Consider the following 140,299-nt stretch of genomic DNA (forward strand, 5'->3'; position numbering starts at 1 on the left):
GATCAGCCGTGTCCAATCACGGGTGATCACAATGTAAACAGGAAGAGCCGTTGATGGCTCTTCCTCACTCGCGTCTGACAGACGCGATATAGGAGAGCCAATCGGCGGCTCTCCTGACAGGGGGGGTTCGCTCTGATTGTTTATCAGCGCAGCCCCCCCTTCGGATCGCCACACTGGACCACCAGGGAAGCCCACACTGGACCACCAGGGAAGGGCAATAAAAAATAAATAAAAAAGTCAGTAAAAAAAAAAAAATGGGCACTGGCAACATGTATCAATCAGTGCCACCCCACAGTGTCCATCTGTGCCACCCCACAGTGCCCATCCATGCCCAGTGCCCACCTATCAGTGCCCATCTGTGCCACCCCTAAGTACCCATCAGTGCCACCCATAAGTGCCCATCTGTGCCGCCTATGAGTGCCCAGTGCCGCCTATGAGTGCCCATCAGTGCCACCCATGAGTGCCCATTAGTGCCGCCTATGAGTGCCCATCAGTGCCGCCTATGAGTGCCCATCAGTGCTGCCTATGAGTGCCCATCAGTGTCCATCAGTGCCGCATACCAACGCCGCCAATCAGTGCCAATGAGTGCTACCTCATCGGTGCCCATCAGTACTACCTCATCGATGTCCATCAGTGCCATCTCATCGGTGCCCGTAATATCAGTGCACGTAATTGAAAGAGAAAACTTACTTATTTACAAAAAAATTAACAGAAGAAAATAAAAACGTAATTTTTTTCAAAATTTTCAGTCTTTTTTTAGTTGTTGCGCAAAAAAAAAACGCAGAGGTCATCAAATACCACCAAAAGAAAGCTTTATTTGTGGGGAAAAAAGGACGCCAATTTTGTTTGGGTACAGTGTAGCATGACCGCGCAATTGCCATTCAAAGTGCGACAGCACTGAAAGCTGAAAAGTGGCTTGGGCGGGAAGGTGCGCAAGTGCCTAGTATAGAAGTGGTTAAAAAAAAAATTAACCTATTTTATTTACTTTAAGGTAAACTTACCCTTTAAAAAACAAACAAAAAAAAAACACACAATAGGCAGCTTCAATGGCTGTAGCTCCTTGTGGCAGACAGACACTGATGCAATACTGGGCAGTTACAAAGTAATACTTGTCTCAGCATAATACAGATAAGCCGCAGTGTGGGTGGCAGGAATAGGCTGGATCTCATGCAACTCTATGGAACAGAAGTGCCCATACACTTATTATACAGCAGGGGTCCCCAGCCTATGTCACCAGCGTTCTACACATTGGGGTAGATTCAGATAGATTAGCGGATCTTTAGATCCGCGTAATCTATCTGATTTACGATCCGCCGGCGCAAGTTTGAGAGGCTAGTGCTGTATTCAGAAAGCACTTACCTCAAAACTTGCGGCTGAGTATCGTAAATCCCCCGGCGGAATTCAAATTCCGCGGCTAGGGGGAGTGTAGTATTTAAATCAGGCGCGTCCTGGGGAGGGTTCATTCTCAGGCATCTAGGTCAATTAGGTGAAATGCTTAGTGCGTCACGAGAAATTGTGGGCGTGGCATAATTTTAGTAACAGCGGGGCTTAAAATGGAAAAAACTAGTAAACCAGTACAGATCCCCCCCCCCCCCCCCCCTGTACAGGGTTCTCATTTTTTTTATTCCCCACGTTTACACAGTATACTGTGTACATGGTGACTTATGTAAATTTACGCAAACAACGTCAAATTTTTAAGTTTCGACGCGGGAACGACGGTCATACTTAATATTGGCTAGGCCACCTAGGGGGCAGCTTTATCTTTACGCCGGCGTACCTCTTACGGAAACAGCGTATCTTTACTGCGACGGCCAAGCGTACGTTTGTGAATCGGCGTATCTAGTCATTTGCATATTCTACGCCGAACTTAACTAAATCGCCACCTAGCGGCCAGCGGAAATATTGCACCCTAAGATACGACGGCGCAGGCCGTCATATCTTAGCTAGGTTTAAGTGTATCTCAGTTTGAGCATACACTTAAACTTAGGACGGCTTAGATTCCATGTTACGACGGCGTATCTACTGATACGCCGGCGTAACTCTTTGTGAATGCAGCTAATAATCCCCACAGTGAGCGCTGGCATGGTGCCGTGCATTGGTGGAGGACTCAACAAGAAAGAAGACCCAGTGCATCAAGTTACTGGCCTGGTACATCTAGAAAAAGATAAAGTTGGTTTTTAACTCTCGGTTAAAAAATAAAATAATATTAATGTATTTTCAGTAATGCAATGGAGGAGGCCATTTCCGAGAATGCTTGTTGACTTGCCGTCTTTGGTTGCATTACATTGTATCCCACAGACCCAAAACAAGCCTGTAGGTGAAAGGAAGCCATACATGGAAACGGTCTTTGCTGACTTCTCTTGAAAATACTACTTGCCTGGCTGTCATGCTGGTCCACTGTGGGCCATCTGCCAGTGTTGAAGGACCCATCAATATTTTACTATGAGCCCTGTAATTTCTAGTTACCCCCCCTGGCCTGCACTATATTGTACGCTGCAAACAATTAGTAGATAATTACAGTAATAGCGGTGAAGGTGATCAGAGAGGCAAACCAAATGCTGTCTGTGCTGTGCCTTATGGCATAATCTTTGATATACCGGCATTACAGGAAATATTCCTGGAGATTAGTGTAAAGTCTTGGCACCTCCAATGATGAAATCAGTGCAATATATTTTTCTTGGCTACAGCAAGGAAATGCTTTGCATCTATCTGCCAAAAATGTATATATACTGTATATGTTTACAGGGCCGCCATCAGGGGGGTACAGGCAGTACACCTGTAAGGTTCCCGGGATGGCAACCCCCTTTTTTTTTTTGTAAGGGGCCCGGAGGTCCCCAGGGCCATGGATGACAACACCCCTTTTTTTTATTTATTTTTTATATATATATATATATATATATATATATATATATATCTTTTTTTTTTTATTAAAGGGCCCAGAGGTCCCAAGGGCCCCGGATGGCTACCCCCCTTTTTTTTATAATTTTTTCCAATATATATATATATATATGTATATATTTTTTTTTTTATTTCTTATTTTTTTTTGTAAGGGGCCCAGAGGTCCCCAGGGCAACCCCCCCCAATTTGTGGCACCCCCGCTTCTCAATTCACGCCCCCCCCCGGTTCTCAATTTTCTCAATTAGTGCCCCCCCCCCAGGCTTCACCCCCCCCCCCCCGGTTCTCTGCTTCAGGGGGCCCATGCCTGAAGTTGTGTAAGGGGCCCCATAATTCCTGATGGCGCCCCTGTATGTTAATATAGGAGCTGATTTTCCTGCCAAAGGATTAGCCTGTCATCCATTCCTGAAATGTATCCCCACAGCCCCCCCCCCCCCTGATATTTTGCGTCAGGAGAGAAGAGATTACACTTGTTTTTTTTTTTTTACGGCAGAGCCCCCCCCCTGCTCCCCCAGCCTAAAGCTGTGTAAGGGGCACCAAAATTTGTGATGGCAGCCCTGGCCTTTACTAATGTCCAATGTTCTCTAGATGTTCCAAGAACTGCCCATAGTGAGGACAATGACACTTTACTCTGTAATATGTTGTCACCCCCCCCCCCCCCTCAATTCATTGACAGATCCTTGGGTGTAAATCAGATCAAAGCTGTGTCATACACAAAGTGACGGCAGATAAAGTAGCAGGAGTCTGGCCTATTGTAGACACACAGCAGTCATTATTTACTAGATCAATACAAGGTCGAATGACGAGCAACAACTACAGTACATAGAGTAGAGGTGAGCTAGCTTGGGTAGTCATGGAACTACAAGTCCCAGCATTCCATGGGGGACAGGTGACCTTTGGCACCCAAAATTTCAGCTGTCCACCCAGGACTGGGCTTTGTATCCTGGTGGTGGAGTGTCCTTGGACTCTCCTTTCACAGGACTTTTCACAGATTGGAAAATTTGTCCTTGAAAATGTCCCTTCTTATGAACACTGATAAAGACAACAAAAGAGTCTTTGATTTCCATCAGGTCAGTGCTCCTCAACCTTATAGAGACCAGGGCCTGAAAATTGTCCAAACCTTCCATGCCCCAACAGTCAAATAAAGTTTATACTCACAGCAGTGGTGGAATTCCCAGGGTCGTAAAGGTTGCACTTGCCACTCGGGCCTTGGCGTTCCGTCACCGTGGAGGTGCCCCAAGACGGCAGGAATGGGGGCCTGCTTCAGAACATGTGAAAGGGTCCCGTTATGGGACCGTAATAAAGGGCTCATTGATGGGAGTAGATCAATGGGAAAGGCCCTGCATGGGCCTGAAGGGAAAGGGGGCAGGTAGGGTTGCCACTTTTTATCAAGCCAAACCCGAACACTTTAGCGGTGCATGCAAATTTTTTTCTACAGTATACATTATAGGATTGCAAAAGACTTGGGACACCGTTGAGTAGTATTGCGGCACATAAAGCGCTCCGTGACGAATAGTGGGTGTGGCCAAATTGTGTTAATAATGTGAGAAGCTTAAGGAGCATAGTTAAATCAAAAAAGGTCAGTCTGTCCCCCAGTGCAATCCCCCCCCGCCGCCTCTCAGGTCAGCCTTTACTCCAGTACATCATCCCCAGGTCAGTCTGTCCTCCAGTATAACATACCTTCCAACATTTTGAGATGGGAATGAGGGACACATATCAGCAAACATATGCAGGCTTAGGACACACCCCTTGCCACACCCCTTAAAGGAAAATTGTACAAAAAAACAAGATTGGTTAAACCCACAAGTGCTTTTTTTTTTACCACTACTATTCCTTTATATTGGCTTTTGGAATTTACAAATGCAGCAATTTAGAATTTGGATGAAAGATTTAGCCCTGGAAAACACTTTTTGATAGATACAAAGTGCATTTTATACACAGCTATATAGATCAGACCAAAATGAGGGGCACATGAGCAGGAATGAGGGACATTGATCCAAATCAGGGACAGTCCCTCAAAATCAGGGACAGTTGGTATAATCCCTCCATGGTCAGTCTGTTCCCCAGTACATCCTCCCCATGTCAGTCTGTCCTCCAGTATAATCCCTCCATGGTCAGTCTGTTCCCCAGTACATCCTCCCCATGTCAGTCTGTCCTCCAGTATAATCCCTCCATGGTCAGTCTGTTCCCCAGTACATCCTCCCCATGTCAGTCTGTCCTCCAGTATAATCCCTCCCTGGTCAGTCTGTTCCCCAGTACATCCTCCCCATGTCAGTCTGTCCTCCAGTATAATCCCTCCATGGTCAGTCTGTTCCCCAGTACATCCTCCCCATGTCAGTCTGTCCTCCAGTATAATCCCTCCATGGTCAGTCTGTTCCCCAGTACATCCTCCCCATGTCAGTATGTCCTCCAGTATAATCCCTCCATGGTCAGTCTGTTCCCCAGTACATCCTCCCATGTCAGTCTGTCCTCCAGTATAATCCCTCCATGGTCAGTCTGTTCCCCAGTACATCCTCCCCATGTCAGTCTGTCCTCCAGTATAATCCCTCCATGGTCAGTCTGTTCCCCAGTACATCCTCCCCATGTCAGTCTGTCCTCCAGTATAATCCCTCTCTGGTCAGTCTGTTCCCCAGTACATCCTCCCCATGTCAGTCTGTCCTCCAGTATAATCCCTCCATGGTCAGTCTGTTCCCCAGTACATCCTCCCCATGTCAGTCTGTCCTCCAGTATAATCCCTCCATGGTCAGTCTGTTCCCCAGTACATCCTCCCCATGTCAGTCTGTCCTCCAGTATAATCCCTCCCTGGTGTCCCTGGTCAGTCTGTCCCCTAGTATCACCCCCCTTCCCCCCACGTTAGTCTGTAGCCCAGTTAAAGTGCCCTCCCTAACAATATAATTTAAAGCACTGGAAGTGGACAGGAGGGAAGAGGGGAGAGGGGGTAGAAGGACTGGTGCTGCAGGGCTGCCACTGATGTGTCTGGGTTTCAGGTGGACTGAAACCCGGACACAGGATTTAAAACCCGGACTGTCCGGGTGAATCCTGGACAGGTGGCAACCCAAAGGGCAGGGGGGCCCTTCATGGTTTCTTGCATCGGGCCCTGAAGGTTCTAGTTACACCTCTGACTCACAGTAAAAGTAGGTGGATGTGGGAGGTCGGGGGCATTATTGGGGTGCCATTATTTCTTAATGAGGGTAGTAGATTTGATGTGCAACAAAACATGCAAAAAATGCGGGACGCAAAACGTGCTTAGCTCAGTGCCAAAAAAACGGTACTTGAGCTACCCTGGCGCCTTTGTCATGCATAAGGAAGCACATTCACGTGAAAGGGCTTTTCTATGCTGATGCGCAACAAACATGGTGAAATAAAGCACAAAAAAAGTGGTGCATTGCGTCGCCCAGTTGCGAATGGAGCCTAACGAATTAAAATACTTTCCATGCGTCTTCGATGCAGAAAATAACGCACTTGAATGCATGTGGTGTGAATGGGGCCTAAGGAAGAGTGTACAGAGATTGGACAGATTGCATAATGTATGACCAGCTTTAACAAGCCTCTCGGATCAGTTTGTATATCATGTATGGTGAATCCAATGAATCGATCTGATGATCAAATTGTATCTTTCAGATATCGATGGCACTGATTGGGTGGAACATGCAATTGCTTGCATCCAAATAAAGTCAACCATTTTTTTTTTGTGTCTAATATTTGTATCTATCTTTACATAGGGCATGCTGGGACATGTAGTTCTACAAGCATGCTGGGAATTGTAGTCCTCTCTACTGAATAACCCTAATCTATCAGCCTGATGCTTCCAGGATTGTATAATCTCCTGCATTCCCAGTATTGCAGCCAGACACTCTGTTATTGCACAACCAGTTAGATAAGCACAAGTAGTGCAGCGGTCCCTTTAAGATCCCCGGAGGGGGGCGTGTCCTCCTGCACATGCCTTCTTAAAGCAGAAGCTGCAGCAGTCAAAAGTCAGAGTCTGCCTGCTGATCATACAAGTACCAGGGGGGCATCTCACCCTACAGCCCCCTCCCTCCCCGTCATGTACACCATCACCAGAGGACCCAGCAAACTGACCACCCAGAGGAGAACAGGTAAGTGGGTGATCCTTGTCCCTGGTGCTGGGGGTGATCCTTGTGCTGGGGGGGGAGATCCTTGTGCTGGGGGGGGAGATCCTTGTCCCTGGTGCTGGGGGTGTCCCTGGTGCTGGGGGTGATCCGTGTCCCTGGTGCTGGGGGTGATCCGTGTCCCTGGTGCTAGGGGGGGATCCACGTCCCTGGTGCTAGGGGGGATCCACGTCCCTGGTGCTGGGGGGATCCTTGTCTGGGGGGTGATCTGTGTCCCTGGTGCTGGGGGTGATCTGTGTCCCTGGTGCTGGAGGGGGATCCTTGGTGCTGGGGGTGTCCCTGGTGCTGGGGGTGATCCATGTCCCTGGTGCTGGGGGGGATCCTTGTCTGGGGGGAAGATCATTGGTGCTGGGGGTGATCTGTTTCCCTGGTGCTGGGGGTGATCCACGTCTCTGGTGCTGGGGAGATCCTTGTCTGGGGGGGGGGGATCCTTGGCCCTGGTGCTGGGGGTGATCTGTGTCCCTGGTGCTGGAGGGGGATCCTTGGCCCTGGTGCTGGGGGTGATCCATGTCCCTGGTGCTGGGGGTGATCCATGTCCCTGGTGCTGGGGGGAAGATCATTGGTGCTGGGGGTGATCCACGTCTCTGGTGCTGGGGGGGGGGGAGATCCTTGTCTGTGGGGGGGGGATCCTTGGCCCTGGTGCTGGGGGTGTCCCTGGTGCTGGGGGTGATCCATGTCCCTGGTGCTGGTGCTGGGGGGGGGGGGAGATCCTTGGCCCTGGTGCTAGGGAGGAGGGAGACCCTTGTCTGGGGGGGATCCTTGGTGCTGGGGGGGGTGATCCTTGTCCCTGGGGGTGCCTGCCTGTGCTCTGTCCTCAACAGACATGGGGACCTCCAGATACAAGAGTGCCATTGATGTGATCTGCTGTCTCTACATCATCTTTATTGATGCAAAATAAAGTAATTTCCAAGGACACTGCATGGCTAAGCCTGTGTGACACCGGAGGGCTGCCACCCCGGCATTCCTAGTCCTGGCTTCTGATTGGTTAGTGTTACCATAAACACCCCCCGGTATTCATAGAGGAATGACTTTTGGGGATTTTTAACATTGTGCAAGGACTGAGGGGTTCCGGGGACAACAGGCATTTTACAGTACCCGTCACGTGTGCGCACGTTGTCACACTTTATAGAAGTGTATGGTGCCGGGTTCCTAATCTGTGTGTTTCTCCTTGCAGGTCCCAAGCAGCAGATTGACACTAAGCTGCAGGAGCTGAAAATCAAGCAGCAGCTGCTGATCAACACTTCTTCATCATCATCCAACGGCTGGGACCCCCTTCCAAGGTCAGTGCTGGTGGGGACGTATCCGCTGGAGTTGGGGGACACGGGGAAGGTGGGGGTGCACTGACTTTCCACGGCAGGATCCCTGACCGGAATGAAAGGCAATGCCGCTGCTTGACCTTGTATAGAGGTTACCATGTGCACACTGTCCCTGTCACATGTGAAGGGAGGGGTGTGGCCAGGCGAAGGGGGAGAGACAGGGGCTGGATCCTCGTAACCCTTTGCTGCCCTTGATCGCCGATGTCACATGTCTGCTTGGCAGCAGAGCCAAAATTCAGAGTGTTCCCTTTATACTTACTCCATGACGCCCTTGTGTAACACTGGGCAGATGAGTATTATTAATATTATAATGCAGGATTTGTATAGCGCCAACAGTTTGCGCCGCCGCACTTTACAACATGACATCAGACAGTACAGGGAGGAATCGGAGGGCACTGATCATAAGAGCTTACAATCTAGAAGGGAGAAAAAAGGAAACGTTTCCCCATGGGGCTTTGGACAGCAAAAATATTTAAAGTCGACTTTAAATATTTTTGCTGTCCAAAGCCCCATGGGGAAACTTTTCCTTTTTTTTTTCAACCTTATTTTCGGGGTGTGCAGCGCCCATGTCTCCTGTCTATGTGTCTTTTCATAGCTACAATCTAGAAGGGAGGGTCAAGTGGTACAAAAAGTACCGTATTTATCGGCGTATACCGCGCACTTTTTTCCCCTTAAAATAAGGGGAAAATCGTGGGTGCGCGATATACGCCGATACCCGCTTCCCGCGCTCAGTTTGAATGCCTGAGCCGACGTATACCGAGTGCAGTACACTCGGCTACATTCGGCCAGGCTCGTGCTCGAGCATAAACGTCACAGAGCGTGAGCACGAGCGAAGCCGAGCCTGGCCAAATGTAGCCGAGTGTACTGCACTCGGTATACGTCGGCGGAAGCGTTCAAACTGAGCGCTGGAAGCGGCGATTCGACGGGGAGACAGCGCGGGAGAAGCTGTTATTAGGTGGGGGCAGATAGGCTTCTCTGAATAGAAACGTTTTTAGAGATTGCTTAAAAGTGGATAAGGTAGGAGTAGAGATGGTAGGGAGTTCCAGGGGATGGGAAAGGCTTTGGAGAAGTCCTAGATACGAGCATGGGAGGAGGGGACAAGAGAACTAGAGAGCAGAAGGTCTTGGGAGGAACAAAGAGAACGATTTAGTTGGTCTTGGCATCATGGGACCTCTGATTATATTAATTTTGTGTACTAAATTAAAGTAATGGAGCCAATGAAGCGTAATGAGTAAATGCAACTAACGAATGGTATCCAATCAGAGCACTAGCACATCTGCCTTGTAGCACTGGGGTCCTCAGTTCATATCCCAGTCAGAGAACTATCTGCATGGAGTTTGCATGTTCATCCTGCGCTTGTTTGTTTTCCTCCCACACTCCAAAGCCATGCCGGTAAGTTAACTGGCCCCAGCATGTGCATGAGATGGCGACTTTCGATTGTAAGCTCCTGAGGACAGGAACTGATGTGAATGTACAGCGTTGTGTAACTTGTTGGCGCTGTATGAATAGCGTACACGGGGGCTTCTGGGATCGTTCCAGGTCAATCCTGAAATATTTGTGCTTGGCCCTTTCTCCAGATGAGTCAGGGCGCGTTCACACCATGTGCAACTTTTGTCAGGTCACTGCAAGGGCACAGAGAATATTGGGTTTTCTTTGCGCCTCATTTACACCGCAATGTTTTGTACTTTGTTCATTGCATTTAATTACAACCTGTCTGCATTTAACACGACACATCTGAATGGATGTACATGCAATGTAACTAAATAAAGATAATAAATATATATATATATATATATATATATATATATATATATATATATATATATATATAAAACTTGTAGTTTGACCCTCCCAGAGAGCTGTCACTTCACAACAGATCAAAAAATGTGTACCGACGTGCATAAAAATGCACATGCTTTTTGTATGTGGTGTGATATATAATATAATATATATATATATATATATATATATATATATATATATATATATATATATATATATATATAATCTCTCTCAGTGACTCCGAAATGTATGAGGCCAGAGGCAGCCAGGCTATTAGTATTGTTAAAGCAGAGCTCCACCCTAAAGTGGAACTCCCGCTGATCGGAACCCCCCCCCCCCCTCCCGTGTCACATTTTGACACCTTTAGACACCTAAAGACAGGTATTTGCACCCACTTCCGGCCACACAGTCTCGGGCAGACTGCGGGCATGACGTCACCTCCCGTCCACCCCCCCCCCCCCCCGTTGTGTTCTGTGAACACTCGGCTCCCAGTACACTGCAAGAGCCAATCGACAGGCATAGCGCGGCTCGCGCATACGCCGTAGGGAACCGGGCAGTGAAGCCGGAGCGCTTTACTACCTGGTTCCCTTACCGAGGATGGCGGGGGGGGGGGCAGCAGAGTGACGAGCGATAGCTCGTCCTTTGCTGCGGACAGCGCTGGACTCCAGGACAGGTAAGTGTCCTCATATTAAAAGTCAGCAGCTGCAGTATTTGTAGCTGCTGGTTTTTAATATTTTTTTTTTTCAGCGCGGCTCCGCTTTAAGTGGCTGGTAGTAGCCTCAGTACAACTTTATTTTTAGAATTCATTCACACCGGCATGTTGCAGTAATGAATGAATCTCTGAAGGGGTGGAGCTATCGGTCATCCATTCATAGATTCGGTCTCATTCATTGAAGCTGAAGTCCACCTTCTACGAATGGCGGATCTGGCAGGAAAGGATGGGCATAGTTAAGCCTTCTTTTTTTTTTTTTTTTAATGGCTTCTGACAGCCCTTTAACTGTATTAACCCCTTCCGCAACTAGAAAATCCAGGCTACATTTCAGCCTAAACTTTGCGTTGCAGCGTGTCGTGGTGTGGAACAGCCTCTTCTTAGCTGTGGGTTCAGTAAATGGAAATCCTACTTTAATAAATAAGACCGATGGTGTAGTATAGGGATCTCCAAACTTTTCAAACAAAGGGCCACTTTAATTGTCCTTCAGACTTTAGGAGGGCCAGGTTGTGGCCAGCAGCGGCAGAAAATGTCACGGGCCCAGCATAACTATGGCCTCGGGGTTGGTGGTCAATAGGAGGAGCATTCACACCCCCCCCCCCCCCCCATTAGTAGGAGGAATAGTATCCCATCATTGGTATCGGTGGAAGAGATAGTGCCCCATTGTTGGTGCCAGTGGGTTGAATAGTGCCTCGTATCAGTGGGAGGAATTGTGCCCCAAGGGCTGGATAAAGGCTATTAAAGGGCCACATCTGGCCCTCGGGCTGCAGTTTGGAGACCCCTGGTATAGTAGATCTTGCAGCCTTGCTACTTTTATGTTTTTGCAAATTCTAGCTTGGGTCGGTTTGTACGACACTACAGCCTATGGGGTTTATTTACTAAAGGCAAATCCACTGTGTAGTAGCTGTAGATCGGGGGGGGATGCAATAAAAACAAAACAGAATTTTTTGCTTGCACATGATTGGATGATAAAATCGGCAGAGGTTCCCCTCTTTTTAGATTCCCCCCCCCCCCCCCTCAGATCTACAGCAACTGCACTTGTAGTGCAATGTGGATTTGCCTTTAGTAAATCAACCCCTGTGTCCTTGAGTAGAGCTTGCCCCCACCAAATGACCCTTTGATCTCCTTTGATCAGGAGGATGTACTTCCTGGCCCAGATTCACGTAGGAGATACGCCGTCGTATCTCTGAGTCTGAGGCGTCCTATCTTGGCGCCTGATTCAAAGAATCAGATGCGACAGAATTTGTATAAGATACGACCAGCGTAAGTCTCCTACGCCGTCATATCTTAACTGCATATTTACGCTGGCCGCTAGGGGTGTGTACGCTGATTTACGCCTAGAAATATGTAAATCAGCTAGATACGCCTATTCACGAACGTACGCCCGGCGGTCGCAGTAGAGATACGCCGTTTAGGTAAGGCTTTTTCCAGCGTAGAGTTACCCCTGCTCTATAAGGCGTACCAATGTTAGGTATGGACGTCAGAACAGCGTAGAATGTTTTACGTCGTTTGCGTAAGTGGTTCGCGAATAGGGCTGGGCGTCATTTTCGTTCACGTCGAAAGCATTGGCTTTTTTGCGGGTTAATTTGGAGAATGCGTAAAAAGCGTCATTTACGTGGGGTCACAATAAATTTACATAACACATGCCCACATCTTCCACATTTGAATTAGGCGGGCTTACGCCGGCCTATTTACGCTACGCCGCCGCAACTTTGCTTTGTGAATACTGCACTTGGCTGGCAAAGTTGCGGAGGCGTAACGTAAATAGGATACGTTACGCCCGCACAAAGATGCGCTCTCCTACGTGAATCTGGCCCCTTGTGTTTAAACTGGCCATGCAAGTTAGTGTTTAATATCCCAGTGTTTTTTTACACCTAGATAGACCATGATATGCCACACAGCATTAAATTAGGGTGGGGGATGGTAAAACCCAACAAGGACTTTGATTCTCCCTTCAACACACACGGAATCCAATTGTTCTTCACCTTTATCATAAATTTGTAGTCCTGGCACACCATCAATGATATGACTGAAAGTCTTTCAACCCAGTCACTGTTTTATATGGGTATTATTAAAATGTATATTTATTATTAGGCAGTGGTTAGCACTTCCACCTGGCAGCACTAGGATTGTCGGTTTGAATCCCAACCACTGCACTACCTGCCAATACTAATTTTATTTATATATATATATATATATATATATATATATATATATATATATATATATATATATATATATATATATATATATATATATATATATATATATATATATATATAATCCAGTTGTACTGTATGTAGTTTGTACTGCTATAGATTGGAAGGAAACCAGTAGAGTGAGACTGAAGTCTGTCTCTAGTGACCTATGGCCTTCTGCTGTATGTCTGCTTACATTCTCAGTTGGTGATTATGGTTACACCATGTAGAAGGTACAGTGGAGGTGTTGGCCATAGCAGCTAATCCGATGCGTCCTTTCACTTTCTAATTTAGAAAAATGTCAGCTGGATGCATCTACTCCCAACTACATCAGCCCAGTGCATCGTGCTGGGTCTGTATTCATAGAGAATTCATCGGAGTGTTTATAAAAAAAAAATGCTTGGTTGCAAAATTTAAAAAGTGAATGTCATTCAAAAATACTTGCAGTGCCTTAATCGCTTTTTGGAATGAATGGTTAGAAACGTCTTTGTTTGAGAATTTTTTTTTTCTTTTCCCTTTTGATCCCACAAAACAAAAGTAAAAAAAAATGTTTTTGAATGAAACTCTATTTTAGTGTATGACTATCTTTATATATTCTAATCTAGAGCCATCCATTCCAAACTGTATAAAAAGCAGAAAGAACAACCGCGCTCAGGAGTAATGTAATGGAGGAAGATGGATCGCGGGTCCTTGGTATTTTCAATACATGTACAAGCTTTGCTGCAGGGGGGGAACATAGTAAAGGCACTGCAGAACAAAGCGGGTGCAAGGCTAATGCACCCCTCTTCTTTGTTTTGCTTTATTACAAACTGTATGAAGCTAATTCAGGCCAGTTGACCATAATCCGTGCAGTGTGGGAAACCTTTTACGGAGTAGGACTTATGGACGAAGTGTACATGTCCCTGTATGGCCTCCTTTTTATATGGGAGTACACCTGCACCAAGGGCTGTGTTTGCATGCATGGGATGCACAGGTATTCTGGGCATCTGAATGCAGGCAGCCCCATCCATGCTAATTGAGATAGGGAGACTGCATGGACATAGCTGCTGCTCCCAATTTGACTTCCATGTGGGCATAGGTGTGTGCAGCCTATTGCATTAGGGTGTGCACCTGAAAGCTCAAAAACACAGTACCGATCTCTCGCTGTGTTGATTCAGAAAGGGAAGGGGCCGGTAATTGACATTACCCCCCCCCCCCACTCATCCTGAAATATCATCTATGTGTGCCCACTGCATTAGCCAATGGGAGAGGAGGGAAGACAGCCATGCTGTGGGAGGGTTTACTGGGCGGCAGGGGAAATCTGCACTGCAGGGAGTGATTAGGGTGTGCCTGGGCACACCCTGTGCGCACGCCTATGCATGTGGGTGAGCGTGCCCCCGAATGCAGACAGTGTGAGTTTGGGGGGGGTGGACACATGCACATATACTGATGTCAAATTGTACAAACAAATGGCAACAGCCCCCACCTATAATTGGCCTTTGCAGCAAGGAGCACATGGAAGGGTGACCGACAGAATCAAAGTCCCCAGCTCAACTTACCAGCCATTCTGCAACCAACCAAATCATCCTGTCTAACTAGGTGTTAAAACAGGGGTTTAGCTTGCACACATTCTCAAATGCGTAAGCTGCACAACCGCTTCATGGGGCCCCCCCCCCCCCCCCATTATTATCTGCAGTCCTAACTGCATTTTAGATTGCATCACCTTTCAAGGCTCACCTGCCCTCTAACCATTATATTGAATGTGCTTCCACTGTGGAGGCTCTCAAAAATAGTTAGGACTGTAGATAATATTGGGGTGCCGTGAAGTGGCTCTACAGCTTACACATGTATTTGCAAATGTATATGCAAACTATAGACCAGTTTTTTCATTTATTTTTTAACGCATAGTACTCGACAGGATGATTTGGTTTGTTGCAGACTAGTCAGTAAGTTGACTAATGACTAATGATCCAATTAACCTCCCAGCATGTCTTTGGAGTGTAGGAGGAAACTGGAGTACACGAAGGAAACCCACGCAGGCACAGGGAGAACATGCAAACTCGTGCAGGTAATACCATGGTTTGGATTTGAACCTATGGCCCTAGTGTTGCCAGGCGGACATGCTAACCACTTAGCGGCTGTGCTGCCCCCGTGAATAGGACTGTGCAGCCCTTTGCGCAGGTGTACGCTTAGGCCTGGTTCACACATGCAATTCTGGATGCGCTTTTAAACGCACAGATTTGCATGACAGGCTAGATATTCTATGCAGTGCCGATCCTGACCTCCCTGGGGCCCTAAGCAAAATGACATGTCGCATTAAAGTTGAGACGCGGGGGAGGGGGGCGCTCCCGACAGTAACAGCAAATGACATCTTACATTAAAGTGAGAAGCGGGGGGGGTGCTGACTTCTTACCTTTTCTCCCATGCAGCCAGCGAGTTGAGGTGGCTGAAAATGACTTGTCACTAGGCGGGGCCTCTAGTAATTTGGGGGGCCCTCCGCAGCTTTGAGGGGCCCTAAGCAGCTTGCATAGTGAGCCTATAGGGCGGATCGGCCCTAATTATATGTTCCTATTGAGGTGGTTCACGCTGATGCGATCCACATGCATTGTGTTTGAGTGCAATTATGAAAGGGGTCCTGTGTGAGTTTGGAGCGATGTGATCCAGACTCGCAAACGATAGAGCAGAGATATGCAATTAGCGGACCTCCAGCTGTTTCAGAACTACAAGTCCCATGAGGCATAGCAAGACTCTGACAGCCACAAGCATGACACCCAGAGGCAGAGGCATGATGGGACTTGTAGTTTTGTAACAGCTGGAGGTCCGCTAATTGCATATCCCTGCGATAGAGCATAGTGGCATACAGAGATCAGTGTTCACATACTAAGGTGTGTGTGTTGTGTGTTTTTTTTATTTTTTTGATTGTTTTTTTGCCTTACCTCCAGTATGAAGTTATGAGTAAGTGCTGGTAACGGCGCCAAACGCATCAACTTTTACTCCCCCCCCCCCCCCCCCCCACGCTTTCTGATGTATATTGCATGAAGGGTCAATAAAAGTGAAGTTTTGCAGCGAAGTGTGTGTGTGTGTGTGTGTGTATGTGTGTGTATTGTGGAGAGAGAGAGAAATGGCAAATCGCACCTGTCCTGAATTCACAAAGAAACCCTTGCCTAAATTGCATTGCAATTTCAGCACCCATAGGCTTAAAGTAGAAGTCCACCCTATCTAGTCCTGTAAAGAGAAAATTGTTATACATGCCTTTTTCTGAGCCGTGCTGACAGCTCAGGTCCCACACTGAGCTGTCAGCTTTGCTGTGCAGGCGAGGCAGCCGACAACAGGAGCCCCATAGTAAGTCTATGGTTGATGTCACTTCTCATTCATTTTTGAACTGTTACCCGCTGTGTCCTCTTCCGCCGAACGGCGGTGCGCAGGCGCCGTTCGGCTTCTTTCTGCAACTCGTGCCGCTCTTTATGCGACGGGGGGAGGTAGCTTTTGTCATCACGTCAATCACCTGCTGGATAGGAACGCCCACTCCCGTGGGATTCACTACCCGGAAACCAGGGAAGAAAATAGCTGTACGAGGTATGTACAGCAAAAAAAAAATGCATATTGTCGAGAGTCAGCTCAATGTAATGTTAGAAATTAGTTTTTAGGGTGAACCCCTGCTTTAAGTACGCCCGTGTGAAAAAGGCTTAACAGTATCACATGAATCTTCCTTGAAAATTCTGGACCAAAAACTGGGGAAATATATCACCGTTGATCAAAAATAGGTTCTGAAGACCAGGCTGGTAGGTTTGCATAACATCTGCTCTGATCTGGAAATCATATTTTGGGCAGCAGATGAGACGTTCTTCTGAACGCTAAATCAAGGTTATCCTTGAAGTCTGCTTTGATCCGCCGTTCAAGGCCTTATTGTGTAAAGCTTCATGTAATTTATGTGGCACAATGCCCGATCTGTACAGTTAAAGGGGTTGTAAAGGTTCATCTTTTATTTTCTAAATTGGTTCCTTTAAGCTAGTGCATTGTTGGTTCACTTACCTTTTTGAATTACGCGGGGATACCATAAAGAGCACAACAAGGCACAATACCATGTAGGTTACATTTCTGTTAAAGAGAAAATATAACAGACAGCCGTAATTTAAATGCACACAATTTTTTATTTTTTTTGTTTTTGAAATTATACTTTCACATACGACAGTACAGGTCTTCTTTTAACATGTTCTCGTTCTACTTGTCCACAGCAGTTGTGCGCCCAAACTGGTGTTTAATCGGGTGAACGGTAAACACACCCCATCTGTCAGCCCCCCTGCAGAGGAGGAGGTGTACACACCGGCACACGAGGAGAACGTTCGTTTTGTTTACCAGGGTAAGTGTATACCCCCTTCACCTAAGCTGGTATTCCTGTAAATCCATCTGTGAACGATCCTGCACCTTTAAAGTGGAGGTTAACCCTAATTACGGGAAGCAGAATCGGGTGTTTTGATTCAAATCAATGCAGTACTTGCCTTTTTTGAGATAGATGTTCTCCCGCCGTTTCCGGGTATGGGCTGCGGGACTGGGCGTTCCTATTTGATTGACAGCCTTCCGACCGTCGCATACAGCGCGTCACCAGTTTCCGAAAGTAGCCGAGCGTCGGTGCGCAGGCGCCGTATAGCGCCGCACCGACGTTCGGCAACTCGGAAGGCTGTCAATCAAATAGAAATGCCCAGTCCCGAAGACCATATCCGGAAGCGGCGGGAGAACATCTATCTCAAAAAAGGTAAGTACTGCATTGATTTTAATCAAAACACCCGATTCTGCTTCCCGTAATTAGGCCCAATCTAATGTTAAAAATTTTTTTTCGGGTGAACTCCCGCTTTAAGCTGAAGGAAAAAGAAGCTCTGAGCCATTCTGGAAAATGCACCATGAAATCCAATCCTTAGGCTGGCTTAAAGGGGAATTCCAGCCCTTTCCCCTGGTTTGACACCTTGTTGAGTATATGTTCTAAAATTACCTTTCATGGGGCAGCTGCCATTGCTGATCTCTCCTGAAAATACGAATTGCTTGGCTGTCATGCTAAAGCAAGGACTTGAACACAGTCTGCATTGATGACCCAGGACTAATATCGTGACCTTTCCTGACTAGTGGCCAGACACAATGTTAGGATTTTTAAAGAAGAGCCAGCATGGGCATCTTCTTTTTCCTTTCATGCCAGGTGTACATTATTCAAATTGAGCTGTAAGTATAAGATTATTATTATTTTTTTCTACCAGGGACCCATTTGTTCTTCTGTTCAGCCTGTAGATCTGTTGCCCTGCCCAACTTGCATGCAGGAAAAAAAAAATGAAGGGTGGATCCACTGCAGTGCAGGCATATTATGTGTTCTACAGAATGTGGAAACTATTTTTATTAAAGAGGTTGTAAAGGATTTATATATATATATATATTATTTATTTCTAAATGGGTTCCTTTTAAGCTTGTGCATTGTTGGTTCACTTACCTTTTCCTTTGATTTCCCTTCTAAATGTTTTTTTCTTTGTCTGGATTTCTCACTTCCTGTTTCTCCTCAGTAAGCTTGCCCCCATTATCCGAGCCGTTCTGTCTGGGGGTTAGTCAGCCAGAACAACTTACTGAGGAGGAACAGGAAGTGAGAAATTCAGACAAAGGGGGGGAATCATTTAGAAGGGAAATGGAAGGAAAAGGTAAGTGAACCAACAATGCACTAGCTTAAAGGAACCTATTTTAGGAAAAAAAAAAAGGAACCTTTACAACCCCTCTAAGAGACCGTTTCTATATTCTAGATATAAGATGGAACATTTGTAAACTGGTGGCTAATATCTAGTCCAACAGAGGGGAAAAAAGGGGCCAGATCAGTCACAAGGGCAGCTGGTATTCCGTGGGCCGTAAACACACTAGGAGGGCTTGCCCTAAGGTCCAAAGCTTGGCCCACCGGGTGCTAGAAACCATCAATAAATACAGGATATAAAAGAAAGTAAACCACTGAATAATAAATGGATGCATTCCATGTCACCGACACCGCTCACACCAGCATGTTCCACTGGGCAACAGAAAAATAAAGCAATAGCGTTGAGTGAACAAATGACTTCTTTAAGACTGAGTAGCCTGAATGAGGGGTCTGCTACTGCCAATAGGGCAACATCTAGGCTTAATGGAACAGGGTGTAGGTCAGTAGAGTAGTCCCACCAAGCTGCCCAAGTATTATGCAAATGCGCCACGCGTATCCCTGCAAGTCGTTATCCAGTCCTCTGCCTCCATAATTTCATTACCTTCCTGATCCATTACTCGTGGCTAGGAACTTTTGCCCGCTTCCAATATATTGGTATTAAACGGTTGGCTGCGTTGAGTAGCACCATAAGGGTGCATGTGCCAATGTACCCACGGGCTCTGCCTTACCTCCTGGTCCTGGCAGAGACTGTCGGCACATCTGCACGTGTGCAGGTGATTTATGGCATACATGCAAAGACGGGAACGTTTCAGACTTCTCTGATCGCAGTCTTTGCGTGGGGGAAACCCAACGTGTGCTTTAGGGGGAAGGTACACTTTAAGGAAAGAGGGAAGTGTTCTGTTGGCCACATCAGGAGCCAGCAACACAGCTTATCCATAAATACAGTAGAGTGAGTAAACCTTGTAGGACAGAAAGTATGTTCCTGGCTGGCTCGCCAGATGTGAATAATAGTGGGTGGGGGGAACCAATGCAGCCCCCACATTGAAAGACTGGTAAGCTACAAGTTATAAAACGTATCTAAACCCAGGATAAAAATGTAATAACACTATCCACCTGCTTGAGCCTCTGGTTACAAAACATTGTCTTTTGTAACATTGTCTTTTGTAACATTGCCATGGGGTTTGTCTGTCTTGTTCCTCTACATAAGTAAGAAGAGGTCACCTGTTCGTATTGTACAATAGTTCTGGAAGAACCTGTGGAACTTGTCCTGTCTATACCAGTCCATGCTGTTCATAGTAAGTAAGCTCCTATAACCATCTATATTATTATATATATTATTTTTTTTTTTGTCATCAACAGCTTGGCAGGAGGTGCAGCATCAATTGGAGAAACCAGAACTAAACGGATGTGGACCCCAACAATATCAAGATCAGACTACAGATTCCTCTCCTAAGAGTAAGACATATGATCATGAATATAAGAGGAGGGGGTTGGTTAAATGTTTGTTATGATGACATTATTTTACATGATATATATATATATCAATCTCAACAGTTTACGCAGTGCTTTACAATGTATAGGGGGCAGCACATTTACAGTACAGTTCAATACAGGAGGGCCCGGCTCGTAGAGCTTACATTATAAAGGGAGGGGATGGTGGTACAAAAGGTAATGGCTGCAGAGAATGATTTGATGGGGGTGGCAAGACATCTGTCTTGTTGGCTTCTCTGGTGTGACAGTAAACCCATCACTCCAGTATAACCACTGCCACTGAACTGGTATGGGGGGGGGGCTTCATAACACCAACTAGGGGGTTGACCCAATAAATCAGTGAAAGGTCAGCAGTGATGTTACCCCCGGCAACTAATCTAAAATAATCTGTTAACTGACATGACAGCTGCACTTTGAAATCTGGTTACTTTGCGTTGTCACATTTGTTTGAAGCTCCTCATTATGTACCTTCAGATTGGTAATCCAAATAGCCTATCGCAAACCAAATATTAGAATTGATGCTGTCACAAGACATACCCTTCTGATATAATTTCTGCATGGAATTGTAGAGACGCCATCTTTTGCCCCTCCCCCCTGGTGAGGTTTATATAAGAATTCACATTCTGTGAGTGGCTCACTGTTATGGCATCAGAGTTTACCAAGGTGAATGCCGTAACCCCTCTCCCTTCTTCCACCGGAGTGAGGATGCAGGGAGTGAGCTTGGATGGATGAGTATACCTGGCTGGGGAAGGGAGTTCTGATTTTTAGCACAGCTACATTCACCGAGTGAGTTTCGTTTGCATCCTGGAACTAACCGAAATCTCGAGGGCCTTGGAATTGAGAACAATTGTTTTACTAGGACACGGTGACTGCTGGTGCTCCCAATTTTTTTTTTTTTTTTGAGGGGGGCCTGGGTGCGCAAACAAACTGCCAGTGTGCCCATTAATTGCCGCTACTGTGCCCATCAAATGCTGCCAGTGTGCATCCCCCGTCCAGCACTTGCCTGTCTCGGTGGGGCAGCGAGTCACGGCAGCAGGTGGTGTCCAGTGTCTTTCACACTCCTCGATGTCTTCTTCCTTCATCTGCGATAGGCGTCCAATCACAGCGCCTGTCGTTTCAGCCAATCGGGTGACAGGTAACAGACCCCAGCACCTGATTGGCTGAGAGGCGGTTGAGTGTTAGGAAAGTGAATGCATATTCAAACACAGCAGTGAGCGCCCAGCATGGCTCCCGCTATTCACCTTTTTTGGACGCCTATTGGAGCCTATGGTTTTAATCGGATGCTTCCCCAAAAAAAAAAAAAAAAAATGCAGGGGAATTCAGGTGCCCGACAAGGGGCCGGACACCCGAATGGGGTGTGTGTGTGTGTGTGTGTGTGTGTGTATATATATACACACACACACACACACACACACACACACACTCACTCACTCACTCACTCACTCACTCACTCACTCACTCACTCACTCACTCACTCACTCACACTGTGTGTGTGGACCACCACCAGGGATAGATAGTGATAGGCAGGAGAGAGGGCGGCACCCTTTATGGACCCACCACTGCTAGGATATGGCTTTAAGGTTCATCATCCGTAGTGTCAGCTTTTCTGACTATCCATTGTGACCTCTATTTTTACCTGCTGAAAAGCAGATTCATGTTACCACCATCCTGCTTGTTAAAGCGGTGGTTCCCCTAAAAATAAACTTTTAACATTGCTTTTCCCAAATTAATTACGATTAGAATCGGCTGGTTTGATTAAAAAAAAAAAAACGTCCGTACATACCGTTTGCTATATTCGTTCCCACCGCCACTTCCGGGTACGATGCTGGCGGTGGGCGTTCCTAATTGATGGACAGGCATCAGACCGACGCATACATCGCGTCACAAGATGCCGAAAGAAGCCGAACGTCGGTGCGCATGCGCCGTATAGAGCCGCACCGACGTTCGGCATCTCGTGACGCGATGTATGCGTCGGTCGGATGCCTGTCCATCAATTAGGAACGCCCACCGCCAGCATCGTACCCGGAAGTGGCGGTGGGAACGAATATAGCAAACGGTATGTACGGACGTTTTTTTTTAATAAAACCAGCCGATTCTAATCGTAATTAATGTGGGAAAAGCAATGTTAAAAGTTTATTTTTAGGGGAACCACCGCTTTAATATACACTATATTACCAAAAGTATTGGGACACCTGCCTTTACACGCACATGAACTTCAATGACGTCCCAGTCTTGGTCTGTAGGGTTCAATATTGAGTTGGCCCATCATTTGTACCTATAACAGCTTCAACTCTTCTGGGAAGGCTGTCCACAAGGTTTAGGAGTGTGTCTATGGGAATGTTTGACCATTCTTCCAGAAGCACATTTGTGAGGTCAGGCACTCTCCGTTCTATTTCTACCCAAAGGTTTTCTTACGCGTTGATATCAGGACTGTGCGGGTCAGTCAAGTTCCTCCACCCCAAACCCTCTCATCCATGTCTTTATGGACCTTGCTGTGTCCCAAGTTACATTTTAAAGAGCTGAGACTTGGATCTGGAGACCTCTGATGATGCAGGTTTCACATAGTCTTTGGATTAACATTAGAGACTCAAAATAAGAAAAATAACTGATGTCTCTTTTTTTCCCTCTCCCTGCAGATTTCGTCCCTATTGATCTGGAAGAGTGGTGGGCAGAACGTTTCCTGGCAAACATTGAGAACTGTGCCTGAAGGACAGAGATTTCCCCAGATTGATCGCCCTTTATTTAAAGAGAGAACATGCACAAGTCTGCCTCCATCGGTGACACCACAGCCATTCAAAGACTGCGGGCCACTTTCCATAGTGGAGCCCCACAAGCTGGACGATGTGAAGACTCAATGCTGACAAGATGCTGGCTCTACAGTTTTTCCTTTTACAAGGATATAGAAGTCTCAACCTTGCTTGAAAAAAAGCACAGAGGGCCTTGTTTAGAACAATGTCGAAAAGGAAAATGTCATTGTTGCCCATAGCAATTAGACTCCTTTTCCAAGTGCAGGTCTGAAAATGAAAAGAGTCTAATTTTTCTATGGGCAACATCCATGAAGCTACAGGTACTGGGTACCTTCCTAGGGGGGGGCTATAGGCCTTAGAAAGCAGGTTGGGAGTCATTTTGCACAGACAAGGCATTTAGTGTTGGCTTCACTAATACAGCAAGTAAAGGTGTAGATGAACCTTGCAGAGTAGAAGAGAGGCGCTGACTTGTGTTTAGCCACTTCCAGGACATTCATCTATCCTGTGCTTTGCTGCTTAAAGACCACCTTTTACAAAAGTTATTTAATGCACATATACACCATATTACCAAAAGTATTGGGACACCTGCCTTTACATGCTCATGAACTTTAATGTCATCCCAGTCTTAGCCTGTAGGGTTCAATACTGAGTTGGCCCACCCTTTGCAGCTATAGCAGCTTCAACTCTTCTGGGAAGGCCGTCCACAAGGTTTAGGAGTGTGTCTATGGGATGTTTGACCATTCTTCCAGAGGCGCATTTGTGAGGTCTGATTTGGATAAGAAGGCTTGGCTCACAGTTTGCGCTCTCATTCATCCCAAAGATGTTCCATCAGGTTGGGGTCAGACTCTGTGCATGCCAGTCAAGTTTTTCTACCCCAAACTCGTTAATCCATGTCTTTATGGACTTTGCTTGGTACACTGGTCCAAATCATTTGGTGGAGGGGGGGAATTATGGTGTGGGGTTGTTTTTCAGGGGTTGGGCTTGGGCTTGGCCCCTCGGTTCCAGTGAAGGGAACTCTTAGGCCGGGTTCACACCTATGCAAATTGAATGCGCGTGTCCCCTGCATTCAATTCGCATAGCTGGAGAACGTGACTGGCTCGCTATGGAGCCGGTTCACATATTATCTCCGCAGCACGTTTGGTGTGCCGGAAAAAAAACATTTCAGGTTCTATTTCAGCCCAAAATTCAGGCTGAAATCGGACGTGAACCAGCATGCACTGGACCCCTACTGTGAGCCTCATACGGGGACGGTGTGAACCTGGCCTTAAGGTGTCAGCATACCAAGAAATCTTGGACAATTTTTCATGCTCCTAACTTTTTGGGAACAGTTTGGGATTGGCCCCTTCCTGTTCCAACATGACTGTGCACCAGTGCAAAAAGCAAGGTCCATAAAGACATGTATGAGTGAGTTTGGGGCGGAGCAACTTGACTGGCTTGCACAGTGTTCTGACATCAACCCAATAGAACATCTTTGGGATGAATTGGAGTGGTGACTGCGAGCCAGGCCTTCTTCCAACCTCATTGCCTGACCTCACAAATGCACTTCTGGATAGACACACTCCCAAACCTTGTGGACAGCCTTCCCAGAAGAGTTTAAGCTGTTATAGCTAGAAAGGGTGAGCCAACTCAATATTGAACCCTAGGGACTAAGACTGGGATGACCGTAAAATCTGTGTATAAAGACAGGTGTCCCAATACTTTTGGTACTATAGTGTATTTGGAAAAAAACAAACAAAAAAAAACGCATTTAATATTTATTGTTTTGCAAAGCATTACAACTGGTATCAGTGGATTGTGGGTGTAATACACACGCTCCTGCAGACTGTTTCTCCGGCTCCATGTGGAGGCACAGGCTTTGTTAGAGTGCTGGAGGAAGTGTCAATAACTGCATTCGTGTTCTATTGAGAACAACAGGTATGTCTTCCTCAGAGACAGATGGGACCTGTAGTTTGTTCATTAACAGACCTCTGTGAATAAATGATGCGGTGGAGTAATGTCTACACAGCTACACACCTTTCTAAAGTGACAGCTGCTGCATGGAAGAAATACAGGCGTAATATGGTCCAGAAAGATGGAGTTGGCCTTAAAATATAGGTCCAGACAAAATATTTTTATAGTGGAGAAGGATTTGAACCCCTGTTGGGGTTTTTACTGCTAGCTGGAGCTCTGCTAATGAGATTTCCCCCTCCCTTCCTGTCCTGGTAACAACAGTTTGCTCAGACAGGGAGTAAGGGGAAAATCTCCAATAGAGAGGAAAAAAAAAATTCTGGTTGGAGATTTTCTGTCACTTCCTGTCTTGCAAAACATTGTTAGTGGGACAGGAAGTGAGGGGAGATCTTTCTAAGGGAGCCCCAGAGATTGCAGGAAAAACCCAACAGGAGTTCTAGTCCTTCCACTCTATACAACACTAAAATGAAGACAAAACAGTGTTGGCTAGACATGCACTTTGAGTCTCAGCCAGAGATGCACTGAACCTGCATGTGTATCGGGTCAATGAATTGCTAAGCTAAATGACCAGATCACAAAAACAAGTGAGCAGTGCCAACTCCCATAGTTCTTTAGAAAAAGGTTCTCTGAGGCTCGATTCTTATATTTACTTGATGCATTTTCTGTGGAAATGTATGAGAATGCCTCTTAATGCACCATTACGTGCACGGACTTCCAATACAAGCAGCATTACAACGCATGTTTTGATGCCTTTCAATTGATTGGAAAAAAAATGATGAGCATAGGTGTGAACTGAGCCTAAGGCCTGGTCCATGCCTATGCATTTTTAGTGCATTTTCAGTTTTGCAGGAACACACTGCAGTCCATTTAACATGGTTTCCTATGGGTCATGTTCATATCTGTGCATTTTTTGGAAAGGGTCAGGGACTTTTTTTTTCTGGTTCCATAGACTTCAATGGATCAAAAACATGTATTGAAAAATGCACCTGCAAACTGCATAGGTGTGACTCAGGCCTTCAAGAATACTGCCATGAAAGAAATATGTAAGCTGCCGTTTTGATAAGGTTTTCATAGAAAAAAAAAAACTAAATATCTGGTTCAAGTCATTGATCTAGAACAGTGGTCTCCAAACTGTGGCCCGAGGGCCAGATTTGGCCCTGTGCCTGCCTTTATCTGGCCATTCCACCAACTGATACCAATGATGGGACACCATTCCCCTCTACTGACACCATCAATGGGGTACTATTCTCCTCATTGATAGCGAGAATGGGGCACTATCACATTTAAACCAATGCCAAGGTATTTTCTACTCCCACTGGTCACATTCCAGCCCCCCCTAAAGCCTGAAGGACAGTTAACTGGCCCTTTGCTTTGTAGGTTTGGAGACCAATGCTCTAGATCAGGGGTCTCCAAACTGTGGCCCGATATAGCCCTTTGCTTGCCTTTATCCGGCCCTTGAGGTACTATTCTTCCCAGTGATATCAGAAATGGGGAGCCAATTCTCACACTGACACCAATTCTAGGGCACTATTCCTCCCACTGACCACCAAGCCCATGGCATGCTTTACCCCTAGTAAGTGCATTTTCTACTCCCACTGACCGGCCCCCCCTAAAATTTTTAAAAGCAGCAAACTGGCCCTTTGTTTCGAAGTTTGGAGACACCTGATCTAGAACAAAACTAGCAATGGAAATTCTGATTTCTGGCATTCGTTTGCTGCCCTGTTTTAGGTGTTTGGCTCAAATGTACTGATGCCAGGCTACTCGTATGTTCAGGAGAAAGTCAGCAATGGCAGCAGACATTTTTCTCTTGTGACAGGTGTACTTTTCTACACTACAGCCTACAAAATGTGCAAATTTACAGATACACAAGGGGGGGTTACTTACAAAAAACAAATCCACTTTGCACTACAGTTGCTATAGATCTGAAATGAGGTCTATAGATCTGAAATCAGATCTCTTCTGATTTTACCATCCAATCATGTGCAAGTTAAAAAAAAATTTTTTTCCCTTGCATGTCCCCCTCAAATCTACAGCGACTGCACTTCCAAGTGGATTTGCCTTTAGTAAATAACCCCCAAGGTGCTTATATTCACAATATGCATGGGTGTGACAAAATGCCTGCCTGCTCTAGCCTCTATTACATTGGACACTATTGGGGCTTATTCATTAATGTGGTGCTTCTGTTTATGGTAGTCAGAGTAAAGTGAACCTGTCACTTTGCCAGCCATAGTGTACTCCATCCCTGCAAACTGGGTACCACAAGTGCTTCGTTATGGAGCTCTACCATGTGCCAGTCCTTTGAGGGAACCCTGTATTAGCCCATTAAGGTACCCACATTGGATAGATGAATTACAGGAGCCATGGTGAAGTTTTGCGTGTAAAATCTGAACAGGGGTACAGGGTTTGGGCCTCCCTGGCCACAGAGTGGGAAAAATCGAAGGGATTCAGCTTGTGCTGCCTGCTTTGCAGAGAGATGAGTGAAAAGTTATAGGTTCACTTCAGACAGTGACTCAGGGCTGCTGCACATTGCACATTCTTTTTGCATTGCAGTATTGAATAGACCTGCATGGTGCTGGTTGTGTCTGCATTATGATGAGGCCGGGTCTGTGTGATGAGCTGTCAATGTGTCCCGTCCAGGAATGGTCTCCCTCACTCCTGTTTTCTTCTGGATTTTTTTTTGTATGCAAGGGATCTGTACAGAGTGGGAAATGTCTATTTTTCTAAAATAAAGTCAGTTTGTCTGGAATGTTCATTATTATTTATAAAAAATCTCAACCACTTTAATGAGTGTGCGTTTGGATAACCATAGTCAGGGGGTTAAAGCGGAGTTCCAGCCACAATTTCACTTTTTAAATAAAAATACCCCTGTAATACACAAGCTTAATGTATTCTAATAAAGTTAGTCTGTAAACTAAGGTCCGTTTTGTTAGGTTGTTACAGCATTTAGACACTTTATAAAATAGAAATTGACTGGGGCCATCTTAAGTGTGGGCATCATGAAGCCAGACTGTATGACTTCCTGGATTTCTGCCTTGCAGACCTCGCACATGCTCAGTGCTGCACAAGCAGTGTCAGATCAGGTTTCAGCACCTGTGCTGTCCAAGTCACATGATTCTTTGAGACTGGGGAGTGCACAGACTCCTGGAAAGTTACACCCACTACATTCCCAGGAGTCTGTGCGGTGTAGGTTAGGAAGCATTAAGCACCTAGGTGCAGGAAGTGGGAAGATTAACTATTCTGCCTAGCAACAACACTTTGAAGGCATCTAAAAAAAAAAAAAAATTTTTGTAAAGGACTAATGACATTTTTTTAAAACTACTGATGTAATGTTATATTTATGGGTGGAACTCCACTTTAAGCTACACAGGCACTTGAAAATCTTTTGGTAAGAAGATTTATCTACTCGCTGGAATCCACCTGAGCTACAGATATTTAGCCTCTCAATCGTACTACTAAAATAGCAAGTGATTAATCATTAGGAGTAGCAATTGATCACTAAACAGATGGAGCAAATGGCTCCCTACAGAGTAAGCTACACAAGCGGCTTAAGGCTGAACTCCAGGAAAGGCAAAAATTCTCCTTTGCAGTTGGACTGCCTGTGTTCAAGTGATTGTAAAATGATCGCCATGTAAAACAACCCATTCAGTTTAAAATAGAAATGAAAGACAAAATATTTGTGCATAGATATAAAAAATAATAATAATTATAAATACCTTTTTTTATAAGTGATCACATTCCCTTTGTTCTCATCTGCATAAGAACTGGGGGAGGATGGAGTAGCAGGGGCAAAACTTTTTTTTTTTGTATAATACATACATACATACTTTTGCTAATAGGTGTCCCTTGTTCTCATCTCAAAAAGTTGGGAATTAGGAGGAGACCGCAGACAATACTGGTGACTAGTGGCTTGCCCTCTGCCTGCCTATTTGGGCACATCCTCCGGAGTTTATTAGTAACAATTTTAGTAGTACAGCTGATCTACTAAAACGCTCCTGTGTAGCTCTAGTCCAGTGGTCTTAAAACTGCGGCCCTTTGCTTGCTTTTTTTTTTTTTTTTTTTACAGCCCTTGAGGCTCTATTTCATCCACTTTTACCAATAACGGGGCATAATTCCCCTTACTGACACTAATGAAAATGCACAATTCCTCCCAATGACACCAACGATGGGACACAATTCCCCCCAATGACACCAACGATGGGACACAATTCCCCCCAATGACACCAACGATGGGACACAATTCCTCCCAATGACACCAACGATGGGACACAATTCCCCCCAATGACACCAACGATGGGACACAATTCCCCCCAATGACACCAACGATGGGACACAATTCCTCCCAATGACACCAACGATGGGACACAATTCCTCCCAATGACACCAACGATGGGACACAATTCCTCCCAATGACACCAACGATGGAGCACAATTCCTCTCAATGACACCAACGATGGGACACAATTCCTCCCAATGACACCAACGATGGGACACAATTCCTCCCAATGACACCAACGATGGGACACAATTCCTCCCAATGACACCAACGATGGGACACAATTCCTCCCAATGACACCAACGATGGGACACAATTCCCCCCAATGACACCAACGATGGGACACAATTCCCCCCAATGACACCAACGATGGAGCACAATTCCCCCCAATGACACCAACGATGGAGCACAATTCCCCCCCAATGACACCAACAATGGAGCACAATTCCCCCCAATGCTACAAACAAATGGGCGCAATAATTTATTTTTATTTTTCCCACAGCAGGTGACGGCTTTGACCGTTTTACCTTTTGGATTCATTAGCTGTGTGGTTATATTTGTTTTAATATTAGGATTTGTTCATTATTTTGGTAAGCGCTACTACATCCACCCCTGTTTCATGCTTAGTGTATTGATCCTAACAAAATGGATGTTAAGCCATTGATCTGCTGCCAGTTCTTGCCTATATTAGGCCTTTATTTACACTGCCACGACTTGAAAGTCACGCGATTTTGCAGCAATTTCAGAAAGAATGCCTGTGTAAACTTGAGGTCTACGGACCTCAACTCGCATCAAAGTCGGACCAAAAGTAGTACAGGGACCACTGTGAAGTTGGTGCGACTTGAACTGAACGATACTCATTGAAAATCACGGGGTAAGACTTGTCATGCGACTTTGCAGTCCCAAGTCGCACGACAAGTCGCATAAGTATGAAAGGGGCCTTAATGGTGAATCTTGTTTTATATTTTGCTTGGGGAATCCGATTTTAAACCACTGCAGGATCAAAATCTACTTGTGACATCACTTGAGAAATACAGGCCCATTTCTGCAACAAGATAGAGAACAGAAAAGTAGAAGGTTCCAGTCCATCATTTGGGAACTGTTCATATATGGACAGTAGGGGTGTATCAACTAAAATGGAGAGTGCAAAATCTGCTGCAACTCTGCATAGAAACCAATCAGCTTCCAGGTTTTATTGTCAAAGCTTAAATAAATTAGATGAAGTTAGAAGCTAATTGGCTACTGTGCACAGCAGCACCATATTCTGAGTGCTCCAGTTTCGGGCTCGGTTCACACGGATGCGATGGAACTATTCAGTGCAATTTCAAGTGCAGTTTGCACTTGTGGTGCAAAGTGGATTTGCCTTTCATAAATAACCCCAATACCCCCTGGGTAGTACAGTGTCACTATGGTAACACTACACGCGATTGCTCGTTACATAGCGGGGACCGGGAGCTGTGTGTGTAAACACACAGCTCCCGGTCCTGTCAGGGAGAGAAATGCTGATCTTCTGTTTCTACAATGTATGAACAGAAGATCACTCATTTCCCCTAGTCAGTCCCACCCCCCCCTACAGTTAGAACACACCCAGTGAACATACTTAACCCCTTCCCAGCCCCCTAGTGTTAACCCCTTCACTGCCAGTGGCATTTTTATAGTAATCCAATGCATTTTTATAGCACTGATCGCTATAAAAATGCCAATGGTCCCAAAAATGTGTCAAAAGTGTCCGAAGTGTCCGCCATAATGTCGCAGTACCGAAAAAAAAAAAATCGCTGATCGCCGCCATTACTAGTAAAAAAAAAAAATATTAATAAAAATGCCATAAAAATACCCCCTATTTTGTAAACGCTATAACTTTTGCGCAAACCAATCGATAAACGCTTATTGCGATTTTTTTTACGAAAAATATGTAGAAGAATACGTATCGGCCTAAACTGAGGAAATTTTTTTTTTTTATATATATTTTTAGGGGATATTTATTATGGTAAAAAGTAAAAAATATTCATTTTTTTAAAAATTGTCGCTCTATTTTTGTTTATAGCGCAAAAACTAAAAACCGCAGAGGTGATCAAATACCACCAAAATAAAGCTCTATTTGTGGGGAAAAAAAGGACGGCAATTTTGTTTGGGAGCCACGTCGCACGACCACGCAGTTGTCAGTTAAAGCGACGCAGTGCTGAATCGCAAAAAGTGCTCTGGTCTTTGACCAGCAATATGGTCCAGGGCTTAAGTGGTTAAAGCAAATACTGAGCTGGTCATGGGCGTCGCATTTAACCCTTTCTTAAACCGATAACCCGGTCATCTGGCAGTGTGAAATAGCTCTTGAGATGATTCAGCTTCACTCCATCCATGCCCATATAAACATAGCCTAGAAAATGTACAGACCTACCTTCAGCACAGACCCCTCCATTCAGCACAGATGGACCCCCCTTCAGCACAGATCCCCCCATTCCACACAGACCCCCCCTTCAGCACAGATGGACCCCCCTCCCCCATCCCATTCAGTACCCCAGATCAGCCATCAGCGCGGCACAGGCACAGCAGGTTCCCTCCCCCTGTGTACACATAAACACCGGAGGGGGAGGCGGCTTCACTCTGCATCGCTGTGCCTGTGTGACATCCGGGCCAAGACCGCTCAGACAACCCGCGGCCACTAGACTCTTCAACGCCTTCTCGATTTTCCTGGGGGGGTCAATTGCCCTCCCTTGCCCTATGGAGCGGATGCCCATGAGTGTGATCATATGGTTGCGCTGTCCAAGGAACACTTGCCATGGCAAGTATGATGATGGATACCATGGCTCTGTGTATTATGGTGTATGGGCTGCTACATTAGCACCACAAAGCATCACCGCTGCTATGTGTAGCAGGGTCTGGAGGGGTGTCCAGGATATTTAGAGTAAGTATACCTTTTAATTTTTTTTTTAGGAAAAGGTAAACTTACACCACAAAAAAAAAATGGCCAATTAAGCTTGGTTTTAAACCGCATGCGATTTGCATAACATGTGAATCAGACCTGCATTCAATGGAGCCGGTTTGCACATGTCCGGGGCAGCCGTGGTCCATTTCTTAAAGAAATTTCCAGAAAAAAATTCGCACCTCAACCAGTAAACAAAACCGCACCGGACTGCAAACCGCAGCTGGACATGTGTGAACCTCGCCTTAGTGAAAATTGCCAGTGTTGGGCTCGGCCCTGTGCTGTGTTCCTGCGGGAAAAAGGCAAAATTGGATTAAGGATTCTGAAAGAACTTAGACCAAGTCAGTGACTGTGAAAAGAGCAGCATAAATAAGATTTATTATTTAGTTTTGTACAATCAATGCCTGTTTGGAGCAATTCGATTATGTTCCAAGGATGTAGAGACCTTACAGAGCATCACACGCATTATTCCCCCCCCTCGGTTCACAAGCTTCGGGTTATATGAAATCAGTGCAGACCATGCAGCAGATAACCGTCCTATACAGGGCATGTACATTCACGTTAACCACTTTTTTTCTCCATTTATTTCAAGGAAAGGGGGGGGGGGGACGGGGTGTTGCATTTTGGGCCAAATCCACCCAAAACTAATGTGCACTTTAAGTGGATGCAGATTGGTTAAATCGGTTTGTTGAGGTCTTCCTTTGCTCGAGCACTCTAGGGGCAAAATCTTCCTTTAAAGAGTAGAATGGTTGCCTGAAGCAGCCAATCCACTTTCTGGTTTCAAAGCCCCACTCCCCACTACTTTTCCACAAATATCCATTCAAACATACAAAATATATTAGTGCAAAAATGAACATCCAATCATATGGTCCCCTTTACTTTTATGGATATACGGCTCACTGTATTTGTAAAGCTTATTCCATACTTATTAGCACCGATTTCCTCAAAAAAGTCAGCCAATGACTGTTCATTCCCTTTCCATATAATGAACACATCGTCAACGAATCTTTTCCATTTCAGCCAAATACCTGTTGCTACTTCCCCATAGATAAATTGGGAAGACTGGGTGCAAATTTTTCTCCCCTTGGACGGCAAATAAAATAGATTCCACACCAGAACACATTTGATGTCACCCCAAGCTGTACACAGTCAAGGATGAAGTACACTTGTCATTGGGGGAGTTCTCTTGCTCCTTCCAAAGCCCATTGTAGGCCTATAACACATAACATAATGGCCCCGTACACACGATAGAATCCATCCGCAGATAAATCCCAGCAAATGGGTTTCAGCGGATAGATCCTATGGTGTGTACACTCCAGCGGATCTTTTTCCGCGGATATTTCTCCCCTGGGATGGATTCCAGCAGATGGATATTTGCTGACATGCACAACATATCCATCTGCTGGAGTCCATCCCAACGGATGGATCCGCTGGTCTGTACAGACTCACCGGATCCATCCGTCCGAAGGGATCCCCCGCATGCGTCGTAATGATTCAACGCATGCGTGGAATTCCTTATATGACAGCGTCGCGCACGTCGCCGCGTCATAATCGCGGCGACGGCGCGACACGTCATCGCCAGAGGATTTCGGCGCGGATTTCAATGCGATGGTGAGTACACTCCATCGCATTAAAATCTGCTGAAATCCTCGAGAGGATTTATCCGCGGAAACGGTCCGCTGGACCGTATCCGCGGATAAATCCTCCCGTGTGTATGGGGCCTGAGACTCATATAGGTAGTTGAATCAACATCCAGAGTAGCAAACAGAACTCTTTAACCTACCCTTTGTTTCTATTAAAATCAGCTTTTTTCAACCAGGGTGCCCAGGCACCATGTGGTTTCTTTAGTGGTGCCTCGGAAAAATACCAAAAAATCGCCCAAAAACTGTACATACAAGCCAGCAAATGCAAAAAGCCTGCCTATTAACCACTTAAGGACCCCTTCACGCTGATATACGTTGACAGAATGGCACAGCAACGTACCTGTACGTTGCCCTTTAAGCCCAGCCGTGGGGTCGTGGGCCAGTGCACGCGACCCGTTCCGAAGCTCCGTGACCGCGGGACTCGCAGACCCGATCGCCGCCGGAGTCCCGCGATCGGTCCCCGGAGCTGAAGAACGGGGAGAGCTGTGTGTAAAACACAGCTTCCACGTTCTTCACTGTGGCGCCGTCATCGATCGTGTGTTCCCTTATATAGGGAATCACAATCGATGTCACACCTACAGCCACACCCCCCTACAGTAAAAAACACATATGAGGTCACACATAACCCCATCAGCGCCCCCTTGTGGTTAACTCCCAAACTGCAATTGTCATTTCACAGTAAACAATGCATATTAAATGCATTTTTTGCTGTGAAAATGACAATGGTCCCAAAAATGTGTCAAAATTGTCCGAAGTGTCCGCCATAATGTCGCAGTCATGAAAAAAATCGCTTGATCGCCGCCATTAGTAGTGAAAAAAAAAAATATTATAAAAAAATGCAATAAAACTATCCCCTATTTTGTAAACGCTATAAATTTTGCGCAAACCAACCGATAAAACGCTTATTGTGATTTTTTTTACCAAAAATAGGTAGAAGAATACGTATCGGCCTAAACTGAGGGAAAAAAATAGTTTTTAGATATTGTTGGGGGATATTTATTATAGCAAAAAGTAAAAAATATTGAATTTTTTCAAAATTGTCTCTTTATTTTTGTTTATAGCGCAAAAAAAGTGCACAATTCACATCCCCTCCCCTGTGTTTTGATTAAATGTTTTCAAAATATGGGGTGAGTCACAGTTCAGTGCCGTGAGAAAATGCAACAGCCATCAGAATATACATAGAGCTGGAGGGAAGAGGGGAGGGGGATGTTAATTGAGCACTTTTTACAGAAGCTGTGTATGTCTGCAAGTAGTGCACGAGATATGTAAATAACCTGTCACTCAAGCAAGGACTTTGGTTTTTATCTGGAAGTCTGTTTTATTTCCCTGAACAATAAAAGTGGATTGCTCAGAACTGGATTAACTCTGTGTGGCAAGACTGGGCACAGATGATAGGAAATCTTATTCTCTACATTGTGACATCAAAAAACAATTTTTTTTTTTTGGGTTTACATCCACTTTAAGGATTTAGATTGTAAACAGGGACTGATGTGAGCGTACCATATATATGTAAAGTGCTGCGTAAAATTGGCGGAGCTATAAAAGTACCTGTATCAAAATAAATGAAGGTTTTTATGATTTTATAGAAAGGTTTATATATAAAGGGGTCTTCATTTTCTTGTAAGCTTTTTTTTTTACCCATCTGAGGAACATTGAGCACAGAGATGGAAACACTATTTGTCTTTTTTTCTATAGATTTTGAAATATTTTTGGCCAATTTATTGATTTTTCATTTTATTCACCATATGATTGGATGGGTCATTTTTGCACTAATATATATATATTTTTTTAGAACGAATACTTCCACATTATAAGTTAGAAATTTGGTTTGAAGTATTTCACATAAGCACCAGTTTATATAGAATTTCTAATGGACGGGCACCTAACTGGTCACTGTCCACCCAAAATTATAAATATCAGTCCTGGCTGAACGTGGCTTTCAAAGTGCCCATTAAGTGGCTAAAGACTACAATTTAAAATTTGAACTCTTATAAATAAAGCAGATATTCCTTAAAGCTCCCAGCGCCTCTCCTGGGGCACTTCGGGAGCAGTAAGGCACTGTGGGAGCAGGGATACCGCTGCTTGTACATTCAGAACAGCAGCCATCAGCACAAGCACTCAAACTCTGCATTTCAGTCTTCATTATTTTCTTCCCAGAATTCCCTTCTTTGCAATACTCCCTTTCAGCTTAAAGTGTCCAACTTAAAAAAAAAAAAAAAAAAAAAAGCATTTTAAATCATCGTAGTGTGAGGCAAGTTTTTTCATTCCATCATTAAAACATTAAAACGCCACAATCATTGAACGGTCCAGTGCCTCGTGGGAATATAGAGTGCAAACCTTAGTGTTGGGTTTTCAGTGCGGCCACGCCCACTGCGCTAAGGAGGCGGGATAATGGGAGATCACCAGGTTACACGCCATATAAAAATGTAGGAAAGAGGAGGCACTGGTGGACGTTGGTCATCATCATCATCATCATCATCATAGGCCCAGCAAGAATCGGAATCTTCAAGATAAAAGTGACGGAAGAAAATGTTTGTTCTCATGAGCTCTTTCTAGAAGTTTCCAAAATTAAGACGTGGTTTGATGCGGACGGAGGAATGTCAAGGTAATAAATGAAATGTTTAGACAGAAATGGACAAAGTTCTTTCACTGTGGAAAGGTGAGGTCCTTGAAGACCACAGAGGAATTCCTGGATGGAGACACTGGTGATAGATGACGATCCTGGATGGACACACTGGTGATAGATGACGATCCTGGACGGACACACTGGTGATAGATGACAATCCTGGACGGACACACTGGTGATAGATGACAATCCTGGACACACACTGGTGATAGATGACAATCCTGGACAGACACTGGTGATAGATGACAATCCTGGATGGACACACTGGTGAAGATGACAATCCTGGACGGACACACTGGTGATAGATGACGATCCTGGATGGACACACTGGTGATAGATGACGATCCTGGACGGACACACTGGTGAAGATGACGATCCTGGACGGACACACTGGTGAAGATGACAATCCTGGACGGACACACTGGTGATAGATGACGATCCTGGATGGACACACTGGTGATAGATGACGATCCTGGACGGACACACTGGTGATAGATGACAATCCTGGACGGACACACTGGTGATAGATGACGATCCTGGACGGACACACTGGTGATAGATAACGATCCTGGACGGACACACTGGTGATAGATGACGATCCTGGACGGACACACTGGTGATAGATGACGATCCTGGACGGACACACTGGTGATAGATGACGATCCTGGACGGACACACAGGAAATGAGGACAGAACTAATGTCATCGTTAGGATTAGACAGCCGGCTTGCATCAAATACAGCGCCTGCCATCAGAAGGGGAGCGTTGTGCCAGCCTCTTCCGCTTGTCTGAATCACCTCCAGCTTTGTGCTTCAACAAAGTCATCCTATACCGTGCCTACTTCTGGTGGCTGCTGGAAATGGCTGAAGCCCAGGAAGACTTGCTCCAGTGTGATCTGGCTTACACAGTAATCTTCCAGATCAAACTTCTCCTTGGCCTTTTCAAGGATCCCAAATACCTAGGAGGAGGATGAGACTGGTTAGATCTAGGCTCCACTGTGTTATTAATAAGTCCAATTGTGCAGCAACAGTACATCCAAGGCATCACATTTTGTACATGTCCCCCTCTAGTGGTTAAAAGTGGCAATAACTTGAAAAACAATGCAACCTATGCCTTGGTCTAAAATAAGTTTCAGATGTAATAGGAAAACAGCTGTGTAAAATTCAGGTGGCTTCTCAGTTAAAGGGGAATGTAAACCTTTGTGTTTCTTCACCTTAATGCATCCTATGCCTTAAAAGGGGTTGTAATGCCGCGTACACACGATCATTTTCCGGCATGAAAAAAACATTTAAAAATGGTGTGTGGGCTTCACATCATTTTTCGGGTTCTAAAAAACAACCAAAAAAAATTCGAACATGCTGCCTTTTTCGGGATGTAAAAAATTATCGTGTGTGGGCTAAAACGACGTGAAAAACCCGCACATGCTTAGAATCAAGTAATGAGACGGGAGCGCTCGTTCTGGTAAAACTACCATTCATAATGGAGTAAGCACATTCATCGTGAATCGCCTTTTACTAACACGGAATCAGCTAAAGCAGCCCAAAGGGTGGCATCATCCGAATGGAACTTCCCCTTTATAGTGCCGTCGTACGTGTTGTACGTCACCGCGCTTTGCTAGAGCATTTTTTTTTTAAAACGACCGTGTGTAGGCAACATCGTTTTAATGATGAAGTTGGAAAAAACATTTTTTCTACATGCCGAAAAACGTCGTTTTTTTTATGCCGAAAAATGATCGTGTGTACACGGCATAAAGGTTCGTTTTTTATTTTCCAAATAGGCTCCTTTAAGCGAGTGCATTGTTGGTTCACTAACCTTTTCCTTCAATTTCACTTCTAAATTTTTTTTTTCTTTGTCTGAATTTCTCACTTCCTGTTTCTCCTCAGTAAGCTTTCCCCCATCATCTGAGCTGTTCTGGCTGGGGGTTAGCCAGCCAGAACAGCTTACTGAGGAGGAACAGGAAGTGACAAATTCAGACACAGAAAACAAAGAAAAAAAACATTTAGAAGGGAAATGGCAGGAAAAGGAAAGTGAACCAACAATGCACTAGCTTAAAGCGGAGGTTCACCCTAAAAAACATCTATATACCATGTCGGAAGTATGCTGGATGTAATTGCATATAATTGTTTTAGGGTGAACCTCCGCTTTAAAGGAACCTATTTAGAAAAAAAAAAAAAAAAAAAGCACCTTACAGTGTCCGGCCCCCACCCCCCGATTTTACTTACCCGAGCCCCGCATTTCCTCTCTCTGTGGCTTCTCGGCACTTCATTGGCTAGATTGATTGCAGCTCAGCCATTGGCTCCCGCTGCTGTCAATCAAATCCAATGACGCGGCCGCCGGGTGGCGGGGCCAAGTCATACACACGGCAGCTATGGATGCCAAGTGTATGAGACGGGAGCGCGCCCACAAGGTAACCCCCTTGGGAGAGAGCTTCCCAGAGGGGGTTATCTATTGCAGGAAGGAGCCACGAGAGCTGCCGTGGGACTCCAGTACTGGAGGATCGGAGCCACTCTGTGCAAAACGAACTGCACAGTGAAGGCAAGTATAACATGTTATTTAAAAAAATAAATAAAACCTTTACAACCACTTTAACACAGTCTAAAAGGGTCATACATGGGCCAAATATCGTCTGGTTCAGAAAAATCTGTCCAACATTTAGCCTGTGTGTACAGCACTCTGTCTAACTACCAACGATCAGCCAATGGCCGCGAGCACTGATCAGTATGTTCTGTCGGGGGATGGGGGCAGTCCCCCTATCAGAACACAATGGCCCAGTGGGGAGATTGCTGCACTAACATAGCTTGTGTTAGTACAGTGACCTGTCAGTTTTTTTTTTCATTCAGCCTACTGGGTTGAATAAAAAAAAAACATTCCCTGCGTGTACCAGGCAGTGATTGTAAGGGCAAAAGTTTTTTTTATCTTAATGCATGCTTTGCATTGAGATAAAAAGCCTTCTGTGTGCAGCAGTCCCCCTCATCCCCTCTAATACTTACTTGAGCCCCATCTCTATCCAGCAATGTTGTAGGAGTGTCTCGGCTGCCGGTACTCCCCTCATTGGCTGAGATAGGAGCACAATGCCATTGGCTCCCGCTGCGGTCAAAGTCAGTCAGCCAATGAGAAGAGGGGGCAGGACCAGGCCACGGCTCCGTGTCTGAATGGACACAGGGAGCTGTGGCTCAGGAGCCCCCATAGCAAGCTGCTTGCTGTGGGGGGCACTCAACAGGAGGGAGGGGCCATGAGCACCGAAGAGGTACCCAAAAAGGGGAGGATCTGGGCTGCTCTGTGCAAAACCAACTGCACAGAGCAGGTAAATATAACATGTTTGTTATTTTTAACAAAAAATAAAAATGAGACAAAAATGAATACTGGGGGTTATGCAGCCAACACATGGTCTTACCTGAGCCCAACTCAGCTTCTGATTTGTTATGTGGTAATGAACCATACCTTGGTGCTCATGCTTCAGCAGGCTGCCTGCAAAGGGCAAAAAGCAAAAGGTCTGTGTTAACAAAGCAAACAATTCAAAAAATTCTTTAAAAATGGTTAGGGTGCCTACACTCACTTGTTTGGAGTAGATATCTACAAAGACAGACAAGCAGTGACACAGCTGCCAACCTGTAAAGCTGGTCCTCTGTGTGACCGGTCTAAGTTGTGTAATGATGTGCTGTGTGTGGCTGAACCTTCATTTTCTTTTCATAAAGGATTGGCTCTTTTTGCACAAATTAACCGCTAAAGGACCAGTCACCGTCATTATACTGTGGCAGGTTGGCTCTCCTGGGCGAATCGCTGTAGGTGTACATCGGCCACTTTAAGTACAATAGGAGGCGCTCACCCGCGGCACGATGCCGATGTGCATGTTCTGCGGCCACCTGCAATCGCTCCAAAGAGAGCCAGTGGGGGATCTGTCAATGTAAACAGACATATCCCTGTTCTGACAGGGGAGTAGAGAGAGATTTTCTGTTCCTAGTGATTAGGAACAGCGATCTCTCTCCTCCTCCAGTCAGTCCCCTCTTCCCACAGTTAGAAACACCTCCCAGGGAACAAATTTAACTCCTTGATCGCCCCCCTAGTGTTATCCCCTTCCCTGCCAGTGACATTTACACAGTAATCAGTGCATTCGTATAGCACTGATCGCTGTATAAATGTCAGTGGGTCCCAAAAATGTGTCAAAAGTGTCTGATCTGTCCGCCGTAATGTCGCAGTCCCACTAAAAACCGTATTTTGCCACTATTACTAGTAAAAATAATAATAATAAAAGTGCCATAAATCTATCTCCTATTTTGCAGACGCTATAAATTTTGCACAATCCAATTAATATACGCTTATTGCAATTTATTTTATATGTAGATATATAAAATATGTAGAAGAATACACATTGACCTAAACCGATGAAGACATTTTTTCTTTTTTGTTGGATATTATAGCAAACAAGTAAAAAAAAAAAAATGTTTTTAATTGTTCCTTTTTTTTGTTTATAGCGTAAAAAATAAAAACCGCAGAGGTGATCAAATACCAAAAAAAGAAAGCTCTATTTGTGGGGAAAAAAGGACATCAAGTTTGTTTGGGAACCATGTCGCACGACTGCGCAATTGTCAGTTAACGCTATGCAGTGCCGTATCGCAATAAATGGCCTGGTCCTTAAGTGGAACCCAGCTGTGTATTAGCTACTGCTACCGATGGTCATAGAAGCTCATTGGGGCCAACTAGGGAAGGCTCACATGGTAAGGCAATGGCAATGCTGCAGCAATCTAACAAATGGATGATGGCCCTCTTACACAAAGCAGCATCCTGGCTTTCCTGTGGTCCAATACCCCTAGAACAGTACATCAACAGTGTAATCCAGGGTTCTCCAAACTTTTCAAAGAAAGGGCCAGTTTATAGTCCTTCAGACTTTAGGAGGGCCAAATTGTGGCCAGCGTGGGCAGAAAATGTCCTGGGCGTGGCATCAGTGAGAATTAATATGGCCTCAGGGTTGGTGGTCAATAGGGGTAAGAGTAGTGTCCCTATTAGTAGAAGGAATAGTATCCAATCAAAGTTAGTGTGGAAGTAATGGGGCCCCACTGTTGATGTCAGTAGGATGAATTGTGCCTCATATTAATGGGAGCAATAGTGCCCCAAGGGCAGGATAAAGGCAAGCAAAGGGCCACAGTTTGGAGACCCCTGGTGTAATCAGTGTGGCTCAGGTAGCAATAGCACTATTCGTTGATGGGGTGGGTGGGGTGTGCTGGACCACAGGTGAGCTAGGCTGCTGCTTTATGTGAGGGAGCCTTGGTCCAACGTCTCCATATTGCTGCAAATGGCATTTGAACCCTTTCATCATAAGCATCAGAAGAAATAGTTGTTATTGTTGCTACTGGACACTCACCTGGGAAGACAGCCTCTACAAATTCTTTGAAGGATTTCAGGTCATCTTTTCCTCTGGAAGTCTTGGCAAGCAATGTATAACCACTGCCAAATTTGCTTTTTAGGTGCTGGGGGCTACCAAGGCATTTTAGCTGCCCATTTACCATAATGGCGAGCCGTGTACAAAGAGCCTCACACTCTTCCATGCTACAGGAAAGAGAGAATTAGTTTTGCAATGTGATTTCTGGGATTCATCTTTCACTTGAGCAATCAGTAATTTCCAACATTCTCACCTATGAGAAGTGATGATCACAGCTTTCCCACTTTCCCGTGTCCTCGTCACAGCATCCCACAGCAACCTCCGAGCTACAGGGTCCATTCCAGTGGATGGCTCATCCATGAAAATGACAGGTGGCCCTCCAATCAGAGCAATGCCAGCACTGAGCTTCCTCTTGTTTCCACCACTAAGAACAGAAAAATGGGTGGCATAGTGTAACCAATAGTAGCATAGGTAGCAGGAAAGAAAATGAGAGACTCAAAGAGAAAGTATGTTCACCCTTTTAAAAAAAGGCAAAATTTGCTTAGGAATTTCTGGGGCTCATGTGAGCATGAGGGCCGCCATTCTCATTACATGTAGATCATAGATTGTCCCATCTATCACAAGCTCCTCACCTATATGTTCGCACCAGCTTATTGGCGTAAGCCTCCAGGAGCAAACCACGCAGCATGTTCTCCACGCAGCTGGTGATGTAGGTCTCAGGGACACCACGCAGACGAGCATACAAGCACAGAGTCTCCCGACCAGTCATGTGCTCCAGCAGGGGGTCAAACTGGGGACAATAGCCAATCCGCTGTTGAGCCTAAGAAATGAAACACATAATGTACAGTCCATAGATATAGATTTTAAAGAGATATACGTGATGTGATAATAGTATCAATGTGTGCCAAGACTTTCAACATCTTGGTTTTAAGTACCGTACATATGTTATCATAAACATGGGTAGCCAGATTTACTCATTACATACTCAAGCTCTGCTTCCTGCTTTGCAGTGCTACACAATGGTTGTACATGCTCACAAATGCACGTTTGTTGCCAGCCCAGTGAAAACAATGTGCCAATGCTACAACTACACTACTTGTGTAACTGACACCGTCAGCAAAATATAAGAAATGGAGGTTGAGTGATTGCAATACAATAAAGATTTGCCTCTAATGGCTAAGCTTCAAATTCACATATTAAAAAAAATGAAAGCTAAAACGATAATACTGCAATTAAAACTCAAAATATATGTTTGTTACAATACAGTATATACACCATAATTTCCCTTTAATGCCGCGTACACACGATCGGAATTTCCGAAGTTTGATGTGAGCTTTTGGTCTGAAATTCCGACCATGTGTAGGCTCCAATCGGACATTTTCTGTCGGAATTTCCGACAGCAAAAATTTGAGAGTTGGTTCTCAAATTTTCCAGCGGGAAATTCTGATCGTCTGTATGAAATTTCGATGCACAAAAATCCTACGCATTCTCGGAATCATTGAACTTAATTTTTCTCGGCTCGTCGTAGTGTTGTACGTCACCGCGTTCTTGACGTTCGGAATTTCCGACAACATTTGTGTGACCGTCTGTATGCAACACAAGTTTGAGCCAACATTCCGTCGGAAAAAAAGCCACGTTTTTCTTGTCGGAAATTCCGATCGTGTGTACGCGGCATAAATCTCAGAATTGGGAATCATTCCCAGTAAGCATCAGATTTGGTCTTCACACACACACACACACACACACACACACACACACACACACACACACACACACACACACACACACACACACTTTGTATGATTAAAATCACCTTCTTCATGCTATGCAGGATACTGTATCCGTCAATATATGCATCCCCTGAGCTGACAGTTTCGTCCCCAGTCAGCATGCGGAATGTGGTGGTTTTACCAGCTCCATTAAATCCAAGCAAACCAAAGCACTCTCCTCGGCTAATGGCTAAAGACATGCGGTCAACGGCAAGGATGAAGTCACGCCGACCATACACCTTAAAAATAAGATTATACCAAGTTAGAGATCAATATTTTCATCTTTGTTCAGAATATGCAATTTTACTTGTATGGCTTTTCTATTTTACCTGTAGGAGCCAGTCAATTCCCTTTTGGAAGTCTTATAATTCATTTACCATATCCCATATACAACATTGACATACAGTATAACTTAATGCTTTTCAGTGTACCTAGAGCGATTCGCACAATTCCCCGTAACCTGCAGGAGACCACGTCCATACCCAATGCATACACACTAGAGCCAAATTAACCTACCAATATGTCTTTGGTTGAAGCCCATGCAAAACACGGGATGGACACAGCTTTTATACAATGGCTGGACGAAGGTAAAAAGTCACATTTGCATTAGCTAGTAGTAGTTAGTGACATTTACCTGGACTGGTAATGTTGACATAGAAGTATTTGTACAACACTTAACATTGCAGGAAAATTCCAGTTGAATGTGACTAAATACTAAAGCCCCTTTCACACGATCGCCCCGCTCAGATCCACCTGTCTGTTTTTCAGGCGGATCCGAGTGGGCCACCCATTGACTTCTATGGGCAGGTGGATGTCAGCGGATGTGTGTCCGCTAACACCCGCCTGCCATCCGATCCGACAAAATCCACTCAAAACAGACGGATGGCGATATGTTCACCATCAGTCCAAGCAGTCCGTTTTCATCCGATCTCCCCAACAGTGAGGCTCTGGCAGGTCCATCACTGCACAGTGAGTAAAGACGGACCTGTCATCCGCCTGCTCAGAGGGGATCAACAGAGCGATCTCCCGCTGAACAAGCAAAGTCCGTCCAGAGGATCCACCCCGTGTGAAAGGGGGCTAAGGCCTAATAGCTATATCACGATCTGGATAAATGAGAACCTTCAATGACACATTTGCATCGAAAAAAACTAAATTTAGAAAACGGAGCTCCAGGCTCCTTTAGAATTTTTTTTAATTCAGCAGCTACAAATACAGTAGTTGCTAACTTTTAATATTAGGACACTTACCTGTCCACGAATCCAGCGGTGTCTTCACCTGAGCCGATTTTTCAATCATCTCTCGGGTTCTACTGCCATCTCAGCTAAGGGAACCTGGCAGTGAAGCCCTACTGTGCATGTGCGAAGCGCGCTATGCTTTGTGAATGGCTTGGGGGCAGGGGAAGGAGGAGAGAGGCCGAACTTACAGTTGAGTTTGCCACCGATATCTCAGCCAGAAGTTGGTACTTATCAAAATCAGGTACCTGCTTCCCCCTCCCCCCCCCCGAAATGTGCAAAGCGGAGCATCCCCTTTTGGGTGGAGCTCCGGTTTAAATAAACAAAAGTACTTTTCTTTAACTGAATTATCAGAAAATGAAAGTCCCTTCCCAGGTCTCACCTTACTGAGCTCCTTGATTACTAAAGGGCTGCTGAGCGATTGCTCTACAGGAGACTCCAACACCTTCTTCCTCTCGTCTGCTACATCTCGGTCCTCTGGGGGAGAGACTGGAGATTCTGGGAGTGCTGACTGATAGAAACAGAAGGTGGAGAGATATAGGATTATGATATCAAAAAACAAAATGAAGGCAGATGCAAGGTGTATGTACTTTGTTCAGCCTCAAAAGAAATAAGACAGGTTACAAATTGTATGTAAACCCTCACCTTATAAAACAACCCAATAGAGTTTAGAATAGAAATGAAGGCAAAATATTTGTGTATAGATATAAAAAAAAAAAAAAAGGGGGGGGGGGGGGAAGCTATTTTTTTTTTTTAGAAGTGAGAACATTCCCTCTGTTCTCAGCTGCATAAGAGCTGGGGTAGAAGAAACAACAGTACACCGATCTTTCTAGTGAAAGGCTGTGCTGGGGGGGGGGGGTTAGGACAAGTCTGATCATTGGAGGAGAGCAGGCTGAGTTCCCAGCATATCTACAGAACTGACCACCTGTGCTCTCCTGCTTAGTGTGGCAAGTTTGAATAGAACAAATAAAAAAAAGAGGGACCAACAGGGGATTTCACACAAAGGAAGCAATACAAAGAGAACGGGATACTTTTTCATACAAGTACATGGTACAGCAGCCATGTATCATGGATATAAAATTTTGCTCCCTCCAGTGTACTGTATATGTTGGGAGCCCGTTTCTCCTCTAACAGAAGTAAGAAAATCGACCAACTATACAAGGAAGACACTAGCAAATGGCCAACTGATTATTTGGGTGTGCAGTAAGCAATCACGTTATTGATGTTTGACATACTAGCTATACCACTGCCACACCCGTTAACTATCTACAGTATTTAATTCAATCATAAATCAATCCATATTACTTTAACAAAATGAAATGTATTGTACCCAATAACGACGTCTAAACTGCCAAAGCTGGCAGAGGATTCGGCTCTCGATAATGAAGAGGAGACATAGAAAGGTAAGGCCCTGGACGGTCAGTGATGTCAAATATCGACCCACTCCCGGTTGAGAGAAAGAGTAGTAATTTGTTTGATAGCTGATGTCTGGAAGGAAAATGATGGTTACATCACTGAAATTATTCTTGACTCACATAATCCACACCATATAATAATAATAAAAAAATATATATTATAATTATATATACACACACACACACACACACACACACAAAAAAAAAAAAAAAAAACACACACACACACACAGTACAGTACAACCTTGGTTTGAGAGTGTTCTGTAAGACAAGCAAAATGTTTTAAGAAATTTTGCCTTGCTATACAAGCGATGTCTTGATATAAGAGTAACATCACGTCACACCTGAGTATAAAAAAAGAAGAGGAGCCTCTAAGTGTAGCAATATGGTTACATGTAATGAAGGTACAACATTTAGCAACTTATTGCTACACTTAGAGGCGCCTCTCTTCTCTTTTATACCCTGTAAAAAAAATGTTTTTATATACAAGTGCTTTGGATTACAAGCATGTTTCTGGAACCAATTATGCTCGCAATCCAAGGTTTTACTGTATTTACATTTTTAACTACTTCCAAAGCCTAAAAAAAGTACTTTAAGATTAGGAGCTTATGAAAGGTGATAGATGCTCATCACTCACTCAGCACTTTGCAGATGAATTCAGTTGGTATAGAGGAAGTGCAGAATTGCAGGAAGTGATAGTTTTGGTAGAAGTTACTAAATGCTCGCCCCAGACAATAATTGGGAAGCACCAAAAATACAAGGTCCAGGGTTTGAGACAGGTCCACCATGCCAAGAGCTGTTAAGAGAATTACAAATAAAGTATGAATGATGATTGGACACAAAGCATTACAATAGAAAGATAAATTCAAAGTTACTAATCACAAAAAATTCTATTATATATAAATATATATATATATATATATATATATATATATATATATATATATATATATATATATATATATATGCTACAGTAATGCAACAGCGCTCTTCCTCATTTAAAAAAAATATATTAATATATAGATATATATCTATATTTGAGAATGAATGAACATTAAAAATCACTATTACGTAGACTTATGTGATATACCGGAAAATAAATAACTAAATCACACTATAAATAAATAAATACATACATTATACGTATTGTGCTAAACACACACACATTTTTTATCAATTTTTATCTAAAAATCCACACTCAAGAAACAATAAAATAAGGTTTCCACCAACATTCATGTGCAATAAAACAAATCCAATAACAAAACCACCAGCAATAAATAACTTTAGGGTACCCACACTTTGTATCAGTCATTTTGTAACACACTTTTTTAAGACCTCTATAATCATAGACGGTCAAACGCAGCCTGTGTATAACAACAGATTTCACAGCACTCTTCTGCAACTGCCTCCAGTGCTCTCCTCCATAAGATGCACAATATAGCTCAAAACACAATAACAAACTCCATAGTGCTCACTGCATGCTTATTTTATTTAAAATCTGTGGTTAACAACCCCCATATCCTACCAGGGGTTGACAAATTTGCTTGGAATCTAGGAGCCAGATAAAAAAGTTAGGAGCCAGAAAACGCGCCTGTCCCGACGAGCTTGCGCGCAGAAGCGAACACATACGTGAGCAGCGCCCGCATATGTAAACGGTGTTCAAACCACACATGTGAGGTATCGCCGCGATTGGTAGAGCGAGAGCAATAATTCTAGCCCTAGACCTCCTCTGTAACTCAAAACATGCAACCTGTAGATTTTTTTAAACGTCGCCTATGAAGATTTTAAAGGGTAAAAGTTTGTCGACATTTCACGAGCGGACGCAATTTTGAAGCGTGACATGTTGGGTATGAATTTACTCGGCGTAACATTATCTTTCATAATATTAAAAAAAATGGGGATAACTTTACTGTTGTCTTATTTTTTAATTAAAAAAAGTGTATTTTTTTCCCAAAAAAGTGCGCTTGTAAGACCGCTGCGCAAATACTGCATGACAGAAAGTATTGCAACGATCGCCATTTTATTCTCTAGGGTGTTAGGATAAAAAATATATATAATGTTTGGGGGTTCTAATTAGAGGGAAGAAGATGGAAGTGAAAATAGTGAAAAATTACATTAGAATTGCTGTTTAACTTGTAATGCTTAACTTGTAATACCAACAGCCACCACCAGATGGCGCCAGCTTACACATCTGGAGTAATAATTTGCAATACCAACGGCTCACCACCAGATGGCGCCAAGCCAATTCGCCAGGACCCTATTTCTAGTCGCCATGGCGACCTGGCGCACGGGATTTGTCAAGCCCTGTATTAGGAGACAATAATTCAGCATATAAAACAAGTCCAAGGAGAAGCTGCCTATCACTGTTCCTCTGCCTGTGTGAATGGAGCGGCACTCAATAGGACCTGTGGGGAGGTGCAGTGTGGTATGGCGGCAGTAAACACACAGAGTCCAGTTGCAGACGCAAAACCGAAGTTCAAAAATTTACAACAAGCCTGGCAGGGTGGCACCTGACCAGGAACACTCACAGGATGCAAAGCTATATGTAGTAGAGCAGGTCTCAGGAATGCCAACAGCACCAGTCTTGAGGAGCGGAATGCAGCGTGGCCGATCCGTGCCCAAATGGGGAGGTTTCCAGGAAGAATGGGTTGTCTCTTATTTCTTTACTTGACTGGAATCTCTCCCCGCCACTAATCATCGTCCCTATCTGGCGGCTGACTTGTCCCTACACTACCCACATGAAAAATGAGCACCAAGCCTGGGAGCCAGGGCTTTAATTAGGCTCTACCTGGCCCAAGATGGATGCCAGAGTCATATGGAGTAGCGGCGTCCATTTGGATTGCTTCCCCAGTGACCCAGGAAATAATAGAGGAACCATGTTCCTCTTGACTTCCAGTCCAACTGTAATACCAATGTGGTCAAGCGCCTCCTACAGTGCATAAAATAGACTGCACCTGCCTACAAAGCGAACAGCATGACAACATCACCGAACACTCTCCACCTGACACACTGTGTCCCTAATGGACTTCCTTAGGAGGTCCTAGGATGCATTAATCTTTAAAATACATACCTCTTGACTTGTTACGAAGGTAACACGTAAATAATTACACGGACATAGGAAATTAATCTTTTAGCACTGGACCTGTTACAGCTGTCCACCTATTCTCATGTCTAACTAAACCGCAATACTTTAATCTATAAAATAGGATGCAAATCTGCTAGTAATATAATAATATATAATAATATATACTGGATCTAATCTCATCCATATATACTAACAATAAAAACAATGGATATACTATATATTTATATTAACACAAAATATAGGAACTTATTGTTATGCAAACAAGTAAAAGGATTGAACTGGCCACTCTGTAGTCCATATAGCGAATTAAATAGTTGGTTACAAAAAGTGACATGCAAAACAGCTGACACATTTCAGCAACAGCTTTTGTAACCAACTATTAAAATCGCTATATGGACTACAGAGTTGCCGGCTCGATCCTTTTACTTGTTTCTGCTGTAGTGTGTAAGCACACACGGAGCCTGAGCACCTAAAAGAGGATCCTGAAAATTGGACTATGAGTTCTCCGCTGTGTATGCCGTCTCTCTTCAAACTTGTTATGCTAACCAGCCATAAAAACATACACATTTACCAAGCAATGTCAAGAAAAATAAATAAATAATTAGATTATATATTATATATATATATATATATATATATACATACATACATACACACACACACACACACACACATCTCATATTCCTTAACGCCAATACCAACAAATATATATATTTGTTGGTATTAGTGTTAAGGAATATGAGGTGTTTGTGTGTGTATAAATATATATATATATATATATATATATATATATATATATATATATATATATATATATATATATATAAAATAAATATAAAAAAATAGTTTTTGAGAGAGAGCGAACGAGAGAGAGAGCGAACGAGAGAAAGAGCGAGAGAGATACCACCTGAATACAAAACATATACTGTGTATATATAATTTATGTACAAAAGCAATTCTAAAAATGTATTAATAAAAATTAATTAAAAGGGGTTTTCCACCTTTTTTTTAAGTTTATTAAAAGTCAGCAGCTACAAAAAGTGTAGCTGCTGGCTTTTAATAAACTGACACTTACCTGCTCCACGGCTCCAGCGACGCGCCGGCCGGGGCTCCGCTCCTCGCCCCCCCTCGCCGGCTGGCGTCTTCATTCTTAGTGTGGGCACCTGGCAGTGACAGCTTTCGGCTTCACGGCCGGGCACCCACTGCGCATGCGCGAGCGGCAGTGCGCATGCACAAGCGGCGCGGCGCCGTCCGATTGGACAGGCGCTTTCCTACAGGGAGGGGCTGTGAAAAGGCGATTAAGCTAATCGCCTTTCCAGCCCCTCGGCGGAAGGAGGAAGTGGGACAGGAAGTCCCCTTCTCCTGAAGCCCCCACTCCCCCCCCAAAAAAATTACATGCCAAATGTGGCATGAAAGGGGGCGAGGAGTGGGTTAAGCGGAGGTCCATTTTTAGGTGGAACTCCTCTTTAATTAATACCAGGGGAATTTTGAACACCCAGACTCCTAATCACCAGAAAAGCAGTTGCTGTCTAACCAAAAAACAAAACAACCTGAATGCAAGGAGTTTCGCACAAACAAACCTGCCAACACTACTATGATAACAAGCCTATAAAAAGGTAATAATTCAATGATGCAAATTCCAGCTGAATGTGGGGACTTAAAGCGGGAGTTCACCCATTTGTAAAAAAAAAAAAATTCTCCCCTTAGCTTCCTGCTCGTTCGGTCTAGGGGAATCGGCTATTTGTATTAAAATATGAGCAGTACTTACCCGTTTTCGAGCTGCATCTTCTTCCGTCGCTTCCGGGTATGGGTCTTCTGGAGCGGGCGTTCCTTCTTGATTGACAGCCTTCCGAGAGGCTTCCGACGGTCGCATCCATCGCGTCACTCGTAGCCGAAAGAAGCCGAACGTCGGTGCGGCTCTATACTGCGCCTGCGCACCGAGGTTCGGCTTCTTTCGGAAAATCGTGACGCGATGGATGCGACCGTCGGAAGCCTCTCGGAAGCCTGTCAATCAAGAAGGAACGCCCATTCCCGAAGCCCATACCCGGAAGCGACGGAGAGGATGCATCTCGTAAACGGGTAAGTACTGCACATATTTTAAAATAAATAGCCGATTCCCCTAGTAAAAACGAGCAGGAATCTAAGGGGGAAAAGTGCCCTCTAAGGGTGAACCCCCGCTTTAACATCACCATTTCCAGCTCAAAACTAAGAAAGGCACCAAATATTTTTCATCTGCCAGATTTACTATGAATGACAGGTGTATGGTAAATGTAACAGTAAGAGTTTGCCATTCCCACCTTGAATGCTCATGATAGTGACCGATAAGAAGCTGGCTGTGCCAGACAGAATGTTGAAGATGGTAAGTCGGGTGTATGCGGTTGCGGTGGAGGTGAATAGGAAGCTAAACAAGTACATGAGGGGAATGACAGCCCAGCCATAGAGCAGTAACATTATCATGACATCCACCAGGTGATGGTCATCTGTGTACGCCCGGACTTTGAAGGCCTGAAATACCACCTGTCAGAGAAAATATGAGTAGAAATTAGAAACGTGAAGCAAACAGGAAATGAGACGTCCTGCAAAATAACATGTAATGGAGACAAATAAAAATATGGAATGCCCAAGCAAAACTATGTGGTGCCTTAGGAAACAATGTGCATCTAAAAATCATACATTGTTTTGGGAGTTTTGGGTGAAGTGGTTTGCTATTAAGGGAGATTTACTCTCTACATTTGTCAAAGGGACTGAATGAGAGGGTGAATCTCCCCCGGAGACCAAGATCAAATAAAAGTTCTAACCCATCATCACTTATTCCCAAAAATAAAATAAATAAAAATAAAGAAATGGACCTTGGAGGTAGTTTTAACGACCTATATTGATCCAGAATAATAAAAAAAAAACTAACTCCTAATGGAACAGATGCTTATTCAGTCTACAGTTTATAAAAATGTCAGCTACCTGTCTTAAATAAAAAATGTACTGAATCAATAACTCCCTATTAAAAAACAAATGTTCATGCTGCCCACAGCAATCAGTTTCCTTCTGATGTTTTAATCTGCCCTAGGAGCATAGAACAGGACAGTAGCTCTATGAGTTGTGGGAATGATGGAGGTCAGGGTGAGAAGGAGGGAAACTTAAGCTAGGTTCACATCTGTGCGGGTGGTTCCCGCTGCGGATACGCACCTCTTCCTGCAGCCGCAATCACCCACACAGAAAAACACACTGGATGTATGCGGGCGTAAATAATCCTAATAGCACGCTGCATGCATTGGAAACTTGCAGCCCCCATGCGGGCTGCGATTCCAGCAATAGTGCAGGGACCGAACAGACTCACTCTATGTTAATTGTAAACCTTGACTACAGACACCGGCAAAGCCCACTTACCAGCATCAGAGCACATGGGATTAAGAAGTTGAGAAGGTCCCAGGTCAGGGCGGACAACCAATAGCTGAAGGAAGAAGCTCCACTAACAAACTGTACATGTTTTGACTTTATAGCTCTTTCTCCAACAAGAAGCAGAGAAAATGTGCTGGCCAAAGAGGCCATTCCATAGAGCAGGTTGATGGCAATGGCAAAACCAGTCTGAGCCCTGTAGGGAATAAGGAACAAATTGGATAAATGAAGCAGCAATAATATTGCAAACAGTCTTGCATGGTTTGTTATAAGCAGTACAGTTAGCCTCACCTGCCAATTAAACTGTAATCCTAAATGCGCTAAAAAACAAAATCCTCCCACCGCTTCCCACACAGCTCATTTTCCCGAAGAACCATAAATACCGCAGACATGATACTACACTAGTGAAATATTGACTCTCTACAAGCCTAGTGTTCTGTAGGGTCTAGTCTTGCTCCCTATCCACTTACTCAAGCAACTGATCCCGTGCAGTTTCTGTAGTGTTCCGTGGCTGGGGGTAGTTGGTCACTGAAAGTGAGGCGTTGGGGCCAGCAACTAGCCTGAACAGGGCATTATCAACCAGAGCAAGAGCAGCAGCTACGGCGTGAAAGGCCTGGTTGTTAAAACGTGCAATGATGCGGACATGCGAGTTAACACTCTGGATCTCTGCAGCACAGAGACAGTGCTCTGCGAACAGGGCTCCCTCTTCAGAAGCCTTAGCCAGGAGGTAGTCATCAAGGTCACCTAAAAAAGACAATGATAATATAAATTTAAAATCAAAGAATTTAACTCTCTGCTATAAACCTGGGATCACAATGAATGGAAAAAGACCAAAGAAGAAACCTGTTACTTGACATGTCCAAGTAATGTGATTGGCTACTCCTCCAAAGTTTTCTCTGTAGTGTTAGACGGAGTGAACTTTGTGGGACACGGTATGCCCTATATCGCAGCCTGCAACACACTGTGGTGTACAGTGGAATCTGCTCTCTGCTTTAAATAGGTTTCTTTTAAAAGGGATTATTTTATTGATGACATATAAAAAGTAAAACAGAGTGAACCCTTATCACTGTGGCATCTGGACAGATCATATTAATTAATCCTATCCCTTAAATTCTATCAGTTCAGTACACACTTTGTTCAACAGTACCAATCTCTGATAAAAAGAGGGACCCGCTGAACCCCAAAATGCATTGGCTTTTCATGATATAAGAGCCAGAATAAATTTCATCTGGACTATAAAGATTCTGCTTTTTTCCTCCTTTAGCCTTGCACACACAGTCCCTACTCAAATAAAGGGGTGACCTTTGGCCATCCCTGATGGGAGATCTGCCTAAGGAGAATCGTTCCCTGTATGATTGGTGACCCCAAAAAATGGGGACTAGAAGGGATCACCTAGGGCAAAGGAATACTTACATATACCTGATGCAACCAGTACCCACCATAGAAGAGAACTTATGGTTAGGTGAGGCAAGCCTTGGACTTGTTGTCCACTACCGATGAAGCCTCTCTGGGGAAATAACGAACAAAACCTCCAATCCTATGTTGATCCAGGTATCATCTGCTCTAAGTGAGATGCTGTGATGGAAGGACCAAGTTTGACCATCATATGCTTTCACCGAGGGGGAGCGAGCCCCTCAGAAAGACTCCTCAACAATGGAGTCATTGCAGCAAACCCCTATCATAGTGGGGAACGGCATGCACTTGATGGTAGTAGTTGGGGGACTACCCAAAACTATAATACCCAGCCTGTCACCCAACATCGTATTGGATGAAAAAAAAAAAAACAATCTACAGGAACAAAAATATCTCTTTGTCCAGAGCAAAAATCCATCGACCATAAAAAAAATAAAAATCTGTTTATAGGAACAAATTTCCTGAAAAAAAAAAAGGAGGAGAAAAAAAATCCTATGCACTTACTCATAAGCGCTAAGAAAAAACTGAGCTATGTGTTGCAGATAGTGGGTTTGGCTACCGGCAGCGACCCACCCCGTGGGTGGACTTTTAGCTTAATTTGCACCTAGCGTCTTGGCCCTGCAGATGGCAACATCAAACCTGTCCATGTAGATTGTCATGTCTTTCAATGAACAGAAGAGAAACTAGGTCATATGATAGAGAGCTGCAATCCTGAATCTTACCTATTACTTCTTGTGACTCCACATAACGTTCATCAAGCTGTTCTTTAAAGGTCTCTGCCAGGGTCTGTAGCAAGAGGGAAGCGTTGGGAGGAACAGAGTATGGCACTGCTGTGTACCCGTAAGGTGCCAAGCTCATTTCCAGGGCTGGAGAATCCTGTGGTCCAGGGAATGTCTTTGCTACTACCAGAGCCAATGTCGTGAATACCAATGGTACCAGGAACTGCCCCACCACCATCTTCCAGTTCCTCCAGCTGTAGGCAGCACGCTTCATGAACAGAGCATAAAACTGCTGACACCAGAGGTACATCTACAAAAAATGAAAATATGGATAACCTATTTAGGTAAATGGAACTGAATAGAAAAGGATCCAAAAGTAAAATGGGAGTTGCTTATGTTTAAAGGAACAGGTTATAAGACTTGACATGCACATACTTGTTTCAGATCAGTGAGTCACCAAATAGTAGCGGGTAAGGATGATCGCTCCGGAACCTTTGCTGCCAAACACACATAAGCAAAATCTCTATCCTTACACGTTCCTTTCACAAATACAGTAAATCATGACTACATGGTGGTATGAGAGGATCCTCTTCACTGTGTCATTAACTTCATCTTCAAATGTTTTAAACATCTTTCAAGAAGAAAACCTTCACCCTATAATAGGACCTACCTATAGGTACAGGACATATCTCCTAAACATGCACAGTTTAGAAGACATTTACTTTTACAGCAGCCGGTGAGGTCACTGTGCCATCCATTCAGAACTCTGTGCTGCAGCCATACCTCTGGCGCAAAGGAGTGACATCGTGGCCAGTCATACAGCCAAAGCTTGCGCAACATGGAAGGAAGACCGCGTGAAGATGGAAGCTTCTACAGCGGTAACAGGCAAGTATGTCATAATGTGCTAGTATGCAGTGAATTAAACTACCCGGGCCCAATTGTTTTTTTTTTTTTTTTGGTGCAGTTTACTACCGCTTTAAGCCTCATGTCTATGGCCATCTTTAAGCCTGGAAAAATAGACCGACACAATTTTAATACATTTGCTTTGGAGGCCAGCTAACAGTTAATGAACCAATAGATTCAACCTTTAAGGAAACGTATTCTGTGATCGTGTATGGAGGCCATAATTGGTGACCTCTCCTTCTGAAAATACATATTCACTGTCTCAGACCAAGTATGATGCCTCGTACACACGACCGGGTTTTTCGGACGGGAAAACTGAAAGAGAGCTTTTGGCTGGGAATCCCGGCCGTGTGTATGCTCACTCGCAGTTTTTCCCGACGGAAATCCCGAGCGTGTGTACGAGGCATGAGGTTAGGGTTTGGCGTTAGGGGGTTAGGCAGGAACAAAGATTGTCTCTGGACAGCCACACTCTGAACAAATTGTAGCCTTTTATTGAAAGAAGGACAGCACTACAAGTCACAGCAAAATAAAACCTGACATCTGACGCGTTTCGCACTGAAACTAGTGCTTAGTCATCAGCTATGATGTCTGCAACAGAGGATATTCATCTGGGTTCCCACCTGGAGCAGCTATTCCCTTTCCCGTTAGGGGGTTAGGGCTAGGGTTTCCCATTGAAGAATATGGCTAGGACTCAGGAATTGGAACAGGGACCTCCGTCAAAGGTCAGAAGGCGGGTTCCCAGAGGTCAAAGGTCACAGGGCGTGGCTGACCCACCCCCCACCAAAGTGTACCGCCCACCCCAACTAAGTCGGGTAATGAACAAGTCGGGGAATAAACAAGTCGAATTCTGACCCTCCAGATCCCCCATACCTGTTTCAGGTCAGTGACTTCAAAAAGTACCGATATCAGAGACAGCCAAGCAGCTATATTTTCAAAAGGGGGTCAGCAATGGCAACCCAATTGTTTTTTTGTTAGTATTGAGGATTTTTTAGGTTTCCCTAGGCATTTCTAGGTTTCAAAAGTTTTAGCATACAAGAAAAGCTCTTGGTTACAGAAGCCACACATGAAAAACAAACAGTACATCCAAAGAAAAAAATAAATTGATGCGTTTCATCTGTTCTCCTATACGATTCAGTGGTTGGCAAGAGACTGTAATAAATAATCTTTGTGAAATACCAAGCAATGGTCTGCATCAAATTTCCTTACCCCGTCGTTAAGTTTGATGCTGGAGCAGTCTTCAGTAATAAGGGTTCCGCTGTCTTCAGTGCAGTCACTCATAGAGCAAGACTCTTCTGCTGCCCAGTCATTAGTCCTACGCTCATGCTGGTACTGAAGGGCCGGAAGCTGGATTGCCTGTATATCCAGACTGGAGTCCACTAGTTTCCCCACTCTGTATAATATAATGATAGTTACATTTCAAAGGATCTGTTTTGGGATCAGTAATTACACAGTGATAGTATGGAGAGTAAGATGAATATCTCACCTCATAAACACTTCTTCCATGGTGGTAATAGAAGCTCCATAACTAGCAATACCCAATTCACCTCTACGGGTCTCAAGTTCAGAGAAAAGCTGTTCAAACCTAAAAACAGCGAATGGTAATTAAAATACTGATAGATAATACACAAAGGTTGTGTTCTAGATAAAAAGCTATTAAAGTGGTTTGCAAATGTTAACTTTCATAAAATAACAAACATGTCATATTTGCTCGCTCTGTGCAATAATATGGCACAGAACAGCCCCAAACCTCCTCTTCTGTGGTCGCCTGCTGGTGCGGGTTGCTATAGGAGCAGATATGCAGGCTCAATTCTGAGCCAAGCTGTATGTGTTTATAGACACACATAGTGTGGGTCAACCCCACCCCCACTCCCTGCTCACAGAATTTGACCAACAGCAGCAGCAGCCAATGGCTGCTGCTGCTCTCAGCCAAGCCTGTGAGAGCCTATAAGAGGGAAGAGACAGGAGAAGAGCTCCTGCAAATGGCACAGTACTGAATTCGGGGGGGGGGGGGGACTCGGGTAAATGTTTAGGGGGGGCTGTGGGGGAGCTACTATTGAAAGGTTTTTGTACCTTAAAGGGGTTGTAAAGGTACAATTTTTTTGTCCTAAATAGTTTCCTTTAACTTAGTGCAGTCCTCCTTCACTTACCTCATCCTTCCATTTTTATTTTTCTGTCTGTAACTACACACAGTAATGCAAGGCTTTCTTCCTGGTGTGGAGTGTCATGCTCGCCCCCTCCCTTGGACTACAGGAGAGTCAGAACGCTCTCTACGTTGCAGATAGAGAAAGGAGCTGTGTGTTAGTGGGCGTCCTGACTCTCCTGTAGTCCAAGGGAGGGGGCGAGCGCGACACTCCACACCAGGGAGAAAGCCTTGCATTACGGTGTGTATTTAAAGCGGTGGTTCCCCCTAAAACAAAATTCTAACAATACATTCGGATGTCTGCTTACACTGCGGGTAGGCTGGCTTTTGTTTTTTTGTTTTAGTACATACCTCGATATCGCAGTTTCCTCGCTTGGCGGTGGGCGTTCCTAGTTGATTGACGTTCCTCAGACGGGCGCATACTGCGCGTCACGACTTTCCGAAAGAAGCCGAACGTCGCTGCGCAGGCGCCGTATAGAGCCGACTCTATACGGCGCCTGCGCAATGACGTTCGGCTTCTGTTTCCAACAAAGGTGGATTTTCACTATATGAGTAAGTTATTGTAACAATTCACTTATATTGTATAATGCAAAAATGGTAATCGTGGGTCGCAAATATGTTTAACAAAACCAAAACGTGTCTAACAAAACAGGAAACTTGGGGCCAGATTCACGTAGGTGAGTGGCAGCGTAACGTATCGTAGATACGTTACACCGCCGCAAGTTTTCATCGCAAGTGCCTGATTCACAGAGCACTTGCAATGAATACCTACCCCGGCGGCCTCCTGCGCAAGGCGCGCCAATTTAAATGGGCAGTGTGCCATTTAAATTAGGCGCGCTCCCACGCCGGACCTACTGCGCATGCTCAGTTTCGCAATTCCCGTCGTGCTTTGCGCGCCGTGACGTCATTTTTTCGAACGGCGACGCGCGTAGCGTACTTCCGTATTCCCGGACGTGTTACGCAAACGACGTTAAATTTTAAATTTCGACGCGGGAACGACGGCCATCCTTTATACAGCAATACGATTGCTGTGTAAAGTTAGGGCAGGTCAAATACTGACTAACTTTGCGACGGGAAACTAGACTAGCGGCGATGTAGCGAACGCGAAAATCCGTCGTGGATCGCCGTAACTCCTAATTTGCATACCCGACGCTGGTTTACGACGCGAACTCCCCCCAGTGGCGGCCGCTGTACTGCATCCTAAGATCCGACAGTGTAAAACAATTACACCTGTCGGATCTTATGGATATCTATGCGTAACTGATTCTATGAATCAGTCGCATAGATAGAAACAAAGATACGACGGCGTATCAGGAGATACGCCGTCGTATCTCTTTGGTGAATCTGGCCCTTGATTCACTCCTTTAGATGGTCATGCAATGTATGCCGAGGCATTGGTTAGACTGGCTCTGTTGTATGGGAGGATTGTCATCCAATCAATGTCAATTGTACCTGTAAGCGTAATAACGAAACTTTTGTTACAGGCCACTTACTGGTTGGTATTCTCCTTGGGTAAGATGTATGACAATTCTGCCCCAGCATTGCTCTCAAGAATGGCGTTGGGCACATAACTGGTAACAAGTTCTGTGATATCTTCCACCTCACAGTTTGGCTCCTTCACCATCACCATATGGTATCCAGCACCTGTACACAAAATAGGGTATTACACTGGGAGAGCCTATTGACACAGCACAGGTTATTCAATGATGGCATTTAAAAAAAACAAAAAAACACACATTTGGATATATCCTAAAATCTGATATCAGGTACAATAGAATTATTGCACATTTCAGTTACCGGTTTGATATTAGGTTTACTTTCCAAAGTCACCCCTTAGGTTCACTATACTTTATTTGTACACAATGGTTCAATAGATTCTTTTTTTATGTTTCCTAATAAAATATTTTGTGCATTATGGTGGTACTGAGATTTTAATTAATTTGAGATGTATAGCAGGATTGTTTTTGTAAACCTAGTACTTTTTTATATGTAATTCTATGTAGTATGTTGATATACCTTTTTGTGTAGTCTCCTGTTTTATACAAATTCGGACTTGTATATCCTTAATTTATTTAAAGGTTAAAATAAACCAGCAGTGCTTAAAAATAAAATGCATCAAGTAAATATTACCAGACATTTGAAATGTAAAACATGAGTACCCCCCCCCCCCCTCTCAACATTGCATAATAGGATACAGAGTGAGGGGTAGTATATACAGTACAAGGCCGGTGCTACTAATAGGCAGCCGCCTAGGGTACCCGGCCACTGGTGTTCCCACTCCCTTCTCTCTGCAGCAAGCAACCAAGTCTCAGCATCAGCAGGCAGCCGCCGCTCCATTCGCACATAGTGTCAGAGTCACAGCGGTGGAGGACTGTGTCCGTTTCGGCGCTGGTGAGGCTTCATTTCATGGGCGCTGGTGAGGCTGCATTTCATGGGCGCTGGTGAGGCTGCATTTCATGGGCGCAGGTGAGGCTGCATTTCATGGGCGCTTCATTAAAAAGGTGCGGTTTACATGGGCAGGGAAAAGGGGGTGGAGCCAGGGGGGGCGGCAAAATTAGGTTTCGCCTAGGGCAGGGGTGCCCAACCTTTTGAAGCACGAGGGCCACTTAAGCAACTTGGTAACCAGTTGTGGGCCACAATGAGCAGAGCAGGCGGATGAAGGGTTACGACTACTCTATAGGCCCTCCGATCCACCCAGATGGAAGGGGACAAATTCCCTTCTGTTTTTCGGGTTTGGAGGTAGGCGCGGGTAAACAGACATCTGTCGCTCTATAGAGGTGAATTGAGGGTCCCATTTGGTTGGGCTGATCGCGTGAAAAGGGCCTAAGACACACTTTTCACACTGATGTGCTACGGTTTACCCACACCCACTGTGTCTATACTGCGGGTTAGCTTAACTTTGCCATAGACTCGGCCTGTGGCAAAAGCTAGCGCTGTGGAGGAAGCATCGCCTTATGGGGCTCTGCTCCGCAACCTACGATCTGGGCTTGCCAACCCGCCATTCCAGATCAGGAGGTCGTGGGCCACAACAGAGGTCTCCGCGGGCCACATGTGGCCCCCGGGCCACTGGTTGGCCACCCCTGGCCTAGGGTTTTAAAACTCCTTGTACCAGCCCTGATACAGTATGTTTACTTTCAAAAAGCTATTGTTGGCACAAGCGGGTTGGCTTGCTCCATTTCCTATCACTACAATTCTTTTAAACAAAAAGGCATATTGAAACATCGCTGGTGGTCCAGCACATGAACATCATGCTAGCCAATTACACAGGTAACTGATGTGTACTGATGCAATCCTATATAAAATAGAGAAAATCTCCCTTTTCTCACCGTATTTCCTTTTGAGGAAGAGAGAAGATCCACAGCACTGCAGCTGCCCCTGGGCCAGGATGCCGATTCTGTCTCCCAGCAGATCTGCTTCATCCATGAAGTGTGTCGTAAGGAGGATAGTGCGGTCATGTTTGTGCTGACGCAGAAGCTCCCATGTGTCCCTGCGAGACGCTGGGTCCATTCCTGAAGTGGGTTCATCCAGCATCACAACCTGTCACAGAATCACATGGTATTACAGATAGTGGCAGAGTCACATAAATCTCTTTCCCACAAAGAGGGTACAATGGCAGCTGCTTCACTAAAGTTCTTACACTGTCTTTTTCAGAATCAACCGTATTGAACAAGTTTGAGAATATAAACAAGGTGATATGAGGTGATGGGCCTTGGTCTTTGTTTCAGTCTAACACACCTGGCCTTTAAAGAGTTCTTAGGGCCAGATCCACAAAAGGGATACGCCGGCGTATCTACTGATACGCCGTCGTATCCCTGTTTCTATCTATGCGACTGATTCACAGAATCAGTTACGCATAGATATTCCTAAGATCCGGCAGGTGTAATTGTTTTACACTGCCGGATCTTAGGATGCAGTACCGCGGCCGCCGCTGGGGGGAGTTCGCGTCGTAATCCAGCGTCGGGTATGCAAATGAGGAGTTACGTCGATCCTCAAAGCTTTTTCGCGTTCGCTACGTCGCCGCTACGTTAGTTTCCCGTCGCTTAGTTACACTTTTGTGAGGCAGCCCTACTTTTACACAGCAGGCGTACTGCTGTGTAAAGTATGGCCGTCCTTCCCGCGTCAAATTTTTAAATTTTACGTCGTTTGTGTAAGCCGTACGGGAATACGGAAATACGCTACGCGCCGTTCAAAAAATGACGTCACATCGCGCAATGCACGTCGGGAGCATGCGCAGTACGTCCGGCGCGGGAGCGCGCCTAATTTAAATGGGACTCGCCCCATTTGAATTGGCCCGCCTTGCGCCGGACGGATTTGAGTTACACCGCCGCAAATTTCCAGGTAAGTGTTTTGTGGATCGGTACCTAACTTAGGAAATTTGCGGCAGTGTAACTTAAATCTAAAAAGTTACGTTGCGCTGCCGGGCTGTGGATCTGGCCCATAATTCTTAAGTGCAGTACCACATTATATCTAAAGAAATTAAATTTTGGACTTCACGGATACAAAGAGGGCAAGAGATAGTATAACAATACCAAAAGATTTATTACAAACATATAAAATAAAATTCCACATGCCGATCCCGTAGAACTGGCATTTTCAATCAGAGAAGGCTACTAGATTTCTAAACAGACCGTCCGTGTTCATCCGAACCCCCATAGGGGAGAGTGGAGAAAAGACAGGGCGGTCCCTGCACAGTGTGCGGGGACCGCCCTGTAATTTGCCGGCTCAGCGGGGATTAACGGAGCGATCCCCGCTGAGCAAGCGGAGCATACGGAGGCGGATCATTACTGATCCGTCCCGTGTGAAAGGGGCCTATGTAATTTGTTATGTTCTCTTTGTCTTGTTTTTTCTTGTTATATGTCTTTTTAATGATCATTTAATGTTTGAATGATCGAGTGATTTTATATATTCATAATAAATATTTTGTCTATGTACTGATGTGTGGAGTGACATTCACAGACATGACTAGGCATGATGGGAATTGTAGTTCCTGAACAACTGGAGGGCCGTAGTTTGAAGACCCCTGGGCTAGTGTATGGCCAGCATAAGATACAGTATAGTCCAGTAGGACCTTCCTGTATTATGAAACATCCTCTTTATGTAAATTCCAATCAAAATATTTGCAAGAAATAAAATAAAAAAAGTTGATAAGGCATGAAAGATCTTTAAACTTTTCTGTAAATATATTGACATTTACTTTGAAATATACATAGCTTTGCAACAAATGTTTTTTTATGCTGACTTTGCATCTTTTAAAACACTGCTAGTAAAGCAGTTGAAACTCCCCCTTAAACTCCACACTCCCATAATGACTTTTATACCTTGGATCCTCCTATTAAGGCGATGCCTATGGAGAGCTTGCGGCATGTACCCCCAGACAGCTGGGTACTCAAAGCTGAGCGTTTCTCTTCAATCCTTAGGATTTGCAGGATCTTATCTACTTCCTCCGGACAACGCCAGCGTGGACATCCTTTTAACTGTAAGAGTACAGAGAGAAGTCAGAGACTTTGCGCGGTGAAGACTATTCTTCTTACTGGATCACAGAGATGAACAATGTCTAAACTACAAACAGTGGGCCTGATTCTCGTAGCATTGCCTATCTTTAGGCGGGCGTAGCGCATCTGAGATACACTACGCCGCCATAACTTAGAGCGGCATGTCCCGTATTCTCAAAGAACTTGCGCTTTAAGTTACGCCGGCGTAGTGTAACTTGGCCGGCGTAAGCCCGCCTAATTCAAATGTGGAAGTGGTGGGTGTGTTTTATGGAAATGAATCGTGACCCCCACGTAATTGACGTTTTTTTCTAACGGCGCATGCTCAGTATCACGTCAAATTTTCAAAATAAATTGCGCCCGCTCATTGCTTAGTCGACATGAACGTAACTTACGTCCAGCCCCATTCTCGGACGACGTACGCAAACGACGTAACACGTGAAAAATTTGACGCTGTTTTGACGTCCATACCTAACATTGGTACGCTTCATCTACGCCTCATAAAGCAGGGGTAACTTTACGCCCAAAAAAGCCTAACGTAAACAACCTAAAAAAAAAAAAAAAAAGCGCCAGCCGCACGTACGTTTTGAGAATCGGCGTATCTAGCTCATTGCCATATTCAACGCGTAAATCGACGGAAGCGCCACCTAGCGGCCAGCGTAAATATGCAACTTAGATACGACGGCGTAAGAGACTTACGCCAGTCGGATTTAAGACAAATCTATGCGTAACTGATTCTAAGAATCAGGCGCATAGATACGACACCTCAAACTCAGAGTTAGGACGGAGTATCTGGAGATACGCCGGCGTAACTCCTACGAGAATCTGGGTCAGTGTCTTCATGCTTAAAGTTGATGTAAACCCAAAAAATGTTATGTTAATCATAATATGAGGTGATCCACAGTATAAAAAATGAGAAATCCACCCCTCCCCCACATAACACATCCTGGTAATATACAATGAACTGTGGATCACCTCATATTATGATAAACATAACATAACGTATGATAAAACATGTCCAAGCTAGATATGTAAATAACCTGTCACTCAAAGCAAGGAGAGAGGAAAGGACTTTTTATTTAGACAGGTTTTTATCTGGGAGTCTGTTCATTTTCACTGAACAATAAAAGAGGATTGCTCAGAGCTGGATTAACTGTGTGGCAAGACTGGGCACGGATGATAGGAAATCTTATACTCTTATGCTCAGGGTACATCCACTTTAAGCTCAGGGTTACCGACTTGCAGAAAAACAAAATTGATTTTTGTTGGTCAATACGGTTATAAATATTTCTAAGACGCGGTTACCAGAGTATGCTAAGCTTTCTAAAGCCTCGTACACACGATCCGATTATCCAACGGGAATTGTGTGATGACAGGCTGTTGTTGGATAATCCGACCGTTCGGATTTTCCACCAACAAATGTGGGATAGCATTTGTCTGCCAACAAATGTGTGTTGTCGGATCATCCGATCGTGTGTACACAAGTCCATCGGTCAAAACTCCAAAGTACAAACACACATGCTCAGAAGCAATGCTAACCATAACACAACATTAGAAGTTGCCCAAAGGGTGGCGCTAAAGAGCTGAAAAAACACGTAGTTTTGTGTTTGTTGGCTGGCAATTCTTTGTCATTTGTATGCAATACGAGTTCCTGGCCAACGCCCTTTGGACAAAAGTCCTACGCTTTGTCCACAGAAAATCCGATCGTGTGTATGAGGCTTAACACAGAAATGTCAAATGAGGCATCTGGCATCTAAAGGACAGGAAGAAGGGCTTATTACCTGGAAGGGGCTTGACTTGTACCAAAGATGAGTACCAGCGTACAGCATGGGTCTAAGATCCAAAGAGTTCCACTGGAAGAACTGATGAATAGGAAGGTACCTGCGGCATGTCAGCACTTTTGCTTAAGCCCGCCATAGATGGATCGAATCTTGGCCGGTTCAGCAGGGACCAGCTGAGATTTGATCCATCTATGGGCAGGCTGGTTGTACTGAAGTTGATCATGTGACTTCATTACAACCAGCCTGTCAGATTTTTTCATGTGATCGCTGCTGCCAGCTATAGCCACCAGCAGTGATTATTGTGCTCTGCCAGCAGGGAAGGCTTCCCGCCAGCAGAACACAATAGCTCTGCGGGAGGGATTCCCCCATCAACATTGACTGTGTTGATGGGGGGAAAAAAATAAAAAAATCAAGCAATTTTCTTTCCTGCAACCCATGGCTGCAGGAAAGAAAATTGCTTAACATATGGCCTGCCTTATAAATTAGACCAGGGGTAGGCAACCTCGGCCCTCCAGCTGTGGTGAAACTACAAGTCCCATGAGACACTGCAAGATCCTGACAATCACAGGCATGACTTTTAAAGACAGGGGCATGATGGAATTTGTAGTTTCACCACAGCTGGAGTGCCGAGGTTGCCTACCCCTGGGTTAGACCGTGCCCACATCAGTTAAATATATTCCAACAATCTAATTTAACCACTTAAGCCCCGGACCATTTTGTTGCTAAATACCCAGGCCAGGTTTTGCGATTCGGCACTGCGCCGCTTTAACAGACAATTGCGCGGTCGTGCGACGTGGCTCCCAAACAAAATTGGCGTCCTTTTTTCCCCACAAATAGAGATTTCTTTTGGTGGTATTTGATCACCTATGCGGTTTTTATTTTTTGCGCTATAAACAAAAATAGAGCGACAATTTTGAAAAAAATTCAATATTTTTTACTTTTTGCTATAATAAATATCCCCCAAAAACATATATAAAACAAAAAATTTCCTCAGTTTAGGCCGATAAGTATTCTTCTACCTATTTTTGGTAAAAAAAAATCGCAATAAGCGTTTATCGATTGGTTTGCGCAAAATTTATAGCGTTTACAAAATAGGGGATAGTTTTATTGCATTTTTATTAATTTTTTTTTTTTTACTATTAATGGCGGCGATCAGCGATTTTTTTTCGTGTATGCGACATTATGGCGGACACTTCGGACAATTTTGACACATTTTTGGGACCATTGTCATTTTCACAGCAAAAAATGCATTTAAATTGCATTGTTTATTGTGAAAATGACAGTTGCAGTTTGGGAGTTAACCACAGGGGGCGCTGTAGGAGTTAGGGTTCACCTAGTGTGTGTTTACAACTGTAGGGGGGTGTGGCTGTAGGACTGACGTCATTGATCGAGTCTCCCTATAAAAGGGATCACTCGATCGATGCAGCCGCCTCAGTGAAGCACAGGGAAGCCGTGTTTACATACGGCTCTCCCCGTTCTTCAGCTCCGGGGAGCGATCGCGACGGAGCGGCTATAAACGAATAGCCGCCCCCTCATCCCGGATCGCTCCTCGCGGGTATCCGACCGCCGCATGTAGCGAGGGGGGTCCCGATCGGACCCCCGACCCGCGGAAACGTACATGTACGCCCATCTGCCTGTACGTGCCATTCTGTGGACATTCATATACATGCGGCGGTCGGCAAGTGGTTAAACTAAACTTGTGTAGAGAGAAATCCAAGCTTTCATTTCCGACCTCCTTTTAAAAAATGCTAGCTGCCTGGCTCTTATGCTAAGTGAATGCAAACTTATCGCCTGAGTTACAAGCAGCCCTCTTTAATTTAATGCTTACTTTTAACATTCAAGAAGGTTTTTTGTGTTTGCAATACATCTGACAAATGGAATGTAGGAAATTATATTACATATGGGAAGCCAAAGCGTGTCTCCAATTTTATATACCTGTGACTAAACTGCAAATGAAATATAATAACAATTCTAGCTAATGTGTTGCATCGATGTGCTTCCTACAGATATATAAATGTGCACATACCCTAGTGCTGTAGAACCATGGTACACTAGTATTGGTGGTCACAGTTCACCAACCCATGGTTCTCCAGTATCACTATACTAGTTGACACTTACTGCTGCATAGAAATAAAGGTGTTCCTCCACAGTAAGTCCCTGAAACAGCACATCATGTTGCGGACAAAGCCCCAGATTACGCCTGATGAGAGAAGTGTCTTTTGAGATCTCATAGCCACCAATGTAACATTCACCAGATGATGGGGGTAAAAGGCCTGAAAAAAAAAAAAGGGGCAAAAAGAGTGACTCAAGTTAACATGTCAATTATACATTGCTAACTAGACATGAATGGAAACACAAAAAGATCATTAACCTCTGCTTACCTGTGAGCATGGACAATGTAGTACTCTTTCCTGCTCCATTGTGTCCCAGTAACACAGTTATCTGTCCCTCATACATGTTAAGTGTGAGATCCCACACAGCCACACGCTTCTTACCATTCACACGAAATGCCTGAAAGATAAAAAGAAATTGCCAGTTACTTTGAAAGAATTTCACTATACACTTGTTTCAAGTAAATGACTCTCGGATAGTGGTATTTTAGGAAGATCCAGGTTGTTTTTTCCCTTGCTGCTTGCATACAAACTATGGCGGCAGGCAGATAAGAATTCTGCTCTTTCGTCAAGTTAAAGTGGTTGTAAACACTCTCTGAGAACTTTCACCTACAGGTAAGCCTCGATTAAGGCTTACCTGTAGGTGCTTGCAATATCTCCTAGACCAGTGGTTCTCAACCTGGGGGTCGGGACCCCCTCGGGGGTCAAATGACGATTTGCCAGGGGTCACCAAATCCTGGGCTGTTCCTGAAGCCCGCGCCGCTCTCCTAACCTTTTTGCAGCCTCCCAGCAGGGCTGTCCCTGGAGCCTGCGGCCGCCCACTCAGCCTCTTCACAGCCTCCCACTAAGTTCATGGCATGGCTGGAGGGCAGAGACTAGAGGTCAGCTGACTGTTAAAGTATGAAGTGGGAGGGGCTGGAGGAGACCCTATCTCCTGATTTCGGCATAGGTGTCACTGCTGCAAGACACCACAAAGTTGGAAACACAGTGAGTAACGCTACCTGTGATTATAGTTGCCATTAAACAAGAAGAAAGATGTCTAGAGAGAGTGATGGGGGGGGGGGGGGGATTAGGATAGAGAGATGAAAGGGAAAGAAATGAGAACAAAGAGAAATGGTGGTCCATCCTAAAATGTGGCATAATGGGATTTAATACTGTATGTGTGGAAGGGACTCTTGCCTTGGGTGCCGACAACCCACGCTACAAAATAATTTTACTGTTAGGGGTCCCCACAACTTGGGAAATTTTATTAAGGGGTCACAGCACTAGAGGGTTGAGAACCACTGTCCTAGACCTACATGGTTTAGGAGATATTTGCAATAAATAATGCACGGATGTCTGCGGTGCATGCGCACTGAGCGTGCCGTTGCTGAATGTCATCGTGTTGTAAGTGTCGGCTCCCGTGCGCATGCGTGGGAGCGACGTCATCGCTGCTCCGGCCAATCACAGTGCCGGAGCAGCGATACCCTGAAGGAATAAGTGAAAGATGGACGCCTCGTGGAGGCGAGGAAATCAGGTACATCGCAGGCTTTGGTTTCAGGTAAGTGACAAATAATGGGCTACTATGCGATGCATACTAGCCCAAAGAGGAAGTAAACCCATCAGGGTTTACTTCCTCTTTAAAGACGAGAGATGGCTCTGTGTTTGGAAAATGAAATGTGCTCAGGTCATCTTTCCAACTTCAAATCAAGGACAAGGGATGTGTAGCAATGGGGATCATTTACTAAAACTGGAGAGTGCAAAATATGGTGCAGTTGTGCATGGTAGCCAATCAGCTTTGAAGTTCAGCTTGTTCAACTAGGCTTTGGCGATTAAACCTTGAAGCCAATTGATTTCTGTGCAGAGCTGCACCAGATTTTACACTCCCCAGTTTTAGTAAATCAACCCCAATTAGTCATCAGAAGCCATGCAAGAAACAGCAGAAGCCTGCATAGGCTGCATCTTGGAAAATTATTTCAGAGCCAGTCACTGCGTTTACCATATAGAATTCCTAAAACTGTCATAATCCATTGTTGGTTTAATTTCTTAAAAATGCATCTTTAGATTTTTAGCTAAATGAAAATGAGCAGATGAGAAACTACACTCTAAAATCATAATGTGATCTGTGGCATTAAATTCATCAACACATTCTATCCAGTATAGTTTTTAAGAACATCTAGCAGGACACAGAGTTGAAAGAAACACTATACATGTATTTTTAATATACAATGTATCCTCTCTTACATTTGGAGACTAAAGTGTGAATTAGCACTTTAAGAAAAAAAATGATTATTATTATTATACAGGATTTATATACCACCAACAGTTTTTCGATATAGAAGGAATAGGATCCTGCTTGTGGAGCTTACAATTTAAAGGGAAGGTAATTTTATTTTATTTTTTTATGCATGTTTTTTTTTTTTTAGTGTATTTTGTGCATGTACTCGAGAGAGGAGCCGGACTGCAGGAGTTGGGAGTAGGCAGGCCTCCCCCAGAGGCAATCTGCCACCTTTCTCCATGCCCCGGGTGGCAATGGCGGGTGTGTGAGGGGGTCCTCCCACATAGCCCACCCTACCTGCTCCGCTTTGAAGCCCAACGGGGCAGAGGGACTCCCTATAAGGGAGTGAGAGGATGTAGCCCGCTCAACCAGCCCCGTTAGTCCTTCGCCTCTCTTTTTAGAGACCGCGTGGTCAAAGTGCGTGCATGTTAACCCAATTTCGAGTGCGTGTAAGTGTGGTGTTTTTTTTTGTGGGAGGGGGGTGGGCGTACTAAGCGCAGGCTTACCTCGCATAGCACACCCACCGGGAGCCGGGCTGAGACCACCAAACTCAAATTCACATGTATGTCATTTTAAAGCAGCAGTAACCCCATCCATTAAACAGTTTAATTTCCGGCATGTGCCAGAAATGTAACACTCCCATTGGTTGCGCTCTCAACCAAACTGCCAACCCATCCAATGGCTGGTGTCATAACTGATCACATATGCAGCATCATGGAAGTTGTATATTAAACAGAGGCCAAAATGGCAGCTTCCTTGGCTGAAAACGATAGGAGGGTTTACTTACACTTTAAGTACAGTTTTTAGGTGTAGATGGGATAGACCTCCCTGAATAAATTAGTTTTCAAGGATCACCTACAAGTGGATAAGGTGGGAGCTAACCAGACATACTGGGGTAGAGAGTTCACAGGATGAGAGAGGTTCTGGAAAAGTTCTGGGAGGCAGGATGCTGCAGATGATGTTCGTGATGTAGCTGGGGACAATGTTGTGGATGGCTTTATATGTTATGGTTAGTATTTTGAATGTTATAAGTTGGGCTAGTGAAGGCAGTGGAAGGATTGGCAGCAGTAAATGATTTGTTAGTGAGGTGTATGATTGAAAATGATTGAAACTGAGAAATAAGAATTCATCATATTTGCTAAATGAGTGAATGAAGCAAGACAAACAACCACCAAAAATGTATATATTTGTATGAAGAACAAATGGTTGTCTAAGTTGATCCACTGAACTGTTTTTGCAATCAGAAGTGGTTACAATTGCTACATAACTGCTGTGTATAGTAAGAAAGTGAGAAGCCGAAGAAAAGAAAATATTTTACGTGGTATTATTTGAAAAGTTAAGGAGTGACATCAACTAGATACAAAAAAGACAGAACCATACCTTTGTTAAATGTTTAATATGAACTCCAGGGATCAGATCTGATGGTTCGTCTTCCAGGTATTCCCCTCTTAGCTCCTTTTCTGGCTCTTCATCATCCTCCTTTTCAATCACCTCTGCGTTTCTGGGAGTCCCACACCAATAGGAAGGCTAAAAGGTCACCCATAAAAATAAATAAGTGATCTCGACAATGTTATCTAACATTCAACCATATCTGATAGCTACTTGACAGGAGGAGATGTACAGGTGCTAATGTCATAGGAAGATGCACAACATGATTGCACATAAACCACTAGATGGGAATAAGAAGTTAAGAAAAACCAACATTTACTTGACTTCGCAAATGGTCATATGAATGTTGGCATAGATTAAACCCAAGTGGGGGGGTTTACTGTGACATATGGAAACTATGCCATTTTTCTTTACATAAACGGGTAACCGGGAGCTTTATAGAATGATTTGTTTGTACAGGCTTGCACAGGCTTGTCTGTTAAAGGCGAAGTTCACCTTTTTAAAAAAAGGAAATAAATGCACATCTTTTTGCAGGTAAAAAATATGTACCTTTATTATTTTTTACATTGGAGCGTGTAAAGCATTGTATCCACCATCAGCAGATCACGGGTGCAATCTCAGGCTCCGGCAGACTAAGTAAGGTCTGCTCATGCTTGTTTTTGAACATCAGCCTCAATTCCTCTTCACAAAAAATTCTCCCAGAAATGTCAAAAAGCTAAAAAGTACTTTAGCAATAAAATGATTCTATTCACATTATAAGGTGCCATGTCCGCACTCACTACTTCTATCTCCAACTTGATCATATGCTGCCCAATACCAGAATTCTTCCTCTGCCAGCTGGGTATATAATGAATAGCCCTGCCATCAGAAGTCACAGCCCCTGGCCTGCGTCTCCCACCTGTCAAAAGGTCAGTCATTCTGTGTACTGTTACTCCCAGTAGTGTTGGAGGGCTATTTGCATGCACAAGCTTCACCCAACGCATTTCGTTCTGAGGACTTTGTCATGGCATAGGCTATGGTGGATGACCTTTTTGCCGCTTTTAATAGTATAACTTCTTTTCTGGGCATCACTTAAATTTAAGCTTGATAATACTGCAATCATATTGAACAGTCTACTACTTTGTATATATAGTTCTTGCTCACATCAAAAAATGTGTGTTCATTTAATATTATTTATCTTATTACTTTCTATATGTTTATAATTACGTTTAAATACCTATTTATCAATTTTGTTTTGTCTTGATATTATTAGAGCCGGTTCACACAGGGGGCGACCTGTCAGGCGACTCAGCCGCCTGACAAATCGCGATCCGCTCTATTCAATTCTAATAGGAGCGACGCAAGTCGCTCCGACTTAGAAAAAGGTTCTTGTACAACTTTGGGGGCGACTTGCATTGACTTCAATACAGAAGTAATTTTGAAAGTTGCCTCTCAAGTCGTCTTGAGATTGCCTTGCCGAGTCGCCCCCAAAGTCGTGCCGTCTGTGTGTGAACCCGGCTCTAATTGTTAACTGGAATTGTTTTGTTCCTTTCATGTATAACATATTTTTGAATGACAATAAAAATATCTTTAAAAAAACATGTTCTGACTCTAGAATCTGATTATACAGACATGACGGAATATATCCCGAACACAAAACAGAAATTGTGTATAATAAAAAAAAAAAAAAAAAAAGCAATATGACAGCATTTACTGTCAGTAAACTGAAGCCACAAAAAAGAAGACAAATATTTTAGGCATAACAAAAATGATACTAGATAAAAATCAATGCTGTTAAACATAACTTGTGGAAAAAGAGGATCTTATGATTAACTTGAAAAAAGGCCTATGATGAAACCAAGCAAGATGGTGGGGGAGCAGGGACGCCAGACTTACCAGAATAAAGAAGTACCAAGGCTGGGGAACTCCATAGTCTCCCGGCATAACAGTCTCCACGTACCACCCAATAATGGAATAGAGTACAGAATCAAGCAGCAGCATTCCCATGACTTGACACAGAGTGAAGTTGTCGTCCACACTAACCGGTGTCATCAGATTGGACCATTGGGCTCCAGTACCTATAAAAAAAATATATAAGAAAAATAAGGGCTGGCTATAATGTGTAATATATTATTTTCAGAAACATTCACAATGTGCTTGGTTTTTTTCCTGCCGGGGAAGCTGTAACCAACACTGACCTTTGCCCTCAAACATGCCGATGAGTTGAGCTCCCATGGCCATGCCAACATTGGAGATCAGACAGGAAACCAGCTTCTCGCTGTGGGTTATCATGTCGTACCGTGGTGAGATGAAGAAATAGGGGATGTAGGAAAAGAAATACAGGAAGCCACCAGCTGCAGCGGCTATGTTTGCTAAAATACAGAAAAAAAAAAAAAAAAAAACAGAACGTTTAACTTTCACCTTCACAATAATTGCCAACATCAAGGTCCAACATCCTGGAATAAAACGAATCCTACCTCTGGAGAAGAAGCTGCTTATCATGAAACTGAAGGAGATGGTGGAGATTGAAAAGACCATCAGATAGCAAAAAACTAGAGTGGGGTCACTTCGTTTAAGTACTGCCCCCTGTCCGCTGACCTGAAAACAGAACACACATATATTTTTTTTTACACAACACTGTAGTGTACAAGGTTGCCGAACCCTCTCTTTCATCAGTGAATTCTTCATAACACAACATGGAGAAAATGTCATGGAATTCTTGTGTTATGGGGCCATGAAAGAGTGGAGGCTGAGACTTCAAGTGAGATTTTCCTTTCAAGAGTTTAAATCCAGGACATTAAATATTTGCATAATCATAACAAGCAGCAATTGGGTTTTACAACAAGCCCTTACTCATACATGTAGCTGCAGACACTGTGGAGCAAGCAGGGTCGGGACAAGGGGTGGGCAGGAAGGAGAAGCTGCCCTGGGCACTGTGATATCATGTGAAGTGGGGGGGGACCATTGATTGGGGGAGGGGATTTGTGCTAAAAGAGGGAATTTGGGGGTGGTAGGGGATAAGTATTGTTCTATGAGGGGGTGCCGAGAGTGGTGATTTAGGGGCATTTGTGTTGGGAGGGGATGACGATTAGTGCTAAGAGGAGAAATTTGTACCGGAAAGGGTTAATTTGAAGGTGGGGGAGAAGATGTGTACTAGGAGGGGAAATTTTAGGGTAGAGGATTTATGCTAGGAAGGATGAGTATTTTTTTTTGGGGGGGGGGGGGATTTGTGCTGTTAGGGGTGATTTCAGCAAAGAGGTGGATTTGTAAAGCTTGTCCTTCTCTTCCCTTTTGTTACATACCGTATATACTCGAGTATAAGCCGAGATTTTCAGCCCTTTTTTTTTGGGCTGAAAATGGCCCCCTCGGCTTATACTCGAGTCAGTGTACCTAAAATTGAGAGGCTGCGGGCGTCCATCGTTTAAAACTCGCGGTCTCCTCCTGGTCCCTTCAGTGATAGGCGTTTCTCAGCAGACACAGTTCCGCCTATCACGGACGTTCTCTCATCCTCGGACTCGGTTTCCCAGCAGACACTGTGTTCAGTGTTCCGCCAATCACGGGCGTCCTCTTGTCTGAGGATGAAAAGGCGTCCATGATTGGCGAAACACTGAACGTTCATGATAGGCAGAACTGTGTCTCCTGAGAAACGCCTATCACGAACGTTCTCTCATCCTCACCCATCCCAGCAGACGCTGTGTTCAGTGTTCCGCCAATCATGGACGCCTTTTCATCCTCAGACAAGAGGACGCCCGTGATTGGCGGAACACTGAACACAGTGTCTGCTGGGAGACCGAGTCCAAGGATGAGAGAACGTCCGTGATAGGCGGAACTGTGTCTGCTGAGAAACGCCCATCACGGAATAGACCAGGAGGAGACCCCGAGTTTTAAACAATAAATGGACGCCAATGGATGTCAATTTCAGATACACCGACGATGGGCACAGTGTGGATGGGCACAGTGTGGATGGGCACAGTGAGGTCGCCACAATGAGGTTGCAAAGGGCACAGTGAGGCGTGCAAATGGGCATTGTTGACCCTCTTTTCTGCTTACAGTAGCTGCTGCATTCTCCCCCTAGGCTTATACTCGAGTCAATACATTTTCCCATTTTTTTGTGGTAAAATTAGGCGCCTCGGCTTATATTCGAGTATATGCGGTAGTTACTATTTGCTATAGTAATGCAAGCAAAAAAACAGCTAACTGATAATGCAGAGAAGATTGTGTCACAAATATTTGGACTCTAACTTCTGGTCCATGAAGTTATTTTAATCCCCCCCCCCAAAAAAAAGTACAAATAAAAGGTTAATATTTTTTGGTTGTAAAAAATAACCCATAATTCAATCCAATTTGCACCATAATTCATAACACTGCTGCATTCACTGACCTGAATACACAGGAGCAGAGTAACAAAGAAGACAGACACTAACAGCAGGAGAAAGAAGTGGATGAACCAGGCAGTGGAATGAAGCCAGGACTTGAGCCCCATTACACGCATGTATTCCTAAAAAACACGGGAGGTACAACAAAAATGTTAGCAATAGGCTCAGCATAACATGGGCCAAACAAGAAAAGCAAAAGTTAAAGTGATATTAAAGGCTCATGTTTTTTAAAATAAACATGCCATACTTATCTGTGCTCTGTGCAAAGGTTTTGCACAGAGCGGCCCTAATCCTCCTGTTCATGGGTCCCCCGCCAGTGCTCCTGGCCCCTTCCCCTTTGTGAGTGTCCCCATAGCAAGATGGTTGCTATGGAGGTACTTGTGCGTGCTCACTTCCGAGCCACCTTTGTGTGTACATGACATAGGACACATGAGAGCACGACTTGCTCCCTCCTCACTAACTGTGATTGACAGAAACGGGAGCCAGTGGCTCAGCCAATGAGGAGGGAGAGACCTGGGAGAGCCACTGCTCTTGTGTACATTGCTGGATTGAGATAGGGCTCAAGTAAGTATTGTTATATACTTTGATGATTAAAAGCCCTTGCATTATAAGTAAGTAATATATGTTTATTTTAATGTGTAATCAATAAAACTTTTTGTCCTTGCATTAAAGGGCCCGTTACAGGAGCAGTTATTCAGTTTAAATTGCTTCTTACGCAAGAATCTCTGCTACAGACCCGGGGCTGACTGATTCTTCAGTCCAGAATAAACCTTCCAAATTCAGCATTACTGACTACAATAAAGAATTATTATTTATTAGAGGTTTTTAATAGCACTGATATCTTAACCACTTAAGGACCTTGCCTGTTTTTCAGACTTGGTGTTTACAAGATTAAAACAGGTTTTTTTGCTAGAAAATTACTTAAAACTCCCAAACATTATATATATATATATATATATATTATTTTATTTTATAACACCCTATAGAATAAAATGGCGGTCATTGCAATACTTTTAGTCACACCGTATTTGCGCAGTGGTCTTACAAGCGCACTTTTTTTGGAAAAAAAACACTTTTTTTAAATTAAAAAATAAGACAAGACAACAGTAAAGTTAGCACAATTTTTTTTTTTATATTGTGAAAAATAATGTTACCCCGAGTTAAATGATGCCCAACATGTCACGCTTCAAAATTGCACCCGCTCATGGAAAGGCGTCAAACTTTTACCCTTAAAAATCTCCATAGGCGATGTTTAAAAAATTCTATAGGTTGCATCTTTTGAGTTACATAGGAGGTCTAGGGCTAGAATTATTGCTCTCGCTCCAACGATCGCGGTGATACCTCACTTGTTAGGTTTAAACACCCTTTTCATATGCAGGCGCTACTCACGTATGCGTTCGCTTCTGCACACGAGCTTGTTGGGACGGGGCGCTTTAAATTTTTTTTTTTTTTTAAGTTTCTAAATTATTTATTTTATTAATTTTTACACTAAAAAAAAAAAAAAAAAATGGGTCACTTTTATTCCTATGTAAACATCACTTGTAATAGAAAAAAGCATGACAGGTCCTCTTAAATATGCGATCTGGGGTCAAAAAGACCTCAAATCTCATATTTAGACTAAAATGCAAAAAAATAAATAAAAAATATACGTAATTTGAAAAAATGACAACAAGAAAATATGCCTTCAAGAAGCATGGGCAGAAGTGCCGTTTTGACGTCACTTCCGCCCTGCTATGCTATAGAAACGGGTGGGGGCCATCTTGCCCTCACTCGTATCCCAGCCGAGCAGCAGGAAGGACCCGATCTCCTCCGCCACTGCCGTCCGCTCTCGTAAGCGGCGGAGGGCGCGGGAGAGCCCCTAACCCGCCGCTGATAACGGTGATCTTACGGCGAATCCGTCGCGGAGACCACCGTTATCGTTTAAAGGACCGCTCACTGAAAAGATGGATATCTCGGTTGTGGCAACGGCTGCTTCCGTTACCGAGATATCCATCTTTAAACAAATGACGTATATATACAGTGAGCGGTCCTTAAGTGGTTAAAGAGGAAGTAAACCCCTGATGGGTTTTACTTCCTCTTTTTGCTCCCTGCAAACGCAAATCCAATGCTGTCCCCTGTGCAGGCTGTGTCCATCTTCTTGCCCTCTTCCTTCCGGTACTGCGAACTCCGGCTCTGTGATTGGGCGTAGCTGGGCGACGTCACTCCCTTGCATGTGCGCGAGAGTGGTCAGTAACGGCACACGCTAGGGAAGAAACGATTACATCATGGGCGCACCACAAGTGAAATATCTCCAAAACGGCGCACGTTTGGGAGATATTTCCACTAGTTATAGGTAAGCCTTATTCTAGACTTACCTATAGGTAAAAGTCAGAAGGGAGGGTTTACAACCACTTGAAGCAGCACTTTATAAATAGTACATTAACATCAGCCCCTGCCCTCAAGGAGAATAAAACCGAAGGTCTTCATCTCACACGCATACAGTAAATACACATATTGTACTAGGGTCAATATAGACAGGAGCCTACCAACATGTTTTTGGTGTAGAAGGTAACTGGAGAACCTGGAATAAACCTAGGCAAAACACAGGGAGTACAAACCCTCTGCAGGTGGTGTCCTGGTTTGGATTTGACCCAAGGACTCTAGTGCTGCAAGGCATAAGTGCTAACCACCACCCAGACACCAGGAGGGCCGGCCAAGGCAAGGCACCATACCCCCCCCCCCCCCCCCGATGATCTTGACTGAGTGTCCCCGGACGTCCCCGTTATGGCGAAGATACATTTGGATGTCTACCCTATCAACAGGCAACTAAATCTGAAATCAGACAATATGCTATAAATATCTATAAGAAGTTAACATATGCTTACCTTCAGCTTGCGCTCCTTCTCCAGAACAAGGGCCCGAACAATGCTCAGAGAAGTGTATGTGAAGCTGAGCATAAGCAGCAACGGAAGCTGGTTCTGGATGGCCAGGATGAAGAGGTCATTGTCGAAGGGAGGGAAAGGGAACCGTTGTATGGCAACATCAATGTTCCTGAGCAGAGCCCGCCCCGTTTCATTGGCATGGTAATACATTATCGCTCGATCTACATGGTGCTGAACAGCCAGAAAGCCTTCTCTTTGGTATCCTGAAAGAGGAAGAGGATTTAAAGAAAAAAACAGTGCTTCGGCTGTTTAATCTGCCCTCTGTCCCTTTCTATGCTGGAAAAAACTTGGCTGATCCTGCCTCTTCCTGTGTCCCCCCGCTCTGTACTGTCCATGGTAATCATGACTGCTGATCCCTGATTACCGTGGTCAGTTTACATGCCTCCGTCATCCCGCTGCTCTCGTCTCTCCCTCTCCCCCTCGCCCTCCCTCCCTGCCAGCTTATGTGTGCCCCCCTCCTGCCAATATTGGTAAATGGCAGTAAAAGTAAAGAATAATTACAGCCAGCTCCCCTGTTCTACTATTCTCTCCTACACTGTGTAAAAGTTTTTTCAGAGCGATGCCTGTAAATACTTTCATGTTGGCCTCTCCTGGTCGGTCACGTGACCTCTTCGGCTGGTGTCAGAGGGGGGATCTCAGCCCCTCCTGCTGTAGCCCGTAGATCGGAAGAATAGTGCAGCCGGAGGTCACATGACCGGCCAGAAGTGATCAAAGATAAGGTATTTGCGGGCATGGTTTTAAAAATACATTTACACAGATTAGGATAGAATAATAGAACAGATGAGCTTGCTATAATTGTTTTTTTTACCTTTACAACCATTTTAACAATCTCCTGCAGTCTCAATATGGTGCACATTTGCTAAAGTTTGCAGTCCCTCCAGCATTTGCCCAAGAATGGAAAAATCATTTAATTTTTAAAATATAAAACAGAGATGGGCATTTATACAACAACTAACCCCAGTTATTTTACACAGCTACCACAGGTTACCCAGTGGTTACAATGGTAGAAGGGCAAATTCTTACCTGGGTTACCACCAGTTTTATCTTTTCGCTCACGTGGCCCTGGCATCTGGAAGAGTGGGTAAAGATATCTTGTGTGCCAGTTTCTATCCACGTTTGGGTTTAGGCCTGTTTGCTCAGCAACAGGAGCATTCCGAGGGCTGTATTTGAATCGTAATTTATATCGGACCTGTAAGAATCACAAAAAAAAAAGTGATTTATTTCCACAAAGTATATAGCTGAAAAGAGACACAATGGATTATTACCTTGCTGGTGGCATGACAAATCTTTATGTGAACATAAGTAAACTATACCTTTATTTAAAAAAGAAAATCTGTTTAAAGATCTTCTATACTAAATTCAATGTGCATGATTGAAACGAAAACTGTAATTCGAAAAACATACATAAATTATTGGTTTTCCTGTCAGTGACTCCCCCTTCCTCGATAAAGGTGACAGCATTGCAGGAAATGCAGTGTATTTATTGCAGTGTTGTCATCACTCTTAGCAGCTGTCATAGGCTACATCATCATACTGAAGGAGGGTTTTCAGCATTGAAATGCTGCTGATAACCCTTACTGGCAATCAATGCTGGCCACATTTTTTTTATATATATATATATATATAAAAAGGGTGACGGTATTAAAAATGATGTCAATAATAGCAAATACCTAAACTAAATACAGTATCTCACAAAAATAATATTTTATTATATCTTTTCATGTGACAAAACTGAAGAAATGACACTTTGCTACAATGTAAAGTAGTGAGTGTGCAGCTTGTATAACAGTGTCAATTTGCTGTCCCCTCAAAATAACTCAACACACAGCCATTAATGTCTAAACCGCTGGCAACAAAAGTGAGTGCACCCCTAAGTGAAAATGTCCAAATTAGGCCCAATTAGCCATTTTCCCTCCCGGTGTTATGTGACTCGTTAGGGTTATAAGGTCTCAGGTGCGAATGGGGAGCAGGCAAGTTAAATTTGGTGTTATCGCTCTCACTCTGGTCACTGCAGCACGGTAGGCAAGACCATACAGTGGTTTAACAGGACAGGTTCCACTCAGAACAGGCCTCACCATCATCGACCAAAGAAGTTGAGTGCACATGCTCAGCGTCATATTCAGAGGTTGTCTTTGGGAAACAGACGTATGAGTGCTGCCAGAATTGCTGCAAAGGTTGAAGGGTGGGGGAGTCAGCCCGTCAGTGCTCAGACCATACGCTGCACACTGCATCAAATTGTTCTGCATGGCTGTCATCCCAGAAGGAAGTCTCTTCTAAAGATGATGGACAAGAAAGCTGGCAAACAGTTCTCTGAAGACAAGCAGACTAAGGATATGGAATACTGGAACCATGTCTTGTGGTCTGATGAGACCAAGATGAACTTATTTGGTGTCAAGCGTGTGTGACAACAACCAGGTGAGGAATGCAAAGACAAGTGTGTCTTGCCTACAGTCAAGCATGGTAGTGGGAGTGTCATAATCTGGGGCTGCATGAGTGCTGCCGGCACTGGGGAGCAACAGTTATATATAAAATCTATATGTGTGCGCGCGCGCACACACACACACACGCACACACATATAATGTGTGCGCGCGCGCGCACACACACACATATAGATTTTATATATAACTGTTGCTCCCCAGTGCCATAGATTATATATATATATATATATATATATATATATATATATATACATACATACATACTTCCTTTATATATATATATATATATATATATATATATATATATATATATATATATATATATATATATATATATATATATATATATATATTGAGAGCCTAAAGGCCACATTTGGACCTAAAAGGATCTATATCTCCTTTTAGGTCCAAATGTGGCCTATAGCCTCTCACTCAGACAAGATACATTTAAAAAAAAAAAACTGAAAAAAGGAGGTAAATGAAGATCTTCTTTGCCTCATTATTACCTGCAGAGGTAAGGGGTCATAGCTGTTGTTAAAAGGATGATCGAAGACCAAAGCAGCCAGAACATTGCCCGACTGGTTGTCGTGTCTGATAAACTCCTCAAAGTCATCTTCTGTGGGAAATCCACGGGCTGTGGAGACATATGGAAACATACAGGTTACAGAAGAACTCCACTCTAACAAATGAAACTTCTTGCAGTCAATTTTAAAAAGCCAAACATCTATAGAATGTTTTTGAAGTATCTATGATGCTGTAAACCATGGGTCTTCAAACTACGGCCCTCTAGTTGTTCAGGAACTACAATTGCCATCATGCCCAGTCAAAGTCGTACAGGAACCTTTTTCTAAGTTGAAACGACTTGCGTCGCTTCTATTAGAACGGTTCCATTGAACAGAGCGGACCGCGACTTGTCAGGCGGCTGAGTCGCCTAACAGGTCGCCCCTGTGTGAACCGGCTCTTATGTGCAATATAATTATAATATAATAAATAAAATAGAAAAACACGTTAGTATTACTTTAAACACTGCTGCCTGAGTAGTGTACTTTATGTAGTTTGCAAGATATGAAAACATTTCATGAATACTTGTCAAAAACTGGTTCCGTAAGATTCTGTGGAGTATTTATCTCTGTGCTTAACTGTGAGAATTGTATTTACATAGTCAACACTACAGAAATTAGGCTGGCCATCAAAGCTATTCGAATACATTTTATAGTCTAAAATGGCAAATACATACAGTATACACACACATATATTCATAAAGAAAGAAATAACCAATAGCGAGAATTTGAGAAGCAGTAGAATGACCCGAATCAGAGTGGAACGCTGTTAATTCGAATTTCCTAAAGCTGGCCATAGACCGTTGAAATCTTGGCCGGTTCGGCAGGGACCGGACAATATTCGAACCATGTATAGGGGGAACTGAAATTGATCAACTTGGGTACAACCAATCTGTTGGATTTGATATGCAATAAGGCTGCTTTCACATTGCAGCGTCGAGCCGCGGTGATACCATCGTGTTTACTGCGATATTCGGGCGCTAGCGGTGAGGTTTTAACCCCCGCTAGCGGCCGAAAAAGAGTTAATACCGCGGTATTACCGCGCTTTCCCATTGATTTCAATGGGAAGGCGCGGTATAGGAGCGGTGAACACCTATACCTATACCGCTGTAAAGATGCGGCTAGCAGGACTTTTGGAGCGTTCCTGCTAGCGCACCGCTTCAATGTGAAAGCCTTCGGGCTTTCACATTGAAGACTACAGGGCATGATTTTTCATGCGGTATAGCAGCGCTATTTTTAGCGCTGTACCGCATGAAAAACGCCCCAATGTGAAAGGGGCCTTATTGTTAGTGGCTATTCTGTTAGCGGCTAATCCCTGTGTTCTCCCAGCGGGGACGGCCCCCCCTGCCCGGCGAACACAATGGCTCCGCAGGAGGGATTCCCCCCATCAGCACTGACTGAGCGATTTTGTTTCCTGCAACCACAAAAATAAATTGCTCCATCTATGGCCGGCTTAACACTATTCAATATACTGTATGTATATGGGAATGCAAAACACATTAAAAGCAGGTCAACTGCAGGTTATATGCACCTGTCGGTGAATTTTAAGTTACCGTATTCATCGGCATATAACACGCACCATAACTTTAAGAGGGAAGTTTTAGGAAAAAAACTTTCCACAGCCCTCTGCATATAACACGCAGGCACAGTTTACCCTCTATTTTCAGGGTAAAAAAGTGAGCGTTATACGCCAATAAATACAGTATCTTAGAAGGGTCTCAAACTGATGGTAACCCATTGCTGATGCTTCCTGCCAGCCCTTTAGGCTTGGTTCACATATGAACCGCATCCATCTCACAGAAGGGGTCCGATGCGTCCTCACATGCAGGGAACATGATGGCCGACATGTGAAGGGCACTCCAACACGAGGGCCCTCCACATGTCGGTCAGCATGTTCCCTGCATGATAGTCATCTTAAGGTACTCCTTTCATTGCACTCAGGCTACAGGATCATTGATTTACACTTGAAATCTTTAGCCTCTCCTTGCTCAAGGGATCGTGAGTGTCATTGCAAGTTATGATTACTGCAAACATTGCATTTACTTCCCCCATCTGTCGTCCATTTTAGGACTGGATTTATTTTATTGATTGTGACTAATAAATGGACAATTTTCTTCACTGCAAAGAGACTATTTGCATGATTGTGTGTGACCCATGAGCGCTGGATTTTAGTGTATGGATGTTGTATATTCGGTACTTCTGGGTACGAATTTCATCTAGCTGCTCTGGACCTACATCCTCCTTTTTTGATTTCTATTTTCCACCTCGTGATATTTTAAGCATTGTAATGCCGCGTACACACGATCGGACAAACTGATGAGAACGGTCTAATGGACCGTTTTCATTGGACCAAACCGATCGTGTGTGGGCCCCATCGGTTATTTATCCATAGGTTAAAAAAAAAAGCCATTTTTTTTTTATAAATTAAACAGATGGATTCCTTACTGGAAAAAAAATATCGTTAGTAGGCGCGACCATCGGTTAAAAATCCACGCATTCTCAGAATCAAGTCGACGCATGCTTGGAAGCATTGAACTTCGTTTTTTTCAGCACGTCGTTGTGTTTTACGTCACGCTTTCTGACACGATCGGTTTTTTAACCGATGGTGTGTACGCACGACGGACCATCAGTCAGCTTCATCGGTTAACCGATGAAAACGGTCCATCAGACCATTCTCATCGAATGGACCGATCGTGTGTACGCAGCATTAGAGATAGATAGATATCTATCTATCAAATTTAGCACTGGTAATTTTGCTGTTTTTTTTTTTAAGCTGCAGCAATGACTGATCTGTATCAGACATTTGTGAACAAAGCCATGAACTGCACAGGCACCCAAGGGGATGGAATTCAGTATCAGAGTCAGACATATCACAAAGACAGAAAGGCAATATTATCAGCACAGTATCTCTTACCCCGAATGTCAGTGCCTAGTTTCTTCTCCACCTGCATTACAATGCCCCTGACAGCATCACTGTGGGATGGAACATACGCCAGCTCCCAGAATCCCGTGTGAGAGATGTTGGGTAGATCAGGAAACTGCATAGGGTCGTAATGTGTAGAATTGGGGAAATTCTCAGACTCTACCCTATGCCTTAAGGCGATAAGAATGGCAGAAAAGAGCAGTGGAAGAGCCAATTCAATCACGGTAACAAGCACCTGGCGTTTCTGTGAAAAGAAGATGCAAGGTTATATTGTACGTTGGAAGAGACATATAAGAGAAGCCCCCCAAAAAAAACCTCCTCCAGGCAAACAATTTACATGCAAAGGTGATCTGTAGTGTACTGATCCAGAGAGGTCATGATGACAAAGTTGCCACGTATACCCATAGGAGGGTCACACCCGGGAGAGATTCCAAATGCAATGTCTAGTGTAGAGAGCACATCATTCCAGTACATAAACAATTTAGGACACCTTCATAGTAGGTGAATCAGACCAGCTTCACCTTTGCCACATTTAGAGCAGATTGAGTCATAACTAATCCAATTTTAAATAGGAACTGAGTGTATGGAATGTCCTATGTAAGATAAAAAATTGGGTTAGCTTGCCCAATTGTGAGAAGGTCTTTTTGAGCATCATACTAAGAATCTCCTCCCACTAATCCTAAATCTTGTTCCCACCTATGGGTTCTTTGCGAAAGAACTTTATCGAGATATTTCGTCAGTAAACGTGTATAAAAGAAAAAGGTGAAAGATCTGACTATCAGTGCAATTCACCTGAACCCAGTGCCAAACATTGGGGTAGGGTCAACTGTTACCAACAGTATTCTCTCTTATGCATGCAACACAAGTCTAAGCCATAGGTATTGTTATGGAGGTCAAACTCTGTTCGTAATTACTGGAATGACTTTAAATCATCCTTATACAAGATAGCTCCTGTGTTGACATTGGCCTGTTTGCCATTGGAGAAACCCCCCCAAGTTTACACAGTTCAGAGGTGGATTCCTTTAGCCATAAAGAAACATATTTGGAGAGGTGAAAAACATCCAACAAATGCTTAGCGGCATTCCACACTTCTAGGTACAAAATAGGACAGGGCACCCAATTGGTTTCTTTAGAAATACCAATTTCTCTCCTCTACACTTGCCATTTGTAACTAAACTAACAAGTCTATCTGATTTGACAGACACGTTGATGTATGTAAAAAGCAAAGTATAACTTTATTTGAACCAAGAGCTGGCAGTTTTTGGTGCCTATATGAAGCATATCCTTCCTGACCTCTAACCTATCCCTAACACTTAACTTTGACCCTAAAGTTGACCCCTAAAATTGACCTCTGCCCAACACTATAACCCAAAACTGCAATCTCACCCTTCCTAATTTTACACCCTAAACCCCAACCTCAAAACCCTTAATACCCTAATCCAGGGTTTCTCAACCAGGGTTCCATGGAACCCTAGAGTCCCTACATAAGTTGCTAGGGGTTTCCTTGAGCAATGTACTATTTCTGCCTCTCAGATAAGTTCCCACTGACACCCTTGATCTTTTTATCTATCTGTAAGAGGGTAATTCTTCCCAATGAACCCAAGTGTAATGAGTTGTAGATATAGTAACTTTAGCAGGGGTTCCCTGAAACACAAAAAAGTTAACTCAAAGGTTCCCCTATGTTTAAAAAAAAAGGTGGAAAAAGGCTTCCCTGAACCCCAACCTCAACACCTCACCCGAACCCTTAACGCTCAAGCCCCAATTTTAAACCCCATTATAACTCCTGAACTAACTGCTAAACCAGCCCTTTTTTTAACCAGGGTGCCTTCAAATTTTATACAAACCAGAGTGTGGATCAAGCCTGCCTGTTAGTTACAGAAACCCACAGATTTTCAATGTCCACCATTACAACCATCTATTGGCTGGTCTCCTAACAACTAATGACATTGGTTGATAAGAAGGGCCATCAGGCACCTGTACAGCATCCTTGTTTGCCCCACCCTTGCCCCTTTCTGTCAGCACTGGGGTCACATTAGCTGAGCGAGGAAGAGAAACATTGGAATACTAGTCAGTATCTATATACAAAGGCATGTTTAGCTTTGGAAGAATAAATCCCCTCCAACGTTGGATGGATGTTGCCGCTTTATGTAAAACTATTTGTTTCGTTTTTACCATTTTGGAATGGGGTGCCTCGACATTGTGCAGAATTTTAAAAGGGTACCTTAACTGACAAAAGGTTGAGAAACACGGCCTTGAACAATTGAATATAACCTATCAGCTGGCAAAAGGTATCCTTGGGGCTGAAGGACACTATATAGGTCCAATTGCAGTTATTTTTGCCTCAAGGGTAATTCTCTGGCGGCTCCAGTAGTGGAGCCGCCAGAGAATTACCCTTGAGGCAAAAATAACTTCTACAGATGTCTCTGATTATCAAAAATAACTTCTACAGATGTCTCTGATTTCGAATTCAGTGCAAGTAAACCGACACAGATATATGCACACAAAAACATGTTCCTTAACCTTACATCCCATAGACTCACCTGTAATATGTAATTCTTCCATAGCAGGAGGCCCAGTTGTCTGAATACAGCCATCTTGAGTCAATCCACGCAGGAGGAGATCCTGTAACAAAAACATGCATATTGAGAGCCAAAAACAAAAAGACACCATCACCACAAAATACATTTTGTAATGTATGTGGCATATATTAATCCTTCAATAGCTAGCTCAATGCAAAGCTTTCTGTCCCTCCTTACCAACACTTTAGGCAGACCCTATACAAGGCATTGCAGTATGGAGCCTCTGCTGATCTGTGAGCGTTCCTCAATGGGCTGCTTCACTGTTCCGATACACCTTAGACTGTGTCGTAATAAGGAAGGACACAACCTGGAATTGTGTAATGTCCAATACACCAGTCTACTCTACTCTCATTAAGTAGAAATCCCAGATTTTCTCTCTTTGAACACCCAGCTCTTGTCGCTCAAGTGTCCCAAAAGTTTACCTATTAGGGAGCGCGGAGCACTTCTGTAGAGGAATGAAGAAGGAAAATGACGCAAAGTATTGCAACACATGCATGCCAGGAAGCGAAGCTATGCAGAGTGTGTACATCTGAAGAGCAGGGATGAAGGCTTCAGACGGACATATGTACATTTATATAGGCATGACGCACCGCAGAGTTTGAAGAAGATTACATAGAAATAGGTGAAGTCCTGCTGGAATCAATGTAAATCTGACATAAACCAGCGCATTCTTAAAGCGGGAGTTCACCCATAAAACAATTTTTCCCCTTAGATGGATGCTCGTTTTGTCTAGGGGAATCGGCTAGTTGTTTTAAAATATGAGCAGTACTTATCCGTTTACGAGATGCATCTTCTCCGTCGCTTCCGGGTATGGGTCTTCGGGAGCGGGCGTTCCTTCTTGATTGACAGTCTTCCGAGAGGCTTCCGACGGTCGCATCCATCGCGTCATTAGTAGCCGAAAGAAGCCGAACGTCGGTGCGGCTCTATACTGCGCCTGCGCACCGACGTTCGGCTTCTTTCGGAAAATCGTAACGCGATGGATGCGACCGTCGGAAGCCTCTCGGAAGACTGTCAATCAAGAAGGAACGCCCAGTCCCGCAGCCCATACCCGGAAGCGACGGAGAAGATGCATCTCGTAAACGGTAAGTACGGCTCATATTTTAAAACAACTAGCCGATTCCCCTAGACAAAATGAGCATCCATCTAAGGGGAAAAAGTGTTCTGTACGGGTGAACCCCCGCTTTAATGCATACAATAAAAATAAAAATTCACAAAGTTACTTTCAGTAAAATCTCTAAGTACAAACAATCAGCAGATCCCAAAATGCAGGCAACTGAAATTAAATGCAAAATTTCAACCTACTTTTCTAGGAATGTTTTCTACAAGATTTTGGAGTGTGTTGTGGGCAATTTCTGGCTAATAAGTCAAAAGAGCATTTGTGAGGTCAGCTAATGATGTTGGATGAGAAGACCTGGCTTGCAGTCAGTGTTCCAATTCATCCCAAAGGTGCTCATTAAGAGATCAAAACTCTGTAAAGAATAATCGAGTTCCTCCACAACAAACCATGTCTCTATGGAGCTGGCTTTGCGCACAGTCAGGTTGGAACAGAAAAGGACATTCCCCAAAATGTTGCTATTAGGGTAGAAGCCACAAGGTTGGAAGCATACAATAGTCTGAAATGTATTTGAACTGAATAATTTGGTGTGTGTCCCCAAATTTTGGAGATATACAGTACAGTGATAACTTGGATTACGAGCATAATTAGTTCCAGAAGAATGCTTGTAATCCAAAGCACTTGTATATCAAAGCGAGGTTCCCCATAAGAGTCAATGGAAACTCATAATTTTTTCCACAGTAACTGCTATTGTATGCAGTACCGCATGTGGCCAGAGGTGGGGGGGGGGGGGTCCGGAGACATTTGGAAACCGCTAGGATGCACTCAGGAGAGGCTCAGAGAAACTCGGGAATGGAGTGTTTCCGAGTGTCACCGGTGATCTGCCGAGCTGGTTCCGGCTATCGTGAAAGTTCCTGCGCAGGCGCAATCTGACCTGCCAAGATGGTTCCGGCTAACGGGAAAGTTCCTTCAAGCACTGCGCAGGCGCAAACTTGCCGACGGAAATCTCCGAACCTCGGCTGGCATCCAGGGCGACGTGGATTCCGAGGTAAGTGGCCAGTTGGCCTCACGTCCTCGCTGTGCTCGGATGGCTCGCTCCGCTCGCTCGGCCTCCTGGCTCTTTTTTTAACATCCTCCAATCCACGGGGATGTTAAAGAATGAGCCTGGATGCCGGGTGAGGTTCGGAGATTTCCGTCGGCAAGTTTGGGCCTGCGCAGTCCTTGAAGGAATTTCCTTCCCCGTTAGGGGAACCTTAAAGCGGGAGTTCACCCATTTGTAAAAAAAAAAATTTTCTCCCCTTAGCTTCCTGCTCGTTCGGTCTAGGGGAATCGGCTATTTGTATTAAAATATGAGCAGTACTTACCCGTTTTCGAGCTGCATCTTCTTCCGTCGCTTCCGGGTATGGGTCTTCGGGAGCGGGCGTTACTTCTTGATTGACAGTCTTCCGAGAGGCTTCCGACGGTCGCATCCATCGCGTCACTCGTAGCCGAAAGAAGCCGAACGTCGGTGCGGCTCTATACTGCGCCTGCGCACCGACGTTCGGCTTCTTTCGGAAAATCGTGACGCGATGGATGCGACCGTCGGAAGCCTCTCGGAAGCCTGTCAATCAAGAAGGAACGCCCATTCCCGAAGCCCATACCCGGAAGCGACGGAGAGGATGCATCTCGTAAACGGGTAAGTACTGCACATATTTTAAAATAAATAGCCGATTCCCCTAGTAAAAACGAGCAGGAATCTAAGGGGGAAAAGTGCCCTCTAAGGGTGAACCCCCGCTTTAAGGACAAGTCACCGGCACCCCCGCACCTCTGGTACTGCACACCCCAGAGGAATCCTGCTGGTCTTGCGAGACAACGCTCGCAAACCGAGTCAGGATTTTTTAAATATAATAGCTTGTTTTGCAAAAAACGCTCGTAAGCCGCATTTCTCGCAATCCGAGGTATTACTGTATATACATATGTGCCGTTTCCTTGAATTGCCCTTTAAATTTCTAACTGAGCAACACCCTATCTGGAAAGTGGGAAATGTATTCCTATCACATCAGACATGACCTTGTTATATCACTGTATGCAAATCACTAGAATAATATTGGACCATTTTCTAAAAATATACAAATAAAAGGAGGCAAAATGGTTGATGAGATGCCTTACAAGGGAGATTATATATATACATATATATATATATATATATATATATATATATATATATATATATATATACACACACACACACACACACACACACACATACATACATTATATATATATATATATATATATATATATATATATATATATATATATATATATATATATATTATATATATATATATATATATATATATATATATATATATATATAATATCATACCGTATATACTCTACCCCTCCATTCTTATCTCAACTTTTTCCACTCTCGGGGTAAATGTAACAGAGGTCAGTAAAATATTTTATTTCCTTTAATATCTAACCCGGAAATTTACAGGACTTTATACGAGTTCATATTGTTATTGTCATGTCCCTTGACTTTATTCAAACATTTTCCATTTCCTCCACTTATAATCATTCACCATTATTGCTGCAAACTGTCCCATGGCTGGTTTACTGTATGTAAAATCTCGGTGGGACGGCGTGGTTGCAAATATCCTGGAGTTCAGATTAATGTGAATCCTTTTTGTTTCTTCTTTGTCTGAATAAGCCCATCAAACTGGATATTTCATAATGATCAGCTAGATTTAATAGGCCAGATTTTTTTTATTTCCTCTCTTTGATAAATGCATATAAATACCTGTTCTTTCTGTCAATATCTTGGCTATTCTAGTACTACTAGCCAACAATGCCAACCACGGGCTGCTGTAAACATTAACCATGTGACCAGGAATTGTTTTTGCAATTCAGCACTGCGCTACTTTAACTGGCAATTGCGCGGTCATGCAACACTGTACCCAAATTAAATTTATATACATTTTTTCACACATATGGAGCTTTCTTTTGGTGGTATTTGTTCTCCACTGTTTTTTATTTTTTACTATATAAATGAAAAAAGACCAACAAAAATTCTACTTTCTTTAATAAAACATATTTAATAAAATCAAATTTCTTTATAAATTTACGCCAAAATGTATTCCGATACATGTCAATAAGGGTACATTAATTGATTTGTGTGAAAGTCATAGCATCTACAAACTAGGGCAATATGTATTTTTATTAAAAGGATTCTAAAGGTTATTTTTTTTTTATTATTATTATTATTATTATTTATTTTTTTAATAACAAACATGTTACAGTGGAACCTTGTTTTATGAGTAACGCGGTTAACAAGTGTTTTGAAGAACGAGTAACTTTTTTATTTTTTATTCTGACTCGGTTTGTGAGTCTCACAGTACGAGCAGAATTCAAGCGAATGGGGTGTGCAGTACCGCATTTAGCCAGAGGTACGGGGACGATTGTGACAAATGGAAAAAGAAAATATGGACAGCCGCACTCCGAAAAACCTTGATGGTTGTCTTTATTTAAAAAAGGAAAAATGCACTACAAGTCACAGCACACAACACGGGAGTAGAACAGCTGACGCGTTTTTCACTTTAAATTAGTGCTTAATCATAGCCCATTGTGACACTCGGAACGGTTCGGAGCCGTTCCAAGCTGTTCGGGAATACTCAGAAACACTCAGATATACTCCGTTCCCGAGTGTTTCTGAACCTTTCCGAGATCAGCCGAGCAGTCCCCGAGTATTTCCAAGGCTCTATCGCGCCCCCCCCACCTCTGGCCACACGCGCTATTGCATGTCATAGAAGTCAATGCTGAATTAATTATCTTCGTTTCCATTGACTTCTATGAGGAATCTTGGATTGATATGCGAGTGCTTTGGATTAGAAGCATTCTCCTGGAACGGATTATGCTCACACGAGAGGATCCATCCGCTGGAATTGATCCGCGGACCGGCTCCAGCGGATAGATCCCCTGGTGTGTACAATCCAGCGGATCTGTTTCCGCGAATTTTTATCCCCTGGGATGGATTTCATGCGGATAAAAATTTGAAGACATGCTTTAAAATCTATCCGCTTGAATCCATCCCAACGGATTGATCCGCTGGTCTGTACAGACTCACCGGATCAATCCGTCCGAATGGATCCCCTGCATGCGTCGTAATGATTCGACGCATGCGTGGAATTCATTATATGACAGCGTCGCGCACGTTGCCGCGTCATCATCGCGGCGACGGCGCGACACGTCATCGCGATGGGATTTCGGCGCGGATTTCGATCCGATGGTGAGTACACTCCATCGGATCCAAATCCGCGGAAATCCTCGAGAGGATTTATCCGCGGAAACGGTCCGCTGGACCGTATCCGCAGATAAATCCTCTTGTGTGTACTAGGCCTTAGGTTCCACTGTACATAGTTTTGCACAAAACAGCTCTGATTCTCTCATTTGTGAGCCCCCCGCCAGAATTACTGGCTCCACCATCTGCTGAGTGCCCTCCATAGCAAGCCTCTTGCTATGGGGGGCAATCGAGCAGGCTTGCCCCTGAGCTCCTGTGAATGCACATTGTTCAACTGGAAAGGGCTCTGAGAGCTCACCCCTTAACCTGGGCTAAAGGGCAGGAGTAAAGCAACTGCACCCATTTCAAAAACTTGGCCGCGAACCCCATAGTCTCCAACACTGAGAGCATATAAAAGGCCAGGCCACGGAGTCAAAGGCCTTCTCAATGTTGAGTGCCGCCAAAACTCTAGAAGTGGATTCAGTTGGGGGTAGCAGTAAATGAGTGAAAACCCTGCGGATATTGATATCTGTGGATTTCCTGGGAATAAAACCTGTATGATCTATGCTGACTAGGTCAGGAATAATATTCAATCTAGTGGCCAAAATTTTTGTTAAAATCTTTAGATCATGATTTTGGGAAATCCAAGCTCTCCCTTTCGGCGATTTTGCTAGACATACAAGCTAGGTTTGAAACGATCTGGGAACCCTGGATTAAATATCTGTCTGACCCATTGTGAGTAGCAACGGTTCAGATCCTTTCACAATATAGAGTGCATTTTCTTCTGTGTAGCAGGCAGCTATTTTCTTTGCTGACCCTGCTTTAAATTTAGGGGTTAGTCAGAGGATTAGTTACCTCTTACCTGTTCTGTTTTCAAATTTGGACCTCTGTTCCAGCCGTGGCTGTGCTGCAGGTGACCACTATTGTTGTCTGGGGTGTCCGTTCCACCCCAGGCCAAGGGTGGCAGCAGTCAGATCCAGGTGTGTTGGGTATTCTCTCAGCGGCCAATCGGTGGGGGTTGATCGCCTCGCTGTGCATGCTGGGAGGGGTATTTAAGGGACAGACGTCATGGGTTCTGGAACGTCGTCGTCCGCCCTGGGCAGTCGTCCCACCACCCCTGTGTGTGGCCCTTCTGGCCGGGGGTGCATGTTCAGACTTTCCTGGCTCCGGGACCACGTTGGTCTAGAGTCGTGCCCTGCTGAGCAGGCCCAGTAGTCAGACTGGGTCTGCATTACTAAAGTGGTCCTGCGCTATCCGTCCTAGAGGGAGGAAGTCGTCGAATGAAGTACCAGTCTGGAGAGCACCCAGCACGAGGCTGGTACACTCAGGGGAGGCCTGAACTGCATTGAAGGACCTATCGTTACTGAAAGGCTGAGCAGTGATCCCCTGTCAGTTGCCTGATTTCACAAGTTACTACTTTGAGAAGAGATCCGGGTGCTAAATCCTAAAGTGAGAGGATTCTGGACCGATCGTGTCTCCGCCGTTGGGAAAGGTCAGTGGCAGAGACTGTACCAAGGTTCCTTGTGACGCCCTGGCTGCTAGGACTAGTGAGAGAGGCCTATCCAGGGGCACAATACCCACTCTGGCTAAAGTGGCGACGAGAGTTTATGTCTGGAGGCAGGAGAGCTTCCAATCAAGTTCTACACCTGAACCTATTACCCTATACCCCATTTCACCTCTTCAACCAACTGTTCAGTCTTTCACCATGTTCAGTAAATAAAGCAGAGAAAAAGGAACACAACGTGTGGATATTGACTTTGTTTCAGCTCTCATCCAGTACCCTAGACGGCAGAGAAATAGAGGTAACGTGCCACCCAAAACAAATCAGAAGCTCCTTCGGGGGTAGTGCTACATCTGGTATTCTACCCTCTTCTCTTTGACTAACCTCTCCCTCTGTACTCTCCCGATCCCCGGGAGGGAGAGGGACGTTACGAAATGTGATGCAATGAATGCATTATATAATAAGAAGGTCTTAATACATGGTATAACAGTTTTTCCAGACCACTCAGTTCTCATGGAGAATGGGACAGTCGACACTGACCTCACGGTGGTGCCACCATGGTCTTTCCTCTCCCTTCTCCCACTTCAGGAGGTAGTGCGATGGGAAGGTCCTGAGTTAGCTACAGTTGCTTATAGGGGGTGGCAAAGTTTCTTTTGGATGTTTTATTTTTTTGTTTTAATTTTTGACCCATTTTATGTTCCTGATTTGGGGTAACCAGCGATTTTGGATGTGTAGGTCGCAGGACTCTTCCCGAAGTTTTCTGTATTGTGATACAGCTGTCTGTTACAATGTTATATCTTCTAACCTTCCAACTGTCTGGTAAAATGGGGTGGTGAAACTAAAATCTTTAGATCAAACCCAGCCTAAATTTAGAATATGATTGGCTGTAGTGTTGGACCAAATCTAAACACACAACAGGCCTATATATCCAATGTTTATGAGCCCAGCAGAGCAATGATATTTATACACCAGTACCATTTCAAATTAGTACAGAAGAGTCCAGCTGTAGGCTCTTGAGTTCTTTGCTCTTACATGTACAAGGATAAAAGCAGTTTCCGGCCTACAAGAGCTCGCAGACGCTCTCAGCTTTGCCAGACCTTCTTCTGAATTACCAGTTGGGGGCCTTACTGGGTGTTCTGGACAACACGCACTTCCGAAACATGAGGCCCAGTGCCTTCTGTAATCTAATACATGTGTTCTGTACAGCAGTGCAAACAGCAACAATTATGTACAAAGTGCAGTGACTCAGAGACCACATCTTCACAAATAAGATTTTAACAACATAAAGTCAATGCAATAAGATATAAAGCTCTGACTGATTACCACAGAACATTGTATTTTCCCCCTTGGTTTTTGCATGCCACAAATGTTTTAAGTTGGCCAGAGCTATGATGATGGATGGATATAGTCATCATAAAGCAGGGTCATGCAGTCAGGGGCCTCACTTGCCATGAACATAAAAACAAAACAAACAAAAACACCCCAACAAAAACAAAAAAAAAACACAAAACTCTGGAGACCCAAAATTTGGTGGGTAGGTAGCTGAAATTGGGGCTCCTATGACTAATGATTCCGGAGATACGGCGCTTCTTGAGCTGCCTGTCAGAAGCTACATACAGAGCAGCCAGTTTAAATACAACATGGCACACTCTGTTTGAGCTCATCCTCTGTCTGCTGCAAAGTGCATCTAAATGGACACTTGTAAGAAAAGAAATGGCTGCACATCCAGGAATTCCGATTGCCTTTTATTGTTCAAAGTGATAACACCAAAGACACAAACACAAGGTCACGTAGACACGTTTCACACAAACATCTTGTGCTTAATGATTAAGCACAAGACGTTTGTGTGAAACGCGTCTACGTGACTTTGTGTTGGTGTTATCACTTTGAACAATAAAAGGCAATCAGAATTCCTGGATGTGCAGCCATTTCTTTTCTTACAAGTTTACCACGGAGGCGGGCCGGGGCTGGCACTCTATGAGATATTCTACCTCAGGTTATCAGCATACATCTGGAGCAGCGGCTCTTTTTCTTTGTATATGAGCTAAATGGACAGCTTGGAGTCTTGGGCCAATGGTAAAGTACCATTACTCCCAGCTGTCCAATAAAAATGCCGCAGTGGAGGCACGCCTTTCACTGCAGTGTCATAGAAGGGGGCGTGGGAAAATCTGATGATCCAATGGAATCATCCTAAATTTTCACCTCCGCTTCCTGTTTCAAATATTTTGTTGAATTTTATAATTATCAACAAAATTCCAGAGCATGTACAATAACATAATAGAAATAGATATTCCATTAACAGAACATGTACAATAGTATAGTAGAAAAAGGCGTAATCATTCAGGAAAGTAACTCTTATAAATGTAAATGAAAATAGATAACCTAGCGGATTGTAGGATAAGATTATGTCACATGAAGTGTCATAATCATAGCTTCATGGCAGCTATTTGACAACAAGTAATTGAGAAATTAAGTTGATTGAAATAATATAATATAATTACGTCATCTATGAAGAGAATAGAAAAGAATGAACCTATAAAGAAATATAAAGTTAATTAGCTAGATTAAGGTAGATTTAGGTCGGCGTATCAGTAGATACGCCGACCTAACTCGGAATCTGCGCCAACCTAAGTTTAAGTGTATTCTCAAACAGAGATACACTTAAACCTATCTAAGATACGACGGCTTGCGCCGTCCTATCTTAGGGTGCAATATTTAGGCTGGCCGCTAGGTGGCGCTTCCATTGCGGTCGGCGTAGAATATGTAAATCACTAGATACGCCTATTCACGAACGTACGCCCGGCCGACGCAGTACAGATACGCCGTTTACGTAAAGCTTTATCAGGCCTAAAGTTATTCAATCAAATAGTTGGAATAGTAATGTTAAAGTATGGCCGCCGTTCCCGCTTCGAAATTCGAAAATTTTACGTTGTTTGCGTAAGTCGTCCGTGAATAGTGATTTACGTCATTTACGTCCACGTCTAAATCAATAGGACCGTGCGGTGTACTTAGCCGCAATGCACACTGGGAAATGTAGGCGGACGGCGCATGCGCCGTTCCAAAAAAAAGGCAATCACGTCAGGTCAGAGCAGATTATCATAAAACACGCCCCCTCAGCCTATTTTGAATTAGGCGCTCTTGGGCCTGCCGCATTTACGCTACGCCGCCGTAAGATAGGAGGCAAGTACTTTGAGAATACAGTACTTGCCTCTCTGACTTAAGGCGGCGTATCGTAAATACGATACGCTACGCCGCCTTAAAGTTGCGCGGGGCTACGTGAATCTAGCTAAATGTATTGTAGAATAGCTGGGGGAATAAATTAGGCTAAACCAGGGCCAAGTTCCTTCTCTTGGCTTTATCTGGTGCGAAGGTCAAAAATCCCAACCATTCAAAGCATCTTCTATTACAGTTGGTATATCAGATAATTAACAAGAATAAACCTAGTAGAGGGGATAGGGCACAGAGGGGAGAGAGAAAAATGTTCAGGGGGGCCAATGGTTACTTCTCCTTCCTAGTGTCCTGCAAGTTGTTGTCCATCCATACACGACCCGCTCACCTCCTGTAGTGCTCATCGTCCTGTCCTCACTACAGCATTTACATCACTCTAGTAATGTTGTATGTGTTGTATGTGTTTTTAAATGAGAACACTGGTGCTTCATTATGCTGGTGGACACCATCAGACATTTATGGAAACTGACGCATTGAGCCAGATACACATACATTTAGTTCTGCGCAGCGTATCAGAGATACGCTACGCCGCCGTACCTTACCTGGCACATTTTCGAATCCTCAGCGAGTTCGCGCCGTAAGTTACGGCGGCGTAGTGTATTTCTGGTGGCGGATTTCAAATTGGGCAGGTTGGGGGCGGGTTTCATTTAAATGAAGCGCGTCCCCGCGCCGAATGAAATGCGCATGCGTCGTCCAGAAATTTCCTGCCGTGCTTTGCGCGAAATGACGTTGCAACAACGTCATTTTTTGAACTTAGACGCGAGTTACGTCCATCCCTATTCACGGACGACTTAATATTCGAAATATTCAAATTTCGACGCGGGAACGACGGCCATACTTAACATGGCAATTCGATCTATACGCCGCAAAATACCAGCTTTAACTATACGCCGGAAAAAGCCGACTACAGACAACGTTAGAAAATGCGACGGCCGCACGTACGTTCGTGGATCGTCTTAAATCACTAATTTGCATACCCGACGCGGAAAACGCCACCCAGCGGACGCCGAAGTATTGCATCTTAGATCCGAAGGCGTACGAAGACGTACACCTGTCGGATCTAACCCAGAAGCCGTCATATCTTGTTTTGAGGATTCAAAACAAAGATACGACGCGGGAAATTTGAAAGTACGCCGGCGTATCAGTGGATCTGGCCCATAGCGTTTTTCATGCAATTTGGAGCAGCTGGTCCAACACTACATAGAACTTCTCTTAAAACAATGTTAATTCGGTACACAGAAAATGCACCAATGTCTACACCACAAAACTGACGCGTAGTTCCCTTTAATTACACCCCAAGGTATTATGTACACAAGAATATCAGTGAACAAACCATGTGCCATCTGTTCTGCCAGCCACCTGTTCAGCAACCCCATTCAAGATCTTACCATCCCCCAAACCTGCTATACAAGACTTTTCTATTTAAACAATTAAATCCACCCTAATCCTAGAGCAATAAATACACTGCATATTATTATCCCTGTCCCCAAAGGTTACAAGCCTGGCTGTTCTCTCCTACAGATCCAAAACATCAGTAAACTATATTGAAGCTTGAGCCTGGGTTCACACTTGTGCGATCTCCGACATTGCATGTGATTCGCATCCGCACCGCAGGTGCGGACCACATGCAATGTCTGAACAATGCAAGTTCAGCCATACAGTTGTATGGCTAAACCCGCATTGGATTCGCACAGAAGGTGCGGGGCCTTGTTTTTCCCCTAGAATCGGATCGCATTGGTGTGCTCACCTTGGCGATTCGATTCCTGTGCGAGTTCACAGTTTGCACTGCGATCTGTGAACCGATCTGGGGTGTCATTAACATTGTATTGACAACCGCAGCGGTTTGCAGAAGTCAGTGTCAACTGCCTACGGGAGAAGTGCGATGAGGGAACCAGCGCTGTAATTGCGCTGGTTGACGCATCACACATATGTGTACCTGGAACTAAACCCTCCTATTGTTTTCAGCTACCTTGGCCTCTGTTTGATTTTCAACTGCCGTGGTGCTGCATGGTCACATGTGATCAGTTATGACACCAGGCACCTGGATTGATAGTTTGGTTGAGAGTACATCCAATGTGACAATTCCATTCCTGGCATGTGCTGTTAAATCGATGAGTTTAGTTCCACATAAAGAGTTCGTAAACAAAAAAAAAAAAAAGGAAGAAAACATGCCCGTAGTTACCTGCTCTGTGCAATTGTTTTGCACAGAGCAGCCCCGATCCTCTTCTTCTGGGGTCGCCCGCCGGCGCTCCTGGCAATTCCACTTCATCAGGTGCCCCTAGCGGCCAGCGTAAATATGCGCCCAAGATACGACGGCGTAGGAGACTTATGTCGGTCGTATTAAGCCAAAATTCAGGCGTATCTTGTATTGTGAATTAGGCGCATAGATACGACGGCGCATCCGTGGACTTACGCGGCGTATCAATAGATACGTCGGCGTAAGTCCTTCCTGAATCCGGGCCTTTGTATTCTATTGAAGCACTTGTGTTCTCAGCAGGAGATAAGTGGGGCAGATATGTCATGATGAGCGCCCCTCGGTGCAGACGGCTTGTGTCCAGGGTCTTCCATCCATCCCTGCATGCATACACATGCTCTGGTTTGCAGTAACACATATACAGCCACAGCCTGTCATTGATTTGTACAGGTGGCTGTATGCAGACGTCCCGAGTGTTTTGCAGCTACATAAGAACACGTCTTCCTCATGCTGTACAGCCCTCCACTCCCATGTGATTAAAGCAGATCAGGCCCGATGGAAAATAATCAGACCTACAAATTGATGTAATTGGAACACAGATCTGTGTGTGACTATTTTCTAACCATTCAACAGATCCTCATGGCGGCACAGAAATAGAGCCAATCCAGCTTATTGGGTGACATTTAATCTACTTTTCCTACACGTGCAAGTATACAGAACAGCGCCACTTCTTAAGATTTTTCTATAAAATATGATCTGTTACATCTGTAAATTATACCAATATCTATGAAGTGTGAGGGCACAATTTATATTCTGTGGGGTAGGACTGCATGATAAAATATTTGCTGACTTTAAAAGAGAAGTGTGGAGGGAGCATGCACGCACTTTGACCACACGGTCTCTAAAAAAAAAAAGAGAGGCGAAGGACTAACGGGGCTGGTTAAGCGGGCTAGATCCTCTCACTCTCTTATAGGGAGTCCCTCTGCCCCGTTGGGCTTCAAAGCGGAGCAGGTAGGGCGGGCTGTGTGGGAGGACCCCCTCACACACCCGCCATTGCCACCCGGGGCATGGAGAAAGGTGGCAGATTGCCTCTGGGGGAGGCCTGCCTACTCCCAACTCCTGCAGTCCGGCTCCTCTCTCGAGTACACGCACAAAATACACTTAAAAAAAAAAAAAGAGAAGTGTGGGAATTTTTTTTTGTGGGGGGAATCATACTTGCCTAGGTAGATGTGTTATCAGTCTGAGGCTGCATCAGTTCCCCGCCGGCTCTAAGACCAAGAACCGAGGGAATACCGCTGATCGGTCGGTCCAGCAGAGAGCTGGTGATGGTCAGTAAGGGGCTCTCTGCTCTGCCCCCCCCCCCCCGCTCAGAGATACACTGGGCTGTGCAGGGGGCGACAGCGGCTGGCCCACACACTCAGCGGCCAGCTGAGAGACTGAGCCAGGTGCTGGTCCAGACATATGGGCGGATCCCGCCCATATGATCGCAATCTTTCCCGAGCCTGGACAGGCTCTGTGATGTCAGCTGACGGCGGGCTGCAGCCTGCTGTCTGCTGAAAACAGGTCACAGGAATGCAGAACGAACTGTACTCCAGTGATCCACAGGAGAAGTACAGCCAAACAAGCTTTGGCTGTACTTCTCCTTTAAGCCTCAGTTCACACTAGATGCAGAGTGATTTCACAGCGAATTCGCTGTGGATTCCGCACTGCACCAAAATTGCAACACATTAATGCGAACCAATTGCAGAGTGTATATTAAAGGGGTTTTCCACCCATTTTTTACGTTTATTAAAAGTCAGCAGCTACAAAAAGTGTAGCTGCTGGCTTTTAATAAACTGACACTTACCTGCTCCACGGCTCCAGCGATGCGCCGGCCGGGGTTCCGCTCCTCGCCCCCCCTTCATTTCTAGTGTGGGCACCCGGCAGTGACAGCTTTCGGCTTCACGGCCGGGCACCCACTGCGCATGCGCAAGCAGCACTGCGCATGTGCGAGCGGCGCGGCGCCGTCCGATTGGACAGGCGCTCGCCTACAGGGAGGGGCTGTGAAAAGGCGATTAAGCTAATCGCCTTTCCAGCCCCTCGGCGGAAGGAGGAAGTGGGACAGGAAGTCCCCTTCTCCTGAAGCCCCCACTCCCCCCCCAAAAAAATTACATGCCAAATGTGGCATGTAAGGGGGAGAGGAGTGGGTTAAGAGGAAGTTCCATTTTTAGGTGGAACTCCTCTTTAAGTTTTTACGACACCACGAAAACGGTTTTGCAAAATGCAGTGCGATTAGCAGAATTGGATTGCAAAAAGGGTTTGGTGTGAATGCAGTGCGATTTGAGCCATACAAATTCATGGCTCAAATCGCAGCCCAGAGACACCCCATGCAATTCACACAGGAATGTGCTGTGATTCCTGTGCGAATTACATGCGGTGTACCGCAGCGCATCAGTGTGAACCCAGACTGAAGGAAATCCATCAATAGAGAAACATGGGGAGAGATTTAATACTTAATACTGATGCACACAGAATCTGATGTATTTCTGCATAGTAACCAATCAACTTCCAGGTTTTATTGTCAAAGCTTAAAAAGGTTGTAAACCCGAGAAAAAAGGAAAGAAAACTGTAAGACAAAGGGCACAGTGAGCTAGTATGCATCGCACACTAGCTTATTATGAAATACTTACCACACCGCTGAGGCGGCTGGACATCTTCCCCGGTGTTTCTTCCGGGTTCACGAGGTCCGGCGCAGTGATTGGCCGCAGCCGCGATGACATCAATCCCGTGAATGCGCGTGGAAGCTGCCGGTCACGGCACAGAGCACTGAAAAAAGGCACGATGGACGTTTCTTCAGAGCGCATGCGCCAATGACGTCATCTGCAGCGTATATAGTAAATATTTCCTAAACGGTGCAAGTTTAGGAAATATTTACAGTACCTACAGGTAAGCCTTATTATAGACTTACCTGTAGGTACAATTAAACAAGAAGACTTTACTTCCTCTCTAAACTGAACAAGCTGAAGTTAGAAGCCGATTGGTTACTAATAGTAACTTACTATGCACAGCTGCACCAGATTTCATGCGCACCAGTTTTAGGAAATCTCCCCCCATCAGTGTTGCAAACCTACCAGATTGAAATTTACTGGTGCAGCCACGTTTTTACTGGCATTTCACAAAAGTTACTAAATTACATTTTTGGTGCAAATTTCATTATTTAGGCTTCAAACAAGTACGCTTGGCAAATAGCAATGTGATTTAAGGTAGATAGTAAGGTAAAAAAACATATTTTTGTTATTTTCGATATAATAAGGGCAAACTATTTAGTCACATCACCCCCTGACTCCATCCCCCTCTGCCACCAACACCCCCTGCCTTCACCCCCCCTCTGCGGTGCCACAATCTCCCTCTGCCTCCAATCACCCCCAGGCCCCCTGCCTCCACCCCTATGCGGTGCTACCAACAACCCCTGTCTCCAAACGCCCCCTGCCTTCATCCCCCTCTGCGGTGCCACCAACAACCCCTGTCTCCATCCCCACCCTCTGCGATGCCACCTTCCCCCTCTGCAGTACCACCAACACCCCATGCCTCCAATCAACCCCAGGCCCCCTGCCTCCAATCACCCCTTGCGGTGCCACAAACAACCCCTGTCTCCATCCCCCTCTGCGTTGCCACCAACACCCCCTGCCACCAATCTCCCCATGCCTCCATCCCCCTCTGCGGTGCCACCATCGCCCCCTGCCTCCAATCTCCATGCGCAGTTCCAAGCCAAACCGATCACGGATATTTTTACTGGCACATTGCCGCAACCACGGACATTTGCGAACGGGGGCAAATAGCGTCCGTTTTTACGGACTGTCCGTAAAAATACGAACAGTTGGCAACACTGCCCCCCATGTAGTACAAAATTGCTGAACTTGCTGTTGACTCCGATTTCAATACTTTGTGTCGCTGACCTGGAACAAGCATACAAACCAGGAAAGTCAGAGAAAAGTGTGAAATTCTTATCTGTGTGCATTTTTAAACTTGGATCAGTGATTCATGTGTTACAGCAAGAGGGTCAGGCAACCAGCATTAGTGGAAATAATAGCAGGCTCTTGACAGATCAAATGGAAGCAAAGGCTAACTGGTGGGCAGCTTTAGTGGCCACATTGGCTAATAGGTGCTCAACCTGCGGCCCGCCAGCTGTTGCGAAACTACAAGTCCCATCATGCCTCTGGGAATCATGCTTGTACTTGTCAGCCTTGCAATGCCTCATGGGACTTGTAGTTCTGCAACAGCTGGAGGGCTATATGCTCAAGCTACCCACAAACATCAGAAAATTATTATTTAAATTAATGAAAATATAATTTACGAAATAGGTACCCACAAACATCACTGAAAGTGTAGCACAGGGCTTGACAAATCCCGGTCGCCAGGGCGACTAGAAATAGTGTCCTGGCGACTTGGCTTTTTACCACCAGATGTGAGCTGGCGCCATCTGGGGGTGGCCGTTGATATTACAAGTTAAGCATTACAAGTTAAACAGCAATTCTAATGTCATTTTTCACTATTTTCACTGCCATCTTCTTCCCTCTAATTAGAACCCCCAAACATTATATATATTTTTTATCCTAACACCCTAGAGAATAAAATAGCGATCGTTGCAATACTTTCTGTTACGCCGTATTTGTGCAGCGGTCTTGCAAGCGCACTTTTTTGGGAAAAAAATACACTTTTTTTAATTAAAAAATAAGACAACAGTAAAGTTATCCCCATTTTTTTTAATATTATGAAAGATAATGTTACGCCGAGTAAATTCATACCCAACATGTCACGCTTCAAAATTGCGTCTGCTCGTGGAATGCCGACAAACTTTTACCCTTTAAAATCTTCATAGGCGACGTTTAAAAGAATCAACGGGTTGCATGTTTTGAGTTACAGAGAAGGTCTAGGGCTAGAATTATTGCTCTCGCTCTACCAATCGCGGCGATACATCACTTGTGTGGTTTGAACACCGTTTACATATGTGGGCGCTGCTCACGTATGTGTTCGCTTCTGCGCGCAAGCTCGTCGGGACGGGGCGCGTTTTCTGGCTCCTAACTTTTTTAGCTGGCTCCTAGATTCCAAGCAAATTTGTCAAACCCTGGTGTAGCATAATACAGATTATTCTTATTATTATTCTGTAACAATCTAATCAATTCTGCAACAATGTGCATAGAATTAAAGACTAATCATCCTACCCAGAGAAGCTCTGCTGATTCCCAATCATTTTCTGCTGATCCAGTACAATGAATTGGGAGCTGTGTGTCATGCTCTATCAACCAACAGGCAATGCTCTGTAGATAAGCATAAAGGATGAAAAAAAGACTTCTTCCCCCAGCCTAATCCTTTTCCTAAGAAAATGTTGAAAAGCCATATAGCAGAGGTAGGCCACCTTGGAGAGGTGGAAATCTACCTGAACAACATGGATAAGATCAAAGATCACCGGGGTGCAGCATGCCTTTTGTTTTTAACCTAGCAAGGCCACATTACAAAGTAAGGAGTGTCTAAAGAGTTTAGGAGTCAGTAGTATGCAACACAGAGCTCAGTAGTAAATAATGCAGAGTGAAGGGGTCAGTAGTAAAATAGGGGTGACTGGTAAGAAACAGACAGGGCAGGGGTCATTAGCAATGCAGGCGGTCCAGAGGTCAGTAGTAACATAGAGTGCCAAGGTCAGGAGTAAGTAACACAGGCGTCAGAGGTCTTTAGTAACACAGAGTGCAGGCGTTGGTAGTAACTCAAAGTGCAGGGGTCAGGATTAGGTAATGCAGAGTTCATAAGTCAATAGTAAACCACAAAGAGTGCAGGGGTCAGGAGTAAGTAACACAGTGCTGGGTTTAGGAATAAGAAATGTACCATTCAGGGGTCAGTAGTAGGCAACACACATTTTAGAGCAGGGGTCCTCAAACTACGGCCCTCCAGTTGTTCAGGAACTACAATTCCCATCATGCCTAGTCATGTCTGTGAATGTTAGAGTATTACAATGCCTCATGGGATGTGTAGTTCTGGAACAGCTGGAGGGCCGTAGTTTGAAGATCTTTGTTTTAGAGGTTAGTCGTAAACTTTGCATGTTCTCTCTGTGCATGTGTGGGTTTCCTCTGGTAACTCCGTTTTTTATCTCGCACTCCAAAGACATGCTGGTAGGTTAATTGACTCCTGTCTAAATTGGCCCTAGTGTATGTATGTATGTATGTGAGTGAGTTGGGGACCCTAGATTGTAAGCTCCTTGAGGGCAGGGTCTGATGTGAAAGTACAATATACCGTATATGTGTAACGCGCTGCATAAATTGACAGCACTGTATAAGTACCTGTAATAAATAAATAGTAAAATAAGTAATGAAGGGGTCAGAGGCCAGTAGTAACACAGAGTGAATGGGTCAGGAGTAAGTAACACAGAGTTTAAAGGTTAGTGGTAAGCAACTAAAAATGAAGGGGTCAGGAGTACCCCAGCATTCAGATGTCAGTAGTAAGTAATGCAGAGTGCAGGGGTCAGTAGTAAGTACTGCAGCATTCAGAGGTCAGTAGTAAGTACTGCAGCATTCAGAGGTCAGTTGCAGGGGTGTATTTAGGTTTTGTGCTGCCCTAGGCCTGACTAAACTTGTGCACCCCCGAATTTAAATATGACCCACCCCTTCCTGTCAAGGCCACACCCCTTGCGGTTTAAGACCCACCCTGAAATTTTCAAGTGGGGACACTAGTTCTGATGGCCTGGGGGGGGGGGCAATGGATTCCCTTAATTTGCATAGATTTCCTCTCACTTCCTGTTTGGCTATGGGGCAGAAAGTGAAGGGAAATCTCTGCAATGGACAGGGATGGTAAAAAATTAGAACCCCCCCACAGTTGCAGAATGCCAACCGCCCACATACTGGAAGCAGTGCGGCCGATTTATGGGGGCGCTAAACTAATTTGCCCAACAGTGTAGCGCAAGCCGGCGGGGACGCGGTCCGTGCTGCCCCCCTGCAAAGTGCTGCCCTAGGCCTGGGCCTTGTTGGCCTAGGCCAGGATACAGCATTGGTCAGTTGTATGTAGCATACAGTTCAGAGGTCAGTAGTACCAAAGAGTGAAGGGGTCAGGGGTAACACAGGGGTCAGTAGTAACAAAGGTCAGAGGTAACAGAGGTCAGCAACAAAGAGTGAAGGGGTGAGGAGTAAGTACTGCAGCATTCAGAAGTCAGTAGAAACGCAGAGTGCAGGGGTCAGTAATAAGTACTGCAGCATTCAGAGGTCAGTAGTATGTAGCACACAGTTCAGAGGTCAGTAGTAACAAAGAGTGAAGGGGTCAGGGATAACACAGGGGTCAGAAGTCAGTAACACAGAGGTTAGTGGTTAGCAAAAAGTGCAGGGGTCTGAAGTACTGCAGCACTCAGAGCTCAGTAGTATGCAACACGCAGTTCAGAGGTCAGTAGTAACAAAGAGTGAAGGGTTCAGGGGCAACACAGGGGTCAGAAGTAACACAAAATTCAAGGGTCAGGAGTATATAACACAGAGGTCAGTGGTTAGCAGAAAGTGCAGGGGTCAGGAGTAGGTACTGCAGCAGAGGTCAGTAGTAATGCAGATTGCAGGGGTCAGTAGTAAGTAATGCAGAGTTTTCTTTCTGCAAGGCAGTGTGACCTTCCCTCCCCCAAACAACAAGCAGGTCCCAGCACACAATTTGCTAGATGGAAGAAAAGTCCCCCCCCCAAATTTTAAAATACATTTTTATGCAGTAAAGTAAAAGTGTGGTCCCTATCCCTGACCGTCTTTCTCCTTTTCTACCTCTCCCTCTTCCTCACTACACTTCTGATCTGTACCTCTAACCCTGAACTTTTCCCATGACCCCCATCTGGGGGTTCTTCTGGATAAAAAGAAAATGTTGGGGCCAGTTGCGCGGTCCGGGCATGTCGCTATAATGCTTACCACAGGTTGGGGAATTCCTCCCCCCCCTTCTTTGAGGGCCCCCGCGGGTTGGTTGCGCTGGCGGCCCGGGGGGGGGGGGGGGGTTCCCGAGGGGAAGTTAGCAATGGCTTTAATGCAATGTGTTCTGTTGTTGTGTAATTTTATGCATTGCGTGTACTGTTGTGTTTTATGCTTGTCGGCCCACGCGGCCTTGTCCCTGTTTTACAAATAAAAAAAAAGTGTGGACATGCACTACTGAACCCTAACACTGACCTGTTCAGTACAATAACACTCGCTAATCCACTCATTGCACCATGCCCCTCCATCCTTAGACCAGATTACCCCCTTGGATGCCAACAGGGGGGCGGGGTCTACCTAAACCTGTGGTATGCTTGGGAAAAAGATATCCCCTGTAGGGTGAGTGGGCACTGGGCAGGGTACTGCCATAGACACGTTTATATGTTAGTGCCAAGATCTACCCGGCCCCCCAACCTATAGGATCTGTAAAAAACACTGATGTACAAACAAACAATTTGATTACAAAGCAAAAACTTTGATGCCCTCCTTCTCATTTTAGGGAAAATAAGTCACATGATCCATCTATGTAGATTAGACATCAGGAGAATAAAGAGGATTGCAAGATCCCAGCAGACTGGGCAGCACTGTGCTCTGCCCCTTCCACCTGCGCCTACAAGACTACAAAGCCAGCCCCATCATTAACCGCTGCCGTCTACACAGTCAGTAAATGACCATGTCAGAGCATTGTTCAGACATAAATTAGCTTCTATAATAGTGCAGAGAGCAATTACCATAGTCAAAGTGCAGCTTCACACAACAACCCATTATCATTATTTTTTTTTAATTGAGGTCAGATCACCAAGACTAGATTCACATTATGCATTGTAGTAATGTGTGCTAAAACCTAAGCTTTAATGTGACTCATGGTAATGTGTTGTAGTTTCTGCATTGCTGTCTATTTTGAAAGTTGCACTATAGCACACTACTACTGTACATGCATAGATATGAATGTCCAGAGAGATGCGGTGTGCAGTGTTGCCCAATGCCAAAAGAAGTTCAGGTGCATTATATATTGTGCAATGACAGCACAGCTCAGCATTTAATACATCCAGGAGTGTGGAATGCATGAGTCCTCTTGTCTGCTGCTGTTCATCCTTCCAGCCTCTACATCAGCCTTTCTCAACCTTAAAAAAGGGGTTGTAAAGGTACAATTTTTTTTTTTCCTAAATAGCTTCCTTTACCTTAGTGCAGTCCTCCTTCACTTACTTAAATGTCCTTCTTTCTTCTGAGAAATCCTCACTTTCTGTTCTTCTGTCTAACTCCACACAGTACTGCAAGGCTTTCTCCCTGGTGTGGAGTGTCGTGCTCGCCCCCTCCCTTGGACTGCAGGAGAGTCAGGACGCTCTCTACGTTGCAGATAGAGAAAGGAGCTGTGTGTTAGTGGGCGTCCTGACTCTCCTGTAGGGAGGGGGCAAGCACGACACTCCACACCAGGGAGAAAGCCTTGCATTACAGTGTGTAGTTACAGAGAGAAGAACAGGAAGTGAGGATTTCTCAGAAGAAATAAGGACATTTAAAAGCAAAATGGAAGGATGAGGTAAGTGAAGGAGGACTGCACTAAGGTAAAGGAAACCATTTAGAAAAAAAAAAAAAAAAACACACAGCAGGCTTGGGGAACCCCTACTAATAATTACTATTTGTACAGTTCATGGTACATTAGTGTGATGGGGGAATAACCCCCGTTATAAATAGCTAAAAAGATCATTGTTCATAGTGGTTACTTATCTGGGGAGGCAGGAATTGCCCATTGCTCAAGGAACCCTTGGCAACCTCTGGAGATTGCAGGCTGCACCAGCAGTATGATTTCTCTCAATAGGCCGGTTGTATCTGGGGTTCGCTACGTGCAGAGTTTAGGAGTGCACTACGTACAGAGTGCAGGGTTCAGGAATATGCTATGTACAGAGTGCAGTGTTCAAGAGTGTGTTACGTACAGAGTGTAGAGTTCAGAAATACGCTATGTACAGAGTTCAGGGGTGCGCTACGTACAGAGTGCAGGGTTCAGGAGCGTGTTACGTACAGAGCGCAAAGTTCAAAAATACGCTATGTACAGAGTTCAGGGGTGCGCTACGTACAGAGTGCATTTTAGTTCCAAAACTGAATGTTAAAAGCAAACAAAAATTTTAAGCACTTTCGCACAGCATTCAAGTCATAGAATGTACTGAGAATTCTCATACAAAATGTTTATATCAGGGGTCTCCAAACCAAACAAACAAACAATCTAAACAAGGGGCCAGTTTACTGTCCTTCAGTCTTTAGGGGAGCTGGACTGTGGCCACTGGAAGTAGAAAATGTCTTTGTGAGTAAACTACGCCAAATCTTTGATGGGAGGAAGAGTTCCCCCCCGTCACTGGAGCCAGTGGGAGGAAGAGTTCCCCCCCGTCACTGGAGCCAGTGGGAGGAAGAGTTCCCCCCCGTCACTGGAGCCAGTGGGAGGAAGAGTTCCCCCCCGTCACTGGAGCCAGTGGGAGGAAGAGTTCCCCCCCGTCACTGGAGCCAATGGGAGGAAGAGTTCCCCCCCGTCACTGGAGCCAGTGGGAGGAAGAGTTCCCCCCCCGTCACTGGAGCCAGTGGGAGGAAGAGTTCCCCCCCCGTCACTGGAGCCAGTGGGAGGAAGAGTTCCCCCCCCCGTCACTGGAGCCAGTGGGAGGAAGAGTTCCCCCCCCGTCACTGGAGCCAGTGGGAGGAAGAGTTCCCCCCCCGTCACTGGAGCCAGTGGGAGGAAGAGTTCCCCCCCCGTCACTGGAGCCAGTGGGAGGAAGAGTTCCCCCCCCGTCACTGGAGCCAGTGGGAGGAAGAGTTCCCCCCCCGTCACTGGAGCCAGTGGGAGGAAGAGTTCCCCCCCGTCACTGGAGCCAGTGGGAGGAAGAGTTCCCCCCCCGTCACTGGAGCCAGTGGGAGGAAGAGTTCCCCCCCCGTCACTGGAGCCAGTGGGAGGAAGAGTTCCCCCCCCGTCACTGGAGCCAGTGGGAGGAAGAGTTCCCCCCCCGTCACTGGAGCCAGTGGGAGGAAGAGTTCCCCCCCGTCACTGGTTCCAGTGGGAGGAAGAGTGTCCCGTCACTGGTGCCAGTGGGAGGAAGAGTGTCCCGTCACTGGTGCCAGTGGGAGGAAGAGTGCCCCGTCACTGGTGCCAGTGAGAGGAAGAGTGTCCCGTCACTGGTGCCAGTGGGAGGAAGAGTGTCCCGTCACTGGTGCCAGTGAGAGGAAGAGTCTCCCCCGTCACCGGTGCCAGTGGGAGGAAGAGTGCCCCGTCACTGGTGCCAGTGGGAGGAAGAGTGCCCCGTCACTGGTGCCAGTGGGAGGAAGAGTGTCCCGTCACTGGTGCCAGTGAGAGGAAGAGTCTCCCCCGTCACCGGTGCCAGTGGGAGGAAGAGTGCCCCGTCACCGGTGCCAGTGGGAGGAAGAGTGTCCCGTCACCGGTGCCAGTGGGAGGAAGAGTGTCCCGTCACCGGTGCCAGTGGGAGGAAGAGTGTCCCGTCACCGGTGCCAGTGGGAGGAAGAGTGTCCCGTCACCGGTGCCAGTGGGAGGAAGAGTGTCCCGTCACCGGTGCCAGTGGGAGGAAGAGTGTCCCGTCACTGGTGCCAGTGGGAGGAAGAGTGTCCCGTCACTGGTGCCAGTGGGAGGAAGAGTGCTCCATCATTGGTTTAAGTGGGTGGAATAGTCTTCCATTGTTGGTGTCAGTGGGTTGAATAGTGCCCCAAGGGCCGGATAAAGGCAAGCAAAGGGCTGCAGTTTGGATTCCATTAGTGTAAACCAACGTTTGGAAATCTACTAATGTATAGCTAAGGATGAGCTCCGGCGTGTTCGCATAGAACACGTGCGGAGCCCGCCAGGAAGTCGGCACCCGCGCTGCGCTAATCACAGCCAGGCAGACATTTCCCGATGCTCGGCTGCAGAGATCGGGAAATGTCTGCCTGGCTGTGATTAGCGCAGCGCGGGTGCCGACTTCCTGGCGGGCTCCGCACGTGTTCTATGCGAACACGCCGGAGCTTATCCTTATGTATAGCCATACTCTACTGACCAAAATTGAGTTCTTTAGTGCAAAGTTATAACAATCTTTTACTACCCTTTATGACAACAACCACCATTTTTTTTTTTTAACATTGCAACACAACACAGTTATAATAATCTAGAAGATGAAGAAAGGGAAGAGAATGGGGCGCGGACACCCTTCGTGTGGTGATTTGTACGCTCTTCTCTTTGTTCATCTTCAATGGTCCCAGTCTTTCTATTGTAGGTGCATCAGAGGAGCACACAGGTTTGGTCACATACTTCTCGCCAGGTTGTAATGTTTACATGTCACCTCACCTTCACACAACTTGCAGGTACAGAAGCCACTCCTCCAGCGACGTCCTCCAACAAAAGAGGGTTGTAAACAGTAAACGTTGTTGAGGATGGCAGAGCCCTTCACCCTTTATGCTCCAGGACCCAGAGTCTCATGGCTAGCTGGTCCGGCTCTGCGATCCCTCCGGCAGGCTGCGATCCAGGGTCCCGGTGAACGGGGGAATCATCGGTGGCGGGCTCTTCTTGACATGAAAATACCGGATGAGTGTTCAGGATTCCTCGGTGGCCGTCTTGTCTCTCATTGCAGACAATGGCTGTGGAAAATTAAGCTCAGTATTAGAACGACGCTCCTCATCACCCCCATTAGACGTGTTGTCATCTCAGTCAGTATGCCAGTGTTGCAGTCCCTTCTATGAGGTGCAGTAGGTGAACCTGCTCTTTGTGTATGATGACCAGGCCTCTGCAGTCCCTGCTGCCTCCCCCCTCCAGCACATGCAGGCTGTCTCGGCTCAGGAGCTGTCCATTTCTCACCTTCTCAGGGCTGCAGGCCGTCTCTTTTCTCCAGCACAGCTGCTGCTGCCTTCTCTCTCCTCTGTTCTCTCTCAGACAGCCGGTGACGTCACCCCCCTCCAGAGAAACAAATCTCCAGCCTCATCCACCAGCCACTTCCGGGTTAGGTCACATGACACCCAGGCTGCCTGCTGTCATGTGACCCCATTGCCCTCTGGCTGAAAAATAAACAAAGAGATCAGGGTGGCCTGCTGTTGGTTTGTGAGGCGATTAAAGCTGGCCATAGATAGACGGATAGAATTTCAAATGAAAATTCTTAGGAAAATGTTAAATTGAATACTTACCTTTCTGTAATTTTCCTTTCCTGGTGCTTATCCATGACAGCATATGCGTATTATGCCATGAAGGCACCTGGAAAAGAAGGTTCTAAGAAAGTTTGTTTGTTTTTCTAATCATTAGGAGAGTCAACTTAAAGGGGAGGTTCACCCTAAAAACGACTTTCTCTTATTACACTGGCCCCCCACATTACAATACGATTATGCCTATTAGTTTTTTTTTTGATGCTGTACATACCTTCGTACAGCTAATTCACCCGTGGCTTCCGGGTTGCGAGTCCAGCGGGAGTGGGCGTTCCTAACATGCTGGTGATTGACGTTTTGACAAAAAACGAGCTCCCCCCATCGCGTAAGCTGCGTCACAATTGGCGAAAGAAGCCGAACGGCGAGTCTGCGCTATACTGCGCCTGCGCATCGCCGTTCGGCTCCTTTTCGCCAATCGTGACGCGGCTTACGCGACGGGGGGAGCTAGTTTTTTGTCAAAACGTCAATGACCAGCATGTTAGGAACACCCACTCCCGCGGGACTCGCAACCCGGAAGCCACGGATGAATTAGCTGTACGAAGGTATGTACAGCATCAAAAAAAACTAATAGGCATAATCGTATTGTAATGTGGGGGGCCAGTGTAATAAGAGAAAGTCGTTTTTAGGGTGAACCTCCCCTTTAAAGCGGGAGTTCACCCGAAAAAAAAATTTAACATTAGATTGAGGCTCATTTTGTCAAGGGGAATCGTTTTTTGTTTTTTAAATCGAAGCCGTACTTACCGTTTTAGAGATAGATCTTCTCCGCCGCTTCCAGGTATGGTCTTCGGGACTGGGCGTTCCTATTTGATTGACAGGCTTCAGACGGTCGCATACATCGCGTCACGAGTAGCCAAAAGAAGCCGAACGTTGGTGCGGCTCTATACGGCACCTGCGCACCGACGTTCGGCTACTTTCGGAAAATCGTGACGCGATGTATGCGACCGTCGGAAGCCTGTCGGAAGTCTGTCAATCAAATAGGAACACCCAGTCCCGCAGCCCATACCCGGAAGCGGCGGAGAAGATCGCTCTCTAAAAACGGTAAGTACTGCTTCGATTTAAAAAAAAACACCCGATTCCCCTTCACAAAATGAGCCTCAATCTAATTTTAAAAATGTTGTTTTTGGGTGAACCTCCACTTTAAGAGTTCCCTTTACTAGAACTAAGGAGCCAAGCCCAACCCCTGAAAAACAACCCCACACCATAATCCCCCCTCCACAAATGATTTGGACCAATGCACAAAGCAAGGTCAATAAAGACCTTGCAGTCCCAAGTCACAGGACAAGTCACACAAGTGTGAAAGGGGCCTTATGGAAATTTTTGTCCGGTTTTCGTATTGTGTGCACTGGCCATAACGCCTCAGGCTCCCTGTGTCCAGACATGTGACTGTCATTTTTTTAGATTGCACAGGACTCCCCTGAAAATGGCTCTACACAATGGTGATCCTGGTGTGTTAGCATTGTGAATAGAGCCTATTGTCTGTATGGGGGAGGTGAAGAGCTAACAGCTGATAGGGGGCAGACTGGCAGAGCAGGTTGTGACCTTCAGTTCCACAAAAAGTTGACATCAATGAGCTCAGCTTGAGGTGACTTTTTTTTGTGTTTTTTTTTATTGCTGCCTGTGTTTTTCTCTCTTAAGCTCACCACACACATCACAATCTGATTGTACAATCTTCTTTAGGATTGGATCACACTGCCACAAATCCATTTTGTGAGATCCCAAGTTGCGTGACATGTAAAATCCTGTGTTAGGCCTTTTTCACACGATAGGCCCGCTCGGATCTGCCTGTCTGTTTTTCAGGCAGATCCGAGCGGGCCATGCATTGACTTGTATGGGCAGGCGGATGTCAGCAGGGATGTGTCTGCTGACACCCACCTTCCATCCGATCTGACAAGATCCACTGAAAACAGACGGATAGCGATATACGTTCGCCATCTGTCCAACGGATGGGATCGGATGATCTTCCCATAGAGATCAGTGGGGCTCTGACGGGTCTGTCCCTGCACAGTGAGCAGAGACAGACCTGCCCCCTTTCTGAAATCCCCCCTCAGCACAAATCTTTGCCCCCCCCCCAAAAAAAAAGACTAGCACAAATCCTCTACCTCTAAAATGTCTCCTTCTAGTACACAGTGTCTCCCCCCCCCAAATTCAAAGTCCCCTCCCAACCCAAATCCCTCCCCCCCAGCACAAATCTTCTTCCCCATTTTCCCTCCCAACACAAATCCCCCTAAATCACTCTTAGCACCCCCCTCAAATTTCCCTTCATAGAACCATACTTACCCCCTGCCACCTCCCAAATTCACCCTTTCAACTTAAATCCTCTCCCCTACAATCTCTTTGTGGTGCCCCCCCAAATCACATAATATCACAGTGCCCAGGGCAGCCATCCCTCCTGCCCACCCCTTGTCCCATCCCTGCCCCTATGGACTGGTGGGTGTAAACGGACTTGTGTCGGTAAACACCTGCCTACCTCAAATCGGGTCTGCTAAGAAAAAACAGAAGGGTATCCGCCCCCCTCCATCTAGGTGAATCAGATCGGATCGGAGGGTAGTTAGGTGTAAACGGACAGTGAAGTAAGTTTACTTCCGTAGAGCAGCACAAGCTCTATGGCCTAGATTCACGTAGGGCGGCATAAGTGTGGGCGGGCGTAGCGTATCGTATTTACGCTACGCCGCCGCAACTTAGAGAGGCAAGTGCTGTATTCACAAAGCACTTGCGTCCTAAGTTACGGTGGTGTAGCATAAATGTGCCGGCGTAAGCGCACCTAATTCAAATTGTGAAGAGGTCGGCGTGTTTTATGCTAATGAATCGTGACCCGACGTGATTGACGTTTTGAACGAACGGCGCATGCGCCGTCCGTGGACGTATCCCATTGCGCATGCGTCGGATAGAATGCCTAAGATACGTCGAACACTGCCTACGATGTGAACGTAACTTACGCACAGCCCTATTCGCGTATGACTTACGCAAACGACGTAAAAAGATACGCTTGTTCCGACTTCCATACTTTGCATGGGCTGCGCCACTTAGAGACCTGCTTTATCTTTACGCCGGCGTATGTCTTACGTAAACGGCGTAACTAAATGCGACGGGCGCACATACGTTCGTGAATCGGCGTATCTAGCTCATTTGCATATTCGTTGCGGAAATCAACGGAAGCGCCACCTAGCGGCCAGCGTAAATATGCACCCAAGATACGACGGCGTAGGAGACTTACGCCGCTCGTATCTTCGCAGAATGTATGCGTAACTGATTCTATGAATCAGACGCATACATACGACGGCGCTCATTCGGACTTACGACGGCGTATCTGGAGATACGCCGTGGTAAGTCTTTGTGAATCTGGGCCTGTGTCCGCTCTTCATAATCTGCATGGACACGGACCTGTCATCCGCCCGCTCTGCTCTGATCAGCGGACAGATCTCCTGATGATCTAAAATTAAGTCCACCCCGTGTGAAAGGGGTCTTATAGTGGACATACACAGTTTGATATTTTTTTTCCCAATTGATCTGCAATCCAATTAAAACAATCGAATGTGCAAACAATTGAATAGTCAAAACTTCCCTTGCAATTGATTTAGACTCAAACAGGTTCAATCACACTGAGTCAATCGGTCAGAGCAGAATATTATCGATTGTTTAGCATCAATCAGCAGCACTGAAATACTTTGTTCATGAATACAATTATATTTCGAACAATCAGATTATGAGAGTACATGGTGGAAACAGAGATTGATGATTTACAATCCTAAATTATGATCATATCTGAACTATTGATCAAAATTCTGTTTCCCGTGTGTGGCCAATGATGGTTTGTCGGCTATAGATCAGTTATTCCAATCAGAAGAGATCAATTAAAAAATAAATAGATCTTTGTTTGAAGTGTGTATGGTAGAGCTGCACGATCAATCGTTAAGAATCGTTATCGCAATTTTTTCCCCCTTGCGATCTTGACAAAGTATTTTCCTGATTTTTTTTATATGCAGAGAGTTCTTTGCTCTGCTGAAGCCACAGCCATCAAAAGAGAAAAAAAACAAACAAACAAAAAAACGGGCAGTCTGCCAAGTATCGCAACATTCTTCAGCTGCAGAAATAAGTATAAACATTGTAACGATTTGTCATTTAGATCAGGGGTCTCCAAACTTTTCAAACAAATGGCCACTTTATTGTCCTTCAGACTTTAGAAAGGGACGGATTGTGTCCGGTGGGTGCAGAAAATGTCCCGGGCCCAGCACCAGTGAGAATAAATGTGGTCTCAGGGTTGGTGGTCAGTAGGAGGAGGAGTAGGGCCCCTATCAGTAGGAGGAATAGTATCCCATCATTGATATCAGTAGAAGAAATAGTGCCCCCTTGTTGGTGTCAGTGGAAGGAATAGTGCCTCATATCAGTTGGAGGAATAGTGCCCCAAGGGCCGCATAAAGGCTAGCAAAGGGCCACATCTGGCACTCGGGCCGCAGTTTGGAGACCCCTGATTTAGATCAAAGGAATACACTTCAGTGTGTATATTACGGAATTTTAACTACTTAAAGCGGTTCTCCACCCTAAAGTGGAGTCCCGCTGATCGGAACCCTCCCCCCCCTCCGGTGTCACATTTGACACCTTTCAGGGGGAGGGGGGTGCAGATACCTGTCTAAAGACAGGTATTTGCAACCACTTCCGGCCCGGCATTCACAGGCAAAAGACGGGCATTCCGTCACTTCCCGTCACCCCCCCCCCGTTGTGTGCTGGGAACACTCGGCTCCCAGCACACAGCGGGAGCCAATCAGCGGGTGCGGCGCGACTCGCGCATGCGCCGTAGGGAACTGGGCAGTGAAGCTGCAGCGCTTCACTTCCTGGTTCCCTCAGCGTGGATGGCGGGGGGAGCAGCAGAGAGACGAGCGATCGCTCGTCCTCTGCTGCGATCGGCGCTGGACTCCAGGACAGGTAAGTGTCCTAATATTAGAAGTCAGCAGCTGCAGTATTTGTAGCTGCTGACTTTTAATATTTTTTCCCATGGCACATCCGCTTTAAACAGATTCTGGTAGATCGCCGCATCTTTGCGGCGGCGTAACGTATCTCATTTACGTTACGCCGCCGCAAGTTTTACGGGCAAGTGCTTGATTCACAAAGCACTTGCCTGTAAAGTTGCGGCGGCGTAACATAAATTCTCCGGCGCAAGCCCGCCTAATTCAAAGGATCCGGGTAGGGGGCGTGGATCATTTAAATTAGGCGCGTTCCCGCGCCGAACGTAGTGCGCATGCGCCATCCCTAAAATTTCCCAACGTGCATTGCGCTAAATGACGTCGCAAGGACGTCATTGGTTTCGACGTTAACGTAAATGGCGTCCAGCGCCATTCACGGACGACTTACGCAAACGATGTAAATTTTAAAATTTGGACGCGGGAACGGCGGCCATACTTAACGTTGACTGTGCCTCATATTCCCAGTGGCAACTTTACGCGTCGCAAATCTTACGTAAACGTCGTAACTTCACTGCGTCGGTCGGGTGTACGTACGGGAATTTGCGTATTTTGCTAATTTGCATACTCGATCGGGAAAACGACGTCGGCGACACCTAGCGCCGGAAAAAAAAAATGCATTTAAGATCCGACAGCGTAAGAGCCTTACGCCTGTCGGATCTAATGGTTATCTATGCGTAACTGATTCTATGAATCAGGCGCATAGATACGACGGGCGGACTCAGAGATACGACGGCGTATCAGGCGATACGACGGCGTATCAGGCGATACGCCGGCGTATCTCTTTTGAGAATCTGGCCCTACATTTGCTGTTTTCAAGTTAAAATCATTATTCATTATTGTCCAAAATTCCTTTACAAATAATGCATATTTTAAAATGTTATTACTAATAACATTTTAAAATATGCATTATTTGTAAAGGAATTTTGTAGTGCAGTTATACAGTACAGTACAGTATATGGCAGGCCCAGCAAATGCAATACTGTGTACAATTATTATCATCATCACACTCCACCTGCCCAGGCAGCAATACTGTACAATATAGATTCAGTGTGCACTGCAGCAGTGTCACTCACACTGCACACTGAATATATATTGTACAGTATTGCTGGGCAGGTGGAGTGTGATGATGATATTAATAATTGTACACAGTACGAAATGTTCTAAAATACTGTATATAGTGTTTTTATTCTTCAATCAGTTAATATAAACATCTTTGATATTAAAGATGTTATAGAACGTAATTGCATTGTAGAATATAAAAAAAAAAATATTTGAGTCACTAACTCAATTACTTTTTCGGGCAAGTAACTTGTAATTGTAACTAATTACTTTTTTAAAGGAAGATGAACAACACTGTCCGCCACATACTGGAGCCACTGGCAGCGGCGGAGGCGATTGGGTCCACTCTCTGTGGTATGGAGCTGAGTAAGATAGCCCCCACCCGGCTCCATACCATTGCAGGGTGGAAGCGGCGTGAAAATGTCACTTCCGCCAATAGCTCTTAAAGGGACATTTTTTTTCAAATTTTTTTATTGCATTTTAGTGTAATTATGAGATCTCATATTTAACCACTTGCCGACCTCCTCATGTACATATACGTCAGCAGAATGGCACGGACAGGCACATGTACGTACCTGTACGTCCTCTGCTTGACGTGGGTCGGGGGTCCGATCGGGACCCCCCCCCCCCCCGGTACATGCGGCGGTCGGTAAGCCTCGGGCAGCGATCCGGGACGACGGCGCGGCTATTCGTTTATAGCCGCCCCGTCGCGATCGCTCCCCGGAGCTGAAGAACGGGGAGAGCCGTGTGTAAACACGGCTTCCCCGTGCTTCACTATGGCGGCGCATCGATCGAGTGATCCCTTTTATTAGGGAGACTCGATCGATGATGTCAGTCCTACAGCCACACCCCCCTACAGTTGTAAACACACACACAGTGAACCCTAAATGTTACAGCGCCCCCTGTGGTTAACTCCCAAACTGCAACTGTCATTTTCACAATAAAGAATGCAATTTAAATGCATTTTTTGCTGTGAAAATGACAATGGTCCCAAAAATGTGTCAAAATTGCCCGAAGTGTCCGCCATAATGTCACAGTCACGAAAAAAATCGCTGATCGCCGCCATTAGTAGTAAAAAAAAATAAAACAATGTAAATGCAATAAAACTATCCCCTATTTTGTAAACGCTATAAATTTTGCGCAAACCAACCGATAAACGATTATTGCGATTTTTTTTTACCAAAAATAGGTAGAAGAATACGTATCGGCCTAAACTGAGGAAAAAAAAATTATATATGTTTTTGGGGGATATTTATTATAGCAAAAAGTAAAAAATATTGCATTTTTTTCTAAATTGTCGCTCTATTTTTGTTTATAGCGCAAAAACTAAAAACTGCAGATGCGATCAAATACCACCAAAAGAAAGCTCTATTTGTGGGGGAAAAAGGACGCCAATTTTGTTTGGGAGCCACGTCTCACGACCACGCAATTGTCTGTTAAAGCGACGCAGTCCCGAACTGTAAAAACACCTTGGGTCTTTAGGCAGCATATTGGTCCGGTCCTTGAGTGGTTAAGAGGTCCTGCCATGCTTTTTTTTCTATTAGGATGTTTACATTCCTTGTAATAGGAATACAAGTTTTTTTTTTTAAAAGAACAGTGTAAAAATAAAAAGTAAGAAAAAATGTCATAACAGGCTACCTGTAAAATCCTTTTCTTGGAGTACATCACGGGACACAGAACAGCCATAATAACTAACTGGGTTATACGCCACATATAGGTGATTGGACACTGGCAGGGGTGGGATCTCTGTGTCCCGTGATGTACTCCAAGAAAAGGATTTTACAGGTAAGCTGTTATAAAAATCCTATTTCCTTTATCGTACATCACGGGACACAGAGCAGCCATAATAACTAACTAGGACGTGCCCAGTGCTTCTTGAGGGAAGGGGACCCATTATGACCAAAGCAAAACATCCAGAGACCAACAGGATCTATATTGCTGCCTGCAGTACACTGCTTCCAAATGCAATATCCTCCTGAGACCCAACATTCACCTGGTAAAATCTAGTGAATGTATGCACCAAAGACCAAGAAGCAGCCATGCATATCTGAGCCATCGATGCTTGATATTGAACTGCCCATGAAGCACTCGCTCTTCTGGTAGAGTGTGCCCTTACTGGGTAAGGTGAAATGTTGCCCTTTAAACCATACGCCTGAACAATCATCTGGCAGATCCATTGAGAAATAGTTGACTTAGAAGCTGCCCTCTTGGGACCTTCTGGCAATACAAGCAGAACACCAGTCTTACGCATCAACGAAAAACTGGCAGATCCACTGCTAAACATTCAACCTGGGTGCCGCTTGCCCTTCCTGGGTTCTTCTGGCTGCACAAATCAGGATTCCTGACCTGTGCCAACAACTCAAGTAGACCCTGAGCATCTGCACTATCTTTAGGCTGCATTCACACCTGAACGCGTATTTTACCGCGATTTGCCATGAAAAACGGGGTTACTTACCGGTAACATCCCTTTTCCTGGAGTCTTTCAGGACAGGTACTGTAGAGAGACACAGGCTCCTCCCCTCACAGGAAACACCGCCTTCCAATTAAGAATTTAAGCCTCATCCTCCCTCAGCTCCTCAGTTTTTTCCAGAGTACCTCCGGCCAGCTGGGGAGACACAAGAACACGTCATAAAAGTATAAAATTACATCTTACCTGACGGCCTCGTCTGATGAGTTTCCATAATATCCCCTACAACAAAGAGGGTGGGTACCAGTGCTGTCCTGAAAGACTCCAGGAAAAGGGATGTTACCGGTAAGTAACCCCGTTTTTCCCTGTTCGTCTTTCAGGACAGGTACTGTAGAGAGGATAAGCGAGCACCTTACCCTAGGGTGGGACAACTGCTTGCAGTACTTTGCGTCCAAAAGCCTGGTCTTTGGTTGAAAGTAGGTCCAGTCTGTAATGTTTTACAAACGTTGAGAAACTAGACCATGTTGCAGCCTTGCAGATCTGCTCCGGGGAGGCACCAGCACACTCTGCTTGGGAAGTTGCTACTGCCCTGGTGGAATGAGCCTTGATACCTTGTGGAGGCTCTACTCCCCTAGAAGAATAGGCTAGAACGATGGCTGCCCTTAACCACCTGGCTATCGTGCGTCTAGAAGCCCTGGACCCTTTCCTGGACCCAGAAAACAAAACAAATAGTGAATCAGCTTTCCTGAACTGACTTGTGTAATCCAAGTATTGTAGGACACACCTCCTAACGTCTAGGTTGTGAAACTTGTGTTCCTGTTCCCTCACAGGATTTGAACAAAAAGAAGGCAATGTTATTTCTTGACTTCTGTGAAACTTAGAAGCTACCTTTGGTAGAAAAGCCGGATCTGTCTTAAAAATGATGCGATCCGGAAAAACTTGAAAAAAGGGGACCCTAATAGATAGGGCCTCGAGTTCGCTCACTCTCCTGGCAGTAGTGATCGCTACTAAAAATACTGTTTTGAGAGTGATCACTTTTAAACTACATTTGTCTAAAGGCTCAAATGGTTCTACTGTAAAGGCTTGAAGAACCAATGAGAGATCCCAAACTGGGAAGTTGGAGGTTTTTACAGGTCTCCGTCTACTCAAAGCCTTAAAAAATCTAGAGACCCAAGGGTCAAATGCTAGTTGTTTTTCAAGAAATACACTTAGCGCTGACACCTGACCCTTCAGCGTGCTAGTTGCCAGCCCTTTATCAGCTCCAGCTTGAAGAAATTCTAAAACAGCCACAGAGCTGTTGACTCTGAATGAGCTTTCTGCACACCAGATGTTAAACCGTTTCCACACTTTTTGGTAAATGGCTTGCGTCTCCTTCTTTCTACAGCTTAGGAGTGTTTCAACCAAGCGTTCTGAAAACCCTTTGCCCCTCAGCAGCTCTTCCTCAGAAGCCAGGCTGCCAGGTTCCATCTCTCTACCTGCGGGCAGCAGATTGGACCCTGCAAAAGGAGATCCTCCCGAATTGGTAGAATCCAAGGAGATTCTATCGATAGATTTTTTAGGATAGAGAACCATGGTCTCCTGGGCCAATGAGGTGCGATGAGAATGAGTGTTGTGTTCTCCCCCTGCAGTTTCCTCAGGACTGCTGGTATTAGAACCGGAGGGGGGAAAGCATAACACCTGGAGAACTTCCAGGTTTGGGCCAGAGCGTCCACCGCCAGAGCTCCATCCCATCTGTTTAGGGAAAAAAAGAGCCGAGTTTTGGCATTTTCTCTTGAGGCGAATAAATCCACCTCCGGAAGACCCCATCTTTGAGTGATCGCTCTGAAAACTTCTTGATTCAGAACCCAATCGCCCTCCCTCAGTTTCTTCCTGCTGAGGAAGTCTGCGACCTGATTTAATTCTCCCTTCAGATGTATGGCTGAGAGGGATAAGACATTGGCCTCCGCCCATATGAGAATAGATTTTGTCAGATCCCATAAGGACTTGCTCCTGGTGCCCCCCTGCTTGTTGACATAAGCTACTGCCGAGGAGTTGTCTGTCCTGATTCGAACATGCTGTCCCTGCAGCTCTTTCTGAAAGGCTTTGAGGGCTAACTCTATCGCTTTTAGTTCTCTCCAATTCGAGGATTTTTGCGAGTCCTCTTTTGCCCAGCGACCCTGTGTCAGAAGGGAGTCCAGGTGTGCTCCCCAACCGGAGCCACTGGCATCTGTTGTCACTGTTCTGGAGATCGGGGAGATCCAATCCAGGCCCTGTAAAAGGTTCGCCCCTTTCCTCCACCACCAAAGGGACTTTTTGATGTGAACCGGTATGGATATCAGGGAATCCAAGGATTCCGGTTTGTGGTCCCAAATGTTCAGTATGAACAGTTGTAGAGGTCGGAAATGCAGACCTGCCCACTGTACTGCAGGAAGACAAGATGTTAATAACCCCAGAGCTGACATGACTTTCCTTATCGGAAGCTGGCCACTGCTCTGAAGAAGTGATATTACATTGTCCACCTTCTGAACTTTTTCTACTGGGAGAAAAGTCATCTGTCTGGTTGAGTCCAGTACATATCCCAGAAAAGTGACTCTTTGGGAGGGTGTCAGGCTGGATTTTTCCAGATTGAGTAACCAACCTAGGTTTTCCAGAATCCCCTTTGCAACCTGGAGGTCCTGGGACAACCGTGTCGGGGAGTCTGCAAAAAATAGCAGATCGTCCAGGTAAGCTACCACCAGGATGCCTTTGAGACGTAGAAAGGCTAGTACCTCCACCATCACTTTGGTGAATATGCGGGGGGAAGAGGAGAGCCCGAAGGGGAGTGCTTTGAATTGCAGGTGAAACGTCCCCTCTCTGGACCTCACGGCCAGTCTGAGAAATCTCTGATGGCATTCCGCTATTGGGATGTGTAGGTAGGCATCCTTTAGATCTATGGATGCCATGAAGCAGTTCGGAAGGAGGAGTGTCCTCACGGAATAGATGGAATCCATCCGAAACCGTTTGTACGTGACCGAGGTGTTTAGAGGTTTTAAATTCAGTATAAGCCTGAATTTCCCTGAAGGCTTGCGGACCACAAATATGTGGGAGTAGAAGCCCTTTCCTATCTCCTCCGATGGAACCCGAACTACCACCTCCTGATCCTCCAACTCCTGAAGAGAGGAGATCAGAGCCACCGATTTCTCTTTGCACTGGGGCAAATTGGTGACTAAGAGTCTGGATGGGGGGGGACTTGAGAATTCTAGTCTGTACCCTCTCCTTATGATCCCCAGCACAAATTGGTTGCTGGTGATCGTCTCCCATTGTGGGAGAAAGGCCCCCAACCTTCCTCCCACCTTGACTCCGTCATTGAGGTTTTTGGGGCTGTTCAGGAGCACGAAAAAGCGCCCCGGCACGGCCTTTCCCTTTTGGTCCCCAAAACTTTTTCTTTCCCTCAGGTTTGGGGACTTCCACCTTCTTTTGGGTCCAGAATTTTTTCTTTGCCTGTCCCCCAAATTTTTTCTTTAAGGGGAAAGCCTTCTTCTTGTCGGCTGTACGATCTAAGACAGCCTCCAAGCCTGGCCCAAATAATAAGTCTCCTGTAAGGGGGATCCCGCACAATTTAATCTTTGAGGCGCTATCCCCCTGCCATGTCTTGAGCCAGAGAGCTCTTCTTGCAGAATTAGATAGAGCTGCAGATCTGGCAGACATGCGGATTGACTCTGCTGAGGCGTCCGCTACATACCGTACGCCACTCAGTAAAGTTGGAAAAGAGGAAAGTATAGTCTCTTTTGGCGTTCCGGCCTCAATATGTGCCTTAATTTGTAAGAGCCAATGCTCTAAATTACGGGCCACCACTGTTGCTGCCATAGCTGGCTTAAGGTTCCCCTGGGAAGCATCCCAGGACTTTTTTAATAGCGAATCCATCCGCCTGTCCATGGGGTCTGAAAGGACCCCCATGTCCTCAAACGCCAAGTCCGTATGTCGGGATACCTGCGAAAAGGCGGCATCTAGTTTGGGGGATTTGTTCCACACTGAAGCCTCCTCTTCAGAAAAAGGAAACCTCCTCTTCAAAGAGTTTGAGAAGAAAGGTTTCCTCTCTGGGTCCTGCCATTCTTTTTTGATGGCATTGACCAGTACTTCATGGACTGGAAAAACCCTTTTCTTTTGTTCTCCCAAACCACTGTACATCTGGTCATGGAGTGACAGTGTCTTTTTCTCCTCAACTATCCCTAAAGTAGCGTGGATAGTTTCCAATAACTCTTCCACCTCTTCAAGGGAAAGCTTGTAGCGAGAGACCTTTGAGGACCCTGCCTCTGTCTTCTCACTATCTGACTCCTCTTGGGAGCTAGAAGCGGCACTGTCTTGCTCCTCCTCAGCATCCTCTCTGATATCCGCAGGTTTCTCTCTACTCCCAGAGGGAAGAACCTCAGGATTCGGTGGAATTACCTGTTGCGCTACAGAAGGGCTGCTTTGGGGCAATTGAAAATTAGCAAAAATATCTTTAAACGATTGAAAGGTGCCAGAAAGCTCTTTCATAGAAGCTGCTAATTCAGATGCCTGCTCTGCCTCCCTTTCTTTAACCAGCCCCTCAATACATCTCCTGCAAAGAGCTTTGTTCCAACTCTCACTAAGTGAAGATCTGCAGGAAGGGCATTTCTTCCTGCTGTGGGCTGATTTTTCTGTGGATTTCTGAAAAACACAGAAGAAAGTGGAGGCTAGATTAAAAGAGAGACCAGCGCATAACACAGGTAACCACCAGGAGTGTTCTAGGACCAACCACCACCAGGGTTCCAGACACACTACACTAATAAACTCCCCGACCACCAGGAGAAGAAAACAAAAAAATCACCAGTGAAGCTGTACAACATGATAAGGGAACACCACCCCAGGGTTCTCCTTACCTTAGAGTGGCTGGTGCTGTCGTCATCCGGAGGTGCACGGGAAGCCTCTGCTTCCGACATCTCGCTGAGGAATGTGGTCGCGACTGCCTGCAAAAACGCCGACACTACGGCTGAGAAGAGAGAGGCCGCACCAGCCCAGCGTCAGGCCTTTTCACACTGCAGCGTCCGGGACCAGTGACGCGTATCCGGCGGAAGTGCCCGCCCCCCCCGGAACTGACGTCACTCGTCATCCGGTCCGGCCCAGCTCCTGGCCGACTGTGAATTCTCACAGGGAGCGTGCACCCCGCCTGCAGCGCCACCCCTGTGCGTTTAGTAAATAGGCCTCCGCGGCTGAATCCACCCCAGGAATGTCCGCGGGACGCTACACGGCGATATCCTGGGTAAGTGACTTCCCCAGTCAACCAGGACGCCATGCATTTAAAAAATAGCCCTGATCCCAGGGAGAACAGGTCCCCCCTCTCAGGAAAACTGGCCTCAGCTTCCCCAGCTGTCTGGCCCTTGGCCCCCAGCGGTGTCTCCCCTCCGGAGGAAACACCATAAACTGAGGAGCTGAGGGAGGATGAGGCTTAAATTCTTAATTGGAAGGCGGTGTTTCCTGTGAGGGGAGGAGCCTGTGTCTCTCTACAGTACCTGTCCTGAAAGACGAACAGGGAAAAATTGCAGCGTTTTGTCCCGCGATTTGCCACGACAAAACGCGGTAAAATACGCCGCGGTAACATACACAGGAGGGGTGATCAACATTGTCAGTTATAGCCGAACGCCGAAAGCCGCCTGAAAAAAAGGTCCGGGACTTGTTTTGAGCTTCAGGCGTTTCGGCGTTCGGCAATCGGCGTGGAGATGTGAACCATCTCCATAGCCAACAATGTAAAATCACCCCTCCAGCGTATTGCAGGCTGTAATAGCGGTGGGCGTCTGGCGTGAAAACGCCTAGGTGTGAATGCAGCCTAAGAGTAGGTAGCGATCTTTCTGCTACCTACTGTGGATTAGGGATTAAGTCGAGCCCTTAATGATACTTAAAGGAAATATTTTTTTTGCTGAAATGACTGTTTACAGGGTATAGAGACATAATAGTTAACTGATTCCTTTTAAAATTGATTACAAATAGATAAAAATCAATCATATAATGTACCTCTAGTTTCATTTTTGCATCTAGTTTCTTTTTGCATTTAATCCTGCCTCTGTGCTATACAGAGCCATAGAGCAGTGATGGTTTGGAAAATGAAACTAGAATCTCCCAGTACTGTGGTCATTAGGAAACAGACAACCAGGAAGTGTCCAGAACAGAGAAAAATTACAGCAACATCAGAGCAAAAAAACGAACAATGAGGACATGAAACCAGGACTGCAGTAAGGTAAAGGAAGCTATTTAGCTAAAAAAAAAAAAAAATTCCTTTAGTGACCCTTTAAGGCCAATCTCCTTTCCCCTATTGATTGGAGAAAGATGAGAACATTTGCCACTCATATTCCTGCGGGTTCCACTTCCTTGCTCACCTTTCTAATCTGGACTGGTCTGGTGAGAGGTTGAGCGCCAGTCTTTGTTGCCTGGTCCAGGCTGGGGGACCCCCCTCAGGCAGTTGGTCGGCTCGAGCTGCGGGCGGGAGGAGGAGAAGTCGGGCAATGCGCTGCGGGAGTTGGGACGGGTAGCCGAGCTGTGGATCTAAGCCAGTCAGCACTGCAGAATTCCACTGCCCACTGGGAGGTCACTGAAGACTGGAGGAGTCAGGAGGAGATGCTCTGGCTGCTCTCTCTGGGTGCTTCTGCCGCGGCCAGAGAAGGAGAGGAGGTGGGTGGATACGGGGCGCAGGCAGCACTGGGTAAAGGCTTTGTTTCTCTCTGCCTCGCTCCGAGACTCTGCGAATGTGTGACGTCACTGGTTGCTAGACGCCAGATGGGGCGGCCCTAGCAACCAGTTTGGCAATTGTCTATTGGGGTGGCTATGTGTCCTCATTCCAGGACACTGTATTGTTTCCTGAATAAAGGTGCCCGGGACACGGGACACAAATGAGAATTATGGGACAATCCCAGGCAATCCAGAACATGTGGGCACCCCAGGCCCGAGCAACCAGGCAGCTGCCTAATTCTCTTTAGCATGCCCTCCTCCCCCACCATGTAAAAGGGGGGGGGGGTCTAGTCCTTTACATGCTGTATATGCTCTTATGTGAGTCAGCACATGACATACTCTACCTCCCCCCAATGCAAAGTCAACACTAGGGCTAGGCTGGTGTAGGAGAACAGAGCAGCTACCTGGTTGGTCGGATTGCTAAGGTTTAAGGTTGCTGAAGGCTTCCTGGTGGTCCTGATTCTGCAGCTGGTGATCTATACTATTTCACTGACCTAAAATAGGGTGCAATGTATGCCCTTCCATTGTGTAGTAGGCACCCTCCAGTACATTAACAACTTAAGGACCGGAAGGATTTGTCCCCTTAATGGCCAGTCCATTTTTTACGATACAGAACTGCGTTGCTTTACTGACAATTGCACGGTCGTGCGATGCTCTACCCAAACTATAAACAACATTTTTTTTTTTTTACTTTTTGCTTCCCCCCCCCCAAAAAAATAATAATAATTTCTTCATCAGTTTAGACCAATATGTATTCTTCTACATATTTTTGGTTAAAAAATCGCAATAAGCGTATATTGATTAGTTTGCACAAAAGTTATAGGCCTAGATTCACGTAGGGCGGCATAACGTTGTGCGGGCGTATCTTATTTACTCTGCGCCGCCGCTACTTAGAGAGGCAAGTGCTGTATTCACAAAGCACTTGCGTCCTAAGTTACGGCGGCGTAGCGTAAATCGGCCGGCGTAAGCGCGCGTAATCCAAAGTAGGCAGGTCGTGGGCGTGTTGTATTTAAATTAGGCGTGACCCCATGTAGATGCATGGCCGAACGAACGGCGCATGCTCAGTATCACGTCGTATTTATGCCCAAAGATACGCCGGCTCAATGCCTGTGACTTGAACGTAACCTACGCACAGCCCCATTCACGTACGACTTACGTAAACGATGTAAAAAGATACGCTTGTTCCGACGTCCATACCTTGCATGGGCTGCGCCACCTAGAGACCAGCTTTATCTTCACGCCGGCGTATGTCTTACGTAAACGGCGTAACTAATTGCGACGGGCGTACGTACGTTTGTGAATCGGCGTATCTTGCTCATTTACATATTCAACGCGGAAATCAACGGAAGCGCCACCTAGCGGCCAGCGTAAATATGCACCCCAAGATACGATGGCGTAGGAGACTTACGCCGCTCGTATCTTGGCCAAATCTATGCGTAACTGATTCTATAAATCAGGCGCATAGATACGACGGCGGCCATTCGGACTTACGACAGCGTATCTGGAGATACGCCGTCGTAAGTCTCTGAGAATCTGGGCCATAGTGTCTACAATATAGGAAATAGATTTATGGCATTTTTACTATTTATTGATTTTTTAATAGTAATAGCGGCGATCTGCAATTTTTAGCGGGACTGCGACATTGTGGCAGACAGATCGGGACCAGTGACATTTACACAGCGATCAGAGCTACAAATAGCCCCCGATTACTGTATTAATGTCACTGACAGGGAAGGGGTTAACACGAAGGGGCGATCAAGAAGTTAAATGTTCCCTAGGGAGGTGTTTCTAACTGTGGGGGATGGGACTGACTGGAGGAGGAGAGAGATCGCTGTTCCTGATCACTAGGAACAGCAGATCGCTCTCTCCTCCCCTGTCAGAATGGGGATCTGTTTATTTACATACACAGATCTCCATTCTGGCTCCCTGTGGAGTGATCGCGGGTGGCCGGTGGACATTGCAGCCACACGCATCGGCTCCGGTGTCGTGCCGCGCGTGCCCCCTATCGCTGTCCCAGGAGAGAAAACCTGCCGCAGTATAATGATGGGGGCTGGTCCTTAATCGGTTAAAGAGGAACCAGAACCTTCCTATCCTTTACAGCCAAGGAAGCTGCCATCTTAGCCTCTGTTTGATCTGTGGCTGACATGGTGCTGCACTTATGATAAGCCATTGGATAGCTTGACAGTTCGGGTTGAGAGCACAAGCAACTGTGACAGTTGTCATTCACTGCATGCCTTGAATGTAACTGTTTTGGGAAACAGTTAAAGTGGAACTAAAGCCTCCTATGCTTTACAACTAAGGAAGCTGCCATCTTGGGCCTTATTTCATCTGTGGTTGCCACGGCACATGTGATCAGTTATAACATCAGCCATTTGATGGCTTGACAGTTCAGTTGAAAGCACAAGCGACTGTGACAGTTGTCAATCACAGAATGCTTTCAAAGTAACTGTTTGGGGAAACTGTTAAATCAAATGGTTTAGTTGCGCTTGCCGTTTCTGCCTGCCATCCTGATCTTCACAGAGGCTCCTGCAGGCATCTTGGGCAAAGCATTTAGAAGTGGTGCACCACTCCTTCCTCTTCATTGATGCATGAGGGAGAAGTGGTAAACCACTTTGAAACATGTTGCATAATAAATCTGAAGAATGATATAAACACCACTTTGTGGATTTTGTAAGGGCCCTGGCAGGGAATTCCAGAGCTTGGAGATTTATCTGTATTTACTGCAGCTCGCTCCATCTACAGCCTTCCGAGTCATCCTACTGTCTGCTCCCACCCCCTGAACTACAATACATGGGATTCTACAAATGCCTTTTCAGCTACTTGCACTATATAGGGGTTCATATAAAATATAGATGCGCTAATATTAACTTAAAAGGTGATAAAACGAACAAAGAAAACTAATCAGGGAGAACACTCCATAAACTGTGAATTACTAATATGTCCTTAATTAGTGCACAGTGATTAGCAGGATTCCATGCAGGGAAAAAATCACTCTCTTCAATCTGAATGCTAATCCAGCCCTCCACCGCTGTGATCAGATGATACAGGCACTCACAGACAGGGATTGCATGAAAGAAAAGAGAAAAAACCTCATTGCGCAATATTCGATGACAGATCAAAAATGTAATCAGAGCATTGACATATGCACTCACGAATCCCCGCTTTCAGTAAAGCATGAAAACGCCACTCAGTATGCTGTTTCCTCAGCTCGATCCGATGCACTCGGATTTGATCGCAGGCTCCTCCCTACGCGTTACGTCACAGGCACGCGACTTACTCATGGGTTGATTTAGGTTCCATTCACATTAGTGCATCTCCAAAGTCACACGGTTTCCAGTGCAACTTTGAAGCATGACTTTGATCCAACTTTACACTTAATGGAAGTCGCATCAAAAGTCACACCGAAGTAGTGCAGGCACCTTTTGAAAGTCACTGCGACTTTAACCACTTGCTAGCCGAGCCAATTCTGAAGCCTCGTACACACGACCGGGATTCCAGGCGGTATAAAGTCTGCCGGGAATCTCAACGGGAAACCCGAGAACCTGCTCTGTAAGGCCCGGATTCTCAGTGGAGATACGACGGCGTATCTCCAGATACGCCGTCGTATCTCTGCGTTGCGCGGTCGTGTCTATGCTTCTGATTCTTAGAATCAGTTACGCATAGATTTCCTGTAGATCCGACTGACGTAACTGTGTTACACCGTCGTATCGTAAATGCATATTTACGCTGGCCGCTAGGTGGCGCTTCCGTCGAATTCCGCATCGAGTATGCAAATTAGCTAGATACGCGAATTCCCGAACGTACGCCCGGCCGACGCAGTACATTTACGCCGTTTACGTTAGGCTTTTCCCGGCGTATAGTTACCCCTGCTATATGGTGGCGTAAGTGCGGCGTACCAGTATGGGCGTCGTTCCCACGTCGAAATTTGAACATTTTTACGTCGTTTGCGTAAGTCGTCCGTGAATGGGGCTGGACGTCATTTACGTACACGTCGAAACCAATACGTCCTTGCGGCGTACTTTGCCGCAAAGCACACTGGGATATTCCACGGGCGGCGCATGTGCCGTAAGTGCAAAACGTAAATCACGTCGGGTCACAGCACATTAGCATTAAAACACGCCCCCTGTTCAACATTTGAATTAGGCGGGCTTGCGCCGGCCGATTTACGCTACGCCGCCGCAACTTACGGAGCAAGTGCTTTAAAAATACAGCACTTGCCCATCTAAGTTGCGGAGGCGTAACGTAAATCGGATACGTTACGCCGCCGCAAAAATACGCCATTCTACGAAAATCTGGCCCTAAGTTTCCCCGTGTACACACGGCCGGGTTTCCTCGTCTGGAAAACTGCGGAGAGAGCTTTGGCCAGGAAACTCGGCCGTGTGTATGCTCCCTCGCAGTGTTTCCCTGTAAGAAAACTGCCGGGTTTAAAACTGCCAGGAATCCTGTCGGGAAAACTGCGAGGAAGCATTCACAGGGCCAGGATTCCCGGCCAAAAGCTCTCCCCGCAGTTTTCCTGGTTGTACGTCACCGCGCTTTGCTAGATAATTTTTTAACCACTTCCCGACCGCCGCATGTATATGTACGTCCACAGAATGGCACGTACAGGCAGATGGGCGTACAGGTACGTCCCCGCCTTTATGCGGGTCGGGGGTCCGATCGGGACCCCCCCCCGCTACATGCGGCGGTCGGATTCCCTCGGGGAGCGATCCGGGACGACGGCGCGGCTATTCGTTTATAGCCGCTCCGTCGCGATCGCTCCCCGGAGCTGAAGAACGGGGAGAGCCGTATGTAAACACGGCTTCCCCGTGCTTCACTGTGGCGGCTGCATCGATCGTGTCATCCCTTTTATAGGGAGACTCGATCAATGACGTCAGTCCTACAGCCACACCCCCCTACAGTTGTAAACACACACTAGGTGAACACTAACTCCTACAGCGCCCCCTGTGGTTAACTCCCAAACTGCAACTGTAATTTTCACAATAAACAATGCAATTTAAATGCATTTTTTGCTGTGAAAATGACAATGGTCCCAAAAATGTGTCAAAATTGTCCGAAGTGTCCGCCATAATGTCGCAGTCACGAAAAAAATCGCTGATCGCCGCCATTAGTAGTAAAAAAATAAATAATTAATAAAAATGCAATAAAACTATCCCCTATTTTGTAAACGCTATAAATTTTGCGCAAACCAATCGATAAATGCTTATTGCGATTTTTTTTACCAAAAATAGGTATAAGAATACGTATCGCCCTAAACTTAGGAAAAAAAAATGTTTATATATGTTTTTGGGGGATATTTATTATAGCAAAAAGTAAAAAATATTGTATTTTTTTCAAAATTGTCGCTCTATTTTTGTTTATAGCGCAAAAAATAAAAACCGCAGAGGTAATCAAATACCACCAAAAGAAAGCTCTATTTGTGGGGAAAAAAGGACGCCAATTTTGTTTGGGAGCCACGTCGCACGTCCGCGCAATTGTCTGTTAAAGCGACGCAGTGCCGAATCGCAAAACCTGGCCTGGGCATTTAGCTGCCTAAAGGTCCGGGGCTTAAGTGGTTAAAACGATGGTGTGTAGGCAACATCGTTTTAATGATGAAGTTGGGAAAATGTCGTTTTTTAGACATGCTGAAAAACTATGTTTTTTTTTCATGCTGAAAAATGATCGTGTGTACGCGGCATAAGGGTTAATGTAGAGAGCTGGTGGTGTAGACTGTAGAAGGTTGCCTTTGCAGTCAAAGACCGTGCAGATCAAGCACAGAGAAAGGCAAGGTTTGACAAGCGTTGTTTACAATGAAAAGCATCTCAATAGGACCTGTTGTATCCAGAGAAATTCTTCGCAAAGAAGGTCAAACGCAGCTTCGGAACTGACATCTCCGCCGCACCATTGAAGGAAATGAGAATCTGCTGACTTGCATTTGTCAACCACAGGAAAACAATGCTCATCTATAAATACAGAACATTTAACCACTTCAGCCCCGGAAGGATTTACCTACTTCCTGACCAGGCCATTTTTTGCGATTCGGCACTGCGTCGCTTTAACTGACAATCGCGCAGTCGTGCGATGTTGTACCCAAACAAAATATGATTATTTTTTTCCACAAATAGAGCTTTCTTTTGGTGGTATTTGTGACAATTTTGAAAAAAATTATTTGCTATAAAACATAAAAAAAAAAAAAAAAATTGTATTCCTGGTGGTAAACCAGTAGTCCTGATTCTGCAGCTGGTGATCTATACTATTTCACTGACCTAAGATAGGGTGCAAGTTCTGTATGCCCTTCCACTGTGTAGTAGGCACCATCCAGTACATTAACCACTTAAGGACCGGAAGGATTTGCCCTCTTAATGACCAGGCCATTTTTTGCGCTACGGCACTGCGTTGCTTTACGGACAATTGCACGTGCGATGCTGAACCCAAACGATAAACAAAAAAAGGGGTACAATTTAAAAAATATATATATATTTTCACTTTTTGCTATAATAAATTTCCCCCAAAAAATAAATAAAAATGTCTTCCTCAGTTTAGGCCGATATGTATTCTTCTACATATTTTTGGTAAAAAATAGCTATAAGCGTATATTGATTCGTTTGCGCAAAAGTTATAGCATCTACAAAATAGGGAATAGATTTATGGCACTTTGATTATTATTATTTTATTTTCACTAGTAATAGGGGCGATCAGTGATTTTTAGAGGGAATGCAACATTGCGCCGGATAGATCGGACACCTAACTGACATTTTTGACACTTTTTTGGGAACCAGCGACATTATTACAGTGATCAGTTCTAAAAATATGCACTGTTACTGTACTAATGACACTGGCAGGGAAGGGGTTAACATCAGGGGTGATCAAGGGGTTAAATGTGTTCCCTGCAGGTGGTTTCTAGCTGTATGGGGGACTGTGTGACTGGGGAAACGCAGCAGTTCTGATGAAGCTGAAGTTAGCTCCTTATTCGGCCAGCTTCTTATTGTTTAGTAAATAATCACTTTTGTGGATAAAGACCCAAGCTAGCCAAATAAGGATTCAACTTCTGCATTTGAATAAAAAGCTGACCGAATTCAACTTCTTGGAGTTCTGCCTACCAGAAAGACCGGATCTGTGTGATCTCCCCTGTCAGAACGGAGATGTGCCTTGTTTACACAGGCAGATCCCCGTTCTGTCACTGCGCGGGATGATCGCGGGTGGCCGGCAGACTCGATGATTGGCTCCCCCGAGTGCACCCACAATAGCGAGATCCAGCTCCGACGTACACCTTCGGCGATTCGCTAAATTGTGCCACCTTGCCGAAGTATAATGACGGTGGCTGGTCGGCAAGCAGGTAAAGAATAATTTGTCATTGTACAGTATATGCTACAAACATTATAGTGACCTAAAGTAAGGTGACCAGATTTTTTTAAATGAAATCCGGGGACATATTTTTTTTTACTAGTAATGGCGGCAATCAGCGTTTCTCTGCCCATCGTCGCCGCTGCCCGCCTCACAGCCTGTCAAGTCTCACTCTCTGGGCCCGGCTACTACTGGGTGGGGAGTGGAGGAAGATCACTCCGCCAGGGAAGGAAAGGAGATAAGCAGGCAGGCGGCTGGGCAGCCAAGGCAGAAGAACATGCGAGTGGAGCAGAACGGGCACCTGAAACTGAAGAAATATTCCCTCCGCTCTGACCAGCACATGATCATCAGAAAGGGGCACAGATAATGGAAAAAAATACACCCCCCAAGCTAGTAGGAGCAGCGGAGTGGAGGTGTGTAATTCAGATTTTTTTTTTATTCTGCACTGAATGTCTTTGAACTTGCCTCAACCCCTGATCAAATCCAATCCCGGGACAAAACCAGGGACAGACTTGGTCCGGGGACAGTGTCCTCAATCTGGGGACTGTCCCCTGAAACTGGGGATGTCTGGTCACCCTAACCTAAAGTGCATCTATGGTCAAAATGTAAAATCATATAATCATCTCCACAAGTATTTCAATTCTACTCCTATTAATCTAATTCTAAAAGATCTTGAAGTATATAAACTTACTCTGCTAAAGATCCCCACTCATCGACTTCTTGGAATCCTATAAGATGTATTCCCTGTGCACTGTGCGTAGGCACTGCTGTGTCAACAAAGCCTGCCTTCTGAACTACAGAGTAGATGAGAGGAGGAGCTACAGGAGGTGGGGTCAGTACAGGAATCACAACTTGCAGCAAGGTACCGTGGGATATGTAGTCCTTAGATATTGTAAGTTAACAGCAGAGGGGAAGCTGCAATGTATACAGAGATTCCAGGAAGTTGTGTAAAGAGATGTCCAGCAGACAGGCCAAACTCACAACATGAAAATAGTTTTTTTTAAAGTGAATTGGATTGTCAAAAATAACTATTGTTTGTATTGTTATTACAATGCTGATGTTATAAAAATAATATTGTACTGTGACCAGAGAACTTTTTTTAATGGCCTTATGGAACATAGGTATGGATATTTTTTTTTTTTTCTAATTTGATAAAGTCCTTCTTGCCGATTCAAATGAATAAGTGGAGACCTATTGGTTCTGTCACTTCTGTTTTTTTTCTTTTTTTTATGTTCTGGATAGAGTGCAAAGGGTTAGAACCCCAGTCATGTTTGAATTTCTATTTGTTTTGATAATGGGAAATCCAAAAGTTTCAGTTGTTACCAGAAAAGGAGGTGAGTGAAACTCTTCCAATGGGGACAACTTTCTAAAAGTGAACAAACCCCTCCCTTTGGAGAGATTTTTTCTTTTGCTTCCTGTTGCTGAAAGTGATTGAAAATCCTGAATTTGACCATTCCCCACAGTGTATGGCTATACAAACACTTCAGGCTCGGTTCACACTTGTGGTTCCAGCTGCGGCAAGTGGGTCAGCCGGTTAGCAGTCAAAGCGGAGGCAGTTTGGGGACATCTTGGCTGGTGGGTGGGACGGTCGATCAGTCATTCGGTCGGCATCACAGCGGCCATGCATCCCCTCCCGCCTCCTAGGATCACTTCTCCTTTCGGCCAAACGGGAAACAGGTTACACGACCAGCTTCCTCTTCCTGATTGGCTGGGAGGAGAATTAGTGCGACAATAGCAAATTTTCATTCGCTATTGTCACATAACTGGGTGGACTCGGGGCGCAGTGCATGTGCCCCGAGCCCACCCTATTGTGAAGCCTATTAGAGCCTCTGGCTCTTATCACGTGCTTCAAAAAAAATACATCCCGCTATTGGAATCCATGCATCTGGCACCCTGTATAGCCGGATACTAGTGGACGGGGCACCACTGGCGGGTTCTCACATCGCACCTGAATCGCCGGTGGTTCACATTGACATCTGCAAACCACTGCGTGTGTCAATAAAAAGTTAATGACACCCCTAGATCGGTTCGCAGATCGCAATGCGAACTGTCAAATATTGCAGGAATTGAATCACATAGGTGGGAACACCCATGTGATCCGGTTCCAGGGCAGACCAAAAAAAGGGTCCTGCACCTTTTGGTGCGAATGAGATGCGATTTCAGCCATACATGTTTGTATATTGAATTCGCACTGCACAGACATCGCATGTGATGCTACATTTATTCCTCTTAGGCCTAAATACTGTGATATAGCCATTCATTTCTTAGAAATGATTGTGACAAGAATGCTTTGCTTTACTTCTGAGAAGAATATAGATGGTACTTTCCAATTATTTGGTTAGTGGGAACAAAGATACATGTGATGAGTCTGTGTTTTAGTGAGGATACTTCCTTATTTAAAGATGACATAACAAGAAAAAATAGGATTTTTGTACTCACCGTAAAATCCATTTCTCTGAGTTCATGGACGGACACAGCAGCAATTGACCTTAGGGTATTATCCTTCCTTTTAGGAGATTGACTAGGCAGAAAACAGAACTTTAAGGCCCAGATTCACAAAGGAGATACGACGGCGTATCTCCAGATACGCCGTCGTATCTCTGAGTTGTGCCGTCGTATCTATGCGCCTGATTCTTAGAATCAGTTACGCATAGATTTCTATTAGATCCGACCGGCGTAAGTCTCTTACTCCGTCTAATCGTAACTGCATATTTACGATGGCCGCTAGGGGCGTGTACTCTGATTTACACCTAGAAATATGTAAATCAGCTAGATACGTGAATTCACGAACGTACACCCGGCCAACGCAGTACAGATTACGTTTACGTTAGGCTTTTCCCGGCGTACATGCGGCATACCAATGTTAAGTATGGACGTCGTTCCCGCGTCAAATTTTTTATATTTTACGTCGTTTGCGTAAGTCGTCCATGAATAGGGCTGGACATAATTTACGTTCACGTCAAAACCAATACGTCCTTGCGGCTTATTTGGAGCAATGCACATTCGTGAAAAATGTCAATCATGTCGGGTCATGGTTATTTTACATAAAACACGCCCCCCTGTTCCACATTTGAATTAGGCGGGCTTACGCCGTCCAATTTACGATACGCCGCCGCAACTTACGGAGCAAGTGCTTTGAGAATACTGCACTTGCCGTCTAAGTTGCGGAAGGCGTAACGTAAATCGGATACGTTACGCCCGCCTATAGTGATTGATTTTTATCTATTTTTAATTGTTTTTAAAAGGAATCAGTTAACTTTTATGTCTCTATACCCTGTAAACAGTCATTTGCGCAAAAAAAAAAAATTCCTTTACAACTCCTTTAAAGCGTTGCAGTGCCGAATTGCAAAAAATGTCCCGGTCATTGGGCAGCCAATTCTTCTGGGGCTGAAGTGGTTAACCTCAAAGTTTATAAAAAAATAAAATAAAAAAAAATAAAAACAACACACAACTCTGCTTGCCCACATCTCGCAGTAATGTAATCAGACTCTTAGAACACTTGCGGCTTTATATTTGTACTGGATATATTTCAGAGGTTTGCTCAGCTAGCCTCAGTGTTTTTTTTGTGATCAGAGGGGGGTGATGTTATTGGATAAATACCGAGATAAACAAGATCATTTGTTTTTGTGAAACAGGAACAGATGAATGTTAAGATTTGAACTATCTGCAGGAAAAATGAAGATTGTTTATCTGAATTCCCAACATACTTCAGAAGATGTAGCGGGCGCACAGATGTCACCCTGAGATACAGAAGATTTTTTTTTTTTTTTATTATTCTTCTAGATAATTTTGTGTGTTTTTGAGTCATCATTAAGACTGGATTCCAAGGAGTAGGCTGACATTTGTCATTTAAAATCTGAATGTTATTTCATAATCTAAAAGTTGGCAAGACATCTAGCGCTTCTGTAAATTGTTAGGGGGAAAAAAAAAAAATATATACTATTTATTTTTATTATAAAATACCAGGTTTTGCAATGAGGATCACAGCTTTGGTTCAATAAAGGGCTTGGGACAGACTGAATGCAGAATTGTACTCTGATCTTATTTTAACCACTTAAGCCCCAGACCTTTAGGCAGCTAAATGCCCAGGCCAGGTTTTGCGATCCGGCACTGCGTCGCTTTAACAGACAATTGCGCGGCCGTGCGACGTGGCTCCCAAACAAAATTGGCGTCCTTTTTTCCCCACAAATAGAGCTTTCTTTTGGTGGTATTTGATCACCTCTGCAGTTTTTATTTTTTGCGCTATAAACAAAAATAGAGCGACAATTTTGAAAAAAAAATGCAATATTTTTTACTTTTTGCTATAATAAATATCCCCCAAAAATATATATACATTTTTTTTTCCTCAGTTTAGGCCGATACGTATTCTTCTACCTATTTTTGGTAAAAAAAAATAAAAATCGCAATAAGCGTTTATCGATTGGTTTGCGCACAATTTATAGTGTTTACAAAATAGTTTTATTTCATTTTTATTATTATTTTTTTTACTACTAATGGCGGCGATCAGCGTTTTTTTTTCGTGACTGTGACGTTATGGCGGACACTTCGGACAATTTTGACACATTTTTGGGACCATTGTCATTTTCACAGCAAAAAATGCATTTAAACTGCATTGTTTATTGTGAAAATGACAGTTGCAGTTTGGGAGTTAACCACAGGGGGCGCTGTAGGATTTAGGGTTCACCTTGTGTGTGTTTACAACTGTAGGGGGGGTGTGGCTGTAGGTCTGACATCATCGATCGAGTCTCCCTATAAAAAGGATCACTCGATCGATGCAGCCGCCACAGTGAAGCACGGGGAAGCCGTGTTTACATACGGCTCTCCCCGTTCTTCAGCTCCGGGGCGTCTAGAAACCAATAGCCGCGCCCTCGTCCCGGATCGCTCCCCGCGGGTTACCGACTGCCGCATGTACCGGGGGGGGGGGGTCCCGATCGGACCCCTGACCCGTGGAAACGGACATGTATGCCCATATGCCTGTACATGCCATTCTGTGGACGTATATTTACATGCGGCGGGCGTTAACCGGTTAAGCCCAACTGTACTTTTAAGTTCAAAGAGACCCTGTCGGCAGACTAAAGCCTCGTACACACGATCGGATTTCCATCGGACAAATCTGTGGAATTTTGTGCGAAGGGCGTTGGCCGTGAACTTGATCTGCATACAGACGGCATAACTTTTTCAGCCAACATTCATGAAACGACGTGTTTTTTCTGCTCTTTAGCGCCACCCTTTGGGCAACTTCTGCTAATGTTGTCTTATGGATAGCATTGGTTCGGAGCATGCGTGTTTGTAGTTTGGATTTTAGTCCGACGGACTTGTGTACACACGATCTGATAATCCGACGGCACGTGTTTGTTGTCGTAAAATTTAGGAGCATGCTATCCCACATTTTTTGTCGGAAATTTCCGACAATTGTCCGATGAAGCGTACAAACGGTCTGATTATCCGACAAAAACCCTGCCATCACACAATTGTCGGAAAATCCGATAGTGTGTACGGGCCTTAAGTATTCACTTCAACTAAAATCTTCCCATAAGATTACCCGTATTTGCCGGCGTATAAGACGACCCCCTAATTTTCCAGCCAAAATGTTGGTTTTGGGATATACTCGCCGTATAAGACTACCTCCTTCCTACTAGTCATGCCTCGCCTCACGGTGCCACCAGTACATGCCAGACTGTGCCCCAGTACATGCTAGACTGTGCCCTTACCTTATCCCAAGACATGCAGAATCACGGCCGTACGATTTTTCAAAAGCCGCACCTTCTACGTCTTCTGTTCCGTGATCGGCAGAAACATTCAGCTTCCCAGGAGGCACTGTGTTCAGTGTTCGCCTATCACGGAGGCCCTCTCATCCGAGGACGAGAGGGCCTCCGCGATAGGCGGACACTAAACACAGGACGAGAGGGCCTCCGTGATAGGCGGACACTAAACACAGTGCCTCCTGGGAGTTA

The 140,299-nt window shown here is 45.1% G+C and overlaps 2 protein-coding genes across 4 annotated transcripts; one reads left to right on the forward strand and one right to left on the reverse strand.

Annotated features, from left to right (window-relative positions):
• Positions 1-6,854: 6,854 nt before the first annotated feature.
• Positions 6,855-23,356, forward strand: MCRIP2 (MAPK regulated corepressor interacting protein 2). Of its 2 annotated transcripts, none has more exons than XM_040356602.1 (5): positions 6,855-6,992; positions 8,200-8,305; positions 17,245-17,369; positions 20,028-20,123; positions 22,796-23,356. In XM_040356602.1, exons 1-5 carry the CDS (start codon positions 6,941-6,943, stop codon positions 22,864-22,866), a joined length of 450 nt encoding a protein of 149 aa, XP_040212536.1. In that variant the 5' UTR covers positions 6,855-6,940; the 3' UTR covers positions 22,867-23,356. The 2 variants fall into 2 exon arrangements, with proteins under 2 accessions (XP_040212536.1, XP_040212537.1); XM_040356603.1 differs by having other exon boundaries at positions 17,248-17,369.
• A 13,322-nt stretch (positions 23,357-36,678) lies between these two features.
• Positions 36,679-111,723, reverse strand: ABCA3 (ATP binding cassette subfamily A member 3). 2 transcript variants are annotated; one of them, XM_040356605.1, is made up of 32 exons: positions 111,565-111,723; positions 111,058-111,347; positions 86,523-86,604; positions 83,974-84,226; positions 81,006-81,133; positions 79,084-79,249; positions 78,004-78,263; positions 75,145-75,261; positions 73,241-73,361; positions 72,962-73,135; positions 72,660-72,841; positions 70,776-70,922; positions 67,409-67,538; positions 67,146-67,300; positions 63,076-63,231; positions 61,084-61,294; positions 59,251-59,401; positions 57,101-57,199; positions 56,824-57,007; positions 54,718-55,024; positions 53,053-53,326; positions 52,574-52,778; positions 51,487-51,706; positions 46,742-46,900; positions 46,020-46,177; positions 45,072-45,200; positions 43,502-43,696; positions 42,321-42,508; positions 41,942-42,112; positions 41,671-41,855; positions 39,706-39,779; positions 36,679-37,269 (listed from the first exon to the last, which is right to left on the reverse strand). In XM_040356605.1, exons 3-32 carry the CDS (start codon positions 86,574-86,576, stop codon positions 37,138-37,140), a joined length of 5,085 nt encoding a protein of 1,694 aa, XP_040212539.1. In that variant the 5' UTR covers positions 86,577-86,604; positions 111,058-111,347; positions 111,565-111,723; the 3' UTR covers positions 36,679-37,137. The 2 variants fall into 2 exon arrangements, with proteins under 2 accessions (XP_040212539.1, XP_040212538.1); XM_040356604.1 differs by having other exon boundaries at positions 111,058-111,723.
• Between the last annotated feature and the right edge of the window lie 28,576 nt (positions 111,724-140,299).

This window comes from Rana temporaria, chromosome 6 (genome assembly GCF_905171775.1).
Source record: "Rana temporaria chromosome 6, aRanTem1.1, whole genome shotgun sequence".
NCBI classification, from domain to species: Eukaryota; Metazoa; Chordata; class Amphibia; order Anura; family Ranidae; genus Rana; species Rana temporaria.

Excerpts from the sequence above, each read along its gene's own strand:
- ABCA3 (XM_040356605.1), bottom strand. The coding sequence starts at position 86,576 with ATGGCTGTATTCAGACAACTGGGCCTCCTGCTATGGAAGAATTACATA. Across the intron at positions 75,262-78,003 it reads AGAAGGAGCGCAAGCTGAAG|GAATACATGCGTGTAATGGG; the intron begins GTAAGCATATGT and ends CGTGTTTTTTAG. Across the intron at positions 52,779-53,052 it reads GCACGGGATCAGTTGCTTGA|GGCTCAGACTGGTTTTGCCA; the intron begins GTAAGTGGATAG and ends TATTCCCTACAG.
- MCRIP2 (XM_040356602.1), top strand. The coding sequence starts at position 6,941 with ATGTACACCATCACCAGAGGACCCAGCAAACTGACCACCCAGAGGAGA. Across the intron at positions 8,306-17,244 it reads GGCTGGGACCCCCTTCCAAG|CAGTTGTGCGCCCAAACTGG; the intron begins GTCAGTGCTGGT and ends ACTTGTCCACAG. Across the intron at positions 20,124-22,795 it reads TACAGATTCCTCTCCTAAGA|ATTTCGTCCCTATTGATCTG; the intron begins GTAAGACATATG and ends CTCTCCCTGCAG.